The 144179-nt window shown below is 43.8% G+C and overlaps 3 protein-coding genes across 4 annotated transcripts; 1 reads left to right on the top strand and 2 right to left on the bottom strand.

Moving 5' to 3' along the window:
• Positions 1–22739: 22739 nt before the first annotated feature.
• On the top strand, positions 22740–69525 carry LOC121569932 (ADP-ribosyl cyclase/cyclic ADP-ribose hydrolase 1). The gene is made up of 8 exons (XM_041881284.2): positions 22740–23143; positions 23614–23743; positions 23873–24008; positions 29521–29603; positions 30204–30277; positions 33292–33378; positions 33627–33710; positions 68489–69525. The coding sequence occupies exons 1-8, from the start codon at positions 22926–22928 to the stop codon at positions 68544–68546; spliced, it is 870 nt and encodes a 289-aa protein (XP_041737218.1). The 5' UTR covers positions 22740–22925; the 3' UTR covers positions 68547–69525.
• Positions 69526–74509: 4984 nt separating this feature from the next.
• LOC121569934 (pyrethroid hydrolase Ces2e-like) lies at positions 74510–83481 on the bottom strand. 2 transcript variants are annotated; one of them, XR_006001401.1, is made up of 4 exons: positions 83242–83481; positions 75516–75943; positions 75323–75395; positions 74510–74905 (listed from the first exon to the last, which is right to left on the bottom strand). XR_006001401.1 is itself a non-coding variant. In XM_041881286.1 (4 exons), exons 1-4 carry the CDS (start codon positions 83290–83292, stop codon positions 74728–74730), a joined length of 444 nt encoding a protein of 147 aa, XP_041737220.1. In that variant the 5' UTR covers positions 83293–83481; the 3' UTR covers positions 74510–74727. The 2 variants fall into 2 exon arrangements, 1 of the variants encoding a protein (XP_041737220.1); XM_041881286.1 differs by having other exon boundaries at positions 75802–75943.
• A 2377-nt stretch (positions 83482–85858) lies between these two features.
• LOC121569933 (F-box/LRR-repeat protein 7-like) lies at positions 85859–141825 on the bottom strand. Its single transcript, XM_041881285.1, has 4 exons — positions 141385–141825; positions 135472–135561; positions 94281–94889; positions 85859–88167 (listed from the first exon to the last, which is right to left on the bottom strand). Exons 1-4 carry the CDS (start codon positions 141419–141421, stop codon positions 87431–87433), a joined length of 1473 nt encoding a protein of 490 aa, XP_041737219.1. The 5' UTR covers positions 141422–141825; the 3' UTR covers positions 85859–87430.
• Between the last annotated feature and the right edge of the window lie 2354 nt (positions 141826–144179).

Genomic DNA, 144179 nt, shown 5'->3' with positions numbered 1-144179 from the left:
CTGGAATCACTGAATCACTGGACCTTTAACTCCGGATCATTGCAACTAGCTAGCTGCAACCAAATGGATGTTGTTGTTGGCTAATCAGCCTTGAGCTAGCCTCGAGTCAGGCCCATCTCCCGGCTATCTACCTCTCTGTCAACCGGACGGGACCTCCTAGAGGCGACACGGAGCCCCGCCGATCCATCACGACTGGTCTGCCGACGTAATCGTCTGTGGTTTCAACAGGCTTCCCGTTGCGACAACCACGAAGATCCATCTGCTAGCCCCGGCCTGCTAGCACACGCAAACAACAGCCGTGCTTCCTGCTAGCCTGTGCTGTAGCACCAATTCGAACTGCTCTCAGACTCACATATTGATGTTCACTGGACCTTATGATCACTCAGCTGCACAGCTGATGCCTGCTGGACTGATCCTTTACACGGTACCCTGTCCTGTTTATCTGTTTAGCCTCAGCCCAAACATTCATCGCCATTACCAGTTGTTGTCTTAGCTCTCTCGAATAACACCTGTGATTGCTTTATGCCTCTCTCCCATGTCAATATGCCTTGCCTATTGCTGTTCCAGTTAGTTCTTATTATACCATTTCACTGTAAAGCCCCAAGTCCCTCTCAAACTGCCTCAAATAGCTCCTTTGTTCCACCCCCATACACGCGGAGACTGGCTCAATCGGTGCCTCCAGGGATGCTATCTCTTTCATTGTTACCCAACGCTTAGGTTTACCTCCACTGTACTCATATCCTTCCATATCCTTGTCTGTACATAATGCCCTGAATCTATTCTACAACGCCCGGAAATCTGCCCCATTTAATCTCTGTACCCAACGCACTAGAAGACCAGTTCTTAAAGCCTTTAGCCGTATCCTTATTCTAGTCCTCCACTGTTCCGCTGGTGATGTAGAGGTTAACCCAGGCCCTGTAGCCCCCAGTATCACTCCTACTCCCCAGGAGCTATCATTTGTTGACTTCTGTAACCGTAAAAGCATTGGTTTTTTGCATGTGAACATCAGAAGCCTCCTCCCTAAGTTTGAGTTATTCACTGCGTTAGCACACTCCGCCAACCCTGATGTTCTAGCAGTGTCTGAATCCTGGCTTAGGAAGGCCACCAAAAATTCAGAAATGTACATCCCCAACTACATTTTCCGTCTAGATAGAACTGCCAAAGGGGGTGGAGTTGCATTCTACTGTAGAGAGAGCCTGCAGAGCTCTTTCATACTATCCAGGTCTGTGCCCAAACAGTTTGAGCTCCTACTTCTAAAAATCCACCTTTCCAGAAATAAGTCTCTCACTGTTGCCACTTGCTACAGACCCCCCTCAGCCCCCAGCTGTGCCCTGGACACCATATGTGAATTGATTGCCCCCCATCTATCCTCAGAGTTCGTACTGCTTGGTGACCTAAACTGGGATATGCTGAACACCCCGGCCATCCTACAATCCAAACTAGATGCCCTCAATCTCACACAAATTATCAAGGAACCTACCAGGTACAATCCTAAATCCGTAAACATGGGCACCCTTATAGATATCATCCTGACTAACTTACCCTCTAAATACACCTCCGCTGTCTTCAACCAGGATCTCAGCAATCACTGCCTTATTGCCTGCGTCCGTAACGGGTCCGCGGTCAAACGACCACCCCTCATCACTTTCAAACGCTCCCTAAAACACTTTAGCGAGCAGGCCTTTGTAATTGACCTGGCCCAGGTATCCTGGATGGATATCGATCTCATTCCGTCAGTAGAGGATGCCTGGTTGTTCTTTAAAAGTGCTTTCCTCTCAATCTTAAATAAGCATGCCCCCTTCAAAAAATTCAGAACTAAGAACAGATATAGCCCCTGGTTCTCCTCAGACTTGACTGCCCTTGACCAGCACAAAAACATCCTGTGGCGTACTGCATTAGCATCGAATAGCCCCCGTGATATGCAACTTTTCAGGGAAGTTAGGAACCAATATACACAAGCCGTTAGGAAAGCAAAGGCTAGCTTTTTCAAACAGAATTTTGCACTAACTCCAAAAAGTTTTGGGACACTGTAAAGTCCATGGAGAACAAGAGCACCTCCTCCCAGCTGCCCACTGCACTGAGACTAGGAAACACTACCACCACCGATAAATCTACAATAATCGAGAATTTCAACAAGCATTTTGCTACGGCTGGCCATGCTTTCCACCTGGCTACCACTACCCCAGTCACCAGCTCTGCACCCTCCGCTGCAACTTGCCACAGGGTTCAATTCTTGGGCCGACTCTTTTCTCTGTGTATATCAATGATGTCGCTTTTGCTGCTGGTGATTCTTAGATCCACCTCTACGCAGACGACAACATTTTGTATACATCTGGCCCTTCATTGGACACTGTGTTAACAAACCTCCAAACGAGCTTCAATGCCATACAACACTCCTTCCGTAGCCTCCAACTGCTCTTAAACACAAGTAAAACTAAATGCATGCTCTTCAATCGAACGCTGCTGGCACCCGCCCACCCGACTAGAATCACTACTCTCGACGGGTCTGACCTAGAGTATGTGGACAACTACAAATACCTAGGTGTCTAGTTAGACTGTAAACTCTCCTTCCAAACTCACATTAAGCATCTCCAATCCAAAGTTAAATCTAGAATCGGCTTCCTATTTCGCAACAAAGCCTCCTTCACTCATGCTGCCAAACATGCCCTCGTAAAACTGACTATCCTACCGATCTTTGACTTCGGCGATGTCATTTACAAAATATCCTCCAACACTCTACTCAGCAAATTGGATGTAGTCTATCACAGTGCCATCCGTTTTGTCACCAAATTTCCATATACTACCCACCACTGTGACCTGTACGCTCTTGTTGGCTGGTACTCACTACATATTCGTCGCCAAACCCACTGGCTCCAGGCCATCTATAAATCACTGCTAGGCAAATCCCCACCTTATCTTAGCTCATTGGTCACCATAGCAACACCCACCCGTAGTATGCGCTCCAGCAGGTATATCTCACTGGTCATCCCCAAAGCCAACACCTCCTTTGGCCGCCATTCCTTCCAGTTCTCTGCTGCCAATGACTGGAACGAACTGCAAAAATCTCTGAAGCTGGAGACTCTTATCTCCCTTAGTAACTTTAAGCATCAGTCGTCAGAGCACCTTACCGATCACTGCACCTGTACACAGCCCATCTGAAATTAGCCCACCCAACTACCTCATCCCCATATTGCTATTTATTTTTCTCATTTGCACCCCAGTATCTCTATTTGCACATGATCTCTTGCACATCTATCATTCCAGTGTTAATACTAATTGTAATTATTTTGCACTATTGCCTTACCTCCATAACTTGCTACATTTGCACACACTGTATATATATTTTCTGTTTGTATTTTTGACTTTATGTTTTGTTTACCGCATATGTAACTCTGTGTTGTTGTTTTTATCGCACTGCTTTGCTTTATCTTGGCCAGGTCGCAGTTGTAAATGAGAACTTGTTCTCAACTGGCTTACCTGGTTAAATAAAGGTTAAATAAAAAATAAAAAATAAAAATCAATGCTACAGGTGGCAACAATGTCATAGTGTTTTTGACCAAACAGCATCAGATAGATGGGCTACACATACAGAGAGGGGCATTATTTCGTTCGCTCGGATGCTTTCTCCGGTGAGATACATTCAGCCTCTGGCGACTTGAAGCAAAATTATGAAAACACAGAGAGATGAAAGATAAATTATTTTATATGATTTTTTCATTTTTTCTTGGTAAATTATTTTGGGAAGCCTGGCTTCCCTTGGCATCCATGAATACGCACCACTGGCTTAATATTAAAGATTCAAATCAAATCAAATTTTATTGGTCACACACGTATTTAGCAGATGTTATTGCGGGTGTAGCGAAATGCTTGTGTTCCAAGCTCCAACAGTGCAGTAGTATCTAACAATTCACAACAATACACAAATCTAAACATAAAAGAATGGAATTAAGAAATATATAAATATTAGGACGAGCAATGTCGGAGTGGCATTGACTAAATTACAGTAGAATAGAATACAGAATATAAATAATGAGAATAGTCAAGCAGTGTGTAAACATTAATAATGGAACACTAGTCACTTTAATAAAGTGGCCAGTGATTCCATGTCTATGTATATAGGGCAGCAGCCTCTAAGGTGCAGGGTTGAGTAACCGGGTGGTAGCCGGCTAGTGATGGCTATTTAACAGTCTGATGGCCTTGAGATAGAAGATGTTGTTCAGTCTCTCTGTCCCAGCTTTGATGCACCAGTACTGACCTCGCCTTCTGGATGATAGCAGGGTGAACAGTCAGTGACATCGGGTGCTGTAGGTGTCCTGGACGGCAGAAAGTGTGCCCCCGGTGATACGTTTGGAAGACCGCACCACCCTCTGGAGAGCTTTCAACTGTGCATCTATAAACGTTTCTGAGGGTCTTAGGGGCCAAGCCAAATTTCTTCGGACTCCTGAGGTTGAAGAGGCGCTGTTGCGCCTTCTTCACAACACTGTCTGTGTGGGTAGACAATTTCATATTGTCAGTGATGTGTACGCCGAGGAACTTAAAGCTTTCCACCTTCTCCACTGCGGTCCCATCGATGTGGATAGGGGCGTGTTCCCTCTGCTGTTTCCTGAAGTCCACGATCAGCTCCTTCGTTTTGTTGACGTTGAGGGAGAGGTTATTTTCCTGGCACCACTCCGCCAGGGCCCTCACCTCCTCCCTGTAGGTTGCCTCGTCATTGTTGGTAATCAGGCCTACTACTGTTGTGTCATCTGCAAACTTGATGATTGAGTTGGAGGGTGCTTGGCCACACAGTCATGTATGGAAAGCCAAAAGGTTAAAATCGTCTTACCCGGAACATGTCTTAACACTTGCAATTATAATTTTTCACTTGCTTTTTTCAAGTGTCAAATGTCATTATCTTTACATGTGTTTTTTTTCACCTGTCCATTGTGCGTTTACAGGTGATTTGAACGCTTGTTATGATCATTTTTCACATGCTTTTTTCAAGTGTCAAAAGTAATTTTTACACTTGTTCTTTACACCTGTCCAATGCGCATTTACAGGTGATTAGAACGCTTGTTATGGTCATTTTTATACGTGTTCATTACACCTGTCAAGTGTGATTAGGTGATTAGAACGCTTGTTATGGTCATTTTTACATGTGTTCATTGGTGAACAGGGAGTACAGGAGGGGGCTGATTCAGACTTTGCTCGTCAATACCTCTTCAATGGAACATGCCAGGAGGATAGAAATGTCATATTCTAAATCAGCTGATGATAGCGAACAAGTTACACCCCTTGCTGTTCAGTTCCTTAAAAAAAGTATTATAATATTTTTATTTCATTGGCTGATTCTCCGTAGAGTCGCAGTTAAGGGACTGTCTTAAAAGTGCAATTGAAACCTAGTGTTAAATGAAAAACTTCAATAGCTTTGTAATCACATGACATAGAAATCTCAAACCAACTAATATGTTCAGGGACCTCTCCTCTCCAATCCATGGGAATTACATTTGTATAGTTTATTTATTTATCTATTTTTTATTAAATTTAATTGACTTAACATTAAAAACTCTTCCTTAAAACTTAAATAACTTCCAATATGACCTGCATGAATAAAACAAACTGCTATTGGTTCAGGGACCTCGCCTGGCCAAGCCACTGCAAATAGTTATGTTTTGTCCTGTTTTTTACTACATTTTAATTACATTTACGTGAAAAATACTTCCTTAACTTCAATAGCTTCAACCCCATATGACTTTCATGAATACAACCAACTGCTATTGGTTCAGGGAGCTTGTTTGTCCAATCTACAGAAATTACTTTTGTATTATTTTTTTTACTTTGGCTAGTTTCAATGAATTTAATATCATTATATGTAAAAAAAAATAATAAATATATATATATATATATATATATATATATATATATATATATATATATATATATATATATATATATACACATATACATATACACAGTGAGGGAAAAAAGTATTTGATCCCTTGCTGATTTTGTACGTTTGCCCACTGACAAAGAAATGATCAGTCTATAATTTTAATGGTAGGTTTATTTGAACAGTGAGAGACAGAATAACAACAAAAAAATCCAGAAAAACGCATGTCAAAAATGTTATGAATTGATTTGCATTTTAATGAGAGAAATAACTATTTGACCCCTCTCAATCAGAAAGATTTCTGGCTCCCAGGTGTCTTTTATACAGCTAACGAGCTGAGATTAGGAGCACACTCTTAAAGGGAGTGCTCCTAATCTCAGCTTGTTACCTGTATAAAAGACACCTGTCCACAGAAGCAATCAATCAATCAGATTCCAAACTCTCCACCATGGCCAAGACCAAAGAGCTCTCCAAGGATGTCAGGGACAAGATTGTAGACCTACACAAGGCTGGAATGGGCTACAAGACCATCGCCAAGCAGCTTGGTGAGAAGGTGACAACAGTTGGTGCAATTATTCGCAAATGGAAGAAACATAAAATAACTGTCAATCTCTCTCGGCCTGGGGCTCCATGCAAGATCTCACCTCGTGGAGTTGCAATGATCATGAGAACGGTGAGGAATCAGCCCAGAACTACACGGGAGGATCTTGTCAATGATCTCAAGGCAGCTGGGACCATAGTCACCAAGAAAACAATTGGTAACACACTATGCCGTGAAGGACTGAAATCCTGCAGCGCCCGCAAGGTCCCCCTGCTCAAGAAAGCACATATACATGCCCGTCTGAAGTTTGCCAATGAACATCTGAATGATTCAGAGGAGAACTGGGTGAAAGTGTTGTGGTCAGATGAGACCAGAATCGAGCTCTTTGGCATCAACTCAACTCGCCGTGTTTGGAGGAGGAGGAATGCTGCCTATGACCCCAAGAACACCATCCCCACCGTCAAACATGGAGGTGGAAACATTATGCTTTGGGGGTGTTTTTCTGCTAAGGGGACAGGACAACTTCACCGCATCAAAGGGACGATGGACGGGGCCATGTACCGTCAAATCTTGGGTGAGAACCTCCTTCCCTCAGCCAGGGCATTGAAAATGGGTCGTGGATGGGTATTCCAACATGACAATGACCCAAAACACACGGCCAAGGCAACAAAGGAGTGGCTCAAGAAGAAGCACATTAAGGTCCTGGAGTGGCCTAGCCAGTCTCCAGACCTTAATCCCATAGAAAATCTGTGGAGGGAGCTGAAGGTTTGAGTTGCCAAACGTCAGCCTCGAAACCTTAATGACTTGGAGAAGATCTGCAAAGAGGAGTGGAACAAAATCCCTCCTGAGATGTGTGCAAACCTGGTGGCCAACTACAAGAAACGTCTGACCTCTGTGATTGCCAACAAGGGTTTTGCCACCAAGTACTAAGTCATGTTTTGCAGAGGGGTCAAATACTTATTTCCTTCATTAAAATGCAAATAAATTTATACATTTTTTTTGTTGTTATACTGTCTCTCACTGTTCAAATAAACCTACCATTAAAATAATAGACTGATCATTTATTTGTCAGTGGGCAAATGTACAAAATCAGCAGGGGATCAAATACTTTTTTCCCTCACTGTATATATATATATTGTGATGTCACGAGAGGCTGTGTCCTGGAGGGACGTTACATCCCCCTGAGATGGCTGCAAACCCAGACAGCTATGGCTCCATCTGCTGGTATGGTCGGGAACTCCACCCCTCTATGGCCAATCTTCCCACGCAGCTGAAACAAATCAGGAGCTGATGAGCTGAAGGTTTGGGAAGGGAAGAAACACAGTCTCCAACCTGGGCTCTCTGGAGGACAAGAGTGCTGCACGTCCACTTCCATGAGGAATATAAGGATTTGGAGATACTTACCTTTGGGGAAATACTCACCTTTGGATATATGCACCTGTGGAAATACGTGTGGGACATTTGGAAGGACGTTTTGCTGGGTTGGCCACTAGCTGCAACGTGGAATACAGTAAGACTGGGGAAAAGTTATTTGAGCGAGTGAGAGTTATGATTTTGGATGTGGAAGAGACATCCCTGAACTGTTAACCCTTAAAGAGCCACAAGAGAACAGAATTGTGTTATACTTTCGTTAGTTTCCCAAGACCTTTAATAAAATCCTTGTTTTGATTGAACCTGGCCTCCTTGCACTACTTGAGCAATCCCGCTGAAAGCTGTGTAGCCTCTCGTGACATCACAGATGGTGGAGAATACAGGCACGCTCAAGCGTTAATAGTGCATGTCAGAGGAGGATACCGAAGGTTTGATCACCCAGTTTTCCAAGTTGGCCGTAGGCTCCCCGCCGACTGAAATGGAGGACATATTGAAAGCCCTTGTTGCTGGCCAGCAAGCCCAGATGCAAGCAAACGTGGCTCTCTTGGAGGAGCAAAAGAAAGCCAACCTTCTGAAGGCAGAGGAATTGCAGTTGCAGAGACAGAGGGTGGTCCAAAATACCCGCCCAATAAAGGCAAGTGACTTTATATCTAAGATGGGAGCTACCGATGACATTGAGGCATACCTGCATGCATTTGAGGCCACGGCCACTAGGGAAGCCTGGCCCAAGCAACAGTGGGTTGGTCTGTTAGCCCCCTTTCTAACCGGGGAATCGCTGAATGCTGTCCGGGACCTGGGCCCTGACCAGGTTACTGACTATGATGCCCTGAAGTCTGAGATCCTCAGCAGATATGGACTCACAAAGTTTGGTATGGCCCAGCGCTTTCACAGCTGGACCTTCCAACCAGACCAACCTCCTTGGGCGCAGATGCATGAACTGGTCCGAATCGCAAGGAAATGGCTGGATCCGCAGAGGAATACAGCAGCGGCGGTGGTGGAGGCCGTTGTGGTGGATCGTTACCTACGCGCCCTGCCTTATGAGGCAAAACGGTTCATCAGTCAACAGGCCTTGACCACGGCGGATCTGACCGTGGAAGCTGTGGAAAAGTACCAGGCCACAGCGGAGATGCTGAATGCTTCCCGAAAAGACCCCAGGAGCGCGGCCCCACCACAAATGGGAAGAACCCGTCCAAAGGACCCCAAGGTCTCGAACCCAGCCACGTCAGGACTTATCCCGGCTCCAGGGGGAGCCAGAAACCAGGCGGGTCCAAGAAGAGTACACCAGGAGGGGGAAACTCGACAGTGTTACCGGTGTGGGGAGAGGGGACATATCTCCTGGCAGTGTGGGAAACCAGCCGATGAACCTATGCCCACTGCGGAGTCCTCCAGCTCAGCACCCACACACCGTTTGCCTCGCTCTTGGGAGTCGTAGATGGCGGCCCAGATCGACCCCCCACCTGCCCGGTAACTGTGAATCACCATGATGTGGAGGCCTTACTGGATTCTGGTAGCCGGGCCACCCTGGTGCGTAAGGATTTGGTGGGCCCAACGTGTCTGACCCCCGGGGAAAGTCCTCCCAGTTTCCTGTGTCCATGGGGACACCAGAGAATACCCCATTACTGAACTTACAATGACCAGCACACGGGGAACCATACACACGACGGCGGGGGTGGTTGATTCCCTCCCCGTCCCTGTCCTAATTGGACGAGACTGCCCAGCCTTTTACCCACTCTGGAGAGAGTCTCAGGAGAGGATAACCCGAGTACCTCGGAAACGGAGAGGCAAGACTCATCCTGGGAAGGCTCCGGTGCAATCCTCCGAATTACTCACTCCCGCCCGGGCTCTGATAGGGATGGCAGGGGCCCAGACCGACACAGAGACGGAGCTACAGAATCTGGACAAAGAACTGTCTGGTCTGAAGGGGACCGCTGAGAGGTATCGTTTGTTAAAGCAACAGTTAGACATGAAGACAGAAGAGTTAGATATCCTCCAGGCTAAACTCCAACAGAGCTCCTTCCATAAGCAACAGGGGGAGCTGGAGAGTCTGCGCAGGACCATCGAGGAGTGTGAGGAGACCCTGCGCAGTAGTAAGGAGGTCCAGAAGAAGGCAGAGGAGAAGTACAAGGTGTTGGAGAACAAGATGAAGAATGCGGAGGCAGAGAGAGAGAAGGAACTGAAAGCTGCTCAACAGAAGCTAAACTCTGCTAAAACCAAGGCTGATGCGTTCAGTAAGAAACTCAAGGAGAGACAACAGGAGGCTGAGTCCCTGGTCCTAGAGGTGGAGGAGTTGAAGAGAGAGCAGGCTGGCAAGCACCACGGCAATGCGGACGCCCTCTCCCGGCGTGATGCCTGCTTCGCTGCCTTTACCCGACGAGGACGTCGGTCCCGAGGAGGGGGATGTGTGATGTCACGAGAGGCTGTGTCCTGGAGGGACGTTACATCCCCCTGAGATGGCTGCAAACCCAGACAGCTATGGCTCCATCTGCTGGTATGGTCGGGAACTCCACCCCTCTATGGCCAATCTTCCCACGCAGCTGAAACAAATCAGGAGCTGATGAGCTGAAGGTTTGGGAAGGGAAGAAACACAGTCTCCAACCTGGGCTCTCTGGAGGACAAGAGTGCTGCACGTCCACTTCCATGAGGAATATAAGGATTTGGAGATACTTACCTTTGGGGAAATACTCACCTTTGGATATATGCACCTGTGGAAATACGTGTGGGACATTTGGAAGGACGTTTTGCTGGGTTGGCCACTAGCTGCAACGTGGAATACAGTAAGACTGGGGAAAAGTTATTTGAGCGAGTGAGAGTTATGATTTTGGATGTGGAAGAGACATCCCTGAACTGTTAACCCTTAAAGAGCCACAAGAGAACAGAATTGTGTTATACTTTCGTTAGTTTCCCAAGACCTTTAATAAAATCCTTGTTTTGATTGAACCTGGCCTCCTTGCACTACTTGAGCAATCCCGCTGAAAGCTGTGTAGCCTCTCGTGACATCACAATATATATATATATATATATATATATACAGTGCCGTGAAAAAGTATTTGCCCCCTTCTGATTTTCTCTATATTTGCATATTTTTGATACTGAATGTTATCAGATCTTCAACTAAAACCTCATATTAGATTAAGGGAACCTGAGTTTACAAATAAGACAAAACATCTATACTTATTTTATTTATTTTAATTAAGAAAGTTATGCAACACCCAATTCCCCTGTGTGAAAAAGTAATTGCCCCCTTAAATTCAATAACTGGTTGTGCCACCTTTAGCTGCAATGACTGCAACCAAATGCTTCCTGTAGATCAGTCTCACATCACTGTGGAGGAATTTTGGCCCACTCTAGCATGGAAAACTGCTTTAACTCAGCAACATTTGTGGGATTTCAAGCATGAACTGCCTGCCACAACATCTCATTTGGGATTAGGTCTGGACTTTGACTAGGCCATTCCAAAACTTCACATTTGTTAATTTTTAACCATTTTCATGTAGACTTGATTGTGTGTTTTGGATCATTGTCTTGCTGCATGACCCAGCTGCGCTTCAGCTTCAGCTCACAGACGGATGGCCTGACATTCTCCTGTAGAATTATCTGATACAGAGCAGAATTCATGGTTCCTTCTATTAAGGCAAGTCGTCCAGGTCTTGAGGCAGCAAAGCATCCCCAAACCCTCACACTACCACCACCATAATTGACCGTTGGTATGAGGTTCTTACTGTGGAATGCAGTGTTTGGTTTTCGCCAGACATAATGGGACTTCTATAGCTTCCACCCCATGTCACTTGCATGAATGGCCTAGCCAGTCTCCAGACCTTAATCCCATAGAAAATCTGTGGAGGGAGCTGAAGGTTCGAGTTGCCAAACGTCAGCCTCGAAACCTTAATGACTTGGAGAAGATCTGCAAAGAGGAGTGGAACAAAATCCCTCCTGAGATGTGTACAAACCTGGTGGCCAACTACAAGAAACGTCTGACCTCTGTGATTGCCAACAAGGGTTTTGCCACCAAGTACTAAGTCATGTTTTGCAGAGGGGTCAAATACTTATTTCCCTCATTAAAATGCAAATCATTTTATAACATTTCTGACATGCGTTTTTCTGGATTTTTTTGTTGTTATTCTGTCTCTCACTGTTCAAATAAACCTACCATTAAAATTATAGACTGATCATTTCTTTGTCAGTGGGCAAACGTACAAAATCAGCAGGGGATCAAATACTTTTTTCCCTCACTGTATCTCTTCAAATCAAATCAAATCAAATGTTATTGGTCGCATACACATATTTATCAGATGTTATTGTGGGTGTAGCGAAATGCTTGTGTTCTTATCTCCAACAGTGCAGTAGTATCTAACAATTCACAACAATACACACAAATATAAAAGCAAAATAATGGAATTAAGAAATATATAAATATTAGGACGAGCAATGTCGGAGTGGCATTGACTAGAATACAGTAGAATACAGTATATACATATGAAATGAGTAAAACAATATGTAAACATTATTCAAGTTACCAGTGTCTATGAACATAGGGCAGCAGCCTCTAAGGTGCAGAGTTGAGTAACCGGGTGGTAGCCGGCTACCAGTACCGTGTCGATGTGCAGGGGTACGATGTAATTAACTGGCGGCTCCAATTATGTTGTCCGGAGTTGTAGCTGGTGACCCTGTCAACGCGCACCTCACGCAGCATGCTGCTCCACCTGCTTTTTTCCCTTCCCCTCTCCCCATTAACATACCTTGAAACCTGTGAGCTAACCTTTAGGCTAAGTAATCAAATAGTGGAGTCAATTTGAAAAAAGGTATATTCATAAATTAAGCACTAATAACATTTATCCAGAACAAAATATGTTTTTAGTAATGGAAAAAGTTTATAGTGCAAAGTGTGGAGATGCGCCGCTTGCATGAGTGCTATTTCTCAAAAATGTAACATTTCTATTCCGCTCAAGTCTGTGATTTGAAAGACAAATTTGGCAATATTACATACTTTGAAATCGAATTCTAGTATATGCTACAGTATTAGAAACACATATCTGGCGACATAAGTTCAACTCTGTTTCCGACAATCCTTCATATTGTGTGGGTCTATAGAAAACACATTTTGAAGGCCAACATTGTGGAAAAAGACTGGAAAAAAACACCAATCATGTAGCCTATATTCAACCTAATAACCTTAGAATCATAATATCCTTAGAATACTTCAAGAACCACATTTATCATTTCAGAAAATCTGCAACAGAAATTAGGCCACCCTTGTTATGTCATCATTGATATGGATTTGACATTATTCATTATTATAGGCCTATGAATGAGAATAAGCTATTTTTAGCGGCCAACACAAGTGTTAGTTGCATAGGGCGGAGAGTGGAATAAGGAGATGAACAATGACTAGAGAGTCAAGACATTATTTTATTTAAACAACTATTAAAAGCAGGGGTTGGAACCAAAATTATTTTCCAATCGTTTAGTTCTGAACAGAACCACTATTTTTTTCTTCCCTTCCACTGTTCCAACCAGCAAAATAAAGTTATGAACCGGTTCAAACCAAAAAAAAGTACCTGTTTATATCTTCCTCTCTTTTCGTTTTTTTAACCTGTGAAATCAACAGTTTTTTATATTTAGCTCATTAAATTACTTCACCACTCATTGTCACCAGCAGCTGAATAGTTTCCTTCCTAATTGTCTCCTCTTATCCCTGTGACCTACAGTATGTACTTGTCTATTCCATCTGTGTCATTGTTTTGATGAAGGCCATTGATGAAGGCCAAAACCAATGGTGTAAAGTACTTAAGTAAAAATACTTTCAAGTACTACTTAAGTTGTTTTTTGGGGGTATCTGTACTTTACTTTACTATTTACATTTTTGACAACTTTTACTTCACTACATTCCTAAAGAAAATAATGTACTATTTACTCCATACATTTTTCCTGACACCCAAGAGTATTTACTGGGTGACTTTCACTTTTACTTCAGTCATTTTCTATTAAGGTAGCTTTACTTTTACTCAAGTATGACAATTGTGTACTTCATCCACCACTGGCCAAAACTAATCAGGGGTTGGATCCGGTTCAGGGAACAGAACAGAAAACCGGAAAATAAAATTTTTCAAGGAACAGAAACGGAACCTGGAACGAAAGTGATCTACAGTGCATTCGGAAACTATTCAGACCACTTGACTTGTTCCACATTTTGTTACGTTACAGCCATATTCTAAAATGGATTAAATTGTTGTTTCCCCGTCATCAATCTACACACAATACCCCATAATGACAAAGCAAAAAAGGGTTTTTAGAAACCTTGATTATGCACCTGTGTGTTTTATCAGTTTCTTTATGAAAATATTTAGCGAACTCTATGACAGTAGCTGAAGCAAGGGGCTATAGCAGCACACAAGTAGACTACAAATGCTGGGCCAGGCATGCCTTGAGCTCGTGAAGTGTGCGCTACTGGAGCGAAATTGGAGCGGACGAGAAGGCTGACGCTCCTGCGTTTGGGAATCTAGCTCTTCCCTTTTGCCAAATTGAGTAGCTCTGCTCCTCGCTTCGCTCCAGCTACACTCCAGCTCCGCTCCACTCACATACTCTGGCACACACACACTGGTAAAGATTTTCAGCTTCAGGCGGACACTGGAATACGTTTCTGAGTGACAGACTGAGGGCTTTGCATAGGCCCTAGAAAAATTTTTATAGAATGCAAAATAACATTTTTAACCAGTTCCCAAGCTTTTAAAATAACGGTTCTGTTCCGGTACAGTGCCTTCGGAAAGTATTCAGACCACTTGACTTTTTCCACATTTTGTTACGTTACAGCCTTATTCTAAAATGGATTAAATAAATAAAAATCATCATCAATCTACACACAATACCCCATAATGACAAAGCAAGAACAGGTTTTTATAAATTTCTGCAAATGTATTAAAAATAAAAAACAGACATACCTTATTTACATAAGTATTCAGACCCTTTGCTATGAGACTCGAAATTGAGCTCAGGTGCATCCTGTTTCCATTGATCATCCTTGAGATGTTTCTACAACTTGATTGGAGTCCACCTGTGGTAAATTCAATTGATTGGACATCATTTGGAAAGACATACACCTGTCTATATAAGGTCCCACAGTTGACAATGAATGTCAGAGCAAAAACCAAGCCATGAGGTCGAAGGAATTGTCCATAGAGAGCAGAGACAGGATTGTGTTGAGGCACAGATATGGGGAATGGTACCAAAACATTTCTGGAGCATTGAAGGTCCCCAAGAACACAGTGGCCTCCATCATTCTTAAATGGAAGAAGTTTGGAACCACCAAGACTCTTCCTAGAGCTGGCCGCCTGGCCAAACTGAGCAAACAGGGGAGAAGGGCCTTGGTCAGGGAGGTGACCAAGAACCCGGCGGTCACTCTGACAGAGCTCCAGAGTTCCTCAGTGGAGATGGGAGAACCTTCCAGAAAGACAACCATAATAATAATAATATAACATGCCATTTAGCAGATGCTTTTATCCAAAGCGATTTACAGTCATGCGTGCATACATTTTTGTGTATGGGTGGTCCCGGGGATCGAACCCACTACCTTGGCATTACAAGCGCCGTGCTCTACCAGCTGAGCTACAGAGGACCACAATCAGGCCGTTATGGTAGAGTGGCCAGATGGAAGCCACTCCTCAGTAAAAGGCACATGACAGGCCCACTTGGAATTTGCCAAAAGGCACCTAAAGGACTCTCAGATCATGAGAAACAAGATTCTCTGGTCTGATGAAACCAAGATTGAACTCTTTGGCCTGAATGCCAAGCATCACATCTGGAGGAAACCTGGCACCATCCCTACGGTGAAGCATGGTGGTGGCAGCATCATGCTGTGGGGATGTTTTTCAGCGGCAGGGACTGGGAGACTAGTCAGGATTGAGGGAAAGATGAACGGAGCAAAGTACAGAGAGATCCTAGATGAAAACCTGCTCCAGAGCGCTCAGGACCTCAGACTGGGGCGAAGGTTCACATTCCAAAAGGACAACGACCCTAAGCACACAGCCAAGACAACGCAGGAGTGGCTTCTTGACAAGTCTCTGAATGTCCTTGAGTGGCCCAGCCAGAGCCCGGACTTGAACCCGATCTAACATCTCTGGAGAGACCTGAAAATAGCTGTGCAGCAACATTCTCCATCCAACCTGACAGAGTTTGAGAGGATCTGCAGAGAAGAATGGGAGAAACTCCCCAAATACAGGTGAACCAAGCTTGTAGCGTCATACCCAAGAAGACTCGAGGCTGTAATCGCTGCCAAAGGTGCTTCAACAAAGTACTGAGTAAAGGGTCTGAATACTTACAGTATGTAAATGTGATATTTCTGTTTTTATTTTTTATAAATTTGCAAAGAAAATCTAAAAACCTGTTTTTGCTTTGTTATTATGGGATATTGTGTGTAGATTGATGAGTGAAAAAAAACGATTGAATCAATTTTAGAATAAGGCTGTAACATAACAAAATGTAGAAAAAGTCAATGGGTCTGAATACTTTCCGAATGCACTGTAATTCTGTGGACCTAACTCAGATAATGCGTGTCATAACATGATGTCCAGTGCTTCAAGATTTTTTATTTTTTTTCTCCTCAACCCTCTCTTGCTCAAATCCACAACCGCAAAATTTCAGTTGCATCTGGTGCCATAGGCTACACTTGTCTGTCCATCACGCATGTAAACAACTATCTTGCCTGCTCTATCCATACTGATTGGTTAAGTAGCCTAATTTAATGAACTAAAACTGTTTTTTTTCAATGGTTGATTTCAAAGGTTAAAAAAGGCAAAGAAAGGAACAATATAAACCTGTACTTCTTTTTTGGTTCGAACCACTTCATAATTTAAGGTCACTTTATTACCACTCTGCATCCTTCAATCCCTTCACCCCAAATGTTGGCTTGCCTCTGCATGAAGTGAACAGGGTCCTGGAAGTGGTGTATGGCCCAATCCCAAATCGACTCCTAGACCCTATGCCCTATGCACTTGTGGAGATCCAAGTGGATTTGACAGGTGTAATCAATATGTCAATAGCTCCAACTTTCCCTCTGATAGGCTAGGTGGAAGTTTCACTGTACTGCTTATACCAATCAAATCCTTTCTGATCTCCACAAGTGCATAGGGAATAGGTTCTAGGGGTTGATTTGGTATTGGGCCTATGACATTGTGCTGTGGAGGATGTTGTCTTTCAGAAGGGGCTTTTAATGGGTGTCTTGACTCTCTAGTCATTGAAGATAGCTTCACATGGTAGGCCTACTTCTCGTAAGAGAAGAGGTGCTTGCCCCAGTGTCCTGGCTAAATTCCCTATTTGGACCCTCTACCAAAATGTTAATGTAATCATTCCCTGTAGCTCAGTTGGTAGAGCATGGCGCTTGCAATACCAGGGTTGTGGGTTTGTTTCCCACAGGGGGCCAGTATGACAAATGTATGCACTCACTAACTGTAAGTTGCTCTGGATAAGAGCGTCTGCTAAATGACTAAAATGTAAATGTAAAGTAATGATCTCCTTATTCCACTCTCCGCCCTATGCAACTAACACTTGTGTTGGCCGCTAAAAATAGCTTCTACTCATTCATAGGCCTATAATAATGTCAAATCCATATCAATGATGACATAACAAGGGTGGGATAATTTCTGTTGCAGATTTTCTGAAATTGAAATACAAAATAAATGTGGTTCTTGAAGTATTCTAAGGATATTATGATTCTAAGGTAATTAGGTTGAATATAGGCTACATTATTGGTGTTTTTTTCCACAATGTTGGCCTTCAAATGTGTTTTCTATAGACCTACACAATAAGAAGGATAGGTTGCTGCTGTTGTCGGAAACAGACTTGAACTTATAGCGCCAGAGATTTGTCTAATTCTGTAGCATATAGTAGAATTACATTTCAAAGTGTGTAATACTGTCAAAGTTGTCTTTCAAATCACAAACTTGAGCAGAATAGAACTGTTATGTTTTGAGGAATAGCACTCATGCAAGAGGCACATTTCCACACTTTGCACTATAAAAAAAGTGTTACTTAAAAAATATATTTTCTGTATACATTTATGAATATACCTTTTTCAAATTGAATCCACTATTCGATTACTTAGCCTACAAGTTAGCTCACAGGTTTCAATGTATGTTAATTGAGAGAGAGGAAGGGAAGACAGCAGGAAGAGCACCTGCTGCGTGAGGTGCTCATCGACAGGGTCACCAGCTACAACTCAGGACAACATAATTGGAGCCACCAATTATGTTGTCGAGAGCCGCAACTGACGGCTCAAGCGTTAAGATACAAATAAATAAATACCAGTTTTAATTGTGATCAAGAATCAAGTTGATTTGCTATTGTAGGTGTTACAATTTGGTTCATTTACCTCCCCCCATCCCCCTCAGGGGTCGCACCCCACAATTCGGTAAACGATGACTTAACGGATAATAAGACAATTCCAAGGTAGCCTATAAAGAAAAGGCATATTAATACCAACTCTTGTGTTATGGTCATTCTTCATTAGGGCAAATACTTATTAAAAATCGACTTGAACCACCCCCCCAAATAAAATTTTTTGGGGGGTATTTACAGTACCAGTCAAAAGTTTGGACACACCTACTCAATCAAGGGTTTTTCTTTATTTTTTACTATTTTCTACATTGTAGAATAATAGTGAAGACATCAAAACAATGAAATAACACATATGGAATCATGTAGTAAGCAAAAAAAGTGTTAAACAAATCAAAATATATTTTATATTTGAGATTCTTAAAATACCCAACCTTTGCCTTGATGACAGCTTTGCACACTCTTGGCATTCTCTCAACCAGCTTCACTTGGAATGCTTTTCCAACAGTCTTGAAGGAGTTCCCACATACGCTGAGCACTTGTTGGCTGCTTTTCCTTCACTCTGCGGTCCGACTCATCCCAAACCATCTCAATTCGTTGGAGGTAGGGGGATTGTGGAGGCCAGGTCATCTGATGCAGCACTCCATCACTCTCCTTCTTGGTAAAATAGTCCTTACACAGCCTGGAGGTGTGTTGGGTCATTGTCCTGTTGAAAACAAATTATAGTGCCACTAAGCCCAAACCAGATGGGATGGTGTATCGCTGCAGAATGCTGCGGTAGCCATGCTGGTTAAGTGTGCCTTGAATTCTAAACAAATCACAGACAGTGTAACCAGCAAAGCACCCCCACACCATAACACATCCTCCTCCATGCTTTACGGTGGGAAATACACATGCGGAGATCATCCGTTCACCCACACCGCATCTCACAAAGACACGGCGGTTGGAACCAAAAATCCCAAATTTGGACTCCAGACCAAAGGACACATTTCCACCGGTCTAATGTCCATTGCTTGTGTTTCTTGATCCAAGCAAGTCTTTTCTTCTTATTTCTTTCCTTTAGTAGTGGTTTCTTTGCAGCAATTCGACCATGAATTTCTGATTCACACAGTCTCCTCTGAACAGTGTATGTTGAGATGTGTCTGAGAAGATGGCTGCCGTTTTACAGCCCTCTAACCAATTGTACTATTATCTGTGTTTATTCGCGTTATTTGTAATGTATTATGTACATAATATTTCTGCCACCGTCTCTTATGACCAAAAAGAGCTTCTGGATATAAGGACAGCTATTACTCACCTCGTATTGGACGAAGATTTTTTCTTCGAGTCGGACGCAAAGGATATTCTACAGACACCCGACAAGGCCCAAATCCACGTCATTCGCATGAGAAAGAGACAGATATCGTGGACGTAGGTCGGGGTGCCTTGTAAGGATCCGACGGTGAGCGAGTAAACTGCCTCTTCCATCAAGCCTTTTAGCCAATTTTCAATCATTTGAAAATAAATTGGACGACATAAGATTAAGGTTATCCTACCAACGGGACATTAAAAACGGTAATATCTTATGTTTCACTGAGTCGTGGCTGAATGACGACATGGATAACATTTGGCAAATCTGACCATAACTCTATCCTCCTGATTCCTGCTTATAAGCAAAAACTAAAGCAGGAAGCACCAGTGACTCAGTTAATAAGGAAGTGGTCAGATGACGCAGATGCTAAGCTACAGGACTGTTTTGCTATCACAGACTGGAATATGTTCCGGGATTCTTCCGATAGCATTGAGGAGTACACCACATCAGTCACTAGCTTCATCAATAAGTACATCGATGACGTCGTCCTCACAGTGACCATACGTACATACCCCAACCAGAAGCCATGGATTACAGAAAACATCCGCACTGAGCTAAAGGGTAGAGCTGCCGCTTTCAAGAAGCGGGACTCTAACCTGGACACCTATAAGAAATCCCGCTATGCCCTCTGACGAACCATCAAACAGGCTCTGATGCACGTCGGATGTGGCAGGGCTTGAAAACTATTACAGACTACAAAGGGAAGCACAGCCGCGAGCTGCCCAGTGACACAAGCCTACCAGACAAGCTAAATCACTTCTATGCTCGCTTCGAGGCAAGCAACACTGAAGCATGCATGAGAGCATCAGCTGTTCCAGATGACTATGTGATCACGCTCTCCATAGCCGATGTGAGTAAGACTTTTAATCAGGTCAACATTCACAAGGCCGCAGGGCCAGACGGATTACCAGGACATTTTACATTTTACATTTTAGTCATTTAGCAGACGCTCTTATCCAGAGCAACTTACAGTTAGTGAGTGCATACATTATTTTTTGATTTTTCATACTGGCCCCCCGTGGGAATCGAACCCACAACCCTGGCGTTGCAAACACCATGTTCTACCAACTGAGCTACATCCCTGCCGGCCATTCCCTCCCCTACCCAGGACATGTGCGCTGACCAACTGGCAAGAGTCTTCACTGACATTTTCAACATGTCCCTGACTGAGTCTGTAATATCAACATGGCTGGTCATGGCTCACATCAACACCATTATCCAAGAAACCCTAAACCCACTCCAATTTGCATACCGCCCCAACAGATCCACAGATGATGCAATATCTATTGCACGCCACACTGCCCTTTCCCACCTGGACAAGAGGAACACCTACGTGAGAATGCTATTCATTGACTACAGCTCAGCGTTCAACACCATAGTACCCTCAAAGCTCATCACTAAGCTAAGGACCCTGGGACTAAACACCTCCCTCTGCAACTTGATCCTGGATTTCCTGACGGGCCTCCCCCAGGTGGTAAGGGTAGGTAACAACACATCTGCCACGCTGATCCTCAACACGGGGGCCCCTCAGGGGTGCGTGCTCAGTCCCCTCCTGTACTCCCTGTTCACCCATGACTGCATGGCCAGGCACGACTCCAACACCATCATTAAGTTTTCCGACGACACAACAGTGGTAGGCCTGATCACCGACAACAATGAGACCGCCTATAGGGAGGAGGTCAGAGACCTGGCCGTGTGGTGCCAGGATAACAACCTCTCCCTCAACGTGATCAAGACAAAGGAGATGATTGTGGACTACAGGAAAAAAAGAGGACTGAGCACGCCCCCATTCTCATCGACGGGGCTCTAGTGGAACAGGTTGAGAGCTTCAAGTTCCTTGGTGTCCACATCACCAACAAACTATCATGGTCCAAACACACCAAGACAGTCGTGAAGAGGGCACGACAAAGCCTATTCCCTCTCAAAAGACTGAAAAGATTTGGCATGGGTCCTCAGATCCTCAGAAAGTTCTACAGCTGCACCATCGAGAGCATCCTGACTGGTTGCATCACCGCCTGGTATGGCAACTGCTCGGCCTCCGACCACAAGGTACTACAGAGGGTAGTGCGTACGGCCCAGTACATCACTGGGCCCAAGCTTCCTGCCATCCAGGACCCCTATAGCAGACGGTGTCAGAGAAAGGTCCTAAAAATTGTCAAAGACTCCAGCCACCCGTGTCATAGACTGTTCTCTCTGCTACCGCACGGCAAGCGGTACCAGAGCACCAAGTCTAGCTCCAAAAGGCTTCTTAACAGCTTCTACCCCCAAGCCATAAGACTCCTGAACAGCTAATCATGACTACCCAGACTATTTGCATTGCCCCCCACCCAACCCCCACCCCCTCTTTTACGCTGCTGCTACTGTGTTTATTATCTATGCATAGTCACTTTAACTCTACCCACATGTACATATTACCTCAATTACCTTGACTAACCGGTACCCCCTGTATATAGCCTCCCTACTGTTATTTTATTTTACTGCTGCTATTTTTTTATTTTATTTTTTTACTTATCTATTTTTTACTTAACATTATTTTCTTAAAACTGCATTGTTGGTTAAGGGCTTGTAAGTACAGTGAGGGAAAAAAGTATTTGATCCCCTGCTGATTTTGTACGTTTGCCCACTGACAAAGACATGATCAGTCTATAATTTTAATGGTAGGTTTATTTGAACAGTGAGAGACATTTCCCTCATTAAAATGCAAATCAATTTATAACATTTTTGACATGCGTTTTTCTGGATTTTTGTTGTTGTTATTCTGTCTCTCACTGTTCAAATAAACCTACCATTAAAATTATAAACTGATAATTTCTTTGTCAGTGGGCAAACGTACAAAATCAGCAGGGGATCAAATACTTTTTTCCCTCATTGTAATAACCAGAACTGATTTATTTCATGTTCTCCTTAACACATTCCAATCAACTACTCTCTACAGTGTCTTCAGCCCAACTCTCCTATACATCATTGAACTTTTTCCCGCCCTTGCATCTCGTAATTCAATCACTTCAATGCAAGAACGGAAACCCCATTGTCGTTTGTTTATTCAAATAACTCAACTCCTGCATACAAATCCCATTGGCTATTTGCAACCATTTAAAATCTAAACTCATTAACACATAATACATGTCTCAATACACCACAATTACTATGCTGAATTAATTATACTAGCCTTCCTAATAATACTATGGCGAACATAGCCTACAGTACAGTTACTATAGATAAACTATGCATAGACAGGCAATAGATCACGTGACCAGCGCCAAACGTAAAGTAGGGTCATTTGGCCATTGAGGCAGTGCGTCGCAGTAGAGGTATTCGCGTGGTAGCATACTGTCCCAAATACCGACTCCTAAAATAGAACTCCGAGCACGACGGTGTTGAAGGCAGTAGGCTATGCCACTGGCACAACATAAACAAAAACAAACCCCTTTTGAACGCCGATTTCACAGTTGACTTAACGAGGAGTAACCATGGAGCATGAAGAATCGCACCGTTTTCCAAGGAAAAAGCGAAGGACTCGCCTCTGCCTAATCATGGGTCTATGTGCAGTATTTTCACTGGTCGTTATCCTCGCTATTTCTCTGGGAGTAGCGCTCAGTCACAGACTGTCCAGCCCATCGAGTGAAAGCCTAAAAAAAACTATTATTGACAAATGTGAAGCATTTATACAGAACAACAAATCTTCAAGGTGAGACACTTTTATTTGATTTATTTTGCATATTTATTTATATTTTTAGCATATTGTTAAAAGTAACTCAAACTTCAGGTTAACTAATTTTGCAGCAGTTTATTCAATTTCCATTGCCATAGTTGAATATAATTAAATGTAGACTCAAGTGTATTCATGATGTAGCCTCCCTGTCTGTATGTGAACCTGCATTGCTTAATGGCACAGGTGGTTGTGCATTTACCCTTGTAACAACAGGGTGGCTAGCTTGTTTAAGGTCTGCTCTGATACTCTCTCACGGTTACCCCTCTTCCTATAATACACATCAAGACAGCTTAACACAATGAGCGAACAGTTAAAACAGTTTAGTTTTCTCCTATTCAATAACCGTTTCACAGGGAGCTATTCCTTCCTCAATCAATGATTGGCCATATTTTTATTTCTAGATAATGCTGTAATACTATTCTTGATAATTCCTGTGATTGTTCCAGTGCAAATGACTGTCAAAAGATATGGAGTGCATTTGAGCAAGCATTCGTGGGGAAGGACCCATGTAATGTACCGATGGAGGCCTATGACCTCCTTATCCATACTGTGATCCAGGATCCTGTCTGTAACAGGGTGAGATACTCACACACGCTCGCTCACACATGCACACACACACCACTCAAATATATTCATATGTTTTGTTTCATTGACAGCTGCAAGTAAAACATTTTTAACTTTTTTTACATTTCATTGCACCACCAGATGTTGTTCTGGAGCAAAACCAAGAAAATAGTGCATGACTTCACAGAGAAGACAGATTGCTTCCTGACCCTTGAGGACACACTAGTCGGCTTCGTCATGAATGGACTGACCTGGTGTGGCAAGGAGGAGAGCAACGGTAAGGCTCAAATGGAGCTACATACCATCAGTCTGTACATAACACAGTGATAGCCATAAACATGTCAAGTATATTGTGCTATGTCAGATCTACCGGTCAAAAGTTTTAGAACACCTACTCATTCAAGGGTTTTTCTTTATTTTTACTATTTTCTACATTGTAGAATAATAGTGAAGACATCCAAACTATGAAATAACACAAGGAATCATGTAGTAACCAAAAAAGTGTTAAACAAATAAAACAATTTTTTATATTTGAGATTCTTCAAATAGCCACCCTTTGCCTTGATGACAGCTTTGCACACTCTTGGCATTCTCTCAACCAGCTTCATGAGGTAGTCACCTGGAATGCATTTCAATTAACAGGTGTGCTTTGTTAATTTGTGGAATTTCTTTCCTTCTTAATGCGTTTGAGCCAGTCAGTTGTGTTGTGACAAGGTAGGGGTGGTATACAGAAGATAGCCCTATTTGGTAAAAGACCAAGTCCATATTATGGCAAGAACAGCTCAAATAAGCAAAGAGAAATGACAGTCCATCATTACTTTAAGACATAAAGGTCAGTCATTACGGAAAATGTCAAGAACTTTTAACGTTTCTTCAAGTGCAGTCGCAAAAACCATCAAACGCTATGATGAAACTGGCTCTCATGAGGACCACCACAGGAATGGAAGACCCAGAGTTACTTCTCCTGCAGAGGATAAGTTCATTAGAGTTTACCAGCCTCTGAAATGGCAGCCAAAATAAATGCTTCACAGAGTTCAAGTAACAGACATCTCAACATCAACTGTTCTGTGTGAATCAGGCCTTCATGGTTGAATTGCTGCAAAGAAACCACTACTAAAGGACACCAATCAGAAGAGACTTGCTTGGGCCAAGAAACACGGTCTGGAGTCCAAATTGTAGATTTTTGGTTCCAACCACCGTGTCTTTGTGAGATGCAGAGTATGTGAACGGATGATCTCCGCATGTGTGGTTCCCACCGTGAAGTATGGAGGAAGTGTGATGGTGTGGTGGTGCTTTGCTGGTGACGCTGTCAGTGATTTATTTAAAATTCAAGGCACACTTAACCAGCATGGCTACCACAGTATTCTGCAGCGATACGCCATCCCATCTAGTTTTTCAACAGGACAATGACCCAACACACCTCCAGGCTGTGTAAGGGCTATTTGACCAAGAAGGAGAGTGATGGAGTGCTGCATTAGATGACCTGGCCTCCACAATCACCTTACCTCAACCAAATTGAGATGGTTTGGGATGAGTCGGACCGCAGAGTGAAGGAAAAGCAACCAACAAGTGCTCAGCATATGTGGGAACTCCTTCAAGACCGTTGGAAAAGCATTCCAGGTGAAGCTGGTTGAGAGAATGCCAAAAGTGTGCAAAGGTGTCATCAAGGCAAAGGGTGGCTATTTGAAGAATCTCAAATATAAAATATTTTTTGGTTACTACATGATTCTATATGTGTTATTTCATAGTTTATGTCTTCACTATTATTCTATAATGTAGAAAATAGTAAAAATAAAGAAAACCCCTTGAATGAGTAGGTGTTCTAAAACTTATGACCGGTAGTGTACAGTGGGGGAAAAAAGTATTTAGTCAGCCACCAATTGTGCAAGTTCTCCCACTTAAAAAGATGAGAGGCCTGTAATTTTCATCATAGGTACACGTCAACTATGACAGACAAATTGAGAATTTTCTTCTCCAGAAAATCACATAAGTATTTGGTCACCTACAAACAAGCAAGATTTCTGGCTCTCACAGACCTGTAACTTCTTCTTTAAGAGGCTCCTCTGTCCTCCACTCGTTACATGTATTAATGGCACCTGTTTGAACTTGTTATCAGTATAAAAGACACCTGTCCACAACCTCAAACAGTCACACTCCAAACTCCACTATGGCCAAGACCAAAGAGCTGTCAAAGGACACCAGAAACAAAATTGTAGACCTGCACCAGGCTGGGAAGACTGAATCTGCAATAGGTAAGCAGCTTGGTTTGAAGAAATCAACTGTGGGAGCAATTATTAGGAAATGGAAGACATACAAGACCACTGATAATCTCCCTCGATCTGGGGCTCCACGCAAGATCTCACCCCGTGGGGTCAAAATGATCACAAGAACGGTGAGCAAAAATCCCAGAACCACACGGGGGGACCTAGTGAATGACCTGCAGAGAGCTGGGAACAAAGTAACAAAGCCTACCATCAGTAACACACTACGCCGCCAGGGACTCAAATCCTGCAGTGCCAGACGTGTCCCCCTGCTTAAGCCAGTACATGTCCAGGCCCGTCTGCAGTTTTGCTAGAGTGCATTTGGATGATCCAGAAGAGGATTGGGAGAATGTCATATGGTCAGATAAAACCAAAATAGAACTTTTTGGTAAAAACTCAACTCGTCGTGTTTGGAGGACAAAGAATGCTGAGTTGCATCCAAAGAACACCATACCTACTGTGAAGCATGGGGGTGGAAACATCATGCTTTGGGGCTGTCTTTCTGCAAAGGGACCAGGACGACTGATCCGTATAAAGGAAAGAATGAATGGGGCCATGTATCGTGAGATTTTGAGTGAAAACCTCCTTCCATCAGCAAGGGCATTGAAGATGAAACGTGGCTGGGTCTTTCAGCATGGCAATGATCCCAAACACACCGCCCGGGCAACGAAGGAGTGGCTTTCTTAAGAAGCATTTCAAGGTCCTGGAGTGGCCTAGCCAGTCTCCAGATCTCAACCCCATAGAAAATCTTTGGAGGGAGTTGAAAGTCCGTGTTGCCCAGCGACAGCCCCAAAACATCACTGCTCTAGAGGAGATCTGCATGGAGGAATGGGCCAAAATACCAGCAACAGTGTGTGAAAACCTTGTGAAGACTTACAGAAAACGTTTGACCTGTGTCATTGCCAACAAAGGGTATATAACAAAGTATTGAGAAACTTTTGTTATTGACCAAATACTTCTTTTCCACCATAATTTGCAAATAAATTCATTGTGATCCTACAAAAATCCTACAAATAGTTGACGTGTACCTATGATGAAAATTACAGGCCTCTCTCATCTTTTTAAGTGGGAGAACTTGCACAATTGGTGGCTGACTAAATACTTTTTTTCCCCACTGTATGTGTAATCTAAGAAATGACAGCTAATAGACCATACATGTACAGTATAAACCACTAATTTACTGGTTGTTTTAGGATGCATCCCAAATGGCAATCTATTCCATGTATAGTGCACACCTCCACTCCCCTCTGTAAGTATTTGGACAGTGAAGCAAAATTATTAAATTTGGCTGTATACTCCAGCATTTTGGATTTGAGATCAAATGTTTCATATGAGGCGAAGGTACAGAATGTTACCTTTTATTAGAGGGTATTTTCATACATTTCTGTTTTACCTAGGCCCCTCATTTGAAGAAGTCATAAGTATTTGGACAAATTCCCTTAGGATATTAAAGTAGTCAAAAGTTTCGTATTTGGTCCCATATTCCTAGCACGCAATGACTACATCAAGCTTGTGACTCTACAAACTCGTTGGATGCATTTGCGGTTTGTTTTGGTTGTGTTTTGGGTTAAGTTTTACCCAATATGAACTGAATGGTGGATGATGAGTGGAGTAATTTTCCTTCTAAGTGAGTATATCAGATGTTTTTGACCACTTCTAAATGTATCCTGATAATACCACGATCAAGAAAAATCATGAATGAATAATGATTATTGAGAAAGTTACAGAGGCTACAACAAAACATGCTAACCTCTCAACATTACAAATAACAGAGGTTAGCCTTTTTGGGGGGGTATACATTTACATTTACATTTTAGTCATTTAGCAGACGCTCTTATCCAGAGCGACTTACAGGAGCAATTAGGGTTAAGTGCCTTGCTCAAGGGCACATCGACAGATTTTTCACCTAGTCGGCTCGGGGATTAGAACCAGCGACCTTTCGGTTACTGGCACAACGCTCTTAACCACTAAGCTACCTGCCGCCCCATGATCTTTGTCCCTCTAACATTCTCACTCATCATTATTCACAATCGGCTTCCTATTTCGCAACAAAGCCTCCTTCACTCATGCTGCCAAACATGCCCTCGTAAAACGGACTATCCTACCGATCCTTGACTTCGGTGATGTCATTTACAAAATAGCCTCCAACATTCTACTCAGCAAATTGGATGTAGTCTATCACAGTGCCATCCGTTTTGTCACCAAAGCCCTATATACTACCCACCATTGTGACCAGTATGCTCTCGTTGGCTGGCCCTCACTACATATTCGTCGCCAATCCCACTGGCTCCAGGTCATCTATAAATCTCTGCTAGGCAAATCCCTGCCTTATCTTAGCTCATTGGTCACCATAGCAACACCCACCTGTAGTATGCGCTCCAGCAGGTATATCTCACTGGTCATCCCCAAAGCCAACACCTCCTTTGGCCGCCATTCCTTCCAGTTCTCTGCTGCTAATGACTGGAACGAACTGCAAAAATCTCTGAAGCTGGAGACTCTTATCTCTCTCACTAACTTTAAGCATCAGTTGTCAGAGCAGCTTACCAATCACTGCAACTGTACACAGCCCATCTGTCATTAGCCCACCCAACTACCTCATCCCCATATTGTTATTTATTTTGCTAATTTGCACCCCAGTATCTCTATTTGCACATCATCTTCTGCACATCTATCACTCCAGTGTTAATACTAAATTGTAATTATTTTGCACTATGGCCTATTTATTGCCTTACCTCCATAACTTACTACATTTGCACACACTGTATTTAGATTTTCTATTGTGTTATTGACTGTATGTTTTATTTATCCCATGTGTAACTGTGTTGTTGTTTTTATCGCACTGCTTTGCTTTATCTTGGCCAGGTCGCAGTTGTAAATGAGAACATGTTCTCAACTGGCCTATCTGGTTAAATATAGCATCCACATTACTGTAGAAGTGTTCAGAAACATTATATTCTTACAATAAAAGTGACTGTAAAACAGATATTATGAAAATACTCTCAAATAAAAGGTGACATTCTGTATTGTTGCCTCATATGAAACATTTTATCTCAATTCCAAAATGCTGGAGTATAGAGCCAAAATGTTAGCTTCACTGTCCAAATACATGCGGAGGGGAGTGTTTATAGTGCAATACTTTTGGCCAGAGCCCTATATAGGGATTATGGTGCCATTTGGGATGGGCCCTTACTATACATCCGACCATGATAAAGTACAGTATAGCTCATGACGTGGGTCAGAGCCAGAGGGCCTCAGCAGGTCCTCTGACCAAAGGCTAATGTGATGAAACAGCCTAGGATGATCCAGTTTGCTTCCGTCACTACATTATGTAAATACAGTATGGGGAAACAAGCAAACAATTATGAAGTTCCTTGAAATTTGTGCTGTCAGAAAACGTTTCCTTGTAGTGCCTGCATCATTCAGGCACTAAATGAGAACTTGTTCTCAACTGGCTTACCTGGTTAAATAAAGGTGAAATAAAATAAATAAATAAAAATTCCTTCCTTGTGTGGCTGTCTGCTTTCTCAGAAACGTTCACCACAGGGTGCCCAGGCTGGACAGACTGTGTCAACAACACAGTTCGTTCATTCTGGAATCGGGCCTCAGCAGCGGTAAGTTCTTTTCAGACTGTTATTGAGCCTGCTATGGCCAAGGTGCTTTGAAATCTTACACCTACCAGCCATGAATACAAAACGCATGGAACAAAATGTACTGATATGAATTAGATAGCCAGAAACCAATCCAAATTCAATCTGTGATTGGGAGCAGAGGAAAGGGTTTCACAGTCTTAGCTGTTCATCAATAGGCCTTTGTGTCTGTCTCCATGGGAACACATTTCTTAGCTCTCTCCTGATTGGACAATGTCATACATGGCGATGGGATGCAGGCTACAAACTTTCAAGCAGTTACACTTTGGAATTCAGGACAGCACAACAAATGTTTGTGTTGAATTTGCTATTTATAGACAGTCAAGTTCACAATATAATTTCAGACTAGATTAGTGTAGGTGTGGGGGAGTATTTGTTGTTTTTCAAAATCTGTGAGTTATGTGGGGTGCACAATACGAGTCAGCGGTGGGAGTGAGTTACCTGTTAAAAATGAGTAGGATGCACTGGAAATGTTCTGGAAATCTAAGCTTGTTGTTTCCAACTGATTTTGCAATTCAGATGTTATTTTTCTTCACTGTGGGTGTTACTTTCTTTCCCTGGTAGTTTGCAGATGCCGCATGTGGTGATGTCACAGCCATGCTGAATGGATCTATTGCCACTCCTTTCAGCCCCACCAGGTAAGATGCAATGACTGGGTCCTGAGGAGGCTATTATGGATGTGTCCTAAATGGCAACCTATTCTCTATAAAGTACACAACTTTTGACCAAAGTATAGGGAATGGGCCCTATTCAAAAGTAGTGCACTATATAGGGAATAGGGTGTCATTTCAGACACATTTATGTGTTTGGCCTAGCCCGTCTCCAATAATAACTCAGCACAAAAATGTGATAGTCTTATCAAGTTTGTCTGTGCAATGGAATGTGTTATTTCAACTGAATGGTGACATTCTCTGCTCTGGAAAAATAATTATACTCACAGATAGGGCTGTGGAAGTCCTGCAATTTTGGCAGCCGGTGAATGTCAAGCAAATAACTGCCGGTGTCACGGTAATTTACCGTTAATGAACATAAACACATTTCGCATAGCCTACAAGCCACTGATGCAGACCTTTGGAACATCTACATTTAAAAAAAGTCTAATAAAACCATCACAATAAATCCATTATTTATTTTAGACAGGTCTAAAGAAACATGTAATGAAGAAAATGTAGTCTATTTCAGAAGAACAGAATAGCATACTGAGTTGTCTTGATGTAAGGCCCTGATCTGGCTATGCCAAATAGCTGTGGGCTACACTAGTTCAGTTAGCAGACAAGATTTGCTTAGAATTCCGTGGCATTATTTTATAGTATGAAGAATACAATTGAACAGAGCTGAATAAAATAGAAAGGATATATATGTTCTCCAAAGTATTTGAGGGAGTGCACACATGCGGCTATTCTGTGTTGAGCGGTTAACAAAGAAACAGGTACTCTTATATGCTTAATTTCGAGTTATTTATGTAACTTTAGTTGTGATACAAACTTTGGGCTATATGTTTTGATTTTTAATACATTCTAAGGCTGCATGATGAGACTAATGATGATTTGAAAAAAGTTGCATGAAAGGCATGTGCTCTGCTTTGTTTTTTTGCACAGGCTGTACACACTTCATCAGTTTCTCATTCACAATTTGACAAGCACTTAATAAGGACTCGAATTTCCAGGCGACATCCCCTTTGTGTGGCCATAATGCCCCCTAAAAAAATCCATGCCTTTTGCGGCCAGTGGCCGTTGTGCCCTTGGATAATAATTATAATTCCCTTCTCCCGGCTGGGCGCACTGAAGCACCTCTCACTCACATGGCTGTCCGTCATATGATCAGGTCTTTCTCACAGGCTACAAGTGCAGACACATCGGGGACGCAACTGCGTGAGTCCTTATCCAATTCCAAGGCACATATTGAAGATATTGGAAGAACTGTCCATTTTTCGTCAGCCAATAAGATTAGTAGGCCTAACAAACAGCAAAAGCACTAGCCTATGTCAATCTACTATCCCCCATAGTACAAAAGTTGACCTATTCTGTGCGAGAAATAAATATTCCAAACATAGTCTGGGACAGTTGTGGGATTCGATATAATAATATGCCATTTAGCAGACGCTTTTATCCAAAGCGACTTACAGTCGTGCGTGCATACATTTTTGTGTATGGGTGGTCCCGGGGATCGAACCCACTACCTTACATTTTACATTACATTACATTTTACATTACAAGCGCCGTGCTCTACCAGCTGAGCTACAGAGGACCACGATAGATCCCAAATTAATACAACCACTAGCATCAAAAAAACATTTTTTAAGTAATGAGGCTGACGCAACAGATCAGAACGTTTAGCTTAAAATGTTGATAAACTATTAGGCTATTTCTTCACATTATAAGCACAGCAATGCGCACACGGCAGTAGGCTATAAGCGTGAATGTTCCATTAGCAGGAAAACACCATTCTCAAAAGTGACTGCAAATGCGATTATGCATGTAATGCTTTTATTATAAAGGTGCATTTTATGGTGAAAATTATCTTCCCCAAACTTGAAACTCACACGCTGCATAAGTATGCCAGGTAGGCTCTACACCCGTTGTAAAGCGGATTCATGTGCTTAATTTTAAGAAGTTATTTGGCCACTTTAGTTGTGATACAAACATTGGGTTATATGTTTTGATTTTTAATACATTCTAAGGCTGCATGATGCGACTCTAATGATGATTTTAAAAAAGTTGCATGAAAGGCATGAGCTCTGCTTTGTCTTTTGCATGGGCTGTTCACACTTCATCAGTCTCTCATTCACAATTTGACAAGCACCTGATAATGCCTCGAATTTCCAGGGGAAAATATATCATTCACAAGTGATAGGCTAATATTGTCACCCATCAGACTATTCTTGATTTAATCTTGTCTTTACATATACTAAATAATATATGCGTGCATTTTTATTTATTTAGAATGGACCATTATTATGCACTTGTCTCAAACAGGTGCAGGGGGGGAAAATACATGTCATCTATGCACTTAAATAGCGAATGGAGGACGCTATTCCAATGGTTCATTTTCATGCCATCCTGTTGTAAGGAGAAGCAATGTGCTTAATATTAGGAAAGTTGAGAAATAAATATAGCAGGCCTAGCCTATAGAAAGCTGATGGGACCCTCCTCTTTTTAATAGAGGCCATCGCTCTGTTTTTCTCACGCAATTGCATACCTATAGAAATGTTGCACAACATGAGCTCATAGGCTCTCATGAAGTGTTTGATTAGATTTTCGATTCCATTTGCATTGACGTCAGTGATTAGAGGGACAATAGAGTGCTGAGTACCAGGCAGTTAGCACATTTGGTAGGCTACTAATGACCATCAGCAGCATCAGAGCTTGGAGACGCCTAATTACTGTGACTAAACGGTCATGTGGAATTTGACTGCCATCAGTAATACGGTCACCTTAACAGCCCTACTCACAGACAACCAAGCAAAAACATCCTTTTACCACAGCTGCCATTTCCACCAAAATGTAGAACCCCTCTATTGCCACAACACTACGTATATTGTTAGCAGACTGTTGTGTTTTTGTTTGCTTAAGCAATAGTGCACCTACATAGTTGATTGATTTAATGTAAATCATGATCTTTACACATTTCTATGTTTGTCTTTTATGTGAAGTATTTTTGCCACCATCGAGGTGAAAAGGTTCAAAGCTGCCAAAATGAAGAGCCTGAGTGTTGTCCTGGTGACCAAGGAGAATGAGGGGTGAGCTTTTTGTCCAGACAAACTGACATATGTCTACTGTGTGTGTGTGTGTGTGTGTGTGTGTGTGTTTCTTTCTGTCATAGTTGATTTGTATGTCTTTCATAATCACTGCACCTGCATTGTGCCTAGTATGTGATTATGTAAAATAGTAGAACAAATGTCTGTTTATATATAGGATACATGTAGGCTTTATGTTTCATGGAATATTATGACATATTATAATTGTTTCATGTCTTTCCCTGCTAAAGGACAACCTGTGATGATCCCTCCTTAAAGGACCTACAGAAAGAGATAGATCCAAAACTCAAGTACAATTGCAAGGCGGTTCCTGAGTAAGTGAAGAGGTTACAATATAACTATTGATTACAACAAATCCATCTGATATTGTGTGTGTGTGCACAGCAATTTCTCCAGTGTTAAAAAAAGATAAATGAACACAGTGTTAACCTCTTAAATGTAAAGTCCCCATATTTTCGGGCCCAATTTTTTAAAATTGTATTATTCAATTCAGTCTGGAATGAGTACAGTAGCCCCTATCTGCAAAAGCAGGGTGTCAAAATCTTTGGTGTGACTTACTACCATATATGGGCATACGAATATATAAGGACAGGTCGAGGCGATGACCTCATTTCAAGATGGCTGCTACCTACGTTCCAGTTAGCATTGTGAAGCATAAACAAAATAAGCATGGAATACATTGATACACACCAAAAGCCGGGACTCCACAGATCATGAGGATAACTTATTTGTCTGCATGTGACCTACCGTTATTGATCACCAGCCCCGAGAGTCAAAATGTTTATTTTACACAACGTTTTCACCAAACAGCAAACATCTTACAAGGTAAGCTTCGATTTGGTCTGTGTTTGAGCTATAGCTACATGGGGGGTATGAAATTAATCCTTAGGTTGGTAGGAACAAATCTAGCCTGTTGCCAATGTTATCCGATGATGTATGACTTAATGGCAACATCGAATATGATGTCGCCTGCTTACGCGCTGTAGGCATCCACTACACAGGGGATTGGCTACTATGGCACCTTGACTGTCTTGTAGCCAATGAGATAAGCTTTCCAGGGAACTGACTATCCTACCGATCCTTGACTTCGGCGATGTCATTTACAAAATAGCTTCCAACACTCTACTCAGCAAATCGGATGTAGTCTTTCACAGTGCCATCCGTTTTGTCACCAAAGCCCCATATACAGTGGGGGGGAAAAGTATTTAGTCAGCCACCAATTGTGCAAGTTCTCCCACTTAAAAAGATGAGAGAGGCCTGTAATTTTCATCATAGGTACACGTCAACTATGACAGACAAAATGAGAAAAAAGAATCCAGAAAATCACATTGTAGGATTTTTTATGAATTTATTTGTGAATTATGGTGGAAATAAGTATTTGGTCAATAACAAAAGTTTCTCAATACTTTGTTATATACCCTTTGTTGGCAATGACACAGGTCAAACGTTTTCTGTAAGTCTTCACAAGGTTTTCACACTGTTGCTGGTATTTTGGCCCATTCCTCCATGCAGATCTCCTCTAGAGCAGTGATGTTTGGGGGCTGTCGCTGGGCAACACAGACTTTCAACTCCCTCCAAAGATTTTCTATGGGGTTGAGATCTGGAGACTGGCTAGGCCACTCCAGGACCTTGAAATGCTTCTTACGAAGCCACTCCTTCGTTGCCCGGGCGGTGTGTTTAGGATCATTGTCATGCTGAAAGACCCAGCCACGTTTCATCTTCAATGCCCTTGCTGATGGAAGGAGGTTTTCACTCAAAATCTCACGATACATGGCCCCATTCATTCTTTCCTTTACACGGATCAGTCGTCCTGGTCCCTTTGCAGAAAAACAGCCCCAAAGCATGATGTTTCCACCCCCATGCTTCACAGTAGGTATGGTGTTCTTTGGATGCAACTCAGCATTCTTTGTCCTCCAAACACGACGAGTTGAGTTTTTACCAAAAAGTTCTATTTTGGTTTCATCTGACCATATGACATTCTCCCAATCCTCTTCTGGATCATCCAAATGCACTCTAGCAAACTTCAGACGGGCCTGGACATGTACTGGCTTAAGCAGGGGGACACGTCTGGCACTGCAGGATTATCAGTGGTCTTGTATGTCTTCCATTTCCTAATAATTGCTCCCACAGTTAATTTCTTCAAACCAAGCTGCTTACCTATTGCAGATTCAGTCTTCCCAGCCTGGTGCAGGTCTACAATTTTGTTTCTGGTGTCCTTTGACAGCTCTTTGGTCTTGGCCATAGTGGAGTTTGGAGTGTGACTGTTTGAGGTTGTGGACAGGTGTCTTTTATACTGATAACAAGTTCAAACAGGTGCCATTAATACAGGTAACGAGTGGAGGACAGAGGAGCCTCTTAAAGAAGAAGTTACATGTCTGTGAGAGCCAGAAATCTTGCTTGTTTGTAGGTGACCAAATACTTATTTTCCACCATAATTTGCAAATAAATTCATAAAAAATCCTACAATGTGATTTTCTGGATTTTTCTTTTCTCAATTTGTCTGTCATAGTTGACTTGTACCTATGATGGAAATTACAGGCCTCTCTCATCTTTTTAAGTGGGAGAACTTGCACAATTGGTGGCTGACTAAATACTTTTTCCCCCCACTGTACTACCCACCATTGTGACCTGTACGCTCTCGTTGGCTGGCCCTCACTACATATTCGTCGCCAAACCCACTGGCTCCAGGTCATCTATAAATCCCTTCTAGGCAAATCCCTGCGTTATCTTGTAAGATGGCATAGCAGTGCGGTCGTGTTCTTTGTTGTGTGTCTGTGTAAATAGCCAGTTTTTTGTATTTTTCGTACATATTTCCCTATCACACTTTTCATCCTTCTACAAAATATACTTTCCTGCAACCCGCCTCACTCAATGTGGAACGGATTCTATTATTGACTTACCTTTTATCTAGAATCTCCAGTTGATACCAGCTAGCCAGTTAACTAGCTACTTGCTATTAGCCACCGTTAGCGGTTTTCACCCAGAACATAGGATTTTCTGCCGGAATAACTGAATCACTGGACATTAACACCGGATCGCAACTAGCTAGCCGCAACCGAATTGGATGTTGCTGTTTGGCTAATCACCACTGCCCCTGAAGCAAGCACCAGTTAGCCGGGATATGGGCCTGGCTCAAGGCTATCTACCTCTCTGTCTACCGGATGGGAGTAGCCAGCTAACTAGCTACTTGCTATTAGCCACCGCTAGCGGTTTCTCACCATTGTCCGTGGCCTGCACTACCTACCAGCCAGCTCTAGCCTGTACTATTATCGCACTGTCTGCACAGTCTGCACTGTCTGCACAGCGCGTTATCGACCCAGAACATATCGGTTTTTCTGCCGGAATCACTGATTCACTGGACCTTTAACACCGGACCATCGTAGCTAGATAGCTGCAATCAAATGGACGTTGTTGTTGGCTAATCAGCCTCGAGCTAGCCGCAAGCCAGGCCCTTCTCCCGGCTATCTACCTCTCTATCAACTGGACGGGACCTCCTAGTGTTGACACGGAGCCCCGCCGATCCAACACGACTGGTCTGCCGACGAAATCGTCTGATGCGATTACAACAGGTTTCCCGTTACGACGTCGACCACGAAGATCCATCTGCTAGCCCCGGCCCGCTAGCACACGCTAGCCGTGGCCTCTTGCTCGCTAGTGCTATAGCAGCCCCCAAACTACCTCCGAACTCTCCTATTGCTGTTCACCAGACCTTATGATAACTCAGCTATATAGCTGATGCCTGCTGGACTGTTCCTTTATACGGTACCGCATCCTGTTTATGTTTAGCCTCAGCCCAAACTTTGTCGCCATTACCAGCTGTTGTCTTAGCTCTCTCGAATAACACCCGTGATTGCTTTATGCCTCTCTCCCATGTCAATATGCCTTGCTTATTGCTGTTTCGGTTATTTCTTATTGTACTATTTCACTGTAGATCCCCCAGCCCAGCTCAACCTGCCATAGATAGCTCCTTTGTCCCACCCCCCATACACGCGGAGACCGACTCAATCGGTGCCTCCAGTGATGCTCTCTCTTTCATCGTTATCCAACGCTTAGGTTAACCTCCACTGTACTCATATCCTTCCATATCCTTTTCTGTACATAATGCCCTGAATCTATTCTACAACGCCCGGAAATCTGCCCCTTTTTTTCTCTGTACCCAACGCACTAGAAGACCAGTAATTAAAGCCTTTAGCCGTATCCTTATTCTACTCCTCCTCTGGTGATGTAGAGGTTAACCCAGGCCCTGTATCCCCCAGTATCACTCCTACTCCCCAGGCGTTATCATTTGTTGACTTCTGTAACCGTAAAAGCATTGGTTTTACCCAACTACCTCATCCCCATATTGTTATTTATTTTGCTAATTTGCACCCCAGTATCTCTATTTGCACATCATCTTTTGCACATCTATCATTCCAGTGTTAATACGAAATTGTAACTATTTTGCACTATGGCCTATTTATTGCCTTACCTCCATAACTTACTACATTCGCACACACTGTATATATATTTTCTGTTTGTATTTTTGACTTTATGTTTTGTTTACCCCATATGTAACTATGTGTTGTTGTTTTTAATCGCACTGCTTTGCTTTATCTTGGCCAGGTCGCAGTTGTAAATGAGAACTTGTTCTCAACTGGCTTACCTGGTTAAATAAAGGTTAAATACAAAAAATATATAAAAATCTTAGCTCATTGGTCACCATAGCAACACCCACCCGGACTCCTGAGTGGCGCAGTGGTCTAAGGCACTGCATCGCAGTGCTAACTGTGCAACTAGATCCTGGTTCGAATCCAGGCTCTGTCGCAGCCGGCCGCGACCGGGAGACTCATGGGCGGCGCACAATTGGCCCAGCGTCGTCCAGGGTAGGGGAGGGAATGGCCGGCAGGGATGTAGCTCAGTTGATAGAGCATGGCGTTTGCAACGCCAGGGTTGTGGGTTCGATTCCGACGGGGGGGCAGTATAAAAAATAATAAAAATATGTATTCACTAAAACTGTAAGTCGCTCTGGATAAGAGCGTCTGCTAAATGACGTAAATGTAAATGTAAATGTATGCGTTCCAGCAGGTATATCTCACCCTCACTATCTTTAAGCATAAGTTGTCAGAGCAGCTTACCGATCACTGCACCTGTACACAGCCCATCTGTAATTAGCCCACCCAACTACCTCATCCCCATATTGTTATTTACATTATTTATTTTGCTCATTTGCACCCCAGTATCTCTATTTGCACATAATCTTCTGCACATCTATCACTCCAGTGTTAATACTAAATTATAATTGTAATTATTTTGCACTATGGCCTATTTATTGCCTTACCTCCATAACTTACTACATTTGCACACACTGTATATAGATTTTCTATTGTGTTATTGACTGTACGTTTTGTTTATTCCATATGTAACTCTGTGGTGTTGTTGTTTTTTCCGCACTGCTTTGCTTTATCTTGGCCAGGTCGCAGTTGTAAATGAGAACTTGTTCTCAACTGGCTTACCTTGTGAAAAAAAAAAATGTGCAGTTGACTTGGGTGGGACAAAGCAAGGCCTAGAACCTTTTATGCGTAATGCGAACTATTGCTACCTGGCTTAGAGACGAGACGCACCGAGCACGCTACAATACATTGTAAACAGATTTCATCGCTTTAATTTCATTGCTTTAGCATAAAAGATGGCTTCTCAAGGGGGGCTATAAAAAAAATAAAAATACAGTATACAGACATAAAAGCTTTGAATAAAATACTGGAGTCGGACTCGGATCAGGGGAGCGTTTTGGACAATGAGGATTTCGACTCGGCCGACGAAGATTGCTTTCTAGAAGGATTGGATCCACTTTTAGATCTGTAAGTAAATTATTTTCATGACTTTATATAGCTAATTTACTATATGTTGTCTGCTTTTTGTGCTTTGGATTTAGTTTACATAGGCCTATGTAACAAGTAATTTCAATGTAATGGAATTCCAAAGTAGTTATTGTCTGTTTCATATTAGTTCACTGTTTGCTGTTCTAAGTTTCATCCTTGTAACTTTGGAGAGGCCACTAAACTCTCATGGCCATTGTTTATTTGTGTTTCTCACCTCTGCCTTTGTCTCGTGTTACTGTTTGCATTGTGTGTGTGCTTCACACCTATGTGAGTCACTGTACAGATAAGGTTTAGGCTTGGTGTTTTTACTTTACAGTAATGTCGTTTTGTAAATTTAGTCAACTGTAATTCTGTGTGTCTTACAACAATATATCCCTTTATAGTATTCACCACAGAGTGGAGAATGCAGAGGATTTTGACGTTTGGGAGTCACCCCTCCCCAGCAAGCACCCTGCCAGTAAAGGTCTTCACCCCCCACTGCTATGTCTATCACCCCGTCTGATGGTTCTATGTCCACCACTCGACGAAGGCCCCACTCCTCTTCAACCACCCCCACTGCAGTTTCAATCACCCAGTCTGATGGCTCTACATCCACTTTTCATAGACCTCATGAAAAATAAAATAGGACGAATGGTGCCACAAGACCCTAACAGAATCGGTTTCCCCAAAACCAAGGTAAACGACATGACAAAAACAGCAGAGAGGGGGACCTTACAGTGAGGGAAAAAAGTATTTGATCCCCTGCTGATTTTGTACGTTTGCCCACTGACAAAGAAATGATTAGTCTATCATTTTAATGGTAGGTTTATTTGAACAGTGAGAGACAGAATAATAACAAAAAAATCCAGAAAAAAGCATGTCAAAAATGTTATAAATTGATTTGCATTTTAATGAGGGAAATAAGTATTTGACCCCTCTGCAAAACATTACTTAGTACTTGGTGGCAAAACCCTTGTTGGCAATCACAGAGATCAGACGTTTCTTGTAGTTGGCCACCAGGTTTGCACACATCTCAGGAGGGATTTTGTCCCACTCCTCTTTGCAGATCTTCTCCAAGTCATTAAGGTTTTGAGGCTGACGTTTGGCAACTCGAACCTTCAGCTCCCTGAACAGATTTTCTATAGGATTAAGGTCTGGAGACTGGCTAGGCCATTCCAGGACCTTAATGTGCTTCTTCTTGAGCCACTCCTTTGTTGCCTTGGCTGTGTGTTTTGGGTCATTGTCATGCTGGAATACCCATCCACGACCCATTTTCAATGCCCTGGCTGAGAGGAGGTTCTCACCCAAGATTTGACGGTACATGGCCCCGTCCATCGTCCCTTTGATGCGGTGAAGTTGTCCTGTCCCCTTAGCAGAAAAACACCCCCAAAGCATAATTTTTCCACCTCCATGTTTGACGGTGGGGATGGTCTTCTTGGGGTCATAGGCAGCATTCCTCCTCCTCCAAACACGGCGAGTTGAGTTGATACCAAAGAGCTCGATTTTGGTCTCATCTGACCACAACACTTTCACCCAGTTCTCCTCTGAATCATTCAGATGGTCATTGGCAAACTTCAGACGGGCATGTATAGGTGCTTTCTTGAGCAGGGGGACCTTGCGGGCGCTGCAGGATTTCAGTCCTTCACTGCGTAGTGTGTTAACAATAGTTTTCTTGGTGACTATGGTCCCAGCTGCCTTGAGATCATTGACAAGATCCTCCCGTGTAGTTCTGGGCTGATTCCTCACCGTTCTCATGATCATTGCAACTCCACGAGGTGAGATCTTGCATGGAGCCCCAGGCCGAGGGAGATTGACAGTTATTTTGTTTTACTTCCATTTGCGAATAATCGCACCCTGTTGTCACCTTCTCACCAAGCAGCTTGGCGATGGTCTTGTAGCCCATTCCAGCCTTGTGTAGGTCTACAATCTTGTCCCTGACATCCTTGGAGAGCTCTTTGGTCTTCGCCATGGTGGAGAGTTTGGAATCTGATTGATTGATTGCTTCTGTGGACAGGTGTCTTTTATACAGGTAACAAGCTGAGATTAGGAGCACACTCTTAAAGGGAGTGCTCCTAATCTCAGCTTGTTACCTGTATAAAAGACACCTGGGAGACAGAAATCTTTCTGATTGAGAGGGGGTCAAATACTTATTTCCCTCATTAAAATGCAAATCAATTTATAACATTTTTGACATGCGTTTTTCTGGATTTTGTTGTTGTTATTCTGTCTCTCACTGTTCAAATAAACCTACCAATCAAATTATAGACTGATCATTTCTTTGTCAGTGGGTAAACGTACAAAAGCAGGGGATCAAATACTTTTTTCCCTCACTGTATGTTGGATCAGGACTAATAAGCTGCTTTTTGTGAAATGGAATGACACTAGGAAAGTAACCATGCTCACCACACAGCATAAGGCATTCAATAACAACCATGTCTTAAGGAGGTTGAAAAATGCCAATGGGGCATGGATGAGGAAGAATGTCCCCATTCCTGTTTCTCTGAAGGACTACAATGCCGAAAAGCCCAGAGAGGGACTGCTTCAAAGACTATCACGACATGCACAAGCTATGGTGAAAGTGAAATCGAATCATCTACACCTGGGATGTAAAACTAACACGAATGCCATTTGTAAATAGTTCAGATTATTTATATTTTTGCACCTTTTTTAGTGAAGGACACGTGTGTAACCAAGTTTGTGTTTGATAAGACATTTGTATATATTTTTTTATGTACAGTACCAGTCAAAAGTTTGGACACACCTACTCATTCAAGGATTTTTCTTTATTTGTACTATTTTCTACATTGTAGAATAATAGTGAAGACATCAATACCATGAAATAACACATATGGAATCATGTAGTCTCCCAAGTGGCGCAGTGGTCTAAGGCAGTGCTAGCTGTGCCACTAGAGATCCTGGTTCGAATCCAGGCTCTGTCGTATCCGGCCGCGACCGGGAGACCCATGGGGCGGCGCACAATTGGCCCAGCGTCGTCCAGGGTAGGGGAAGGAATGGCCGGCAGGGATGTAGCTCAGTTGGTAGAGCATGGTGTTTGCAACGCCAGGGTTGTGGGTTCGTTTCCCACGGGGCGCCAGTATGAATAAAATAAAAGTAATGTACTCACTAACTGTAAGTCGCTCTGGATAAGAGCGTCTGCTAAATGACTAAAATGTAAAATGTAAATGTAGTAACCCCCAAAAGTGTTAAAGTAGCCACCCTTTGCCTTGATGACAGCTTTGCACACTCTTGGCATTCTCTCAACCAGCTTCACTTGGAATGCTTTTACAACAGTCTTGAAGGAGTTCCCACTTGTTGGCTGCTTTTCCTTCACTCTGCGGTCCAACTCATCCCAAGCCATCTCAAATGGGTTGAGGTTGGGTGATTTGTTGAGGCCAGGTCATCTGATGCAGCACTATATCACTCTCCTTGGTCAAATAGCCCTTACACAGCCTGGAGGTGTGTTGGGTCATTGTCCTGTTGAAAAACAAATGATAGTCCCACTAAGCGCAAACCAGATGGGATGGCGTATCGCTGCAGAATGCTGTGGTAGCCATGCTGGTTAAGTGTTCCTTGAATTCTAAATAAGTGTCACCAGCAAAGCACCATCACACCTCCTCCTCCATGCTTCACGGTGGGAAATAGGGCTATCTGCCTTGTCACAACACAACTGATTGGCTCAAACGCATTAAGAAGGAAATAAATTCCACAAATTAACTTTTAACATTTACATTTTTTACATTTTTTGTCATTTAGCAGACGCTCTTGTCCAGAGCGACTTACAGTTAGTGAGTGCATACATTTTCATACTGCCCCCCCGTGGGAATCAAACCCACAACCCTGGCGTTGCAAACGCCATGCTCTACCAACTGAGCTACACGGGACACCTGTTCATTGAAATCACTCCAGGTGACTACCTCATGAAGCTGGTTGAGAGAATGCCAAGAGTGTGCAAAGCTGTCATCAAGGCAAAGGGTGGATACTTTGAGGAATCTCAAATATAAAATATATTTTGATTTGTGTTGTGGAAAATAACCACCATACTTTATTACAAATAAGGTCTTACAGAGTTTTTTTGTTGCACCAAGAAATGACTTTAATAAAGTTTCCAACAAAGCCGATACTCGTCTGCAGAGGAGCACACATTCTTAAGGTCCCCCTCCATCTTATATAGTCCTCTTCAGTTTTCCCGCTCTTTTATTGCTCCGCCCACTTCCTTTGTCCCTGAGGACGGCTGAACTATTACTCCAACTAATCACCCGCTCCCCTGTACCTCACCCCCTCAAGCTGTAATCAATCAAGGAGATACCAAAGAGACAAAGGTCAAACTATTCAACCCTGGTGCCGCTCCCTTCACTGTGTTTGAAGAGAGAGACAAAAGGCAGCCATGGATTCAAGTAAGAGCAAGCACTTTGACCCTAGGGCAGTTTCTCTCTACTCCCCCACACAAACAGTGAAATGCCCCAATAAAATTCCTAGCCCAGTAACAAACAATTCTAACTCAATGTTCGTGATTAACTCAGTTCTATCTTCTAATTTATTAAAGAATATACATCATATCCCTCCTAATGGGGTTACTAATCCCATAAATTTACAAAAGTATATCATGTTTATGCTATCAATCACAATCTTTGCATTCAAGGTTATACTCATAATAAAAATATCACTAAAGGGATAATAAAGGGAACACTAAAATAACACATCCTAGATCTGAATGAATGAAATAATCTTATTAAATACTTTTTTCTTTACATAGTTGAATGTGCTGACAACAAAATCACACAAAAATTATCAATGGAAATCAAATTTGTCAACCCATGGAGGTCTGGATTTGGAGTCACACTCAAAATTAAAGTGGAAAACCACACTACAGGCTAATCCAACTTTGATGTAATGTCCTTAAAACAAGTCAAAATTAGGCTCAGTAGTGTGTGTGGCCTCCACGTGCCTGTATGACCTCCCTACAACGCCTGGGCATGCTCCTGATGAGGTGGCGGATGGTCTCCTGAGGGATCTCCTCCCAGACCTGGACTAAAGCATCCGCCAACTCCTGGACAGTCTGTGGTGCAACGTGGCGTTGGTGGATGGAGCGAGACATGATGTCCCAGATGTGCTCAACTGGATTCAGGTCTGGGGAACGGGCGGGCCAGTCCATAGCATCAATGCCTTCCTCTCGCAGGAACTGCTGACACACTCCAGCCACATGAGGTCTAGCATTGTCTTGCATTAGGAGGAACCCAGGGCTAACCGCACCAGCATATGGTCTCACAAGGGGTCTGTGGATCTCATCTCGGTACCTAATGGCAGTCAGGCTACCTCTGGCGAGCACATGGAGGGCTGTGCGGCCCCCCAAAGAAATGCCACCCCACACCATGACTGACCCACCGCCAAACCGGTCATGCTGGAGGATGTTGCAGGCAGCAGAACGTTCTCCACGGCGTCTCCAGACTCTGTCACGTGCTTAGTGTGAACCTGCTTTCATCTGTGAAGAGCACAGGGCACCAGTGGCGAATTTGCCAATCTTGGTGTTCTCTGGCAAATGCCAAACGTCCTGCACGGTGTTGGGCTGTAAGCACAACCCCCACCTGTGGACGTCGGGCCCTCATACCACCCTCATGGAGTCTGTTTCTGACCGTTTGAGCAGATACATGCACATTTGTGGCCTGCTGGAGGTCATTTTGCAGGACTCTGGCAGTGCTCCTCCTGCTCCTCCTTGCACAAAGGCGGAGGTAGCGGTCCTGCTGCTGGGTTGTTGCCCTCCTACGGCGGCCTCCACGTCTCCTGATGTACTGGCCTGTCTCCTGGTAGCGCCTCCATGCTCTGGACGCTACGCTGACAGACACAGCAAACCTTCTTGCCACAGCTCGCATTGATGTGCCATCCTGGATGAGCTGCACTACCTGAGCCACTTGTGTGGGTTGTAGACTCTGTCTCATGCTACCACTAGAGTGAAAGCACCGCCAGCATTCAGAAGTGACCAAAACATCAGCCAGGAAGCATAGGAACTGAGAAGTGGTCTGTGGTCACCACCTGCAGAACCACTCCTTTATTGGAGGTGTCTTGCTAATTGCCTATAATTTCCACCTGTTGTCTATTCCATTTGCACAACAGCATGTGAAATTTATTGACAATCAGTGTTGCTTCCTAAGTGGACAGTTTGATTTCACAGAAGTGTGATTGACTTGGAGTTACATTGTGTTGTTTAAGTGTTCCCTTTATTTTTTTGAGCAGTGTATTATCCATAATTTTAGCATTACCTTCCTCATAACGAGAATTACAACAGATCAGTATCTCAATGCATTCCTAGTCTAAATTACTATCAATTTAGCAGTGTATAATAACTCCTCAATTCAACATACTACCTCAACTAACACTTGCTTCCTCTACCGGCACTCAATCTTCTGGCGTCCTCCTTATGTCCTTCAGATAGCTTCATAGTTCATCTTGGATTGCCCATGGCAATGCCCCAATTCCAATGTCACACCTGAGCCGCCCCACCTCCATCATCATTCGGTTTTGTCAATTTTGCCAACCAGTAACTATGAAGAACATTGTATTGGCCTAGGTCTTCCTCCTGCTCACTCCACATGGACTCCTGTCACATTCTTGAGAGAAAAGGCACAAAAGAGAAGGCAATTGATTGCTTTGATTTGATGCTAGATTCAGGTCTCCTGGCAGAGGTGGTGTCGGACAGGAACGTCTTCAACGCCTTTGTTGCTCTTCTTCAGCCGGGTAGAGGGTTTTTGGTTTTTATTGAGGTTTACACCGTTCTGGACCGAATTATCTCTGCTATGCATTACGACACCATCCGTAGTAACCTCAGGAAAGGACAGATCACAACAGTTCAGTTGAGGTAATTTCCAATCCAAAACATCCCTATTAACATTGACTATATGACAAAGTATTATGTTTCACCACTCATTCTTAATACCCATTTGTAATACTTGATCCTGCTGCCTGATAGATTTTTATTTGCGGGGTCCCTGTATTCCAAAGGCTATCTGTTTAAACGCCCCCTAGTTTCACATTCTCCCTTGAATTCTCCCAAATTATATAATCCCAATTGTTTTATTGTAACATTCCTATATTTCCACATAATCTATTTGATATTACTCTGGTGTTTCCCTTTTCCTTGTTCCTATTCTAACAATTGCTTACACTTCTCTCCTCCTTGATCATAAAATTGTTTATAGTTAGAATTCCCTAAATATTACAAAAAGTTGTGATTGATTCCTAGCACACAGTCCTGGTAACTGTGAAGATTTTGAACTACTGTTAATTCTTTAAACGGAGATGTGGTGCATATTAGACTATTTTCTTTATTTACTTGTAATGTAATATATTGTACTCATCTATACCAATCATTGTTTAACGGCTCCTTCAATTCCCTTTCTTCTGCATTTGGTATGGCTCTAACATGTAAAGGGTTTAATGCACTTTCCCAAGGAATAATTACTTCAACAACCCTACCCCCTGGAAATGTAGCACTTATAAGTACTACATCCAATTGTTTAAGTCCTGGGCTGTTATTCTTATGTCTATGATCCATCTGTCTTTTTCTTTTATTATCTTAAGGTCCCAGTTACCCCATGTGATTTCCCCATAATCCTTGTGTTGGTTCCTCCCACACCAATAACCATTTAACCCTTGTATTTTAATAGTGATCCCGTTCTGTATTTTAGTTATGGTTCCTGCCTGTGCAGGAATATACATTCTAATCCTGTCTTTATCCCTTCTATGTCTTGTTCTTCTGCTGTTTACTATTATCAGTACCCCCTTCCCCTCATTCTCAGGGAACTAGTCAAGTGCAGAGAAATCAATGATGAGGATATCTGGTGCGTCTTGGAGGTCTGGAATCTCTCGGTGGTCTAGAATGTCTTGGAGGTCTGGAATCTCTCGGCGGTCTAGAATGTCTTGGAGGTCTGGAATCTCTCGGCGGTCTGGAATGTCTTGGAGGTCTGGAATCTCTCGGCGGTCTCTTAGTCATCAGTTCCCTCACTCTGGTACAATGGTTTAGATGATACCCGATCGCGCTCCCTTCTATCCGTACCACCGTTGGTGTAACCTGGACGATGATGTATGGTCTAAGGCACTGCATCGCAGTGCTAGCTGTGCCACTAGAGTTTGAATCCAGGCTCTGTCGTAGCCGGCCGCGACCGGGAGACCCATGGGGCGGCGCACAATTGGCCCAGCGTCGTCCAGGGTAGGGGAGGGAATGGCCGGCGGGGATGTACAGTGGGGAAAAAAAGTATTTAGTCAGCCACCAATTGTGCAAGTTCTCCCACTTAAAAAGATGAGAGAGGCCTGTAATTTTCATCATAGGTACACGTCAACTATGACAGACAAAATGAGAAAAAAAAATCCAGAAAATCACATTGTAGGATTTTTAATGAATTTATTGCCATATGATGGTGGAAAATAAGTATTTGGTCAATAACAAAAGTTTCTCAATACTTTGTTATATACCCTTTGTTGGCAATGACACAGGTCAAACGTTTTCTGTAAGTCTTCACAAGGTTTTCACACACTGTTGCTGGTATTTTGGCCCATTCCTCCATGCAGATCTCCTCTAGAGCAGTGATGTTTTGGGGCTGTCGCTGGGCAACACGGACTTTCAACTCCCTCCAAAGATTTTCTATGGGGTTGAGATCTGGAGACTGGCTAGGCCACTCCAGGACCTTGAAATGCTTCTTACGAAGCCACTCCTTCGTTGCCCGGGCGGTGTGTTTGGGATCATTGTCATGCTGAAAGACCCAGCCACGTTTCATCTTCAATGCCCTTGCTGATGGAAGGAGGGTTTCACTCAAAATCTCACGATACATGGCCCCATTCATTCTTTCCTTTACACGGATCAGTCGTCCTGGTCCCTTTGCAGAAAAACAGCCCCAAAGCATGATGTTTCCAACCCCATGCTTCACAGTAGGTATGGTGTTCTTTGGATGCAACTCAGCATTCTTTGTCCTCCAAACATGACGAGTTGAGTTTTTACCAAAAAGTTATATTTTGGTTTCATCTGACCATATGACATTCTCCCAATCCTCTTCTGGGTCATCCAAATGCACTTCAGACGGGCCTGGACATGTACTGGCTTAAGCAGGGGGACACGTCTCGCACTGCAGGATTTGAGTCCCTGGCGGCGTAGTGTGTTACTGATGGTTGGCTTTGTTACTTTGGTCCCAGCTCTCTGCAGGTCATTCACTAGGTCCCCCCGTGTGGTTCTGGGATTTTTGCTCACCGTTCTTGTGATCATTTTGACCCCACGGGGTGAGATCTTGCTTGGAGCCCCAGATCGAGGGAGATTATCAGTGGTCTTGTATGTCTTCCATTTCCTAATAATTGCTCCCACAGTTGATTTCTTCAAACCAAGCTGCTTACCTATTGCAGATTCAGTCTTCCCAGCCTGGTGCAGGTCTACAATTTTGTTTTTGGTGTCCTTTGACAGCTCTTTGGTCTTGGCCATTGTGAAGTTTGGAGTGTGACTGTTTGAGGTTGTGGACAGGTGTATTTTATACTGATAACAAGTTCAAACAGGTGCCATTAATACAGGTAACGAGTGGAGGACAGAGGAGCCTCTGAAAGAAGAAGTTACAGGTCTGTGAGAGCCAGAAATCTTGCTTGTTTGTAGGTGACCAAATACTTATTGTCCACCATAATTTGCAAATAAATTCATTAAAAATCCTACAATGGGTTTTTCTGGATTTTTTTTCCTCAATTTGTCTGTCATAGTTGACGTGTACCTATGATGAAAATTACAGGCCTCTCTCATCTTTTTAAGTGGGAGAACTTGCACAATTGGTGGCTGACTAAATACTTTTTTTCCCCACTGTAGCTCAGTTGGTAGAGCATGTCGTTTGCAACGCCAGGGTTGTGGGTTCGATTCCCACGGGGTTATGAAAAAAAATTAAATAATGTATGCACTAACTGTAAGTCGCTCTGGATAAGAGCCTCTGCTAAATGACTAAAATGTAAATGTAATGTCACTTTAGCTGTTAACCTTCTTCCGTCACTAGGGTCTCTGGATCAGCCAGAGTCCCTCTCAATCTATCGACATCGGTCTGCGAAGTGTCCTACCAGCCTACCCATAAGGAAGCTCTGAGTTACTGCTGCAAGGACACACAAGCACAGACACACACAAAAGACAACAATGCTACCCAATGGCTGGGGTTGGAACACTCCTATAGTGGGAAACATGGATCTAAGTATCTGTCTCCACCTCTTTAAGGAATACATGGGATAGGTTAAAGTAATCCTTCTACCCCCCCCTTACCCCACCAAAAAAAAAAAACATATTGTAAAGTGGTTATCCCACTGGCTATAAGGTGAATGCACCAATTTGTAAGTCGCTCTGGATAAGAGCGTCTGCTAAATGACGTAAATGTAATGTAAATGTAACGTAAATGTAAATGTCTCCGCCACTTTTACCATCATTGAGGTAGCCAACAACACCTGGTACAGGCCCCTCCACATAGGGTCTTTCCAACTCTTTCTTCTGTAGTCATTTACCATCACATAGTCTCCAGGGCGCAGAAAACACTCAGATTCTCCTACTCCATTGGGCAGAGTTCCCTTCACCCATGGGAAAAAAATCTTAAGAACATTGTTAGGTTAGGTGAGACACAGTATGCTACTTATGTCCTCTCATCCGTCAGGAGAAGCCTTGAGATTATGAAGCGCACCTCCTTCCAGCTCGTTGTAGTCCCCTCAATTCATAGACAGACCTCTACACCCTGCCTCCTATCACAAAAACAAAAAAAGATTTAACCTAACCCATAACACATTATTACTACTGCTCATATCCTTAATACAATTTGCATATCTTACCACAAAAACATTAAAAATATTAAAACCATTAAAAACCATTAAAACTCCTGTAAGCCCCAAAATAATTAAAACACCTTTAAAACCCCTGTAAGCCCAAAATCAAAATTGTTAACACCTTCCCCCCTTTGGAAACATGCATCACATCGTGATTCATGTGTTCAAAAAACAAAACAACAACATTGCTTGTTAAAACCAAAAATAATAACTGAACTTAAAATGACAATCCTTGATGATATCTTAACCCAATTGCATTCGTTATTCAAGGATATCTCTCCTTCAAGACTAACTCTCCCACTTCATCTTTTTCCTGTTTGGGATGATATATAGGATTAATGCCAAATTATATACTTCTTTACAATTGCTTATTATAATGAACCCCTAATTAAGCATGCCTCCAAGATCTATATTATTATTATTATTATTTTATTATTATTTATCTATAGTGTGGATGATCAGATCACACTATAAAGCCAGGATAGATTGCAGAGGTCATTGAAATCATTCAATTAATTGTTCCATCAAATAGTATACTACTCATTAACAACCGTCAAAACATTTCATAAATGTTGTATCCCAAGTGTACAGTATGTCTTTAGTACAGCTCTTTTCAAAATAAATCACACGTATTTACTTATCCCTCAGTAAATAAAAGCCCAAATTACATGTGTTTGCCCCTTTAAGATATTTCACATCCATCCCGTGAAAAAACCCAAAAAACAAATAAAAAATCCTATACAGCTAACATTTCATACTAAGTGGTTTGTTTGTGGTTATTTGAACACCATATAGTAAAACGATAAACAAACAAAAAATGGCCAGGCCTTATTTATAGTCTCAGAACATATTCCAAAGAAAAGAGAATCACTCCCCCCTTTTTCCTGGAAGAAAAAGTACACATTTAGTTTGTTTCCATTTTGAAACCTCTTAATCAGTCCACACAAATTCGAAATTCTCACTCTCTTGCCACATCTCCTGATCCCTCCTTTCAGACAACCCTCAAGAACATCACTTGTGACTGCTCCCTTCTCCAGTGAATTCCACAATCTAGTGCACATAAAACGAAATAAAATCCCATATGATTTAAACCCCTAGGCTTGTCCTTAGCCTCACTGCTACCACTCAAATCACCCCCAACATGCTTTGTGAGTCGGAAACTCAAATATGCTATCTCTTGCCTCGTTGGTTGTACTCTCCCACATGCCCTGTGGTCCCCCTCCTATAAAATCATTTACTAATGTGATGGTTTCTCCCATTAGCATCATCGTCATTCGACACCCATAACACTTTACTACAATCCATAACACACAAATTCAACCCCTCTAGCGATTGTTTAAATGCAGCATGATACACCATTTGACTATTTGTAACCCTCATTCACGCTGTCACCCATACATACTTTCAATTTACATTTCACCTTTCAGAATCCATTATCTTTGACCCTCGGAAGGATTCTTTAACCCCACTGAATGTAATACTTCTCCCTCTCACAAATACAGTCAATTCCTCAGTGTAAGGAATCAGTGATATTTGATCCCAAGTATCTATTAAAATGCTTCTCTAGCTACCCTGATGTGGTCCTCCCCATGAGTTCTATGACTGCTGCCATTCATCTTAGCTGGTGCCATTTCTTTGCCAATTTTCCTGTTGTGGTTGCCTAGGCAGCCATGGGTTGGTAGGACAATCCCTTCTCATATGTCCTAATTGATTGCACCTCCAGCAGACACCTGGTCTTCTTGGTCCACCACTCTGGTGTGTTTGATGCTGTGGTTGGTACCATTGATTCTTGGGTCCATTTTCATTATTCTTGTTTTGCCACTGCCCAGGGGATTGGTGTGTGTATACACATTCACTACTGGTAAGGCAGGACCTCTTTGGCCTTGCTGCTGAGGCAGTGGTTGTTGACCTTCTTGGAGAACAGGTGTAGTTTGTGTTTTCTTTTTGTCCTTTGTCAGCTCTTCCAGCTGCAACTGTCCCAGTTTTCTCAGAATTTCTCTCTACTGCTTCGCCAATTTCCGTTCATCCCTCCTCTATTTCTCCATTGCGTAGATAATATGGTCGCACAATTCCTTGCGTGATTCTGAGGTTAGTCCCTCTGTCTCACTCTGTCCTTGATCAGAGTCAGCATACTGTCTAAATTCTTCACCTTCCTCATCATTTGTATTCCCCCCATCTCTTTGCCCATCATACTCTTGTTCATCTATCCCATAATTTTCCAGCTCCGTTAACATCCCCCTCAGTCTTTCATAACAGTCTATATCTAAATGTGATTGTTTTCCTCTTCCTGGTGTGGAAACCTGCTGCTTCCTTTTTTCTACTTCTATCTCTACATTCCCTGTTATTGCGACTAAACCTGTGACCTGAGAATACTGCCCCCCTTCTGCGTATGGTGGTGGTGTAGTTGAACCAGCCTTTTTTGGTTCACTCCCTCTCTCCATTTTCTCCCTCTTCTAATATTCTTCTTATTTTTTGTTCCCTTATCCCAAACCTATAAAATAGCACTGGAGACTTTCCCTGTCCCCCGCTATTTTCCCAGTACCCTATTTGTTCTAGGTCGCTAGACCACACCCTACTTCCCCGATCAATATCCTCGTTACTCTATTTTTCAAAAACCCTCCCGTTGTACTAACGTACTCTATTTTCCCCGTATCCGAACTTTTGTATCTGTTTTCCCGTGGTTCTCTTTCTAATCTCCGTCTCTGCATTTATTCCCAAACCTTGGCTTTCAACTCTCCCCTTTCCTTAAATGAGATTTTATCCCTTGCCTTTCCTTTACTATCCTTCTATCTTACTTATTACTGGATCAATGACACTTGTAATAACTATTTCACATTAAATTGTGCCTTTTTCTGATAATGTTATAATTGAGATGATTATGATAAAAAATTAAAATATAAGTGGTAAAAAGTAAAGCTACTTGCACTGGAATTTTTAGAATTCAACACCTATTTGCATACACCACTGGTGTTAAGCAACCTATCGAATAAAGTAATAACAATTAGAATTTATCAAAGCACTGTCTTCCAGTCAAGTATTTAGACCTCTACTTGAAATCTTACAGCTCAATCCAACTCGCTGGACTGTCTCTATTTTACCCGCTAACCAGAGCCATAAATTATTCTCCTTTGTTATCAATCCAAACCATTACCACAGCCAGCCCGCTATTCAATTTCTGTAACTGTCCTTTCTGATTACGCTCTAATTAGTAAAACAACACTGGCTATAATTTACAAGCATACATTTAATTCACATCCATATTCAATTTTATTCTCAGTAGCTTTCAAATTATCAAATCATTCGGGCGGCGGGTAGCCTAGTGGTAAAAAATCTGTCGATGTGCCCCCGAGCAAGGCACCCAACCCTAACCGCTCCTGTAAATCGCTCTGGACAAGAGCGTCTGCCAACTGACGGTTAAATACGGGAGTTGTTCAATTTTAAATCAGCAAGCTGCTAAATCGTTCAGTCTTATAACACAAAATGAACACTGACTGTTCTATCAATCTAAGCAACCCATAAACGTAATTGGAAAATTGAATGCAGAATCTATGCTTTATCTGAATGACAAGTAAATCCTCCGTTATTCCAATTCTAAATGGTCCGTATTTTTTGTATCTGGCACATACCACATTTATCACAAAATAGCTTTGAAGGACACAGATCTCACACGCTCAACGTAAATACCTTAGCAGCCAACGAGTCAAACCCACATTCATTGATTTGAAAACAGATATAACGATTTAACCAGATTTAATTATATTTTCCCCCTAATATGATAAAATTCCTTGACTATATCACCTCTGCTTCTGAAATGATAGATAATTATTATATTGCTTAAAACCTTTTCTCCCACACGCTCTATGCACTGTCACTCAACCCCCACGTACGTCTACGTGTTTTGGCGCTGAAGCCAGCACTTATATTCTTCCACTTTTATCCACTCTCCATTAATCAATTACCCCCACATAACATACATCATATGTCAATATTATTCATCATCCACCGCATTCGTATTTCTAATGATTCTTTATCGCCACACTCTCTATAACATTATCATTCTTTATCTCTTCATCATACCACATCCACACAACGTTGTTCTCAAACACGCTTCATCACTATTTGCATAACCTACCGGAATATTCCTTTACTATGGTCAATTTTAGCATAATCCCATATCCCTTCTAACTTTTCCAACTTTTAATTACCCCCTAAAAGCTTGACCGAAAGTCAATGTGTCGACGTCATATGATCACCCCCGTACACGTGACCTGTTCCTTCAACAGGATTCTCTCTCTCCTTTACGTTAGTAAATGAATATCCACTTACTATTAATTATTCTCTCCCTAATGCAAGATTGGGCTTTCCCTTTCTCCACCAGCCTTAGAAGCTTCAAACGACCTAAAATATAGTCCCTTTCCTTACACTTTCTCCACAAAGACAAGGATATTATTTTCAGGATTTCTTTTTGTTGTCCGATCACCCACACATATAAGCCCCCACTCGTGCTTAAATGAGTCAGACAGAATGACAAGCAGGACGAACAATAGTGTCAGACGATTGAACGAAGCTGACCAAATGACAACTTAATCACAATTGAATGAACCACAGCCGCTCAAACAAATTATTCCCCCGCACAAGATGAGCAGACCTACTCTATCTTATTATTTCACTTTACTTTGAAGCCCTGGCGGCGTTCACAACCGTTCACCTACTAGGGATGAAAAGTGCGACATCCAATTTATGCTGTCACCTTCTCAGGATGACTTAATTTTTACCCGATTCGCTGTCTAATTTGTGCATCACCTCACCCAGGCTGATGCATCACCTACCTCTGAGCAGCCTCTAACAATGATAAACACGTTAGAGCGGTAGCCGTAGGCAGTTTCAGTAATGTATGTCCAACCTACCTCCGAGCAGCCTCTAACAATGATAAACACGTTAGAGCGGTATCCACAGTGGACGTTTCAGTACTGTATGTCCAATCTACCTCCGAGCAGCCTCTAACAATGATCAACACGCTAGAGCGGTATCCGCAGTGGACGTTTCAGTACTGTATGTCCAATCTACCTCCGAGCAGCTTCTAACAATGATCAACACGTTAGAGTGGTATCCGCAGTGGACGTCTGGCTAGCCACCTACCTCCGAGCTGTCCTCTGGGGTGCTAATTTTAGCTCCCCAAAGCGGTATCCGTAGGTTTGAACTCATCAACAATCAATTGCATGCATGCTTATTCCTCATTCCAACAAAAACTCTGCTTCTTCTGCTAAATCTGGTTCTTACATTTCTGGAGAGAACCCTTCCGTACCCCACCCTCAGATTCAGCCTGATCGAAACACACAGTTTAAGTAAGAACATAGCTTACCTTTTAAACAGCGGCCACTGAGTCTGTGTGAGTCGCTCAAACTTTCTCCGAAGGAAAAGCACTCAAAGGTCTCTAACCAGTCCTGCCGGGATCGCCAACTATGTTGTGGAAAATAACCACCATACTTTATTACAAATAAGGTCTTACAGAGTTTTTGTTGCACCAAGAAATGACTTTATTAAAGTTTCCAACAAAGCCGATACTCGTCTGCAGAGGAGCACACATTCTTAAGGTCCCCCTCCATCTTATATAGTCCTCTTCAGTTTTCCCACTCTTTTATTGCTCCGCCCACTTCCTTTGTCCCTGAGGATGGCTGAACTATTACTCCAACCAATCACCCGCTCCCCTGTACCTCACCCCCTCAAACTGTAATCAATCAAGGAGATACCAAAGAGACAAAGGTCAAACTCTATTCAACCCTGGTGCCGCTCCCTTCACTGTGTTTGAAGAGAGAGACAAAAGGCAGCCATGGATTCAAGTAAGAGCAAGCACTTTGACCCTAGGGCAGTTTCTCTCTACTCCCCCACACATACAGTGAAATGCCCCAATAAAATTCCTAGCCCAGTAACAAACAATTCTAACTCAATGTTCGTGATTAACCCAGTTCTATCTTCTAATTTATTAAAGAATATACATAATTTGTTTAACACTTTTTTGGCTTCTACATGATTCCAAATGTGTTATTTCACAGTTTTTATGTCTTCACTATTATTCTACAACGTAGAAGATAGTAAAACATAAAGAAAAACCCTGGAATGAGTAGGTGTGTCCAAACCTTTGACTGGTACTGTATATCTGTTGCTTTTATATTGTTTTTGTAAACAGTTCAGGCACTTTGGACACCACTACAATGTTTGAGAGAGGTTGGTGTTGTAGAGATTTAGTTTTTATAGTGAACAATAACTTTTAGGCACATCCAGTGTGCAAAAACAGTGCATTTACCACATTCTGACACTTTGGAGAGGTTGAAAGGAAACTTTTACCCTGGATACCCCATAACACCACCACAATGTTTGAGTGAGGTTGCTATGGTAGAAATTGTGTTTTTATACTGAACAAATAGCATTTAGGGATTGCAAATATTTAATCGCACTTTAATTATCTTCTTTACAGACATATGCCACTTCTGAGAGGTTTAGGAACACATGGAAACGTCCCGTGACCACACCTGACCACTTACTAAAACGTCTGCCCATTTCTAGTTGTTAGGTCTATCAATCCCATTTTTTTTTCTGATATTGTTCACATGTTGTGGAAGCCATCTGATGCATTTCAGCTCTGGTCATCAATAATTCACTTATAGCTTGTCAATGAGGATGACTTTCAAATTAAAAAACGGTTATTTTGTGTGCTTGATCATGTGTATTCTGAACTATGTAACTCTTATCTGTCTTCTGATCATTTCCTCATAATCTCCCAGATGTCTTTCCAAATAGACCACGTTTTTGCATGTCAGAATCATGTAATTATACATGAATAGAAGTTACTTTTGGGTATGTCTATTTAGGCGGAAATCAAAATTTTGCCATTAGTTTAATCTGTGGACCCATATAAATTTAAATCAAATCTAATTTATTGGTTACATACACATGGTTAGCAGATGTTATTGCGAGTGAAGCAAAATGCTTGTGCTTCTAGTTCCGACAGTGCAGTAATATCTAGCAAGTAATATCTAACTGTTCCACAACAAATATCTAATACACACAAATCTAAGTAAAGGAATGGAATAAGAATATATAAATATATGGATGAGTAATGTTATTGTCAGAGCGGCATAGGCTAAGATGCAATAGATAGTATAGAATACAGTATATACATATGAGATGGGTAATGCAAGATATGTAAACATTATTACGATAGTATAGAATACAGTATACAGTGGGGAGAACAAGTATTTGATACACTGCCGATTTTGCAGGTTTTCCTACTTACAAAGCATGTAGAGGTCTGTAATTTTTATCATAGGTACACTTCAACTGTGAGAGACGGAATCTAAAACAAAAATCCAGAAAATCACATTGTATGATTTTTAAGTAATTAATTTGCATTTTATTGCATGACATAAGTATTTGATCACCTACCAACCAGTAAGAATTCTGGCTCTCACAGATCTGTTAGTTTTTCTTTAAGAAGCCCTCCTGTTCTCCACTCATTACCTGTATTAACTGCACCTGTTTGAACTCGTTACCTGTATAAAAGACCCCTGTCCACACACTCAATCAAACGGACTCCAACCTCTCCACAATGGCCAAGACCAGAGAGCTGTGTAAGGACATCAGGGATAAAATTGTAGACCTGCACAAGGCTGGGATGGGCTACAGGACAATAGGCAAGCAGCTTGGTGAGAAGGCAACAACTGTTGGCGCAATTATTAGAAAATGGAAGAAGTTCAAGATGACGGTCAATCACCCTCGGTCTGGGGCTCCATGCAAGATCTCACCTCGTGGGGCATCAATGATCATGAGGAAGGTGAGGGATCAGCCCAGAACTACACGGCAGGACCTGGTCAATGACCTGAAGAGAGCTGGGACCACATTCTCAAAGAAAACCATTAGTAACACACTACGCCGTCATGGATTAAAATCCTGCAGCGCACGCAAGGTCCCCCTGCTCAAGCCAGCGCATGTCCAGGCCCGTCTGAAGTTTGCCAATGACCATCTGGATGATCCAGAGGAGGAATGGGAGAAGGTAATGTGGTCTGATGAGACAAAAATAGAGCTTTTTGGTCTAAACTCCACTCGCCGTCTTTGGAGGAAGAAGAAGGATGAGTACAACCCCAAGAACACCATCCCAACCGTGAAGCATGGAGGTGGAAACATCATTCTTTGGGGATGCTTTTCTGCAAAGGGGACAGGACGACTGCACCGTATTGAGGGGAGGATGGATGGGGCCATGTATCGCGAGATCTTGGCCAACAACCTCCTTCCCTCAGTAAGAGCATTGAAGATGGAGTCGTGGCTGGGTCTTCCAGCATGACAACGACCCGAAACACACAGCCAGGGCAACTAAGGAGTGGCTCCGTAAGAAGCATCTCAAGGTCCTGGAGTGGCCTAGCCAGTCTCCAGACCTGAACCCAATAGAAAATCTTTGGAGGGAGCTGAAAGTCCGTATTGCCCAGCGACAGCCCTGAAACCTGAAGGATCTGGAGAAGGTCTGTATGGAGGAGTGGGCCAAAATCCCTGCTGCAGTGTGTGCAAACCTGGTCAAGACCTACAGGAAACGTATGATCTCTGTAATTGCAAACAAAGGTTTCTGCACCAAATATTAAGTTCTGCTTTTCTGATGTATCAAATACTTATGTCATGCAATAAAATGCAAATTAATTACTTAAAAATCATACAATGTGATTTTCTGGATTTTTGTTTTAGATTCCGTCTCTCACAGTTGAAGTGTACCTATGATAACAATTACAGACCTCTACATGCTTTGTAAGTAGTAAAACCTGCAAAATAGGTAGTGTATCAAATACTCCCCACTGTATATACAGTTGACGTCGGAAGTTTACATACACTTAGGTTGGAGTCATTAAAACTTGTTTTTCAACCACTCCACAAATGTCTTGTTAACAAACTAAGCTTTTGGAAAGTCGGTTAGGACATCTACTTTGTGCATGACACAAGTAATTTTTCCAACAATTGTTTACAGACAGATTATTTCACTTATAAATCACATTTCCAGTGGATCAGAAGTTTACATACACTAAGTTGACTGTGCCTTTAAACAGCTTGGAAAATTCAAGAAAATGATGTCATGGCTTTAGAAGCTTCTGATAGGCTAATTAACATCATTCGAGTCAGTTGGAGGTGTACCTGTGGATGTATTTCAAGGCATACAGTGGGGGGAAAAAGTATTTAGTCAGCCACCAATTGTGCAAGTTCTCCCACTTAAAAAGATGAGAGAGGCCTGTAATTTTCATCATAGGTACACGTCAACTATGACAGACAAATTGAGAAAAAAAAATCAAAAAAATCACATTGTAGGATTTTTAATGAATTTATTTGCAAATTATGGTGGAAAATAAGTATTTGGTCACCTACAAACAAGCAAGATTTCTGGCTCTCACAGACCTGTAACTTCTTCTTTAAGAGGCTCCTCTGTCCTCCACTCGTTACCTGTATTAATGGCACGTGTTTGAACTTGTTATCAGTATAAAAGACACCTGTCCACAACCTCAAACAGTCACACTCCAAACTCCACTATGGCCAAGACCAAAGAGCTGTCAAAGGACACCAGAAACAAAATTGTAGACCTGCACCAGGCTGGGAAGACTGAATCTGCAATAGGTAAGCAGCTTGGTTTGAAGAAATCAACTGTGGGAGCAATTATTAGGAAATGGAAGACATACAAGACCACTGATAATCTCCCTCGATCTGGGGCTCCACGCAAGATCTCACCCCGTGGGGTCAAAATGATCACAAGAACGGTGAGCAAAAATCCCAGAACCACACGGGGGGACCTAGTGAATGACCTGCAGAGAGCTGGGACCAAAGTAACAAAGCCTACCATCAGTAACACACTACGCCGCCAGGGACTCAAATCCTGCAGTGCAGACGTGTCCCCCTGCTTAAGCCAGTACATGTCCAGGCCCGTCTGAAGTTTGCTAGAGTGCATTTGGATGATCCAGAAGAGGATTGGGAGAATGTCATATGGTCAGATGAAACCAAAATAGAACTTTTTGGTAAAAACTCAACTCGTCGTGTTTGGAGGACAAAGAATGCTGAGTTGCATCCAAAGAACACCATACCTACTGTGAAGCATGGGGGTGGAAACATCATGCTTTGGGGCTGTCTTTCTGCAAAGGGACCAGGACGACTGATCCGTGTAAAGGAAAGAATGAATGGGGCCATGTATCGTGAGATTTTGAGTGAAAACCTCCTTCCATCAGCAAGGGCATTGAAGATGAAACGTGGCTGGGTCTTTCAGCATGACAATGATCCCAAACACACCGCCCGGGCAACGAAGGAGTGGTTTCGTAAGAAGCATTTCAAGGTCCTGGAGTGGCCTAGCCAGTCTCCAGATCTCAACCCCATAGAAAATCTTTGGAGGGGAGTTGAAAGTCTGTGTTGCCCAGCGACAGCCCCAAAACATCACTGCTCTAGAGGAGATCTGCATGGAGGAATGGGCCAAAATACCAGCAACAGTGTGTGAAAACCTTGTGAAGACTTACAGAAAACGTTTGACCTGTGTCATTGCCAACAAAGGGTATATAACAAAGTATTGAGAAACTTTTGTTATTGACCAAATACTTATTTTCCACCATAATTTGCAAATAAATTCATAAAAAATCCTACAATGTGATTTTCTGGAAAAAAATCTCATTTTGTCTGTCATAGTTGACGTGTACCTATGATGCAAATTACAGGCCTCTCTCATCTTTTTAAGTGGGAGAACTTGCACAATTGGTGGCTGACTAAATACTTTTTTCCCCCACTGTACTTCTCCCCATCTTAACTACTGTTGTATCAATATGTTTTGACCATGACAGTTTACAATCCAGGGTTACTCCAAGCAGTTTAGTCACCTCAACTTGCTCAATTTCCACATTATTTATTACAATATTTAGTTTTATTTCATTTTCATTTCACCTTTATTTAACCAGGTAAACCAGTTGAGAACAAGTTCTCATTTACAACTGCGACCTGGCCAAGATAAAGCAAAGCAGTGCGATAAAAACAACAACACAGAGTTACATATGGGGTAAAACAAAACAAAGTCAAAAATACAACAGAAATAAATATATATACAGTGTGTGCAAATGTAGCAAGTTATGGAGGTAAGGCAATAAATAGGCTATAGTGCAAAATAATTACAATTAGTATTAACACTGGAATGATAGATGTGCAAGAGATGATGTGCAAATAGAGATACTGGGGTACAAATGAGCAAAATAAATAACAATATAGGGATGAGGTAGTTGGGCGGGCTAATTTCATATGGGCTGTGTACAGGTGCAGTGATCGGTAAGGTGCTCTGACAACTGATGCTTAAAGTTAGTGAGGGAGATAAGTGTCTCCAGCTTCAGAGATTTTTGCAATTTGTTCCAGTCATTGGCAGCAGGGAACTGGAAGGAATGGCGGCCAAAGGAGGTGTTGGCTTTGGGGATGACCAGTGAGATATACCTGCTGGAGCGCAGACTACGGGTGGGTGTTGCTATGGTGACCAATGAGCTAAGATAAGGCGGGGATTTGCCTAGCAGTGATTTATAGATGGCCTGGAGCCAGTGGGTTTGGCGACGAATATGTAGTGAGGACCAGCCAACAAGAGCGTACAGGTCACAGTGGTGGGTAGTATATGGGGCTTTGGAGACAAAACGGTTTAGGGTTTAATGAATGATTTGTCCCAAATACAATGCTTTTAGTTTTTGAAATATTTAGGACTAACTTATTCCTTGCCACCCATTCTGAAACTAACTGCACCTCTTTGTTAAGTGTTGCAATCATTTCAGTTGCTGTAGTAGCTGACGTGTATAGTGTTGAGTCATCCGCATACATAGGCTTTACTCAAAGCCAGTGGCATGTCGTTAGTAAAGATTGAAAAAAGTAAGGGACCTAGACAGCTGCCCTGGGGAATTCCTGATTCTACCTGGATTATGTTGGAGAGGCTTCTATTAAAGAACCCCCTCTGTGTTCTGTTAGACAGGTAACTCTTTATCCACAATATAGCAGGGGGTGTAAAGTCATAACACATACGTTTTTCCAGCAGCAGGCTATGATCGATAATGTCAAAAGCCGCACTGAAGTCTAACAAAACAGCCCCCACAATCTTTTTATCATCAATTTCTCTCAGCCAATCATCAGTAATTTGTGTAAGTGCTGTGCTTGTTGAATGTCCTTCCCTATAAGCGTGCTGAAAGTCTGTTGTCAATTTGTTTACAGTAAAATAGCATTGTATCTGGTCAAACACAATTTGTTCCAAAACTTTACTAAGGGTTGGTAACAGGCTGATTGGTCGGCTATTTGAGCCAGTAAAAGGGGCTTTACTATTCTTAGGTAGCGGAATGACTTTTCCTTCCCTCCAGGCCTGAGGGTACACACTTTCTAGTAGGCTTAAATTGAAGATATGGCAAATAGGAGTGGCAATATTGTCCGCTATTATCCTCAGTAATTTTCCATCCAATTTGTCAGACCACGGTGGCTTGTCATTGTTGATAGACAACAATAATTTCTTCACCTCTTCCACACTCACTTTACGGAATTCAAAATTACAATTCTTGTCTTTCATAATTTGGTCAGATATACTTAGATGTGTAGTGTCAGCGTTTGTGGCTGGCATGTCATGCCTAAGTTTGCTAATCTTGCCAATGAAAAAAATCATTAAAGTAGTTGGCAATATCAGTCGGTTTTTTAATGAATGAGCCATCTGATTCAATGAATGATGGAGCTGAGTTTGCCTTTTTTTCCCAAAATGTCACTCTTTGTCATTTATCTTTGTTTCATGGTGTAGTTTCTATTTTTATTCAGTTTAGTCACGATTTCTCAATTTTCAGTACGTTTGCCAATCGGTTGTGCAACCAGACTTATTTGCCATTCCTTTTGCCTCATCCCTCTCAACCATAACATTTTTCAATTCCTCATCAATCCACGGGGATTTAACAGTTTTTACAGTTATTCTCTTAATGGGTGCATGCTTATTAGTAACTGGGATAAGCAATTTCATAAATGTGTCAAGTGCAACATTTGTTTGCTCCTCATTACACACCACCGAACAACATAGGAATCACTACAAAACGTATTGTATGACCTCATACACTACATTAGGCCCAGCCTTTGGAACTTTGGGTTTCCTAGATATGGCTACTCTATTGTGATCACTACATCCAATGGATCTGGATACTGCTTTCAAGCACATTTCTGCAGCATTAGTAAAGATGTGATCAATACATGTTGAGGATTTCATTCCTGTGCTGTTTGTAACTACCCTGGTAGGTTGACTGATAAGCTGAACCAGGTTGCAGGCACTGTTTACAGTTTGAAGGTTTTTCTTGAGTGGGCAGCTTTATGAAAGTTGATGCAGCTGGAGGTGTCCATGGACTCTATGACTTCGATGTGCACTGCCGAGTGCAGGTGAAAAGCACTGCCCAGCATTTGCTTTGAGCTTGACCTCCTCTGGTACGGTAAGTAGTGACTGTCCAAGGGCCAAAGACATCCCACATACGTGAAGGGAGGGGATGTGCTGAGGCGTTCGGGTGGCAAGTCTGCCATGTTCTGTTCTTCCTGTTTCCCACAGAGCTTCCGGCATGTGACACACTTGTGTAGGTCACAGCTGATGAGCTTCTTACCCCCGACAATCCACAGGCCTGCTGCTCTGATGGCTGCTTCTGTAAAGTGGCGGCCTTGGTGTTTCACCTGCTCGTGGTAGTGCAGTACTAGCAGTGTGGAGATGTAGCTGTGTCTTGGTAGGATAAGTGGATTGTTCTCGCCACTGTCCAGCCATGCATGTTTTAGATGGCCTCCTATTTTGATGAGACCTTCATCCGATGATGAAAGTGTACTGCTCTTAGAAATGGCTGGTCGTCAAAATGGGTGAGTCCTGTGTTTACCAACTCACGACGTGCTAGATACAGTGGGGGAAAAAAGTATTTAGTCAGCCACCAATTGTGCAAGTTCTCCCACTTAAAAAGATGAGAGAGGCCTGTAATTTTCATCATAGGTACACGTCAACTATGACAGACAAAATGAGAAAAAAAATTCCAGAAAATCACATTGTAGGATATTTTATGAATTTATTTGCAAATTATGGTGGAAAATAAGTATTTGGTCAATAACAAAAGTTTCTCAATACTTTGTTATATACCCTTTGTTGGCAATGACACAGGTCAAACGTTTTCTGTAAGTCTTCACAAGGTTTTCACACACTGTTGCTGGTATTTTGGCCCATTCCTGCATGCAGATCTCCTCTAGAGCAGTGATGTTTTGGGGCTGTCGCTGGGCAACACAGACTTTCAACTCCCTCCAAAGATTTTCTATGGGGTTGAGATCTGGAGACTGGCTAGGCCACTCCAGGACCTTGAAATGCTTCTTACGAAGCCACTCCTTCGTTGCCCGGGCGGTGTGTTTGGGATCATTGTCATGCTGAAAGACCCAGCCACGTTTCATCTCCAATGCCCTTGCTGATGGAAGGAGGTTTTCACTCAAAATCTCACGATACATGGCCCCATTCATTCTTTCCTTTACACGGATCAGCCGTCCTGGTCCCTTTGCAGAAAAACAGCCCCAAAGCATGATGTTTCCACCCTCATGCTTCACAGTAGGTATGGTGTTCTTTGGATGCAACTCAGCATTCTTTGTCCTCCAAACACGACGAGTTGAGTTTTTACCAAAAAGTTCTATTTTGGTTTCATCTGACCATATGACATTCTCCCAATCCTCTTCTGGATCATCCAAATGCACTCTTGCAAACTTCAGACGGGCCTGGACATGTACTGGCTTAAGCAGGGGGACACGTCTTGCACTGCAGGATTTGAGTCCCTGGCGGCGTAGTGTGTTACTGATGGTAGGCTTTGTTACTTTGGTCCCAGCTCTCTGCAGGTCATTCACTAGGTCCCCCCGTGTGGTTCTGGGATTTTTGCTCACCGTTCTTGTGATCATTTTGACCCCACGGGGTGAGATCTTGCGTGGAGCCCCAGATCGAGGGAGATTATCAGTGGTCTTTTATGTCTTCCATTTTCTAATAATTGCTCCCACAGTTGATTTCTTCAAACCAAGCTGCTTACCTATTGCAGATTCAGTCTTCCCAGGCTCGTGCAGGTCTACAATTTTGTTTCTGGTGTCCTTTGACAGCTCTTTGGTCTTGGCCATAGTGGAGTTTGGAGTGTGACTGTTTGAGGTTGTGGACAGGTGTCTTTTATACTGATAACAAGTTCAAACAGGTGCCATTAATACAGGTAACGAGTGGAGGACAGAGGAGCCTCTTAAAGAAGAAGTTACAGGTCTGTGAGAGCCAGAAATCTTGCTTGTTTGTAGGTGACCAAATACTTATTTTCCACCATCATTTGCAAATAAATTCATAAAAAATCCTACAATGTGATTTTCTGGATTTTTTTCCCTCAATTTGTCTGTCATAGTTGACGTGTACCTATGATGAAAATTACAGGCCTCTCTCATCTTTTTAAGTGGGAGAACTTGCACAATTGGTGGCTGACTAAATACTTTTTTTCCCCACTGTATTTGGCAAAGTCTATCATGTTAGGAGCTTGAGTCTGGTCTCCTAGAGCTGTGTTTTGCTGAGGGTTCCATGGCGGGTGCATGCTTCCTCTGCCCTGGCACGGGCTCTAGTAGCTGCAGCAACTGAGGATCTTGACGATCCCTTTCTGGAACTGACCTGGGAACGTTGGTCATCTTGTTTTCTTTTAGAGTCCATGATGCAGGTTCTGTTGTACTGTGTATGGATCCATTGCTGTAGTAGTTGTGTCAACTGGTTGCTTGCCTTTTTACTGTACTGTCCTCCTTAAGGTGCATGCAACCATAATTTGACAGCCAGCCCAACTCCAATCAAGAACTGAACCAGAGTCATGGATAGGCTTTCCATAAACCTCCAGTTTTATAGTTGAAACAGTGTAAAATTGTAACAATACAGACAATGACATTATTGGAGCAGCTCAGACTAAAAGGCAATATAAATCACAACAGAGTCTAACCGACGTTCCATAGTCGCATAGTGAACAATACAATACTTGACCAACACTGTACATAGAAAACATACGTATCCTGCTTGAATATTGTTCTAAACAGGATTAGTATCTAAATAACATGTAAGCTAACTTAAGTGTGAAGAGAAATCACATGTAGAGAGAAGCTAGCTGCAAAACAGCACTTAGCAGGCAGGCTAGGCTAGCGAGGGAATACATGTAATCTATTTACTTAAAAACTCAGAATTAAAACATGACCTGCAGAAAATACTTACAATACTAAAAGATGAACATCTTAGAAATGATTTGTACTTACAGGCAATGCTTTACAAAGGCTTAACAAGAAGGATGGCAGAAGATAAACAGCAGTATTACATCGCTCTTTTCCAACAATGAGGCTGAACTGCATTATTTCCTGTTTTATCACCAACAAAAAAGTAGCACAGCATAGTACATGTTAGCTGTGGCTACACAAAACAACCACTGGATGGCACCAAATCAAAAGGCACTTGGCCAAAAGAATAGAAGGCAGAATAGCCCTAATCTATGGATTTCACATGACTGGGTATACCGATATGCATCTGTTGGTCACAGATACCTTTAAAAAAAGGTAGGGGCATGGATCAGAAAACCAGTCAGTATCTGGTGTGACCACTATTTACTTCATGCAGCGCAATACATCTCCTTTGCATAGAGTTGATCAGGCTGTTGATTGTGGCTTATTCCTCTTCAATGGCTGTGCGAAGTTGTTGTATATTGGCGGGAACTGGAATAGGCTGTCGTACATGTCAATCCAGACCATCCCAAACATGCTCAATGGGTGACATGTCTGGTGAGTAGGCCATTTTCAGCTTCCAGGAATTGTGTACGGATCCTTGCGACATGGGGCTGTGCATTATCATTCTGAAACATGAGGTGATGGCGGTGGATGAATGGCACGACAATGGGCCTGAGGATCTCGTCACGGTATCTGTGCATTCAAATTGCCATCGATAAAATGCAATTGTGCTCATTGTCTGAAGCTTATGCCAGCCCATACCATATCCCCGCTGCCACCATGGGGCACTCTGTTCACAACGTTGACATCAGCAAACTGCTCGCCCACACAACGCCATACATGTGGTCTGTGGTTGTGAGGCCGGTTGGATGTACTGCCACATTCTCTACAACGACGTTGGTAGAGAAATTAACATTGAATTATCTGGCAACAGCTCTGGTGGACATTCCTGCAGTCAGCATGCCAATTGCACGCTCCCTCAAAACTTGAGACATATGTAGCATTGTGTTGTGTGACAAAACTGCACATTCTAGAGTGGCCTTTTATTGTCCCCAACACAAGGTGCACCTGTGTAATGATCATGGTGTTTGATCATCTTATTGATATGCCACACCTGTCAGGTCGATGGATTATCTTGGCAAAGGAGAAATGCTCACAGGGATGCAAACAAATTTGTGCACAAAATTTGAGAGAAATAAGCTTTTTGTGCATCTGGAAAATGTGTTTTCAGCTCATGAAACATGGGACCAACTCTTTACATGTTGCATTTATATTTTTGTTCAGTGTAGTTTAGGCGCTTTAGGTACTCATAGCTTAGTTTTCCAATCCTGGCAGTTATTCTGAATACAGGTTACGGGTGATAAAAAAATCAAGAAGTTGGATAGGAGTTACACATCACCTTGCAAGCCAGTATAACATAACTTGCAGGCCTGAAAACCATTGTATTACTCAGGAAAAAAAGGTTTAGATTTGTTCCTAAAGGGGTACAAACACTTGTCACTGTAGTTGTACCCTTTAAGGTCATCCTTTGTACCTTTTAGTCGTAAGTGCAAAAAATCAAACTAACTGATTTGATTAGTTAAAACATTTGTTGTTATTTATCTTTGTGTAGCATAAGATTAATCAATGAATGTACATTCACAAACATAGATATTGAAACAAACAATTCAAAAAATCTACCTGCTGGGAAATATGATAATAATGGGTGTGGTTTTGGTTCAAGGTATTGTGTATGAGTTTCAGGCCCCTGTATTAGGGGAAAACTAGGCCCACAAAATCAAGCCATATGGTAGGTATTGTGTTCATTTTATTTAAAAAAAAATGATGATAACATATTATTTTAGTTCTCACTTGGTGAAGTCCATAGGACAGAAAATGGATGAATGCAACAACCATGTCTCTGTCACTAACAAATACAGTCATGGGTGTTAACTCTACAATTCACTTGAAATTGCAAGGCACTCTTAGAATTATTTGAATAAGGCTTTATACTAAGCAGTTTGTTCATTTAACACTGTTCCAGTGTCTATATAGGTCCACAGACTCAACACTTTTCGTGTTGATTTAATACTCAGTGTTAATTTAGTTTTTTTTAACACTGGAGAATTTGCTGTGTGTTTGTGTGTGTATGTATGTTTATTTGAAGCAACATTAAAGACACCTCTCCCTCTCCTCAGGTCTAAGATCCAGGACTGCATTTCCCAACCAGACACAGCTTGTGGCGCCTGCTGGTAATACTGTCCAATCAGCTGTGAGCAAGGCATGGTCGACAAGAGTATAAGTGGATATTCATCCATCATGGAACCATGGACTAATCTTTGAAGTGGCATCAAGCAGCCCCAGGCCTACCCTGATCTGCATAGCTTCCATTCTTTACAGAAGTTCTTACAATTTAAGCATTTCCATAGTATCTACTTTTATCTTAATGGGCAATTCCACCACTTTCCAACCTAATTTTCATTATCTCCAGCACAATAGAAAATCAAAAATTTATTTTCAAACACTGTGATTCGCGGTGACATGGAGAGGAAGAAAATACCCTCATTGCAGATTTTGAAAATCACTGTTATTCTTACACTCTTAAAAAATAAAGGCGCAAATTGGAACCAAATAAGGTTCTTGTGAGCGATGCCATAGGGGAACCATAAAAAAAAAATCTAATCCAAAAATGTTTTGGCCCTCCAGGACCGGAATTTAATAGCCCTGCTGTAGGTTTTTAAGCCTTACTTGCATATTTCCCAGGGTGCCTTTCAAGTTAATTTTAGAGTTACCCATGACTGTGTTTGCTGGTGACAGAGACATGGCTGTTGCAATCATTTATTTTCAGTCCTGTGGCCTTCAACAAGTGAGATCCTAAGTCATTGGTCACCAACCAGTCGGCCACGATCGAATGGTTGATCTTCAAGCCATTTCTAGTCGATCCCAAACATTTCTGTAAAAAATTGTCTGAATATTGACATTGATCTCAGGCCCTTCTTATGACCAATTATATTTTCTGTGAACAGGTCTTGAAAATGAATGTATTCTTTCTACAGCTTATCAGCGTACACCCAATATGTTCCCCCTGTTGATGATGCTTATTATGCATTATGGTTGAACCAAAAGATTACATGTAACAAAAACTTTTAATGAAATTGGAAATATTTAAATATATACAGTGAGGGAAAAAAAAGTATTTGATCCCCTGCTGATTTTGTACGTTTGCCCACTGACAAATACATGATCAGTCTATAATTTGAATGGTAGGTTTATTTGAACAGTGAGAGACAGAATAACAACAAAAAAATCCAGAAGAACGCATGTCAAAAATGTTATAAATTGATTTGCATTTTAATGAGGGAAATAAGTATTTGACCCCTCTGCAAAACATTACTTAGTACTTGGTGGCAAAACCCTTGTTGGCAATCACAGAGGTCAGACGTTTCTTCTAGTTGGCCACCAGGTTTGCACACATCTCAGGAGGGATTTTGTCCCACTCCTCTTTGCAGATCTTCTCCAAGTCATTAAGGTTTCGAGGCTGACGTTTGGCAACTCGAACCTTCAGCTCCCTCCACAGATTTTCTATGGGATTAAGGTTTGGAGACTGGCTAGGCCACTCCAGGACCTTAATGTGCTTCTTCTTGAGCCACTCATTTGTTGCCTTGGCCATGTGCTTTGGGTCATTGTCATGCTGGAATACCCATCCACGACCCATTTTCAATGCCCTGGCTGAGGGAAGGAGGGTCTCACCCAAGATTTGACGGTACATGGCCCCGTCCATCGTCCCTTTGATGCGGTGAAGTTGTCCTGTCCCCTTAGAAGAAAAACACCCCCAAAGCATAATGTTTCCACCTCCATGTTTGATGGTGGGGATGGTGTTCTTGGGGTCATAGGCAGCATTCCTCCTCCTCCAAACAGGGCGAGTTGAGTTGATGCCAAAGAGCTCGATTTTGGTCTCATCTGACCACAACAAATTCACCCAGTTCTCCTCTGAATCATTCAGATGTTCATTGGCAAACTTCAAACGGGCCTGTATATGTGCTTTCTTGAGCAGGGGGACCTTGCGGGCGCTGCAGGATTTCAGTCCTTCACGGCGTAGTGTGTTACCAATTGTTTTCTTGGTGACTATGGTCCCAGCTGCCTTGAGATTATTGACAAGATCCTCCCGTGTAGTTCTGGGCTGATTCCTCACCGTTCTCATGATCATTGCAACTCCACGAGGTGAGATCTTGCATGGAGCCACAGGCCGAGGGAGATTGACAGTTCTTTTGTGTTTCTTCCATTTGTGAATAATCGCACCAACTGTTGTCACCTTCTCACCAAGCTGCTTGGCGATGGTCTTGTAGCCCATTCCAGCCTTGTGAAGGTCTACAATCTTGTTCCTGACATCCTTGGAGAGCTCTTTGGTCTTGGCCATGGTGGAGAGTTTGGAATCTGATTGATTGATTGCTTCTGTGGACAAGTGTCTTTTATACAAGTAACAATCTGAGATTAGGAGCACTCCCTTTTAAGAGTGTGCACCTAATCTCAGCTCGTTACCTGTATAAAAGACACCTGGGAGCCAGAAATCTTTCTGATTGAGAGGGGGTCAAATACTTATTTCCCTCATTAAAATGCAAATCAATTTATAACATTTTTGACATGTGTTTTTCTGGATTTTTTTGTTGTTATTCTGTCTCTCACTGTTCATATAAACCTACCATTAAAATTATAGACTGATCATTTCTTTGTCAGTGGGCAAACGTACAAAATCAGCAGGGGATCAAATACTTTTTTCCCACACTGTAGGTGAAATTAAATGAAACAATGTATGTTGATGCTAATGTTATGCTATTGCTAATGATAACAATGTTATAATACACTGCTCAAAAAAATAAAGGGAACACTTAAACAACACAATGTAACTCCAAGTCAATCACACTTCTGTGAAATCAAACTGTCCACTTAGGAAGCAACACTGATTGACAATACATTTCACATGCTGTTGTGCAAATGGAATAGACAACAGGTGGAAATGATAGGCAATTAGCAAGACACCCCCAATAAAGGACTGGTTTTGCAGGTGGTGACCACAGACCACTTCTCAGTTCCTATACTTCCTGGCTGATGTTTTGGTCACTTTTGAATGCTAGCGGTGCTTTCACTCTAGTGGTAGCATGAGACGGAGTCTACAACCCACACAAGTGGCTCAGGTAGTGCAGCTCATCCAGGATGGCACATCAATGCGAGCTGTGGCAAGAAGGTTTGCTGTGTCTGTCAGCGTAGTGTCCAGAGCATGGAGGCGCTACCAGGAGACGGGCCAGTACATCAGGAGACGTGGAGGAGGCCGTAGGAGGGCAACAACCCAGCAGCAGGACTGCTACCTCCGCCTTTGTGCAAGGAGGAGCAGGAGGAGCACTGCCAGAGCCCTGCAAAATGACCTCCAGCAGGCCACAAATGTGCATGTATCTGCTCAAACGTGTGTCTGCTCACTCCTTGAGGGTGGTATGAGGGCCCGACATCCACAGGTGGGGGTTGTGCTTACAGCCCAACACCATGCAGGACGTTTAGCATTTGCCAGAGAACACCAAGATTGGCAAATTCGCCACTGGCGCCCTGTGGGAGGAGATCCCTCAGGAGACCATCCGCCACCTCATCAGGAGCATGCCCAGGCGTTGTAGGGAGATCATACAGGCATGTGGAGGCCACACACACTACCGAGCCTCATTTTGACTTGTTTTAAGGACATTACATCAAAGTTGGATCAGCCTGTAGTGTGGTTTTCCACTTTAATTTTGAGGGTGACTCCAAATCCAGACTTCCATGGGTTGATAAATTTGATTTCCATTGATAATGTTTGTGTGATTTTGTTGTCAGCACATTCAACTATGTAAAGAAAAAAGTATTTAATAAGATTATTTAATTCATTCAGATCTAGGATGTGTTATTTTAGTGTTCCCTTTATTTGTTTGAGCAGTGTATATTCAATATGCTGTGGGCTATTGTCTTTTAACAGTTTCGCTCAATTAATTCTGATTAACCTAGCAATTACGACACACCCCTCACTATTGTCATTGGTTGCACTAATTGCACTGGATGGTTTCTTACCCAATAAATTACTGGAAGTTTATACATAGGCATTGAGCATGTTGCAACTCTCTTTATTTGTTTTTATACCTCCGCTGAGACTCACCATCAGATGCAGGCACCATCAGCCCAGTAAAATAAAAATAAAAACCAAAATATTTAAACGTCTGCTCACTCAGCTGTGCCTCACAAGTAATAGAACAACTGATCTATGGCCTCCTGAGTGGCGCAGCGATCTGAGGCACTGCATCGCAGTGCTTGAGGCGTCACTACAGACCCGGGTTCGATCCCAGGCTGTGTCACAATCGGCCGTGACCGGTCGTCCCATAGGGCGGTACACAATTGGCCCAGCGTCGTCCGGGTTTGGGGAGGGTTTGGCTAGGGGGGCTTTACTTGGCTCATCGTGCTCTAGCAACTCCTTGTGGCAGGCCGGGTGCTTGCAGGCTGACTTCGGTCATCAGTTGAACGGTGTTTCCTCCGACACATTGGTGCGGCTGGCTTTTGGGTTAAGCGGGCAGGTGTTAAGGAGCACGGTTTGGCGGGTCATGTTTCGGAAGACGCATGACTCGACCTTCGCCTCTCCTGAGCCCGTTGGGGAGTTGCAGCAATGAGACAAGATTGAATATGAGTAAAAAAAACAACAACTGATCTATTACCAGTGTGATCATATATCCTATCTTTTTTTAATGATCTGAACAACAATGCATTGGCAGGGCAATTCAAGCAAAGCCAATATGCAGTGACAATGTGTTGGGCCTTTAGCCTACTGCACAAAGCTCATTGCTACAGTACTGTTTTTAATAGGTTAATGTGTAACATAGGCATAGGCTTACGTCTTTTTAAGTAATGTGAAGAAAAAAAAGTAAAGTGGAACAACTAAGACGAAGTAACAGACTGGAATAGTTTAGAAAAAATGTATGTTATTTATATTTCATTAGTATAAGATTAAGTAATCAATTAATGTAAATTGCAAAAACAGAGATATTGAAAAAAAAAAACTTCTAAAAATCAACCAGCAATGAAATATGATAATGATGGGTGTGATTTTGGTTCAACTCTGGTTATTAACACCAACACTGGGGTTCTTTTTTTAATGTTATTTTAACACTTTACAGTGTTAATGTACCTCTTGAATCAACACTAGAAATGTTTCACTGAAAAATCAACACTAGTTAACACTGGCCAATTTGCTGTGTGCTTTGTAAGGGACACATCTGCAGGCTTAAATACATTTCAAGAACCTTTTTGAATTCTGAAGAACCGTAGATGCCACGTCAAGTATCCCATACTAAACTCAAAGGTTCTTTATCGGGCACGAGTTCTCCAAGGAACCTTAAGAGCTGAGGAAGAACCATTATTTATTTTAGTGTACTTTTAATCCTACCCTTTGATGTGACAGTCAAGCATTTTTTAGGACCTTTCTTCTTATGTTTTTAACCATGTCATAGAAACGCACCATTTTCACAATTTTCACATTTTCAGTATGTAGACTCTGGTATGGTACTGGAGATAAGGAATATGAGGTTGAAAAGTTAACTAGGGTTTGTATTACCCTACAAATGGACAGCCTATTTAAATGACATAAATAATAATGTGAATTAGATTTGTCAGTCATATCAAACTTTTTCAATGCTATACCTTTTGTAAATGGAATTGGGGGGGTTATATTTCACCATGTTATAGCTAATATAGCTAATATATACTAAAGTGGACCTGCAATGTTGAGGATTTCTTTATATTGGGTTTTATTGGTTAGTTATGTAGCTGGCAATCTGAAAAGTATTTATCAACTCATAAGAAGTTATTAGAATAATCTGAATTAACTTGAATTTGTACACTAGAAATGTGAACTATCAAAAGGTGCAAGGAGAAGCACATTTGTTTTCATGATATTTATAGCCTGTTTGCTTTATGTATTAACCTGCTTTCCTAAAATGCACCAGAAGTGGGTGTTTGGAAAGTCTTTCTCGCTCCACTGGTTTTAATGGTGCTTTCTGCCTGTGTGGAGTTATCCTGTCTTACCTACATCTTTGTGTGTTTGTAAATGAACAAATGCTGGACAAGACTTCTATTAAAGGAAGTTAACTCTTCAGTGTCAACACCAGGGGGCCTTAAAATGCAACACAAATGAGTGTTGAAGGATCATTCATAACAACCATCATAACACATTTATTCAACATCATTTACAAGGAGTAATCTTTTAGATATTTTTTCATCCATTGTACAACATACATGTGTATTTTTACAGCCACAGTATTTAAAAAGCACGTATATACAACAGAATGTATTCAATTTGTGATACCAAAGTGTTACCAAATGATTGTTGATAATGTTTTCATTGAAGCGTCCATATATGGTAAAGCACAGAGATTTAGAGCTCCTCATTGGCTGTCTGGTGGGTTGAGAGTTTCTGGGGCAGGACTATGTTCAAGAAGTGGGACCTGTTCTGCTTCAGTCTCTGGCCCACTGTCTGCTCCAAGCCCAGGTTCAGGTAACTCTCAGTGTGGTCAAAGGGAGTCCACTCCACCAACCCCGGCCCATTGGGAGACCTAAGAGAAAGAGACAACATTTAAAACATATCTCATGATACTCTTAGGGACAGGTGTGACATGATGAAGTTGGACCCAGGAGCAGAGAAGAGACCAGACGAGGAATCAGTGGTTTAGGATAAACGTAAATACTTTACTGAGAATTGGTAACAGAAGGATCACAGTAACACTGGGAAAACAACAAACACTAGGGCTAGAAAACTCACTCAGGAGACAAACGCACATGACAAACAAATCAAGCTTCTGCAAAGGGAAACAGAAAACACACCTCTCTTAAAAGAGAAATCATAATTAATGATAGAACACACCTGAGTGTCATTATTGTCTCTAGGACGGTCTCTGCCGCCCTCTGGTGACAGGTGGAACCATGACAAATGGACAATAAAGCCATGAAAGGAAATGAAAGATTACACTCACCCAATGCGTGCGAAGTTGGCCATGTACGCCATCGCTATCCTGCTAAACTCTTCGTCCTCTTCACTGATCGGTCCTGCAGGAGACACACACAGTATGTATGTAATCTCAGAATGGATGGAGAGTTGACACAGTGATGACACAGGGATGTTGTAAGTTGTATGGTGAGACTGAGGCTGCACTGCTTGCTTTCTACCTGTGACCTGTGTCCATTCCAAAAGCAGGCTCCGAGGGCAAGCATTGCGTCATCATAGTGGTCAGCCTTGACAAAGCTGGGTCTCGTCTCACGGCGCATTTGTGATAAATGCTGAAACTCATACAGATACACAGGAACACCTGCATCTGTGTGTGTGTGTGTGTGCGTGTGCGTGCGTGTGTGTCTATGTGTGTGAGGATGTACTTGTTATTATGATAAATCAATTAGATGTCTCAGTAGATCTAATTTAGTAAGATTCAGATCATGTCTAGATGTTGACGCTAACCTCTGTGGTACCGCATTACTTTCAGGGTAGGTAGGACGAGGACCATGTCACCCAGAATTTCAGTGAATGCATCCCGTATGTCCTCTGGGTTTTTCACATGCTGGAGGTATTCTTCTACAATCAGCTCATTCCCACCAGAGTCCTGAAATGCGTAAATGATTCCGGTGTGACAGTTAAATAGAGTTTTGGAGATGTCATGATTTCATTCTTTAAAGCTATAATCCTTAATTGAAATAATAACAAAGCATAACCCCACCTCTGTTTTGGTAAAAAGCTGAGGCATGGGCCTGGATATTGGTAAACACTCTCAAATTCATAGACAGAGCTATGGATGCAAGGACTGGCCCTCTATGATATAAACATTTATAGTTTTTACCATGTTTTGAGGCTATACAGTGTTTGTTTACATTTACATTGTTTACAAACATTGTAGTAAAACAAGCTTATATTTTGGGTTCTGATGGGGTACAACAGTTAAACTAAATTCAATAGGAATTTATAAGCTACTGTTATGTGGGCAGCTTGTCTCTCCCTTTTCTGTTTCCCTTCCTCCTTGTTTTGTCCCCTCTTTGTCTGTTATATCTGTATGTGTGTTTGTCCCCATTATGTGGGTGTGTCTGGAGTGGATCGGGGGGCGTGCTCAGGATCTGCCTCTCCTGTGCAGCTGCGGGTTGTTTCCAGTGATTCCTGCCTACGCAGCTGCATCCTATTCTCTCATCAACCTGCACTACTAATTCCTGGGCATGGCTCTCCACCGGCGCCAGATCGTTGTTCTTCCCAGAGCGGTAACTTGGCTCACCAGTAGAGTTAAATTGTCTTTGTCTTCAGCCTGGCTCTTTACTCTCCTTAACCTGTCGTTTGTTTTGTCTTCAGTTCAGACATACCTCCCAGCCTGCCTGCCTGCCTGCCTGCCTCAGCCTCTCCTTCCTCCGGAGCCGACTAGCCCACTCTGTTCCTTTTCTTCAGTTGTTTTTGGACTAAGACAAATTGAACTTTTATTAAAATAATTTTTGTTTCTTCCACTCCCTTAGTCGTGTTTGTTTCTCTGAGTGCTGGGTTGAACCATAGCCTAACAGAACGATCTGGCCATGGACCCAACAGAGAAACAGCACGGGGCAAACGAAGACAGCTTCCAACAAGCTATCCAGGCTCAAGGAACGTTGCTCGGATAGCATGACCAATTGATTCGGACTCTTTTGGAAGTTAATCATCAACTGCTGAACCAGGTGACTCAGTTAACTACACACGTCTCTAAATTGTCTGTTATCAGTTCTCCATCTCTCTCTGACCCCCAGTTTGATGCACCCCAAGTTGTTTCCTCGGACCTTATGCAGGCTTCGTTCCATCGGGAACCCCCTGTCACGTCGCCTGAACCGTTCAATGGAGAATTGGACAAGTGCCGGGGATTTTTGCTTCAGTGTGACTTGATTTTTCGGCAGAGACCACTGTCGTTTTCTACTGATTCCTCTAAGGTACATTATGTTCTGGGGCTGTTAAGAGGGAGAGCTCTGGTTTGGGCTGAGGCTGTGTGCTCAAATCAAACTTTGACTGGATTGACTTTTGCAGATTTTTTCTGCTAAATTGAAGACTGTTTTTGACCATCCTGACCATGTGGGTAATTCCTCCAAGATACTTTTTAATTTGAGGCAGGGTTCTAACAGTGTGGCTGAGTACTCTATTGAGTTCTGGACTTTGGCAGCGGACTCCAAGTGGAACAATGTGGCACTTCAAGGAGCATTTCTAAACGGTTTGAATGAAGCCATTAAGGATGAACTGGCTGCTCGTGACGAGCCACATGATTTACATTCTCTCGTTTCCCTGTCCATTAAGCTAGACAACCGGGTTGCGGGAGAGAGGCGGTCGGCCACATCTAGGAGGACGAGTTCCCCAGCCTTCAACCACTCGAGTCTCGCCTCCCGGAGCCGGCAGCTTCTTGTTCCTGATCCCATCCCGAGCACAGAGGAGGAACCAATGCAAGTGGGTCGAGCTCGACTACCTCCAGCAGAGCGGCAACGGCGCCTCCAGGCGGGTGAGTGCCTGTACTGTGGAGACGCCACACACATTCTGGCTACATGCCCTAAGCGACCAAAAGACAAGGCTCGCTCGTAACGGTGGGTCTACTTGCGAGCCCAGAGTTAGATCCTGAACCCATCATTCCCCGATTACAAGTACCTGTAACCTTATGTTTCCAGAGTCATTCCCTGCCACTCTCAGCTCTCATAGACTCAGGTGCAGAAGACAACTTTATTAGCCACCAGTTCGTTACACAAGCTCGTATCCCCATGGAGCCACTACCTACCCCCATTCGGGTCACAGCCCTTGATGGGCGCCTCCTCGCGGAGATAACTCATCAAACCACCCCCATTTCCCTAGTGATTTCTGGCAATCATTGTGAAAGCATTCAGTTAAGAGTTATGTCTGGCTCAGCTACCTCCCTAATCCTTGGCTTCCCCTGGTTGGCTCTTCACAACCCACAAATTGATTGGACACGTCACACCATTCTCAGTTGGAGCACTAACTGCCATTCAGAGTGCCTTAGGTCAGCGGTTCCCCCCACTAAGTGTAACCCAACTCATCCCTCAGCTCCTCTCGATCTGTCATCTGTCCCCAAAGAATACCATGACTTAGCGGAGGTTTTCAGTAAGGACAAGGCTCTGTCTCTACCACCACATAGGCCTTATGATTGCCCTATTGAACTGCTCCCTTGCCCTCTAGTCGCTTATACAATCTGTCCCGACCGGAAAGAGAGGCAATGGAGCAGTATATTGGTGATTCTCTGGCCTCGGGCATAATCCGTCCCTCGTCGTCTCCTTTGGGTGCAGGTTTCTTTTTCGTTGAAAAGAAAGACAAGTCGTTACGCCCCTGTATCGATTTCAGGGGTTTAAACAACATAACTGTTAAAAACAAGTATCCCCTTCCACTCATCAACTCAGCTTTTGAACCTCTGCGTGGCGCCACAGTTTTCTCCAAGCTCGACCTCAGGAACGCTTATCACCTTGTCAGAATCCGAAAGGGAGATGAGTGGAAAACCGCTTTCAACACTCCACTGGGGCATTTTGAGTATTTGGTCATGCCCTTTGGGCTCTCAAACGCCCCTGCTGTATTCCAAGCCATGGTGAACGATGTTCTTAGGGATTTTTGAACCGTTTTGTCTTTGTATACCTGGATGATATTCTTGTTTTTTCCAAGTCACCCGAGGAGCATGAGTCACACGTCCGTCAAGTCCTTCAACGGCTCTTGGAGAATAAGCTGTACGTCAAAGCAGAAAAGTGTGAGTTCCACAAACGGTCTACATCGTTCCTTGGTTTCATCATTGAGAGCGGGCAGGTGAAGGCGGACCCCGAGAAGATCCGGGCAGTGACGGAATGGCCCACACCCACCACCCGTAAGCAACTTCAACGATTTTTGGGCTTTGCTAACTTCTACCGTAGATTCATTAAGGGTTTTAGTAAAGTGGTGGCACCCCTTACTAGACTCACATCCCCAAAAGTCCCTTTTCTGTGGTCCCCTGAGGCGGAGCAGGCGGTAGGGGTTTTGAAGGAACTGTTTTCCACCTCCCCCGTGTTGATACACCCCAATACATCTCTGCAGTTTATTGTGGAGGTGGACGCGTCTGACTCAGGTGTGGGAGCAGTCCTCTCCCAGCGCTCCCCCACTGACCAAAAGCTTCACCCCTGTGCTTTTTTCTCCAAGAAATTGTCACCCACAGAACGGAATTACGACGTTGGAAACCGGGAACTGCTGGCGGTCAAGCTAGCACTGGAAGAATGGCGGCACTGGCTGGATGGAGCTGAACTGCCGTTTGTGGTCTGGACAGACCACAAAAACTTGGCTTACATCCAAGCCACTAAGAGACTCCACTCACGCCAAGCCAGATGGGCCCTGTTTTTAGTAGGTTTAACTTTATTCTAACATACAGACCGGGGTCAAGAAATGTTAAACCAGATGCTTTGTCCCGCCAGTTTGCTGACCCTTCGGAGACCAGCGAGCCTGAGGCAGTCCTACCTTCCTCATGCGTCGTGGCGGCAGTACAGTGGGAGATCGAGTCTCTTGTGAAGACTGCACTTGCCACGGACCCGGGACCGGGTGATGGACCTCCCAACCTACTCTTTGTTCCCGAGACGGTCCGGTCTCAGGTGTTGCAGTGGATTCACACCTCCCGTTTTGCTGGTCACCCTGGGATGAGACACACGTTGACGCTGCTTAAGAGACATTTTTGGTGGCCTTCAATGGAAACTGACGTTCGGGCTTTTGTGGCAGCCTGTTCAACCTGTGCTCGGGGCAAAGCCTCCCATCAGTCCCCTTCGGGGCTGCTGCTACCCCTCCCAGTTCCCAGCCGTCCCTGGTCCCACATAGCCATGGATTTTGTCACCGGCCAACCCAAGTCTGAAGGTAATGATCCTATACTTACCATTGTGGACAGATTCTCTAAATCTGTTCACTATATAGCATTACCAAAATTACCGTCTGCCAGTGAGACAGCGGACCTCCTAGTCCAACATGTATTCCGTCCCCATGGAATACCTGTGGACATCGTATCTGATAGAGGCCCACAGTTTACTTCCCGTGTTTGGAAGGTGTTCTGTTCTGCTTTGGGTGCTTCCGTTAGTCTGTCCTCAGGGTTTCATCCCCAGACCAACGGTCAAACAGAAAGAGCCAATCAAAACCTCGAAGCAACCCTTCGTTGTGTGGCTGCTCAACATCCATCATCCTGGGCCAAACATCTGCCTTGGATAGAGTACGCCCACAACTCCCTCACCACCTCTGCCACCGGCCTTTCACCCTTCGAAGTAACCATGGGTTATCAACCCCCTCTGTTTCCTGCTCAGGAGAAGGAATTGGCTGTTCCTTCGGTTCAGGAGAACCTCCGCCGCTGCCAGAGAGTGTGGAGCGACGCTCGGGAAGCGTTGCTTCGGACCACCGACAGGAACAAGACGACAGCGGATAGGAGCAGGACTCCCGCACCTGTGTTTCATCCTGGTCAAGAAGTTTGGCTGTCATCTAAGAACGTACCTCTTCGTACCAAATCACGCAAGCTGTCTCCTCGGTACCTGGGTCCGTTTGTGGTGGAGTCCATCGTTAACCCCGCTGCGGTTCGTTTGAAGTTGCCTTCAGCCATGAAGATACACCCTACTTTCCACGTCTCCCAACTGAAACCTGTGTCCTCCAGCCTTTTGTGTCCGCCGGCAGATCCACCTCCACCTGTTCGCCTCATTGACGACCATCCGGCCTACACCGTCAGTAGGCTCCTAGACTCTCGGAGGCGGGGTAGGGGTCTCCAATACCTAGTCGATTGGGAAGGTTATGGACCAGAGGAGAGGTCTTGGGTCCCTAAGCGTTTTGTGTTGGATCCTCAGCTGATCACGGACTTCCATGACGACAACCCTGACAGGCCTGGTGGGTCGCCAGGTGGCGACCATTGAGGGGGGGGGGTACTGTTATGTGGGCAGCTTGTCTCTCCCTTTTCTGTTTCCCTTCCTCCTTGTTTTGTCCCCTCTTTGTCTGTTGTATCTGTATGTGTGTTTGTCCCCATTATGTGGGTGTGTCTGGAGTGGATCGGGGGGCGTGCTCAGGATCTGCCTCTCCTGTGCAGCTGCGGGTTGTTTCCAGTGATTCCTGCCTACGCAGCTGCATCCTATTCTCTCATCAACCTGCACTACTAATTCCTGGGCATGGCTCTCCACCAGCGCCAGATCGTTGTTCTTACCAGAGCGGTAACTTGGCTCACCAGTAGAGTTAAATTGTCTTTGTCTTCAGCCTGGCTCTTTACTCTCCTTAACCTGTCGTTTGTTTTGTCTTCAGTTCAGACATACCTCCCAACCTGCCTGCCTGCCTCAGCCTCTCCTTCCTCCGGAGCCGACTAGCCCACTCTGTTCCTTTTCTTCAGTTGTTTTTGGACTAAGACAAATTTAACTTTTATTAAAATAATTTTTGTTTCTTCCACTCCCTTAGTCGTGTTTGTTTCTCTGAGTGCTGGGTTGAACCATAGCCTAACAGCTACATTCTTCAATAATCAATGGGTATACAGTATATAATTCATTTATAATTCCAAAAATGTATGTAGCAATGAAAGATTCTAGCTTTAATATTTTGACTTTTTGTCCACCTATTGCAATCTAACAACCAGTGGATTGAACTATTTGTGTAGCCATTTATACTTGTACCCGTAGACGGGTTGAAAATGGCAGATTTGGGCACTGATAAGCACCTAAATTGGAACGCAGTGGCTGTACAGTAGCATGCTATAAACATCAGACTCAGGCTCTGCGCTACACAGCACTGTATGGGTTTTGACTGACAGCTGTTCTGAACTTGAGCACTGCACATGACAAGAAGTTGCCCCCATCCCTCCCTCTAATTGGGGTACTTTTGCGTTTTTTGTTTTGACTGAGTGAGGGAAATGCTGTAAATTAAGAGGACTCCATGTATTTTGAAAGATGACATTGAGGATTATAATAAATACCGCTTTGATGTCATACAAGCAAGCCAAACACCAAATGTCCAAATGTGCTCTTCACATTTCCATATCATAAAACTAATGTCATATACAGTGTCAACATTTATGATCACTATGTTTGATGCACAGTTACAAGATGACATGGCGTCATACCTTGGGTTGTTCTGAACAGAATGGGACATTTGTCTATTGTGAAGAAAGAATTTGCCACGGAACTACTTTCTATGCGCACCAAAATTATGATCTGTTTCTCTGCATTGCCTTGTAAAAGCCTAACACTGTAAGATCTTCTTTTAAAACTTAGCTAGTCATGTTGGCAATAGAACAAGCCTTCAAATTATGCCCACCTGACCCAGATTGTGATTTATAATGGTCTGTTTTTGGAATCCATAAACAACAGTATTGTCTGATGGTGGGAATGCAGGGTTGTGTTCCAAACAAAACAACTACAAGTGTACTTGCTCTAGTTCCTCAACGGCACAGCTAGGAGAGCTCAGAAAAGCACCTCATAGTTGAAGACTCTTCTTTGAGTCATAAAAGTGCATTGAAATTACTTAGGAACTGTGCACACTTTGGAGAGGTGTGTGGCCACTTGGAGACACCAGTTAGTCCTCTCACTCAAACCCTTGTCTTATGTTGCACCTACCCCACTTTTCCAGGAATACTCTTATCATGTTACTGAATGTATCCAGAGTATTTTCATTTCGTTATCAAACAATGTAAAATGTAAAATGCACGTAAAATCAACAGTGTAATGTTTGGATTCAGTCTTGTGTCAGGTGAACTGTTGTATCCTCATCTTTGGTCTAATAATTTTCCCATAATCTCCAAACTGTTCCCTTTCAATTGCTAGCATGCTAATGCATTTAATATTTATTCTGTACGAAATATTTCAATTTAGCCCTATCCATATAGGCCAATTATCGTGAGTGTAAAGAGTTAAGCAAGAGAAGTGTAGAAGTGGATGAATAAGGAGAACTTACATAAGCTGGGAAGAACATGTCCATCACGGATACCACAGACTGCCTCTCCATGCCCTCAACCCAACCAGGAGGTGCAAAAAACTATGGCATCAGAAACAACAGTTAGACTGCAACCGAGGTGAAGATATTGTAGATGTGACTCGGGTACTGTAAATACTTGATCTGATGATCACAAGAAGGTTGTCTTAAAGAAAACCTCACAACAAGATATAAAAGCCAATGAGCTTGCCTGAGCCATAATCCATACAAATTCATGGTTGACCACCCCTACAAGCATAGGAACCCTCAGGAACTCCTTGTTCTTCAAAACCTCCTCAGGAGGCCCTTTCAGGAACACACCATCAATGGCAGGGCCCAAGAATGCCTGAACATAAAATACAGATATTTTTGTTAGCTTCAGTGTATATGATAATAGACCAACATGCCAAACATAAGCCTCATCAAACAGAACTGAATGACCTTATGCCTTTTTGATGGCGTTGAGTATGTCCTCTTCAGGTTTCCCTCTGATGCACTGCACAATCCTCTCAGTAGTGCTGTCATCACACTCTGACAGATTGGCTGTCATCTGGAATGGGAGAGGAATTCACCTGCCATTAATAAACCCTCTCAGAGAAAGACTGGTTACTATTTTAGATCATAATCAGGGCCATCATGTTTTTCATATTGTAACCAATGGTTTGTTTTTACCAGCATTAATGGGGGCAGGGTGGTTCTGGACCTGGATGCTGTGTTGTATAGGTATTCATGGGAACCTTGGCATTGGCCAGTGGGTTGTTGGTGTAATGGGCCTCCAGTGGTGCCACCACTCATAGGGATGGCTCTGTGAAACAGGCCTTCAGCTAATGAAGACAACACCTGTCATGTGATAGAAAGAGCCATTGGGTCAAACAGTGCTACTATCTTTGGTTTTTATGGTTTACACTGTAAGGTATAAATTCAACCACACCTCTTCTTCTGCACCTGACCATCTCACTGCTGTGTTACATTGTCTTTCTCATACCTACCAGCATGGAGGCACTAATGCCCCCGGCAGATTGTCCAAAGATGGTGACTGAGCCTGGGTCTCCCCCAAAATCCTTGATATTATCACGAACCCACTGAAGGCCAGGAAGCCTCAGTTACCACATGCATGTTTGTCTCCTGTACTTGAAACAAACAAACAATACATCTGGTGTTGTTATTTCTAAGGTTGCAATTGTTTTGGCACACCTGGCACATCAAATGAACATTCAAGGCACCATTGTAAAACATACTCTAGTTCAGTTAGAGTATAAAGCACGTAATGCTAGCTGGAGGAAATGTAGAGTAACACTAGTGAAATGTTGTCACGTCATACCTTAAGAAACCCAGGATGCTAAGTCAATACTGAATGACAACCACAACCACATTCTGATAGGACGCCAGGGCCGATCCGTCATATTGGAAGGTTCCACCCACAGCTAAGCCTCCCCATGGATCCAAACCATAACCTGAGTACCAGAGCTTGATGAACCCGACCACCATCTTTCCTTGTTTATCATGTTACTTTTATACAATTTGTTCATGAGAAAATCTGAAATCTGACATACTTTACCCCTTCCTACATGTACAAATTACCTCGACTAACCTGTACCCCCGCACATTGACTCGGTACCGGCACCCCCTGTATATAGCCTCGTTATTGTTATTTTATTGTGTTACTTTTTTATCTTTTACTTTAGTTTATTTAGTCAATATTTTCTTAACTCTATTTTTAACTGCATTGTTGGTTAAGGGCTTGTAAGTAAGCATTTCACGGTAAGGTCTACACCTGTTGTATTCGGCGTATGTGACAAATAAAATGTGATTTGATTTGATTACATGTGAGTGAGTGTAGCAGATGTGAAGTAGTGTGTATGTGTGTGAGCAATGAGCATTTGCAGTCCACGAACTGGTAGTTTCTGGCCAGCAGAGGGCTCAAAGGGAGTGTACACATTCAGGTAAAGCAGGGTTCTTCAATCCTGGTCCTGGAGGGCCGAAACACCTCTGTTTTTCATCCTCTCCTTCTAATCAGGGGCTAATTCAGACCTGGGAAAACCAGGTGAGTGCAATTAACTACCAGGTAGAAATAAAAAACAGAAGTGTTTCGGCCCTCCAGGACCAGGATTGAAGAACCCTGAGGTAAAGGCAGTCTTCTGACACGTCTGGTATGGCATGCTCCATGGGAAAGGATTTCCAGAGAGCCTCCATGGGACCTCGATCCTGGAGACATCTGTAATACAAACAGAGAAATGCCAACGTCCCTCCCAGGGCTCAGCAGGCAAAGGGGCAGTCAGACGCAGCGAGCCCAAGGGGGGGGGGGGGCGTGCAAAGGGAATCCCCAGGTACTCCTCCACTACCTTTTCTGTGCCCTTCAATGTCCTGTACTGCCCATGAACACTGCCACTCTTTAGGGTCACCAAAGGGCTAGAAGCCTCTAGAAGTACAGACGTGTCTGTCAGTAAGACTTGAAGTCATATTGACAAATAGGTAAATAAGGAGGGGAATAGGTTCAGATTGTAGGTTAAATAAGGACTAAATCTGTAACGCAATATGTATCTGTTTGAGCTAACAAAGTGCTGAAAAGGCCTACGGCCAGGCATAAACTCAGCAGAACTTGGTTCATCGTGGCTGTTATTTTCACATACATTACATAGGCATTCAAATCAATCATAAACACGCACAAACTCACATACACAAACCATTGATTGCTCTTAATTAGCTCAGCTTACTTGTACACAGGTGGTAAAATACTATCAGTGTTAATTGTCATTGGTTGTCAGTCAGTGATTGAAATCCCAATTTCTACTTAAACATAACAGAAGAACAGAGAAGAAGACATGTAGCTACAATACAAGACAGTGAAAATTACAACTGTTTAACACTTTAACTCAGGTACTCAAATGTAACTCTACTCTTCTTTGTCAGTGTGTTATAACAGGAACACAACCCCACAGGGGCGTGGCCAAAGTTGCGGTGACAGGGTCCTTACCATATGAGGTAACATGGTACAGCAATGGAATGAATAAACAGGAAGCGTGTTGTGAAGTGTTGTCACACATGCGCAGACACACACAGAACAATGACCTTTGGTTAACATCTCAACTGATAATCTCTCGCACTCTCTCTGCTTCTCCCTCTGTCAGTTAAGTTACCGTATATAGTGTATGATATCGTATATGGTAGCATGCCACCTATGGTAGCACCCGTATTTATTTTTCAAGCACCTGAATGGCCCTAAATAGCGAGTGCTACTACAAATGAACTTCGTGCATACTCATTTCCACATGAGCGTCACGTCTCGTGGCTATTTTCACTTCATTTCAAGTGAAAAATATGTCCTGATGGTTGAAGAATTGTTTATTACAAAGCCATTTATTAGAATAATTGTAGCAGCAACATGTTCCTGGTCAAAAGAATACCAATCCTTTTGTTTTCCATTTGGTAGTAAAACATAGTTGTGCACTGAGTCTATACACTGAGTCTATACACTGAGTCTATACACTGAGTCTATACACTGTACTTTGCAAGATAAAATAGTCAAAACGCATGAAACCATTGAGCTCAATTGAAGTGATTGTCTATTAGATTTGATAAAGTACATATGCACACAAAATACAAAAAAATACATTATAAGCACTTAAGACTGACAAAGATACACCTATCTTCCTACTGGATTTGAACACGGTTGAAAGAAGTCACCAGATATGCTGGTTATTGGGTTAGCTAACTAGTGATACATTCATAGTGGTTTGGAATAACTTCCTGCGTAAAAAGAAATGTGTACAATGTAATGGTGAAGACCTGTCTCCTTAAAGTTGATGAAATGAAGCACAAAAGATGGACACAGGTAAAGAGAAGGCATTCAAAATGAATCTGTACCCAGTGCTCAACGTTATTGCATAACAAATGTTACATCCGAAACGTGACGTGAGAGGAATACCAAACAAGTTCTAATACATTTAAACATTTGCCTCCCTTTTTACAGATAAATATGTTAAATACATTCCATGTGTGTATGCAAAGAACAGCATTATTAACCATGCAAATAACATTTAAAAAAAAACACAAGTGGATATTGCACACCATTTCCAACTAGTCCTGACAACTCAGCCCTCTTCTTGGTCAACCCCAGAGCAGGAATTTAAACATATCCATTTGTCAGAAGGTGAATCCAGTTATCCCTCTCTCAGAAGAACCCGGGGTTCGTGTGCTCTATGACGCAGCGTCTGCAGTGGCGCCTAACGAATCGCAGTGCCTCTGGCGACACCTCACAGTCCTGTACGTTGAGCAGCTGCAGCTCGCAGCAGTTTGCGGCTATGGCCCGTAGCCCTCGACCCGTCACGCTCTCGCACGCCCTCAGGCTCAGCCTCCTCAGGCCCTGGCAATACAGTGCCAGCTGCTCCAGCCCGCTGTCTGACACCAACGGGCACTTTCCTACGTCCAGGGACTTGAGCTTGGGGCAGCTCCTGGCCAAGTGGCCCAGGCCGTGGTCCGTGAGGCCCTCGCATCCCCGCGCGTTCAGGTAGCGGAGCCGCGGGCAGTAGCGAGCCACATAGCGCACCCCCACGTCAGTGATGCGGCCGCAGTGGGCCACACTCAGGTAGCGCAGGCAGCCCTCCAGGCGGGCCACCTCGCGCAGGCCGAAGTCCCCCACCAGGCGGCAGTCGCTGAGGCTGAGCTCCCTGACGGAGGGGCAGTGCAGAGCCAGGTGGCGCAGGGCTTCGTCAGTGAGACGTGTACAGCGCCGCAGGTAGAGGTGTGTGAGGCGGGGGCAGTGGGAGGCAATGGTGCGGAGGCCCTGGTCCTCCAGGGAAAAACAGTCAGTCATGTCCAGGTAGTGGATGGAGATCTGCTGGCCATGCAGTGGAGAGAGCTGGACTGAAGCCTCCTGGGTGAGGCTGATGCAGGTCACCTTGGAACAGCCTGGAGGAACAGGAGGGGTATGGCTTATGACAAAGATAGCAATGATTACCTCATGAATGACAACAAAAGCCATGTAATCATAACCGGTCTTGGTCTATAACTTCAAGCAATTTACATATTTTGTTGTCTGACCATTCTCTCTTAGTATAGGATACGTGATTTCCTTATTCATTGTAGTAAAGTTGCAGCTATGTGAGAAAAAGCCACTTGAGGGTGCCAAAGTAGAACCTGCTATATTGCCTAACTGTAATTCTTGAAAGATATGACCAAATTCAGAATGCAAATAACAATACATTTGTCAGGGGACCAATATTTTCCAGCAAAATAAATACATCTTCATTTCATTATTCCTACAACCACAACCATTCAAGCCTACTTTTACAACAAAGACTTTACTTCCTCTTTGTCACCAAAGCCTAGTCAAAGTCAATGTTTTTTGTTGTTGTGCCACTTCCTTAATGAAAGCACCAGACTAACCTTCTTACTCCTGTTGAGGTAAAGGAGTCCAGCTTTCAAAGCTAAGTAGGTCTTTTCTCTCCCACTAGGGACCTGATGGCTGGAAGAGCTTCCATACTCCTTTAATGTTTTTCCCAGCTTTGGAAGAAAAGCAGGACTGAAATGAATTTATCTTTAAGGAAAGTTCACAGATGTGTGTGATGCAGGGCTAGCCTGCACATTAGGCAAGATTAGGCAGCTGCCTAGGGCTGCAGATTGACAAGGGCGGCATTTTCCGAGCTAAACTTACCAAGACGCACCTCCATCAACACATAATACCTCACATAATTCTGCTCAAAAACAATGATAATGTTTCTCACCCAGTGGCATATGGGCTATTTAGGTGAGCGCTGATGCCGCCCCATGATATGCAGTGCCCACTTTGTCAATGGTAGGGGCACAAAATATTTAGCTTGTCCATGCCCAGTGCGCCTCTCCAGGGTGCTGTTGGTGAGACACACCGCTGTGGCGCTACACCAACTTTCCATCAAGAAATGATCCAACATAAAGCATGTAGCCTATAGCCTACAATATAAAGAGTTGTGGCATTTTCTGTAGCCTACAGGCTGGAGATTACATTTATGGCAATGTCATGAGACAGACACGTTTTACATCCTGCACATTTCTTCGATCAAATAGCCCAGTGGTCACCAACCTTTTCTGAGACAAGATCCCTTTCGCAGTCAAAGCAAGCCGAGATCTACCACTCAGATATTATTTTAAACATGACTAAAAAAATGTAACATTAACTTAATAAAAACAGTTTGAGGTTTGTGCAGTAGGCCTGGCCTGCCAATATTGTTCTTCTCAGACCATGTTATATTTCAAAACTCAAGCTTTTATAACAAAATAGATCAGTTGGTGTAGCACTTGCGAGGCACAGCTCAGCATAAATTGAAATAATTTGCTTTTTTATTTTACTGGACTGATGCTACCTGCATCTGATGGTCATGGTTCTTTCAAGACAATTGGGAAAATAAAAATTTGAGGTCAAATCATGACGTCAGTGATCTTCAGGTCGGAAAGTCGGAGCTCTAGAAAGATACCTGAGTTTCTGACTTGGAATTCCAAGTTGGATGACCGTTAAAAAAAAAATTCACAGTCAGATCTCGTTTTTTCCGAGTTCCCAGTTGTCTTGAATGCACTGAATTCGGAAGTCAGAGAGTTCCGAGTTGTTTCGAACACGGCATTAGTCTCAGCGGAGGGAAGGAGAGAGAAGCAGAGGGTCCGCCTCTCACGGTCTCTGCTCTCTCCTTCCTTTCCTCTGGTGAGACTGACCAGAGAGAGGGGACACCGTCTTCCACCTAATGGCGAAACTCGAGTTGCACCGCATCAGCCTCATGCACAAATTCATGTTGTTCCTATGACCAGAGAAAGTGAAATATTCCTTGATATTAAAATAGAGACGACGAAATGCTAATAATAATAAAAACACAGGGCTATCGATAGCCTACACTTAGCTACTCATTCATTGCAGTTGCAGCGCTAGTGGAAGTAGGGAGAAGCGCGTTTTATGTTTTGTAATAGTGTTGAATAAAAACAGTGTTGACAGTGCTGAATTAAAACTTAGACATGAACTCACTCAAAACAGCAGTTATTTGCTGTATTCTTTGACAGTCTCTCTCTGGTCATGGTTTAAAAAGTTATTAAATCTTACATAGGCTAGTATCAAACTTTGCTGTGGCCGGGGTCGTAGAAGCTCAAGGCATGGTGATGTGAGCTATCCGAATTGACAAAGCAGTAGGCGCATTCAATTTAGCCACAGATCTCCTGGTCTGCCCGGTAGGTGGAGTTTGTATTTTCAGACCAATTAAATGGTTCAAAATGGGAACACTTTTCCTACCCGGTGGGCAGGGCTTCTGAGTCAAGAGCACCTACCGCCAACAGCGCTGCACTAATAAATAAAAAAAAGGCGCACAAGCATTTATTGTTGGCTTTTCTACAGAAATGTTTGGTGATCAAAATCACGATCGCAATCGACCGGTTGGTGACCACTGAAATAGCCTAACCTAGTGCCCAATCTAATAAAAACATTTATTCGATGTGAATATGACATGTTAACAAATAATATATCCTAAAACAGGACAGGTAAAAGTAAAATGTACAATATGGAATGGAAAATCAAGCTACTCAGAACTGCTGTCCGGAAGTTTCACCCCGTGGGCTAAATTGTCATGATAATAAGTGATATTTGTACATTTTTGACGAGCTGCATCATAGCGAAAAACAAAATACTTCTGCATTTCCGCTGTGTAAACACATGGAATCTCATTGCAAATAGGCTCAGGATAACTCCTGATAAAGTTTGGTAGCTGATGCAGAGCTTAATCAGTCAAATTGAATAGTCACAGGAATCAGGACTAATAAAGCAAATGCAACTGCCTGTTTTACAAACGATATGCCTACCACATGGATGGGCATTCATTAAATTCCATTGCAGGCCGACAATTACTTTAAATAACAAAAATTGCATTATGACAGTCCTTCTCAAATAGTGGGACGCGCCCCCTTGACGTGACCCCGGGAAACATGCTTTTTTTTGCCGCAGGGAGTAGTTTTTTTTTTGCACCGAACAAGAGCACAAAGCACAGAGCAGGAGATATGAAGTGCAGATAACAAACCCTTAAGAGACACCATGGAAACATATTTAACAGGGATGAAAAGAAAGGCGGAGAGAGACGGAGATAATGAGACAAACGTAAGTCTCCCGAAAGCTAAGACGAGGAAATATGACGAAGCGTATGTACCGCTTGGCTTCACTGTGACTACGGTGGGAGAAGAGGAAAGACCGGTATGTTTACTGTGTCTAAAAATGTTGGCAGCGGACAGCATGAAGCCAAATGAATTAAGGCGTCACTTAAAGACATTACACCCCAATCACGCTGATAAGCCACTTGAGTTTTTTTCAGCGAAAACGTGCGAATATTGCCAACAATCGTCCCGCTTTGTGAATGCTACTTCAGTAAACCAGCGAGCACTGTTAGCATCATATAAGGTGGCGTACCAAATTGCTCAGTGCAACAAACAAAAAAACTCCATAGCAGAGGAGCTGATACTGCCTGCAGCATTAGACATGGTCTCTGTCATGCTGGATGACGCAAGTGCTGCAAAAATAAAAACTATCCCTCTGTCCAATGACACTGTCGCCAGACGTGTATAAATGACATTGCTAACGATCTTAAAGAACAGCTGGTAGATAAACTCAAAGACAAACGTTTTGCCTTACAGTTCGATGAAGCAACTGACAGCAACAAAGACTGTTTGTTTATCGCTTATGTACGTTTTGACATGACAAACTCCCTGTGTGAGGATCTACTTTTTTGTAAATATGTCAGAGACAGAGCCACAGCTGAAGAGCTATTCAAAATGCTGGACTGCTTCCTGACTGAGAATGGGCTAAAGTGGGAGAACTGCATTGGTGTTTGCAGTGATGGTGCACAGACCATGGCAGGGATGAGAAAAGGACTTTGGGCACTCATCAAGAAGGCCTCACCTAATGCTGAGTGGACACACTGTGTTATACACAGAGAAGCACTGGCATCAAGGCACCTTTCCTCTGAATTAAGTGAGGTTATGACTGACATTGTAGGTGTAGTCAATTTTATAAAGACCAGACCACTAAAAACAAGAGTCTTCTCTGCTATCTGTGAGGAGATGGGAGCTGAACATCAAGCTGTGCTGTTTCACAGTGAAGCAAGGTGGCTGTCACGAGGAAAAGTCTTGTCCCGAGTTTTTGAGCTCAGAGAGCAGATAAGAATGTTTTCGGAGCAGGAGCACAAGTATGACCTCGCAGAAAAATTTAGTGATGAGAACTTCCTGGCAAAACTGGCCTACCTGAGTGACATATTTGGAAAGCTAAATGAACTAAATCTACAGCTTCAAGGGAAAGATAAACACCTCCCTCAGGTCACAGACAAGATCAGCTCTTTCACTCGAAAGCTTGCAATGTGGGGCAGGCGACTTGATGAAGGAAATACTGATTGATTCGAGAACCTGCATGAATTTGTTGACACTACTGACTATGATGCTACCTCAGTGATTCCATATATTAAAGAGCATATTTCATCACTGATGGGATTCTTTAAAAAGTACTTCCCTGAAAACAGTTCCCAATATGACTGGGTGAGAGATCCTTTCAATGCACCAGCTCCAATTGGTTTCAGCTCTGCAGAGGAGGACCAGTTTATTGATATGACGTCTGACTCCACATTGAGACTGAGGTTCACATCACAGACTGAGTGAATTCTGGCTGAGTGTAGAGAGGCAGTATCCACTCTTAGGGCAGAGGGCCATGGGCATTCTTCTTCCTTTTGAAACATCTTATCTTTGTGAGACTGGCTTCTCTGCTGTTGCTGCACTGAAGACCAAGTACAGGTCCCAGCTAAACATTGAGCAGGAGCTGAGAGTTGCAGTATCATGCTTCAAACCCCGTTTCGAAAAGCTGTGCACTGCAAAACGTGCTCATTGTAGCCATTAATCCTGACTTCCTCATTAAGTATTTTCTGTTACAGACTAAAAAACAATGTTAATAAAGTTATTCTTTGTTGTAAGTTGATCTATATTTCTTTCTTTATTCTTTTTTTGTTTTCTTTAATGTTAATAAGGATACAATGTTATGCAGAGGTGTACTTATAACAATTTTATAGACAAATGATACTATTTACAGTCGCGGCGGAAAGTTGGGGGGCGCGAAATGTTTACTTCTTCCTAGGGGGGGCGTAACAGAAAATAATTGAGAAGCACTGCATTATGATAACGTTGTGCCACCAGTAGGAGTAGTAACACCAATCATGGTAACACTAATGAGACATTTTAGATAAAATAGGATTTTCTGAAATGGCTCAAATCTAAGGTCATCAATCCTTTAAAAAGTATTTACTAAAGTGATATGGTTAACAATTTTGCTCACAATGTTATTTCCCTTCATTTAAATTGAGTAACACCAAGTGACATTTTGGATTTAGACAACAAATTATCAACGGAATCCTCAAATTTATGAGATACTAAATTAGTGATTAGCTAGCAATTGTCTTTAGACCCCTCCCCCGATAACAGTTTGCCACTGGAAAGAATGCTCAAGGTCCTTGTATAACTTTGTAATGAGTGATTTTCATGGCGATAACAACAATGACATAAAACTGAGGGACACAAATTATACTAGTATATTTTAAAAAATCTTAATAGCCTTCTTTGTTTTTATTGATCTATACAATATATGAAATACTTTTGTTCACATTCTACCATTCAAAATAATAAATAGATATCTCAAAATCCCCAAAACATGTCACTACAACTCAAAACATCACTTCTGGGACAAGCAAAGTTTTGCAGTATAAAGGACTTGGATTATGTATTATCATTCATAAACAGTTCAATAAAAACAAAAACATGTTAAACATGTTAAAGTATTTTTCATGGTTGCAAAGGCAAGGGACACAAATGCCACTGTAAATCAATAACGACCCCTATAATAACCGCAGGAAACTGGGCATTCCTCTGGTATACGATGTGAAAAACAATAGGAACATGTGTGAAGCATTTGCATAAAAGATGATTCATCACTCATTCAGTCTCCAACCACTTCTGAACTGAACGGGTCCCCAACCTCCCATTGTTACCTGAGACGTTGAGGTGCTCCAGGTTGGGGCAACGGGAAACCACCTCGAACACGGCCTCGTTGGAGATGTTGTAGCAGCCGGCCACCTCTAGTCGGCGCAGCTCCGGGCAGCACTGAGCCACCACATGCAGCCCCCGGTCAGTGAGCCTCCGGCAGCCGCTGGCCACCACTGTCTCCAGGGTCAGACACACGTTGGGGGTGTCCTGACACAGCCGGTGGGTCAGCACCCTCAGGGCACGGTCGGCATGGAGCAGCTCGCCTGTCAGACGCACGGTGCTCCACAGGCGCGGGTCCCACGCCATGTTGTACCAGCGCCGGCACACCCGTGCACAGCAGCACAGCTGATTGGTGGGCAGGTGAGAGAGGATCTGCAGAAGGACATGATCAGGGAGGAGGTCGATGGGGGCGTAGTGGTGACCTTTAGATTGGCGGGAACGGGTCTGGGTGCCTGGCTGGGGGTGCACCATGGCTACGGTCTCTGCAGAGCCAGAGGGGGAGGTGGACTCATGGCCATTGATGGATAGGGCTGGGGAGGAGAGGGAGGGGGACTTTGGGGGCAGGATGAGGCCAGGGCTGGGGGTGCTCAATGTCCGTGTGCTGCGGTCTGAGTCTGAGAGAGAGAGAGAGAGAGAGAGAGAGAGAGAGAGAGAGAGAGAGAGAGAGAGAGAGAGAGAACAATCACGAACATAGTTCATGCTACCATAGAGATATGTCATGTCAGAGACATTTTGCAGCCTGAGAAATATTCAAATAAATCCCATACGCAAGTCATTTGCCATTTTTCTTATGTTCCCCATAATCTCATTGTCAAGAAACATGTGTTACTGTAGAACACTTTGTCTTACCATATTTACACTTTGAAAATGGTGCAGTCCATTTGATATTGTTCAAAGCCCAAAGCTCCAGCCATGAGAGAAAGGCATAAAATGTGGTACCTATCAACTGGCTTTTATTAAAGCTTTCGGCACAGATGGTGCCATGCAGTCTTCTATCATCAACGGATAACACAAACTATAGGGTTACCATGGATCTCATTATCTTGTTTTGGGATGTTTGTGTGAAAATGAAGTGTCAAGTTTATCTTGCATGCACTTGTACAATGGTCACAGGGCCTCTTCATCAGATAAACTTGCTCTGTTCAAAGGCGGCGGTTAGGGAGTTTGGTGCTGTGGTCGGCGTTGTATGGTTGGCCCTATGTAAACACTGAGGCCCCTCCAGACTGCAGATGTGCGCTGATTGCCGCCGTGCCGAGGGAAGGAGGGAGTACGATGTCTCCGGTTGAAGCCGTGAGAAGCTGCAAGCTGGATCCCATCACCGTGGCGTGAGAGAGGAGGATTCCCCCACCTCCTTTTTGGCCCTGGAGCTGGATCTGATTCCTGAGAGCGACCCATCACACTGGGACACAGAGTGCTCTCCTCCGATGCTATCATCGGGTTTGCACAGAGTGATTGTAATCATTGAAAGCCCCTTCAAGGAAGTCGCTAAGAATGATTTCACCGTCACCGTCCCGGTGTGGGAGCCTGGAATCATTATCAGCTAGAAACAGGGAGAATCTCAATTGCATACTTCTTGCATACTCTCTCCTCACCTCTTTCTCAAAATCCAATGGAGGAGAAGGTCAGAGGGGAGGGACCTCTGGCTTTCTCATCCAGTGGGTTTTGAGAAGGAGACAAGGAGAGATGACGCGAGGAGTATGCAATTGAGATCTTCCCTTAATATGATACCTCTGACTGGGACACTGACACAATTGCGTGATAAGAGTGAGGAGGGGGAAATATGACAGTGTATAAATCTAATCTCCTCATTTTTCCCTGCGTCGAGTCTCCTACACAAATATAAACACTGGAGTGTGGGAAATATTTTCACCATTTGATACCCCATGATTATAAATGGTTTCCCGAAAGTCAAACAAATGATGAGTTTTGGATGATCCACCTATATGAGGCATATAGGGGTTATGGCTCGACTTTGGTTCTTTATGAGGGGGAACAACCCTGATATAAAGCTGCAGCTCGTTACACGATGTAACGGGATGTCTAAAATCAAGCTTACAGCCTACTGCATTCAAGAAAAGTCTCTACAGTGTAATATATCATGCGGTATACAACTAGACTGTAGCATTGGGTATGTCCAAATTTAGAGGGGATTTAGAGACAAAATGGGGACAGGCAGACAATGTCTGTCAGTTATGTAGATTTATTTATGTAAATGTGTAGATTCTCAGAGACAGAGTACACTGTTTCTACATACTGTATGTCTGTTGCTGCATGACAAACGAACATTGACCCCGCTAATGCCTGTTAGTTAGATTTGTGTGCGAGCAGAGCACAGACAGGCGGACAGACAGACAGCGACCCTCCTAAAGTTTGTCACGTAGATTTGGATTCCAGACCTGACCTGAGATCAGACTCCTCCTGACCAGGTTGTGATGACATACCCAGACTCAGGCCCTCTGGGAAACATGATACAAGACTACACAAAGTGAAAAAATATGTTGACTCAACTCTCACAGAGGCTTCAGAAAACAACTCAAAACTTAATCTCTGCCATATAGAATGCTTTAGAGAAAATGTAAACATGTATAGAAAATAACACTGCTTGGAGGACTAGGGAGGACCCTAGTCGTGGAAATGCTTACGAAAGTCCTTAGTCTTATTCCTTTATTTCTTTTGGATTTGTATGAACACATCATTAATGCAGTCAAATTGGGCAAAACACATCTCATTCAGTGTTGGAGCTTTCAGGTTGCGGGTTGGGTTGGGGGTTCTCAAGAACTAGTGCTGGCCTTGGTCTGGTCTGCATTTAAATGCTTTGCCTATTCTCATACTGGGTGGTCCATTCATAGTGGGTTCCACTTGATACACTACATTACCAAAAGTATGTGGGCATTAATATCATGGGCATTAATATGGAGTTGGTCCCCCAATTGCTGCTATAACAGCCTCCCCTCTTCTGGGAAGGCTTTCCACTAGATGTTGGAACATTGCTGCAGGGACTTGCTTCCATTCAGCCACAAGAACATTAGTGAGGTTGGGCACTGATGTTGGGCGAGTAGGCCTGGCTCGCAGTCGGCGTTCCAATTCATTCCAAAGGTGTTCAATTGGGTTGAGGTCAGGGCTCTGTGCAGGCCAGTCAAGTTCTTCCACACCGATCTTGACAAACCATTTTTGTATAAACCTCGCTTTGTGCACGGGGGCATTGTCATGCAGAAACAGGAAAGGGCCTTCCCCAAACTGTTGCCACAAAGTTGGAAGCACAGAATCATCTAGAATGTCATTGTATGCTGTAGCGTTAAGATTTCCCTTCACTGGAACTAAGAGCCTAGCCCAAAACCATGAAAAACAGCCCCAGACCATTATTCCTCCTCCACCACACTTTACAGTTGGCACTATGCATTGGGGCAGGTAGTGTTCTCCTGGCATCCGCCAAACCCAGATTCGTCCGTCGGACTGCCAGATGGTGAAGTGTGACTCATCACTCCAGAGAACGTGTTTCCACTGCTCCAGAGTCCAATGGCGACAAGCTTTACACCACTCCAGCCGACGCTTGACATTGCGCATGGTGATCTTAGGCTTGTGTGCGGCTGTTCGGCCATGGAAACCCATTTCATTAAGCTCCCGACGAACAGTTCTTGTGCTGACGTTGTTTCCAGAGGCAGTTTGGAACTCGGTAGTGAGTGTTGCAACCAAGGACAGATTATCTTTACGTGCTACGCGCTTCAGCATTTGGCGGTCCCGTTCTGTGAGCTTGTGTGGCCTGCCACTTCGCCGCTGAGCCGTTGTTGCTCCTAGACGTTTCCACTTCACAATAACAGCACTTACAGTTGACCAGGCCGCTCTAGCAGGGCAGAAACTGACTTGTTGGAAAGGTGGCATCCTATGACGGTGCCACGTTGAAAGTCACTGAGCTCTTCAGTAAGGCCATTCTGCTGCCAATATTTGTCTATGAAGATTGCATGGCTGTGTGCTCAATGTTATATACCTGTCAGCAATGGGTGTTGTTGAAATAGCCAAATCTACTAATATGAATGGGTGTCCACATACTTTTGTATATATAGTGTATATGTGACATGTGGAACTTTAAACAACACCATGTACAGTGGACAGAGCTGGAGGCATTCCCAAAAGTAGGTCCAACTTGTGGTTACATGGGTTTCTTTCAAGTGGATTTCATTGACAATGCCATATTTCATGAACACCCAAGGGATTTCACTGTTCAAGGAAAAATGCCATCAATTTCAGATTTTGCATGCCTGTATAAATAGTTGCAGATAGTTGCTTTGAGCGTTGGTGTTTATTCTAGCACTTCATAAATATTGGTGGATTCCTGGTGGATAGATTGTGTTTAGGCAATGTTGATCTAACATAACCAGGAGATACATACAACATATCCTGACATCTTCTGGTGCAAATAAATCAAACCAATAAGTCAACAGAATACTTTTCAGAATATTAAAGATGTCATAACCAGAACATCTATAAGAAGTTTATAATGTATATGCATATACCATTCATTTTGATGGATAAACAAGCCTTGGTTTAATCATCCAAATCCTAACTGATACTATGGATTTTGCATGCAGCAGACATGGCCAGCTGCCACTGGCCAAGGAGCATCATACAAATTGCGTAATTACACGTCACTCACTGATCATAAGAACATTCCGAGCCCAGAGAATCACAGTGATCCTAATTAGGCTACATTTCCCCCATAGCTCCTATACACGCTTTCACGCAGCTGGTTGGAAAAGTTAAACGAAGGCAGCTTTTCATTTGTTTTGTTTCACTCTATTTTGAGTCTGAACACCTGAGTTTCTTTTGGAGGATACACACCTGAGTCTCTTTTCTCTCTGTAAGAGACTAAAGTTATCAACTAAGGCTCATGTCAACTGGTTGATTGAGCCAACTGCAAGTTTTAGCCTACAAGCATGATGTTGAGTACAGTGGTAGTTCAAATCTTTGCGATCTGTTCTTTGCAAAACCGAACTGTTTTGAAACCCTCTCTACTTTTACTGTTTGCTGAGGAAACAAAAACTTCAGCCGACTTGATCATTTCGTAACTTTGATTGAAAACAAGAGTTTTACGAGAAACTGTTGAGTCCAACCTCGGCGTCAGTCAAGCCTCGGTAGCCAGAGCATGACTTATAAAAGTTGAACTTTCATCTGCGGTTCTATGCATCGGAAGGAATAGATCCTGGAAGTGTCTTCAAAGCCCTTCGCTTCCATCCCAGTGGTGAGAGATATACGTACTGCCATTAAAAAACATACAGACACTTATTTTGCCAGTCCAAGTTCAGTATTATTCTTATGGAAACCAGCATGCTGGGCAAATAAAACAAGTTAGACTCTAGACATACACAAATATGCAGACAAACAACAGACAGACATAACACAAAGATCCAGCCAAAACAAATGACCTGAAACATAATACACCCAAGTTCACCGGGTAAAAGATCATAACACAAACTGGAAAAGTATTGATCTCTCTTTTGTGTGATGTGTGTGAAATGCTATTGGCTAAAGAACTATCCTTTGTACACTTTTGAATGAACTCCTTCCTACCATATGTTTTATCAATCATGGTAGTTCAACACGACAGTGTAATCACATTTGATGTCTCTGTATTACTTGCAAACCTGTAATTAAAATGACATATCTCACCCAGCTGATTAAACTAGACATGAACTTACAAGGGGTACATATGGTACAAGATTCCTTTAGTTTGAGACATCAGAGAGAAAGTAGTCAAACATCTGGTCTTTAACTTGCACAAACTATTTCAGACGGGGGAAAATGAAAGAGAATCTCATGTATTTTAAGTGTGCAACCACAGCAAGGCATTTTGGGCTGAAATCATTGCCCAAACCAATGATGATCCATAGAAGATGATCCATAGAGTCCTCAGCCATAATGATAACGATGATCAGATGGTAGTTTTGTGCATCATAAACTCAACAGAAGTTGAAAAAAGGTAGAGTGAAGAATGAGAGGGAGAGGAGAGAAGATAACTATAAGGACCACAACGAGGAGAAGCAGGTTGGCATTTATTGGGATGACTCATGCACTGGAGGCAGCTCTGCAGGGTAGTCACTAGCTGGCACAGCCACAAAATAATACAATCTGATTTTAAACCTAACCTTAACCTTAACCCCACTGCTGACTTTATGCCTAACCCTAATCTTAAATTAAGACCAAAAAGCATGTTATGATACAGTGGGGAGAACAAGTATTTGATACACTGCCGATTTTGCAGGTTTTCCTACTTACAAAGCATGTAGAGGTCTGTAATTTTTATCATAGGTACACTTCAACTGTGAGAGACGGAATCTAAAACAAAAATCCAGAAAATCACATTGTATGATTTTTAAGTAATTGATTTGCATTTTATTGCATGACATAAGTATTTGATCACCTACCAACCAGTAAGAATTCCGGCTCTCACAGACCTGTTAGTTTTTCTTTAAGAAGCCCTCCTGTTCTCCACTCATTACCTGTATTAACTGCACCTGTTTGAACTCGTTACCTATATAAAAGACACCTGTCCACACACTCAATCAAACAGACTCCAACCTCTCCACAATGGCCAAGACCAGAGAGCTGTGTAAGGACATTAGGGATAAAATTGTAGACCTGCACAAGGCTGGGATGGGCTACAGGACAATAGGCAAGCAGCTTGGTGAGAAGGCAACAACTGTTGGTGCAATTATTAGAAAATGGAAGAAGTTCAAGATCGGTCAATCACCCTCGGTCTGGGGCTCCATGCAAGATATCACCTCGTGGGGCATCAATGATCATGAGGAAGGTGAGGGATCAGCCCAGAACTACACGGCAGGACCTGGTCAATGACCTGAAGGACCACAGTCTCAAAGAAAACCATTAGTAACACATAACGGCATCATGGATTAAAATCCTGCAGTGCACGCAAGGTCCCCCTGCTCAAGCCAGCGCATGTCCAGGCCCATCTGAAGTTTGCCAATGACCATCTGGATGATCCAGAGGAGGAATGGGAGAAGGTCATGTGGTCTGATGAGACAAAAATAGAGCTTTTTGGTCTAAACTCCACTCGCCGTGTTTGGAGGAAGTAGAAGGATGAGTACAACCCCAAGAACACCATCCCAACCGTGAAGCATGGAGGTGGAAACATCATTCTTTGGGGATGCTTTTCTGCAAAGGGGACAGGACGACTGCACCGTATTGAGGGGAGGATGGATGGGGCCATGTATCGCGAGATCTTGGCCAACAACCTCCTTCCCTCAGTAAGAGCATTGAAGATGGGTCGTGGCTGGGTCTTCCAGCATGACAACGACCCGAAACACACAGCCAGGGCAACTAAGGAGTGGCTCCGTAAGAAGCATCTCAAGGTCCTGGAGTGGCCTAGCCAGTCTCCAGACCTGAAGGATCTGGAGAAGGTCTGTATGGAGGAGTGGGCCAAAATCCCTGCTGCAGTGTGTGCAAACCTGGTCAAGACCTACAGGAAACGTATGATCTCTGTAATTGCAAACAAAGATTTCTGCACCAAATATTATTATGTTCTGCTTTTCTGATGTATCAAATACTTATGTCATGCAATAAAATGCAAATTAATTACTTAAAAATCATACAATGTGATTTTTCTGGATTTTTGTTTTAGATTCCGTCTCTCTCAGTTGAAGTGTACCTATGATAAAAATTACAGAACTCTACATGCTTTGTAAGTAGTAAAACCTGCAAAATCGTCAGTGTATCAAATACTTGTTCTCCCCACCGTATATAGCCAATTTTGACTTTGCAGCTGGCTCATCTAGTGGAAATCCCTCAGCTCTGTCTCCAGGTCAAGATTCATCCTAATAAACATCAACCTACGAAGAAGAAGCAGAGATACAGGAAGAAAAAAGAGAGAGGGGAAAGATAAGTTGGCAAAAGATGCCACAGACTTAACCGAAGCCTGAGAGAAGTGTTCAGGCAGGGTTAATCCAGACCTCAACGCAGTTCAGTAGTAAACCAAAGAGCTCTTTTCAAGAACACTGCAAAGGGCTTCCATGAGTCTAGCTCTCGTCAGTGGGCTAATGCTACAGTGTCTGGCAAGACAGTCCAATTCATTACCTCAGTGCCATTACTCCTGTGACAAGTTCTTTCCCATCGGTCTTTTCCACTGTGGTCGTCTTGCCAAGAAAAGGGGGTGAGGTATGTGAGAAAGTCAGCGACACTCATTTCTAAATCCTAACTGCCAGTGAATATGACATTGTCAAGTCTCTTTTCCAAATCAACCTAGGAAAAAAGGTATCACAAAGAAAGTATTCACACCCTTTGACCTTTTCCACATTTTGTTGTGTTACAGTCTAAAATGTATTGAATTGAGATTTTGTGTCACTGGCCTACATACAATACACCATAACGTCAAAGTGGAATTATGTTTTTAGAATTTTTTAGAAATGAATAAAAAAAATGAAAAGCTGAAATGTCTTGAGTCAATAAGTATTAAACCCCTTTGTTATTGCAAGCCTAAATAAGTTCAGGAGTAAAAATGTGCTTAACAAGTCACATAATAAGTTGCATGGACTAACTCGGTGTCCAATAATAGTGTTTAACATGATTTTTGAATGACTACCTATTAAAAAGCAGACATGGAATATCCCTTTGAGCATGGTAAGGTTATTAATTACACTGTGGATGGTGTATCAATACACCTAGTCACTACAAAGATACAGGCGTCCTTTCTAACTCAGTTGCCGGAGAGGAAGGAAACCGCTCAGGGATTTCACCATGAGGCCAATGGTGACTTTAAAACAGTTACAGAGTTTAATGGCTTTGATAGGAGAAAACTGAGGATGGATCAACAACATTGTAGTTACTCCATAATACTAAACTAAATGACAGTGTGAAAAGAAGGAAACCTGTACAGAATAAAAAATATTACAAAACATGCATCCTGTTTGCAATAAGGCACTAAAGTAAAACTGCAAAAAATGTGGCAAAGAAATTCACTTTATATCCTAAATAGAAAGTGTTATGTTTGGGGCAAATCCAACACAATACATCACTGAGTACCACTCTTCATATTTCCAAGCATGGCTGCATCATGTTATGGGTATGCTTGTCATCTGCAAGTACTAGGGAGTTTTTTTTGTTGATAAAAAAGAAACAGAATAGAGCTAACCACAGGCAATATCCTAGAGGAAAACCTGGTTCAGTCTGCTTTCCAACAGACACTGGGAGATAAATTCACCTTTCAGAAGGACAATAAACTAAAACACAAGGCCAAATATACACTGGATTTGCTTACCAAGTAGTGCTGAGCAGTGGCGTGTATTCATGGATGCCAAGGGAAGCCAGGTTTCCCAAAATATTTGAACAATAAAAAAATTACATTTCAAAATTTCCCATCAATTTGCAAGTGGCTGAATCTCACCGGAGAAATCATCAGAACAAGGGAAACAGTGCCCCTCTATCTCAGTAAGTGTAGCCCATGTACAGTGGGGAAAAAAGTATTTAGTCAGCCACCAATTGTGCAAGTTCTCCCACTTAAAAAGATGAGAGAGGCCTGTAATTTTCATCATAGGTACACGTCAACTATGACAGACAAATTGAGGAAAAAAAATCCAGAAAATCACATTGTAGGATTTTTAATGAATTTATTTGCAAATTATGGTGGAAAATAAGTATTTGGTCACCTACAAACAAGCAAGATTTCTGGCTCTCACAGACCTGTAACTTCTTCTTTAAGAGGCACCTCTGTCCTCCACTCGTTACCTGTATTAATGGCACCTGTTTGAACTTGTTATCAGTATAAAAGACACCTGTCCACAACCTCAAACAGTCACACTCCAAACTCCACTATGGCCAAGACCAAAGAGCTGTCAAAGGACACCAGAAACAAAATTGTAGACCTGCACCAGGCTGGGAAGACTGAATCTGCAATAGGTAAGCAGCTTGGTTTGAAGAAATCAACTGTGGGAGCAATTATTAGGAAATGGAAGACATACAAGACCACTGATAATCACCCTCGATCTGGGGCTCCACGCAAGATCTCACCCAGTGGGGTCAAAATGATCACAAGAACGGAGAGCAAAAATCCCAGAACCACACGGGGGGACCTAGTGAATGACCTGCAGAGAGCTGGGACCAAAGTAACAAAGCCTACCATCAGTAACACACTACGCCGCCAGGGACTCAAATCCTGCAGTGCCAGACGTGTCCCCCTGCTTAAGCCAGTACATGTCCAGGCCCGTCTGAAGTTTGCTAGAGTGCATTTGGATGATCCAGAAGTGTCACGGTTTACTAAGCCAGAACCCAGAAGCAGACCAGGACAAGGTAAGTGGTGTCAAAAGGTGAGTGTTTATTTACTGAACCAAGGGTGAAGGGAAATAATCCAGGGAACAGAGCGGCGGCGTGGAGGAGTTGTAGAGGGTCCAGTGGTTGATCCGATGATGGCTCGGCAGCCGCCGACCATCAGGCAGAGGTTGGGTAGAGGTTCCGGGCGAGTGACTGTGGGGAGAACAAAAACGGAGGTAAGTACCAGGCAGGTCAACAGGGTGCAACAAAACAACAAACACTAACTCTAGTACTGAGGCTAATACGCCGGCAAAACATACTGTTCATGGCTAACGATCCGGCAGGAACTGGATGTTGGGCCAGACCCTAAGAAGGGTGATGATTAGGCCCAGGTGTGCCGATTGCTGATGGGAAGCAGGTGCGGAAACAAGAGCGCTCCCCGGAGCGTTCCCGAACCCTCGGGAAACAGGAGCTACGACCAGAAACACTCGTCACCAGACAGGACCCGACTCAGACCGCCGGGATCGTTACAGTACCCCCCCTCCGGCAGAACGCCACCGGGCGGGACTCCCGGAGCGCCAGGATGGAGGCGGTAGAAGTCCCTGATGAGATCCGGATCTAGGACCTGTCGCCGCGGAACCCAACTCCTCTCCTCAGGACCATACCCCCTCCCAGTCCACGAGATACTGGAAACCCCGGCCCCGCCGTCGGGAATCCATGATGCGCCGCACCGTGTAGGCAGGACCACCTCCGATCATCCGAGGAGGAGGAGGAGGAGGCGGAGGAGGCAACAGAGGACTGAGGAGGACAGGCTTGAGGCAGGGAGACATGAAAGGTGGGATGGACTCTGAGCGTCCTCGGTAGTTTGAGTCGAACTGCCACTGGATTGATCACCTTCTCCACCACAAACGGACCAATGAACTTCGGTAACAACTTCCTAGACTCAGTCCGTAACGGAAGATCCCGTGTGGCCAACCAAACCCTATCTCCGATGGTATAGGTGGGAGCGGGGATCCGGCGACGATTCGCCTGGAGCTGATACCGGTCCGAACCTCTAAGGAGTGCCTTTCTGGCCCGATGCCAGGTCCGGTGGCAGCAGCGAATGTGGGCCTGAACAGAAGGCACTGAGAGCTCCTTCTCCTGAGAAGGGAACAGGGGAGGTTGGTAGCCATACAGGCACTGGAAGGGAGACATCCCAGTGGCAGATGTAGGGGAGAGTATTGTGGGCATACTCAACCCAAGGCAACTGAGAGGCCCAGGAGGTGGGGTTGGAAGAGACCAGACAGCGTGGCGTGGATTCCATCTTCTGGTTGGCTCTCTCCGCCTGACCATTGGATTGGGGGTGAAAACCAGATGTGAGACTGACTGTAGCTCCAATGGCCGAACAGAAGGACTTCCAGACAGCAGAGGTAAACTGAGGGCCACGGTCGGAAACGATATCACTGGGCAAACCGTGGACCCTGAAAACCTCCCTAACCAGGATCTCGGACGTCTCCGAGGCAGAGGGAAGCTTGGCAATCGGCACAAAGTGGGCGAACTTGCTGAATCTGTCCACGATAGTCAGAACGACCGTGTTCCCCTCAGAAGCGGGCAACCCCGTGACGAAGTCCAGGGCCAGATGCGACCATGGACGCCGGGAATAGGAAGGGGGTGAAGTAGTCCAGAGCTGGGCCGATTGGTACTCTTATTCTGCGCACACACTGGACAGGCAGCAACAAAACCCCGAGTATCCTCGGCCATGGCAGGCCACCAAAAAGCGTCTGCGAAGAAACGCCATAGTCCGAGCCACGCCAGGGTGACAAGCCATCTTACTGGCGTGGGACCACTTGAGAACAGCAGGGCGAACCGACTCAGGCACAAACAACCGACCGGGTGGACCGTTACCGGGACCGGGCTGAGTCCGAAGGGCCGCCAGCACCTCCTCCTCAATCTTCCACATGACTGCTCCCACGACGCAGTTCCGGGGGAGAATAGTCTCGGTCTTGGACCCACTCTCCTCCGTCTTGGAGAACATCCGGGACAAGGCGTCCGCCTTGCCGTTCTTAGACCCAGGTCGGAACGTCAGGACAAACTTGAATCGTCCGAAAAACAACGCCCACCTGGCCTGGCCGGGAGTTGAGGCGTTTCGCCCGATTGCACGTAAGCAAGATTCTTGTGGTCCGTCCAGACAATAAACGGTTGCTCCGCCCCCTCCAACCAGTGGCGCCACTCCTCCAAGGCAAGTTTCACCGCGAGAAGCTCCCGGTTACCCACATCGTAATTCCTCTCCGCAGGTGAAAGGCGACGAGTAGTAGGCGCAGGGATGGAGTTTACTGTCCGTGGAGCATCGCTGCGACAGGATGGCGCCAACTCCCACATCAGACGCGTCCACTTCAACAACGAACTGACGGGCCGTGTCCGGTTGAGAGAGAATCGGTGCGTTGGTGAATCGCCTCTTCAAATCCAGAAACGCTCGATCCGCCTCCGGATTCCACTTGAGTCCTGATGCTGGAAGTCAAGGCAGTTAATGGAGCGGCCACACGGCTGTAATCCCCGGATGAATCTGCGGTAGAAATTCGCAAACCCCAAAAATCTCTGGAGCTGCAATCTCGTACCGGGCTGGGCCCATTCCAGAACCGCTCTAACCTTCTCCTGGTCCATCCTAATCTCTCCCCTGGAGATGATGTACCCGAGAAAGGATGTTGTGTGGGCGTGAAACTCGCACTTCTCGGCCTTCACGAACAGGCGATTCTCCAACAATCGCTGCAGAACCTGCCGGACCTGCTGGACGTGGTCGGAAGGTTCCTTCGAGAAGATCAGAATGTCATCCAGGTAAACAAACACGAAGAGACCGATCATATCTCTCAGGACGTCGTTCACCATACTCTGGAATACCGCTGGAGCATTGGTCAGTCCAAACGGCATCACCTGATACTCGAAGTGCCCCATCGGTGTATTGAAACCCGTCAACCACTCGTCCCCCTCTCTGATCCGGACCAGGTGATACGCATTGCGTAGGTCTAACTTAGTGAACACCGTAGCACCCTGTAAGGAGTCGAAGGCAGAACTCATCAAGGGCAGGGGATACTTGTTCTTGACCGTGATGTCATTCAACCCCCGATAGTCAATACATGGTCGAAGAGAGCCATCCTTCTTACCCACAAAGAAGAATCCTGCCCCAGGGGTGATGACGAGGGACGAACGAGACCAGCAGCTAGGGACTCCTTGATGTAGGTCTCCAACGCCTCACGTTCAGGTCGGGAGATACTGTATAACCTTCCCTTGGGGTAGACAGCTCCAGGGACCAGGTTGATGGCACAATCATATGGTCGGTGGGGAGGGAGTGACAGAGCCTTCTGCTTACTGAAAACCTCCCCCAAATCGTGATATGTCTCGGGAACCAGGGACAAATCTGGAGGTTTAGCCTCAATCACCTGACTGGGAACCGAATGGGGCAGGCAGTCTTGAGACAGTTAGCATGACAATCCAGGCTCCAACTCGTTACCTTGCCCGTCACCCAATCGAACGTGGGATTGTGTTCCTTCAGCCAGGGGTATCCAAGGACCAGAGGAACATGGGAAGAACGGCAGAATGAAAAATGAAATCATCTCAGAATGATTCCCTGACAACCGCATCTTAACCGGTTCAGTCCTCATCGTGATACGTGCCAGACTACTGCCGTTCAGAGTGGTCGCTTCAATGGCTTCCGGCAATTGCTCCTTGGAAAGCCCCAGCTGTTCCACCAACTTCGGCATCAAGAAAGCTTCCATCGGCACCTGAATCGATAAAAGCGTTAGCGCTAAGCTCTGATTCCTGTTCACAAGGGTAGCCGGGAAGCGGGGTCTGACAGAGGTACTGAGAGGTTGAAACTGGCTCGCTAAAAAGTCCTCCCAACTTTAGCGAGCCGGGCAGTTGACGACCGCCGGGAACAAGTGGAGATGTAATGTCCCGAGCTACCACAGTAGAGGCAGCAGTTGGTCTTACGTCTATGTTGACGCTCCTCCTTGGTTAACCCGTGCCGCCCCACTTGCATGGGTTCCGAATCGGGAGAGAGGACCTCTCCACTAATCCACTGTGGTGGAGAATGATCGATGTGTTCTGGTCCACCACCCGACCCGACTGGGAACTGAGAAACTGATCGATTGGACGGACCCCATTGCTTCTCCCTCCTTCGGCTCTCGGACTCGATTATCCACCCGAATGGACAAGGCTACCAAGCTGTCCAGGTCACTAGGCTCGGATAGGAGATCAACTCATCCTTGAGCTGCTCCGACAGACCCTGGTAAAAGGCCGCTTGCAGAGACTCCTCGTTCCACCCACTCTCCACAGCCAACGTCTTGAACTCAATCACGAAGTCGGCCACGCTGCGAGTTCCTTGGCGAAGCGAAAACAGGCGCCTAGCTGCGTCCCTCCCTCGGACGGAATGGTCGAAGAGCTTCCTCATCTCGGCCGTGAACCCCTGGTATGAAGCCATGCAGGGATCCTGTCGTTCCCAAACGGCTGAAGCCCACTCCAGCGCACGACCACGCAGCAACTCAATCACAAAGGCTATCCTAGCCTTGTCTGTGGCATAAGAGTAGGGCTGTAGATCGAACACTAGTCCACACTGCATAAGGAAGGAACGGCATCTTCCCAGCTCCCCTCATATTTATCCGGCGTCGGAACCTTGGGCTCACGGATGGCCACAGCTTCAGAAGCGGCAGGCGAGATGGATGAAACCGGTAGTGGATCCTCCACCGGCCACTTGCGTTGGTTCTGGACCTCCGTCAGACCGGTAGAAAGGTTCCGAACTGACAACGCGATCTCCTGTAGTACCGTGCTATGATGGCCCAACATCTTCTCCTGCTGGGTAATAGCATGGCGAACAGAGTCCAGGTCCGCTGGGTTCATTACTGGCCGGATCGTTCTGTCACGGTTTACTAAGCCAGAACCCAGAAGCAGACCAGGACAAGGTAAGTGGTGTCAAAAGGTGAGTGTTTATTTACTGAACCAAGGGTGAAGGGAAATAATCCAGGGAACAGAGCGGCGGCGTGGAGGAGTTGTAGAGGGTCCAGTGGTTGATCCGATGATGGCTCGGCAGCCGCCGACCATCAGGCAGAGGTTGGGTAGAGGTTCGGGCGAGTGACTGTGGGGAGAACAAAAACGGAGGTAAGTACCAGGCAGGTCAACAGGGTGCAACAAAACAACAAACACTAACTCTAGTACTGAGGCTAATACGCCGGCAAAACATACTGTTCATGGCTAACGATCCGGCAGGAACTGGATGTTGGGCCAGACCCTAAGAAGGGTGATGATTAGGCCCAGGTGTGCCGATTGCTGATGGGAAGCAGGTGCGGAAACAAGAGCGCTCCCCGGAGCGTTCCCGAACCCTCGGGAAACAGGAGCTACGACCAGAAACACTCGTCACCAGACAGGACCCGACTCAGACCGCCGGGATCGTTACACAGAAGAGGATTGGGAGAATGTCATATGGTCAGATGAAACCAAAATAGAACTTTTTGGTAAAAACTCAACTTGTCGTGTTTGGAGGACAAAGAATGCTGAGTTGCATCCAAAGAACACCATACCTACTGTGAAGCATGGGGGTGGAAACATCATGCTTTGGGGCTGTTTTTCTGCTAAGGGACCAGGACGACTGATCCGTGTAAAGGAAAGAATGAATGGGGCCATGTATCATGAGATTTTGAGTGAAAACCTCCTTCCATCAGCAAGGGCATTGAAGATGAAACGTGGCTGGGTCTTTCAGCATGACAATGATCCCAAACACACCGCCCGGGCAACGAAGGAGTGGCTTCGTAAGAAGCATTTCAAGGTCCTGGAGTGGCCTAGCCAGTCTCCAGATCTCAACCCCATAGAAAATCTTTGGAGGGAGTTGAAAGTCCGTGTTGCCCAGCGACAGCCCCAAAACATCACTGCTCTAGAGGAGATCTGCATGGAGGAATGGGCCAAAATACCAGCAACAGTGTGTGAAAACCTTGTGAAGACTTACAGAAAACATTTGACCTGTGTCATTGCCAACAAAGGGTATATAACAAAGTATTGAGAAACTTTTGTTATTGACCAAATACTTATTTTCCACCATAATTTGCAAATAAATTCATAAAAATAGCAAACAACGCAATTATCACAACATAGGTTGTAATACGGCTTTTTTACTGGCTTGGCTTCCTCAGTGATTTTACCCATGCAGCGCTACTGGTGCTGAGCGAGTAGTGCTTTTTGAGATTCGGTTCGGTTCCGGTTCGATTGTTTAAAAAATATATAAAGGTTTTCGATTTCGGTTTCGATTATTTTCTTAGACATTAAATGCACTATGCATTATGTGGGTTGAATGCTGTAACAACACAGAATAAAACAATTAATAAAAGTAAAGCAAAACAATGTTATCACTTATTAACCATAATTTATTCACATTACTTTACTTTAATAAAATATTGGTTTTATTTGATGACTTCATTATTTAATTCCAAGTCATCATCTCATCTCTATAGAGCTGCTGCCTGTAGTGTCTGACAAAATCATTATTTTAGTAGTTCTTCAAAGTAAATAAGGCATACTTTTATGACTGCTGAATAACAACTATCAATCACTTAGATCATGAATTTTCAGGTAGAGATACACTACCGGTCAAAAGTTTTAGAACACCTACTCATTCAAGGGTTTTTCTTTATTTTTACTATTTTTTACATTGTAGGATAATAGTGAAGACATCAAAACTATGAAATAACACATATGGAATCATGTAGTAACCAAAAAAGCGTTAAACAAATCCAAATATATTTTATATTTGAGATTCTTCAAATAGCCACCCTTTGCCTTGATGACAGCTTTGCACACTCTTGGCATTCTCTCAACCAGCTTCATGAGGTAGTCACCTGGAATGCATTTCTATTAACAGGTGTTCCTTCTTAATGCGTTTGGGCCAATCAGTTGTGTTGTGTCAAGGTAGGACAGCTCAAATAAGCAAAGAGAAACGACTGTCCATCATTACTTTAAGACATTAAGGTAAGTCAATTCGGAAAATGTCAAGAACTTTGAAGGTTTCTTCAAGTGCAGTCGCAAAAAACATCAAGCGCTATGATGAAACTGGCTCTCATGTTCAAGTAACAGACACATCTCAACATCAACTATTCAGAGGGGACTGTGTGAATCAGGCCTTCATGGTCGAATTGTTGCAAAGAAACCACTACTAAAGGACACCAATAATAAGAAGAGACTTGCTTGGGCCAAGAAACACGAGCAATAGACATTAGACCGGTGGAAATGTGTCCTTTGGTCTGGAGTCAAAATTTGAGATTTTTGGTTTCAACCGCCGTGTCTTTGTGAGACGCGGTGTGGGTGAACGGATGATCTTCGCATGTGTATTTCCCACCGTAAAGCTTGGAGGAGGAGGTGTTATGGTGTGGGGGTGCTTTGCTGGTGACACTGTCTGTGATTTATTTAGAATTCAAGGCACACTTAACCAGCATGGCTACCACAGCATTCTGCAGCGTTACGCCATCCCATCTGGTTTTGGCTTAGTGGGACTATCATTTGTTTTTCAACAGGACAATGACCCAACACACCTCCAGACTGTTTAAGGGCTATTTTACCAAGAAGGAGAGTGATGGAGTGCTGCATCAGATGACCTGGCCTCCACAATCCCCCGACCTCAACCCAATTGAGATGGTTTGGGATGAGTCGGACCGCAGAGTGAAGGGAAAGCAGCCAACAAGTGCTCAGCATATGTGGGAACTCGTTCAAGACTGTTGGAAAAGCATTCCAGGTAAAGCTGGTTGAGAGAATGCCAAGAATGTGCAAAGCTGTCATCAAGGCAAAGGGTGGCTATTTGAAGAATCTCAAATATAAAATATATTTTGATTTGTTTAACACTTTTTTGGTTACTACATGATTCCATGTGTTATTTCATAGTTTTGATGTCTTCACTATTATTCTACAATGTAGAAAATAGTAAAAATAAAGAAAAACCCTTGAATGAGTAGGTGTTCTAAAACTTTTGACCGGTAGTGTACCTCGCGAAGCAACTGCTTTTGATCCCTCTCGATCGCTCGTTCTCTCTTCTCGCAGTCTCCATTCCACACCATTCTTATTATAGCTCAGTGCTCCACACAGACCGGACAAGTAAGCCGGCGCAATGGTTTATGGAATTGAAGTTAATTACTGTACTACGTTTTCTGCGCTAAACTATGTAGAATATTGGCCTGTTGGAAACTACAACTCCCTACTACATCGCACAGTTCAGGCTTGATCTGATTAATCTCTACAGAAACTGCGCATTGAGCTCACAGGAAGAAAAAAAAACATAACAAAATGGAATGGAATTCAAATAATTGAACTGAGATCTGTCAATTAGTTTTTTTTAAACTGAAAAATAACCGACATTTCGGTTAACCGCTCAGTACTATTACCAAGACGACATTGAATGTTCCTGAGTGGACTAGTTACAGTTTTGAATTAAATCGTCTTGAAAATCTATGGCAAGACTTGAAAATGGCTGTCTAGCAATGATCAACAATCAACTTGACAGAGCTTGAAGAATTCTAAAAATAATAATGTGCAAATATTGTACAATCCAAGTGTGCAAAGCGTTTAGAGACTCACAACTGTAATCGCTGCCAAAGGTGACTCAGGGGTGTGAATACGTATGTAAATTAGATATTTCTGTATTTCATCTTTAATAAATGTGCAAACATTTCTAAAAACATGTTTTCACTTTGTCATTACTGGGTATTGTGTATAAATGGGTGAATTCAGGCTGTAACACAACACAATGTGGAATAAGACAAGGGGTATGAATACTTTCTGAAGGCACTGTAATAAGAAATACTGTATTGGTTTCAGATGTCAAAACCAGCGGCCAGGCTTTTGTGTACTGTCTGTAGCGGCTCTAACGTAATTGATAAGGACAGCAAAACGATCCACAATAGAGAGACAGAACCTGCTGTCAGCATCTAGGCCAGTATTGGTTTACAATGGCTCTATAAAACCATATGGCCAAATGGACTTTATATCTCATTTTTGGAAGACTGACTCCTAATGAGGGCAGAGAAAGTTCAATGGGATTTGTGGGAGAATACTAAGTCTCTCCCATCTTGAGTTGAATAAGTGGACGCTGAGATTGCAGTGCAGTAGCTTGCCTGTCACCAAGGCCTTCACTACAGGAAGCAGCTACGTCACCAGCAAACCCGAGTACAATGGAGCCTGGCGCTTCGCTTACAATGTGCATACTAGGGCAGGAAACTGTGGGAGTTTTAGAACGACCAGCATGACTTTTCTCTCCCAAACAGCCTGCTCCTCACTGAGCATGAGCAGCACCACGTGTCCTCTGGCCCCTCTGACACATACCCCCAAAACAACACTAATATCATCAGGGCCTCGAAAAAGGCCTCAGTGTCTGCTCCAAGGACACACAATCCCTCCCCCTCGCCTCTCCTCACTTCGTAAATCTTCGCCGAGGAGGACTGCAGACCCTCAGACATCCGACAGCCAAACCTGGGCCTGATCTGCTCCAACTCTCTCAGCTCAGAGAGGGGCCATTGTGTGTCTATGTATCACAGCACTAATTTCCCTGAACGAAGATGACATTCTGAGGCTCCAAAAGCAATTTGGCGTCAGGGCAGAACTGATCCACCCTCTTGCAAAGCGCTGACTGTAGAAACATTAGAAGCTGATGCAACATTTACAGTTAGCTAAAGCAGGATATAAAGAGGAAGTGCTTAATGTCTTCTAACCAACTGCTGCTCCTGGACATAGAGCGTGCTTGAGGTAATGTATTATAGATTTAGCAACGTTTAGTTTAGTGACAGCGTGGACAGCAGGTGTGGAATGATGGCCATGATACATGGCTACACAGGACACGTTAGGGACAGATCGAAATGTACTGGGGGGGAGGGACTGGTCCAATTCAAAGTGTCATAAAAAAAATGCACCCCCCTCCCCAATGTAAAAAAATATTTTCACATGACCCTCCCCTTGTACTGTAAAATAAATGGAACACCCTCCCCCCTCATAGAGTTAACTCAAAATAATGTTTACGACCACAAATAACAATAACTGTAGTGACCCTGTGTTTATTAACATGGATATCGACTTTGCCACTTCAGCATGCTTTTGTTGCACAGTCGATGCCACGGAGGGCTACGGGCCAGATGATTGAGAGTTCGCTGACCACCACAGACGAGCTCACTCTCCCTGCCTGTACATTGCAATCAAAGCCGGCTGCAGACAATGATCAGCTAGGGAGAAATTAGATTTTCAACATTTGATGCCATATTTATGATTATATAAAATATATGCAACGAATATGCACCACACAACCAATAAACAAAGCATACCGACTTCGGGCAATTCAATATCATGGTTTGCGTATTCAACACCAATAAATAGACAATGTCAATCTGGACATTCAGAAAATACATCCCTCCCTACCATGTAGGCTTCACCAGTATCAAAGGCTTGGCTTGACATTAAACTTGTTGGTGTTTTGTAACAGATGTCTCTTTCCATTCATCAGTTTGGATTGATTGATTGATTTTATTTGTCACAAAAAAAATATGACACAAAGATTTTTTTAAAGTGACCGGGATTGCACAATAGAGTCGGGGACTTATTTCTATTGTGGTCCCAATATTTTACGTAAATACATACAGTGGGGAAAAAAAGTATTTAGTCAGCCACCAATTGTGCATGTTCTCCCACTTAAAAAGATGAGAGAGGCCTGTAATTTTCATCATAGGTACACGTCAACTATGACAGACAAAATTAGGGGAAAAAATCCAGAAAATCACATTGTAGGATTTTTTATGAATTGATTTGCAAATTATGGTGGAAAATAAGTATTTGGTCAATAACAAAAGTTTCTCAATACTTTGTTATATACCCTTGTTAGCAATGACACAGGTCAAATGTTTTCTGTAAGTCTTCACAAGGTTTTCACACACTGTTGCTGGTATTTTGGCCCATTCCTCCATGCAGATCTCCTCTAGAGCAGTGATGTTTTGGGGCTGTTGCTGGGCAACATGGACTTTCAACTCCCCCAAAGATTTTCTATGGGGTTGAGATCTGGAGACTAGCTAGGCCACTCCAGGACCTTGAAATACTTCTTACGAAGCCACTCCTTCATTGCCCGGGCGGTGTGTTTGGGATCATTGTCATGCTGAAAGACCCAGCCACATTTCATCTTCAATGCCCTTGCTGATGGAAGGAGGTTTTCACTCAAAATCTCATGATACATGGCCCCATTCATTCTTTCCTTTACACGGATCAGTCGTCCTGGTCCCTTTGCAGAAAAACAGCCCCAAAGCATGATGTTTCCACCCCCATGCTTCACAGTAGGTATGGTGTTCTTTGGATGCAACTCAGCATTCTTTGTCCTCCAAACACGACGAGTTGAGTTTTTACCAAAAAGTTATATTTTGGTTTCATCTGACCATATGACATTCTCCCAATCCTCTTCTGGATCATCCAAATGCACTTTAGCAAACTTCAGACGGGCCTGGACATGTACTGGCTTAAGCAGGGGGACACGTCTGGCACTGCAGGATTTGAGTCCCTGGCGGCATAGTGTGTTACTGATGGTAGGCTTTGTTACTTTGGTCCCAGCTCTCTGCAGGTCATTCACTAGGTCCCCCCGTGTGGTTCTGGGATTTTTGCTCACCGTTCTTGTGATGATTTTGACCCCACGGGGTGCGATCTTGCGTGGAGCCCCAGATCGAGGGAGATTATCAGTGGTCTTGTATGTCTTCCATTTCCTAATAATTGCTCCCACAGTTGATTTCTTCAAACCAAGCTGCTTACCTATTGCAGATTCAGTCTTCCCAGCCTGGTGCAGGTCTACAATTTTGTTTCTGGTGTCCTTTGACAGCTCTTTGGTCTTGGCCATAGTGGAGTTTGGAGTGTGACTGTTTGAGGTTGTGGACAGGTGTCTTTTATACTGATAACACGTTCAAACAGGTGCCATTAATACAGGTAACGAGTGGAGGACAGAGGAGCCTCTTAAAGAAGAAGTTACAGGTCTGTGAGAGCCAGAAATCTTGCTTGTTTGTAGGTGACCAAATACTTATTTTCCACCATAATTTGCAAATAAATTCATTAAAAATCCTACAATGTTATTTTCTGGATTTTTTTTTCTCATTTTGTCTGTCATAGTTGACGTGTACCTATGATGAAAATTACAGGCCTCTCTCATCTTTTTAAGTGGGAGAACTTGCACAATTGGTGGCTGACTAAATACTTTTTTCCCCCACTGTATACAATTACATAGATACAGACACATTACAGAGATAGAGACTAAAAAATGCTCAACCTCCAGATGAGTATTAGGGGGAAGTTTAAGTACACTTATTACAAGCTTGTTTGGCTGGTAGCTTATTCTTTAGATGTTTGGGGCTGCTGGTGACCCATGATGTGCAGTCATAATCAAAGTGACACTGGACTAGTGCACTTGCCAGAGTCTTTAGGATGTCTATAGCAAGGTTTCCATCCAATTGGCGACAGATTTACATGTGGATATTCTAAAATCTTCATTAAAACAATATGCCATTTTAGAGTTTCCTTTAGGAAAATTTGGCGCCAGACAACATGACAGGAAAGATTTTAATTTTACGGACATTTGAGAAATTATACGGACACCCATATGCATTCAGATCCAACCTGGCACGATAAACGAAGGATGTTGGCCAAATGAGCTACATTTACATGTCCTTAAAAATAGCCTGCTTTGATGTGTAGCATATGCAAAACTTTATAGCCTGTTTTAATTTTATTTTTTGTGGCTACTTTCCTAAAACAATAATTGTCCACCTCACGGTCAGAGATTTGAGCACTAAATGTATCGGGGCATTGCATACATAGACACTGTCTGTGATTTATTTAGAATTCAAGGCACACTTAACCAGCATGGCTACCACAGCATTCTGCAGCGAAACGCCATCCCATCTGGTTTGGGCTTAGTGGGACTATCATTTGTTTTTCAATAGGACAATGACCCAACACACCTCCAGGCTGTGTAAGGGCTATTTTACCAAGAAGGAGAGTTATGGAGTGCTGCATCAGATGACCTGGCCTCCACACTCCCCCAACCTCAACCCAATTGAGATGGTTTGGGATGAGTAGGACGGCAGAGTAAAGGAAAAGCAGCCAACAAGTGCTCAGCATATGTGGGAACTCGTTCAAGACTGTTGGAAAAGCATTCCAGGTGAAACTGTTTGAGAGAATGCCAAGAGTGTGCAAAGCTGTCATCAAGGCAAAGGGTGGCTATTTGAAGAATCTCAAATATAAAATATATTTTGATTTATTTAACACTTTTTTGGTTCCTACATGATTCTATATGTGTTATTTCATAGTTTCGATGTCTTCACTATTATTCTACAATGTAAAAAATAGTAAAAAGAAAGGAAAACCCTTGAATGAGTAGGTGTGTCCAAACCTTTGACTGGTCCTGTATATATAGCCTACATAAAGGAAGAGAAGCTTAGGCCAAACCCCATGGAGATAGAGATATGCATTTCTTTATGTCAGATGGCTACTGCATCTGCTGTACAGATATAGACGTACAGAAGGAGGGTCATTCATAAACTTTAGATCCAAATATTTTGTATAAAGATAAGCATTATACTGTTAGATTATAGGAGTAACTCTGGTAATAATAATAATAATATGCCATTTAGCAGACGCTTTTATCCAAAGCAACTTACAGTCATGCGTGCATACATTTTTGTGTATGGGTGGTCCCGGGGATTGAACCCACTACCTTGGCGTTACAAGCGCCGTGCTCTACCAGCTGAGCTACAGAGGACCACAGTAGGCCTGGTAGGCCTGAAACAGTCTTCCTCACCTCAAGTTAAACTGTCGGAGTCAGTTGGAACACCGGGGCGGACTGCCTTCATATCATAGGCCTGCAGTAGCTAAAGCTTAATAATAGCCACACCAAACCAAACCTTCACAAGCTTTTCTAAACTGCATTAGGTTAATATAAAAAGTAAGTCAAGACATTGTTTATAGGGAAAATACGAGCAGAATAGCGAATGTAAACCAGGGAAAAAACACACTACCCTCCCCTGTGCCCAATAAAAAAACACACTACCCTCCCCAAAGCAAAAAATTAAAGTTTGACAACCCTCCCCTATTTTGGACCACCCCTCCCCCCCAGTACATTTAGATGTGTCCCTTAGCCATTTGCAACAGATGCACAGTAGATCACAGCCAATGGGGAAAGACTACCCAAACCTATGGGTTTCATTGGGTTATGATGTGGAAGACATTTAGAGAGCATTCCAGAGTAGACAGTAAGATGTGGGGATCTTGGAGGGGGATGCCTTGCTACATACATGTCTTCTGCTCTGGCTTTAAAACCCCTGGATATAGGGCTTTGATTTTCATCCATATGGCATGGTTGCTTCCACCACAGCTGTCACTTTCTCTACTGAGTAGTGACACAACCCACAGAGCGAAAGGAAGAGATAAACCAGAGCAAGATAAAGCCCTATAACCACATCTGATGTCATATTGGCACACAGACTCACGCAGATCCAGGTGTTGTAGAGCCAAAACCTGACTAGCGGGACCAAATCTTCCATGCAGGCGAATTTTTCTGCCAAATGGCGTCTTTCCCAACTGTCAAACATGCTCCAGTTATAATACTGAAAAGCGCGATTCAGAGTGAAAGAAACCAACACTGAGACTGCATTCGAATAAGTAGGACTATGTGCTGCCTTCCTGAGACAGATAATGAAAAGACTATCAGTAATCAGAGAAGAATTATGAGATGAAAGACTGAGGCAAACTGTGCTCCCTTCCCCTCCTCCTTGAGGAAATGACTTACTTGTTGTTTTCTTTTTCACTCGCAATCTCAGCAGTCCTTTTCTGTGCCTTACGTTCAAATTTCCTGACTCTGGAAGCGAGGGAGAGAATGGGGGAGGGGCTGAGATAGTAAGAGAAAGGAGGTGCAATTACAACAAATATATCTCAGACTTGCATACAAACCACCTCAAGACCACAATTTTTTTCAGTTTTGAGTGAAACATGAGCTCGATTTGCGGTAAATAGCATGTTGGAGGGAGTAAAGTATCTAAATCAAACTAAAATAGGGCAACTACAGTGTAATAATCCATCTACCCTCCATATTACCCTGATTTAACATTGGAACACTGTGTGGCCTACATTGACAGATCCTTGCTATTTCTATACTTCAAGGTGGGGTATTACGCACATTATTCCTTGTAGAGGAGTTGTAATAGCATAGACCTACATGTAACTGCTTTTTAGCAGACCTCAAACACAGCTCTGCTTGGTCTGCCACTAGAAGTCAAACACAGGGTCAGGGTCTACAATGCTGGCAGTTTGGCACCTGCAAGACATTTCCATATAGAAACAGCTTCCTCCTCTAAACAAACCACCATGCCTGTTTGAGCACCTTTCAACACAGCTGTCAGGCTGGAAGACAAATGATGGGTAGACCGCCTCCCTCGGTGTGGCAGAAACGTTCTGCTAACGCTCGGAAAACACAGTGCTGCCGTAACAGTGTGAAGTTTGTCAGGGGTCTGTGTTATTGTTTGGTTAGGGAACGACCCGCTCAATCACTAATAAATTAACTGTGTTATTTATGATCAGTGCACTGAAAACACAGAAGGTTTTGATGGTAGCTGTTTATAAAAATAAATAGAAACTGTCTTGAGGAATCTTACTAGTATCCGCTGGGAAGGTGTTGTAGCTTATAGTAACACTATCAAATATCCTTTGTAGTGCTGTTCCTCATAACAGACCAACATCTCCTCAGACCATTTCATATCTGACAAAGGAAAAATCTATATGAACATACTTCATCTATACACTATATATACAAAAGTATGTGGGCACCCGTTCAAATTAGTGGATTCAGCTATTTCAGCCACACCCTTTGCTGACAGGTGTATAAAATCGAGCACACAGCCATGCAATCTCTATAGACAAACATTGGCAGTAGAATGGGCTTACTGAAGAGCTCAGTGACTTTCAACGTGGCACCGTCATAGGATGCCACCTTTCCAACAAGTCAGTTCATTAAATGTCTGCCCCGCTATAGCTGCCCGGTAAACTGTAAGTGCTGTTATTGTGAAGTGTAAACATCTAGGAGCAACAACGGCTCAGCCGCGAAGTGGTAGGCCACACAAGCTCATAGAATGGGACCGCCTACTGCTGAAGCGCATAGCGCATAAAAATCGTCTGTCCTCGATTGCAACACTCACTACCGAGTTCCAAACTGCCTCTGGAATCAAAGTCAGCACAATAACTGTTCGTCAGGAGCTTCGTGAAATGGAGTGGTGTAAAGTTCCCTGCCATTGGACTCTGGAGCAGTGGAAACGCATTCTCTGGAGTGATGAATCACGCTTCACCATCTGGCAGTCTGATGGAGGAATCTGGGTTTGGTGGACGCCAGGAGAACGCTACCTACCCGAATGCATAGTGCCAACTGTAAAGTTTGGTGGACAAGGAATAATGGTCTGGGGCTGTTTTTCATGGTTCGGGCTAGGCCCGTTAGTTCTAGTGAAGGGAAATCTTAATGCTACTGCATACAATGACATTCTAGACGATTCTATGCTTCCAACTTTGTGGCAACAGTTTGGGGAAGGCCCTTTCATGTTTCAGCATGGTAATGCCCCGTGCACAAAGCGAGGTCCATAGAGAAATGGTTTGTCGAGATCAATGTGGAAGAACTTGACTGGCCTGCACAGAGCCCTGACCTCAACCCCATCGAAACACCTTTGGCATGAATTGGAACGCCGACTGCGAGCCAGGCCTAATCGCCCAACATCAGTGCCCGACCTCACTAATGCTTTTGTGGCTGAATGGAAGCAAGTCCCCACAGCAATGTTCCAACATCTAGTGGAAAGCCTTCCCAGAAGAGTGCCAACTTCATATTAATGCCCATGATTTTGGAATGAGATGTTCAACAAGCAGGTGTCCACATACTTTTGATAACGTAGTGTATTTACTTGAGCATACAAAATAAATGGATCATGAGTCTATGGGGCGAGTAGTTTACAAACAGCTGGAATTCAAGGGATTTATCGTCCTTTGGAGGATCAACATGTTAACATTTTGGAGACAGCAGAGTTTTCTACTTTGCACTGTTTAGACTGCACTGCTGACCCTCACTGACCTGAGAGTAGCCAATTGGAAACATACTTCAGACTGGCCAGAGGCTGATTATTGTACGGAGGACAATAAATGTGGATTATTGGATTTGAATATATGGCTCCATATCCTGTGTGGGTTGTTGAATGACTATGCCATTGCTAATTGAGATGCTACTATGGATCTTGCAATAACCCAATAATAAATGTATTAGGCTGGGAAATTGGATTTGATATTGGGTATGAAATTAACTTAAAGAATAATTAGTTTGATTCCTATGGCCAACAGAGCCTGATTCCTTATCACACTTTTACATTAAAATGTCTCAATTCCACCTCATATTATTTTATCATGTTCACGTAGAATAGTAATGGCTACTTTTCCCAACACACTGTTTCACTTTTCTTTTGTTCCTGGTCAGACAGGAAGGAAGCAGGCATGTGTATTTTCCCCAACATTCACTGTTTCTAAGTTGCCTTCCTGGTGCCAGAATAAATTGCTGGTAGGTTTGGGGGGATAACAACACAGAAGGCGCATGGCTTTGACATGGTCAACTTTCCAATGAATCACTCTCTTATCTGTGACTGAAGAAGCCTGATACTACTATACCAAGTGGGATGTTTCATATCATCATTTCTCACTCTCAACTACATATGCGGTATCTAAAACAGCCACAGTTGCTAAATACAATAGTCTGTCAAGACAGCCTTATAGGTTCTGGGCGCTGAGATGACTAAATACTATAGGAGTTCTACACTTCCTATTTCTATGACTGAACCACATTCCTTCTGTACCCCAGAGTAGAACCGTGCCAAAGAAAACCCTCCAGGCAGGCCCAGACTAAAGGGCCATGGTTTAACCCATGCTGGGAGTCTTCAACCTCATCCATCCTAGAGGAGGAATGTACAGTCTGAAGTTAATAAGCAGGTCAGCTGTTTGAGCCCACAAGCCCCCCAAAATAGCCATAAAAAACACACATCACAGAATGATATTGGATGACTTCATCAAAGGTATTTTCCCCTTGCTTAGATCCGCTGTGATGGAGAAGAGGGGTATAACTCTTCATCTTCTTCATGTGGAAAAATGGCATGAAGATGTATTGCTGAACCACAAGCAGGTTCTGGGAAAACACGAGAGAGCTAAATCCCAAGAGTGGCTTGATGCAGGTGCACGGCAAGCCAATGGAATGAACAAATTCCAAAACCCTCAAATAAACTCTGCAACAGTCTACTGCATGTTGGCAATATATGTCCTACAATGAAGTAAAAACAAGGTCCTATCTTTATCTTCTGTGCCCCCATGTGGCCCAGTTGCATTGTGTAAAGTAGTCTGGTTTCATCAAACACTTTAATCATGATATCACATCCAAATGTGCAGTGAGGGTTGACAATTTTCCAAGCCAAGACTGATGCAATATTATTGTTTTTCTTATGAAGGTACACAATTAAATGAGGCCACCCAGATGACTTCACATAATCCAAGTGATGCGTCATCATGAAATTAGCCGTGCTGCTACTGAATGCAAACCTTAGCTAGTTCCAATAGCCTAGAGAGAGGATCAACTCCCAATCAGCAAGTTTGGCAAAGCCAGTTTGCTTTCGTGACTCCCAAGCTCCCAAGGCCAGAAAATGTGATGGACCATGCCTCCAGATCTGAGCACTGAGCCAATGTGTGATTTTGTGCAGGAGAAGTCTGCATCCTGATTAGTTTAGAGGGCCGTGGGGCTGGGTGGAGTGGGGAGAGGTGGGGGGGATTGGGGGTGCTGTGGTTGTGGTGGTTCCAGACCATGTAATTACTCCCACTTAGCAGGAAGAAAAAAATAACAATTTCTGTCATAACACAGGAGCGGAATTATGGTCTGGCAGCCACCGACCGCGGCCCACTCTCCCGTACAGGTTGTTCTCCTAGCTAGCAGACACACAAGGCACAATTAGTAATTTCCCATAATACCCCAATGCGGGTTCCAGCAGCTCCTCGATGGAGAGATACTAGTGAGTCAACGTTTCCCTCTGAGCCTAGTGTAGTCTGGAGAGAAACAATACTCTGCCTTGTTTGAACCCAGGCTGAGAGTAGTAGACCAAACCTCCTTCTGAATTGACTTGTTACAGTTCACAAATGGTTAATTGGATTATTCATTAACATTAATGAACATTAACTCCTTATAGACTTGATTTAGCCACTGAGTGGTCCATAATGGAAACAGTAATTGAAAGACCTTTAGACCAATACATATTCACTAGTGATGCATGGGTTGACTCATAACACACAGTCCCTGCGGTTATATCTGCGGGGCTGGCAGGTTTAGGGTCATGAAATATTGTGTGGATGAAGAGTGGGTGGGTGGCGGGCGTTTTGAAAAAATATAAAACTATCCATTAAAAATCCATAAATGTATAGTTTTTGTGCAGTTCATATCTATAGGCTACATTGAGGTTTTCCTTTCATTATTTGTATCTGGCGTTAGTGCGTAGCCTAAGCCTAAGCTTTAGGGCCTAACTGTAGTGTGCCAAATACACGCCAAATGGTTTTGGGAACTTTGGCCAGAAAATGTTTATGTCAATCCACTGAGGCAAAAACGACAGTGTCGCAGTATAACTAAATAACAGAAAATGTGAAATGGAGAGTTGAAAATAAATAGAAGGGAGGGCCAGAACAGTAGTCTAATGTTTGGGAAAGATTTGGTGAAGTGGTAAAAGAGGATGATAGCAGTGCCAGCTATGCGGCTATGTTATGTGTGATGATTGTGAGGCGGAATACAAATATGACAGTCACAAGACAGGGACTCCAAGGGAACTGTACTTTTCAGATGGGTTAAATGGAATAGTATCCTAAATGAAATCTTGACACTGACTGTAGGTCTATAACCTCTCACATAGCCTAATATAATATGAACTCCTGCAGAATTAAGCATTACTTGCAATAAATCCATAATGTATTTTGGGAATTATTGTATTTTCTCCCCGGTCCTTAAACGTCTTTGCTTCATGAGAGAAGTAGAGATGAAAGAGGAAAGAGAAAACAAACTTTACCAATGTCAACTACATTGAAGCATTCATTCTATCGGTTTATTACATTATTCTGGTGAGAAATTGTTTATTTAGTCTTTTAGGGCAACAAGTAATGACAGAAGAGAAGCTGAATTGACTAACAAATAGCCTACCAAAATGTCAGATATTATAAGCAGAAACATAAGCCTATCAAAAAACACTCAAACTGGACAGTTTTATCTCCATCTCTTCATTCTTCACTGCTTCGCGTAATGTATTGTTGTCTCTACCTTCTTGCCCTTTGTGCTGTTGTCTGTGCCCAATAATGTTTGTAGCATGTTTTGTGCTGCTACCATGTTGTGCTGCTGCCATGTTGTGTTGCTACCATGTTGTTGTCATGTTGTGTTGCTACCATGCTGTGTTGTCATGTGTTGCTGCCATGCTATGTTGTTGTTTTAGGTCTCTCTTTATGTAGTGTTGTGGTGTCTCTCTTGTCGTGATTTGTGTTTTGTCCTATATATATATATTGTGACGTCACGAGAGGCTACACAGCTTTCAGCGGGATTGCTCAAGTAGTGCAAGGAGACAAGGTTCAAACAAAACAAGGATTTTATTATAGGTCTTGGGAAATTAACGAAAATATAACAAAATTCTGTTCTCTTGTGGCTCTTTAAGGGTTAACAGTTCAGGGATGTCTCTTCCACATCCAAAATCATAATTCTCACTCGCTCAGATAACTTTTCCCCAGCCTTACTGTAGTCCACGTTGCAGCTAGTGGCCAACCCAGCAAAAAGTCCTTCCAAATGTCTCTCACGTATTTCCACAGGTGCATATATCCCAAGGTGAGTATTTCCCAAAGGTAAGTATCTCCAAATCCTTATATTCCTCATGGAAGTGGACGTGCAGCACTCTTGTCCTCCAGAGAGCCCAGGTTGGAGACTGTGTCTCTTCACTTCCCCCAAACCTTCAGCTCATCAGCTCCTCATTTGTTTCAGCTGCGTGGGAAGATTGGCCATAGAGGGGTGGAGTTCCCGACCATACCAGCAGATGGAGCCATAGCTGTCTGGGTTTGCAGCCATCTCAGGGGGATGTAACGTCCCTCCAGGACACAGCCTCTCGTGACATCACACATCCCCCTCCTCGGGACCGACGTCCTCGTCGGGTAAAGGCAGCGAAGAAGGCATCACGCCGGGAGAGGGCGTCCGCATTGCCGTGGTGCTTGCCAGCCTGCTCTCTCTTCAACTCCTCCACCTCTAGGACCAGGGACTCAGCCTCCTGTTGTCTCTCCTTGAGTTTCTTACTGAACGCATCAGCCTTGGTTTTAGCAGAGTTTAGCTTCTGTTGAGCAGCTTTCAGTTCCTTCTCTCTCTCTGCCTCCGCATTCTTCATCTTGTTCTCCAACACCTTGTACTTCTCCTCTGCCTTCTTCTGGACCTCCTTACTACTGCGCAGGGTCTCCTCACACTCCTCGATGGTCCTGCGCAGCCTCTCCAGCTCCTCCTGTTGCTTAGGGAAGGAGCTCTGTTGGAGTTTAGCCTGGAGGATATCTAACTCTTCTGTCTTCATGTCTAACTGTTGCTTTAACAAACGATACCTCCCAGCGGTCCCCTTCAGACCAGACAGTTCTTTGTCCAGATTCTGTAGCTCCGTCTCTGTGTCGGTCTGGGCACCTGCCATCCCTATCAGAGCCCGGGCGGGAGTGAGTAACTCGGAGGATTGCACCGGAGCCTTCCCAGGATGAGTCTTGCCTCTCCGTTTCCGAGGTACTCGGGTTATCCTCTCCTGAGACTCTCTCCAGAGTGGAAAAAAGGCTGGGCAGTCTCGTCCAATTAGGACAGGGACGGGGAGGGAATCAACCACCCCCGCCGTCGTGTGTATGGTTCCCCGTGTGCTGGTCATTGTAAGTTCAGTAATGGGGTATTCTCTGGTGTCCCCATGGACACAGGAAACTGGGAGGACTTTCCCCGGGGTCAGACACGTTGGGCCCACCAAATCCTTACGCACCAGGGTGGCCCGGCTACCAGAATCCAGTAAGGCCTCCACATCATGGTGATTCACAGTTACCGGGCAGGTGGGGGGGTCGATCTGGGCCGCCATCTACGACTCCCAAGAGCGAGGCAAAACGGTGTGTGGGTGCTGAGCTGGAGGACTCCGCAGTGGGCATAGGTTCATCGGCTGGTTTCCCACACTGCCAGGAGATATGTCCCATCTCCCCACACCGGTAACACTGTCGAGTTTCCCCCTCCTGGTGTACTCTTCTTGGACCCGCCTGGTTTCTGGCTCCCCCTGGAGCCGGGATAAGTCCTGACGTGGCTGGGTTCGAGACCTTGGGGTCCTTTGGACGGGTTCTTCCCATTTGTGGTGGGGCCGCACTCCTGGGGTCTTTTCGGGAAGCATTCAGCATCTCCGCTGTGGCCTGGTACTTTTCCACAGCTTCCACGGTCAGATCAGCCGTGGTCAAGGCCTGTTGACTGATGAACCGTTTTGCCTCATAAGGCAGGGCGCGTAGGTAACGATCCACCACAACGGCCTCCACCACCGCCGCTGCTGTATTCCTCTGCGGATCCAGCCATTTCCTTGCGATTCGGACAAGTTCATGCATCTGCGCCCGAGGAGGTTGGTCTGGTTGGAAGGTCCAGCTGTGAAAGCGCTGGGCCATACCAAACTTTGTGAGTCCATATCTGCTGAGGATCTCAGACTTCAGGGCATCATAGTCAGTAACCTGGTCAGGGCCCAGGTCCCGGACAGCATTCAGCGATTCCCCGGTTAGAAAGGGGGGCTAACAGACCAACCCACTGTTGCTTGGGCCAGGCTTCCCTAGTGGCCGTGGCCTCAAATGCATGCAGGTATGCCTCAATGTCATCGGTAGCTCCCATCTTAGATATAAAGTCACTTGCCTTTATTGGGCGGGTATTTTTGGACCACCCTCTGTCTCTGCAACTGCAATTCCTCTGCCTTCAGAAGGTTGGCTTTCTTTTGCTCCTCCAAGAGAGCCACGTTTGCTTGCATCTGGGCTTGCTGGCCAGCAACAAGGGCTTTCAATATGTCCTCCATTTCAGTCGGCGGGGAGCCTACGGCCAACTTGGAAAACTGGGTGATCAAACCTTCGGTATCCTCCTCTGACATGCACTATTAACGCTTGAGCGTGCCTGTATTCTCCACCATCTGTGACGTCACGAGAGGCTACACAGCTTTCAGCGGGATTGCTCAAGTAGTGCAAGGAGACAAGGTTCAAACAAAACAAGGATTTTATTATAGGTCTTGGGAAATTAACGAAAATATAACAAAATTCTGTTCTCTTGTGGCTCTTTAAGGGTTAACAGTTCAGGGATGTCTCTTCCACATCCAAAATCATAATTCTCACTCGCTCAGATAACTTTTCCCCAGCCTTACTGTAGTCCACGTTGCAGCTAGTGGCCAACCCAGCAAAAAGTCCTTCCAAATGTCTCTCACGTATTTCCACAGGTGCATATATCCCAAGGTGAGTATTTCCCAAAGGTAAGTATCTCCAAATCCTTATATTCCTCATGGAAGTGGACGTGCAGCACTCTTGTCCTCCAGAGAGCCCAGGTTGGAGACTGTGTCTCTTCACTTCCCCCAAACCTTCAGCTCATCAGCTCCTCATTTGTTTCAGCTGCGTGGGAAGATTGGCCATAGAGGGGTGGAGTTCCCGACCATACCAGCAGATGGAGCCATAGCTGTCTGGGTTTGCAGCCATCTCAGGGGGATGTAACGTCCCTCCAGGACACAGCCTCTCGTGACATCACAATATATATATATATATATATATATATATATAAACAAATATTTGTCCCTGCAGGAGGCCTTTTGCCTTTTGGTAGGCCGTCATTGTAAATAAAAATGTGTTCTTAACTGACTTGCCTAGTTAAATAAAGGTTAAATAAAATAAATATAAATTATCTGACTGTACAGCGCATTTTTTCTAAATTGCGGGTGAGGGTTGGTGCAGGCATCAAATTTCCACTTTATCACATATAGTCAGGCAGTTGCGGATGTGTTATTAGCAATTGCAGGCGGGTGACAGACAGCTGACCCGCGCATCATTCAAATTTTTGTATGAACCAAAAATATTATTATTTCTATTCTCTCAGCAACACCTTGAAATGTATGACTGAGTGACAGCCAGAAGTACTGGGTAGCCCATGTGTTTGTTTTCTTGTGGGAAGCACCACAAGAATACCTCATTCCTCTCTTTCAAAGCAAATATAAAAAGTGTCTGTGTGTGTGTGTGTGTCTGTGTGTGTGTGTGTGTGTCTAAAGATGGTTTAGAAGCATATGGCATTTTTTTCTTAAATGGAAAACTGCCTGACCTTTGTCTATGATGGGTTTGAGAAGATTGAAGCTCAGCAGACGCTAAGTACAGTTATATGAAACACATTCTAAACTGCTGATAGACATTTAGTGTTATGTGGGCAGCTTGTCTCTCCCTTTTCTGTTTCCCTTCCTCCTTGTTTTGTCCCCTCTTTTTCTGTTGTATCTGTATGTGTGTTTGTCCCCTTTATGTGGGTGTGTCTGGAGTGGATCAGGGGGCGTGCTCAGGATCTGCCTCTCCTGTGCAGCTGCGGGTTGTTTCCAGTGATTCCTGCCTACGCAGCTGCATCCTATTCTCTCATCAACCTGCACTACTTATTCCTGGGCATGGCTCTCCACCGGCGCCAGATCGTTGTTCTTACCAGAGCGGTAACTTGGCTCACCAGTAAAGTTATTTTGTCTTTGTCTTCAGCCTGGCTCTCCACTCTCCTTAACCTGTCGTTTGTTTTGTCTTTAGTTTCGGACATATCTCCCAACCTGCCTGCCTTCCTGCCTGTCGGTCTGCCTGCCTGCCTGCCTGCCTGCCTGCCTGCCTCAGCCTCTCCTTCCTCCGGAGCCGACTAGCCCACTCTGTTCCTTTACTTCAGTTGTTTTTGGACTAAGACAATTTTAACTTTGATTAAATATTTTTGTTTCTTCCACTCCCTTTGTCGTGTTGTTTCTCTGAGTGCTGGGTTGAACCATAGCCTAACAGAACGATCTGGCCATGGACCCAACAGAGAAACAGCACGGGGCAAACAAAGACAGCTTCCAACAAGCTATCCAGGCTCAAGGAACGTTGCTAGGACAGCATGACCAGTTGATTCGGACTCTTGTGGAAGATAATCATCAACTGCTGAACCAGGTGACTCAGTTAACTACACACGTCTCTAAATTGTCTGTTATCAGTTCTCCATCTCTCTCTGACCCCCAGTTTGATGCACCCCAAGTTGTTTCCTCGGACACTAGGCAGGCTTCGTTCCGTCGGGAACCCCCTGTCACGTCGCCTGAACCGTTCAATGGAGAATTGGACAAGTGCCGGGGATTTTTGCTTCAGTGTGACTTGATTTTTCGGCAGAGACCACTGTCGTTTTCTACTGATTCATCTAAGGTACATTATGTTCTGGGGCTGTTAAGAGGGAAAGCTCTGGTTTGGGCTGAGGCTGTGTGCTCAGATCAAACTTTGACTGGATTGACTTTTGCTGATTTCTCTGCTAAATTGAAGACTGTTTTTGACCATCCTGACCATGTGGGTAATTCCTCCAAGATACTTTTTAATTTGAGGCAGGGTTCTAACAGTGTGGCAGAGTACTCTATTGAGTTCTGGACGTTGGCAGCGGACTCCAAGTGGAACAATGTGGCACTTCAAGGAGCATTTCTAAACGGTTTGGATGAAGCCATTAAGGATGAACTGGCTGCTCGTGATGAGCCACATGATTTACATTCTCTCGTTTCCCTGTCCATCAAGCTAGACAATCGGTTGCGGGAGAGGCGTCGGGAGAGAGGCGATCGGCCACATCTAGGAGGACGAGTTCCCCAGCCTTCAACCACTCGAGTCTCGCCTCTCCGGAGTCGGCAGCTTCTTGTTCCTGATTCCATCCCGAGCACAGAGGAGGAACCTATGCAAGTGGGTCGAGCTCGACTACCTCCAGCAGAGCGGCAACGGCGCCTCCAGGCGGGTGAGTGCCTGTACTGTGGAGACGCCACACACATTCTGGCTACATGCCCTAAGCGGCCAAAAGACAAGGCTCGCTCGTAACGGTGGGTCTACTTGCGAGCCCAGAGTTAGATCCTGAACCCATCATTCCCCGATTACAAGTACCTGTAACCTTACGTTTCCAGAGTCATTCCCTGCCACTCTCAGCTCTCATAGACTCAGGTGCAGAAGATAACTTTATTAGCCACCAGTTCGTTACACAAGCTCGTATCCCCATGGAGCCACTACCTACCCCCATTCGGGTCACAGCCCTTGATGGGCGCCTCCTCGGGGAGATAACTCATCAAACCACCCCGTTTCCCTAGTGATTTCTGGCAATCATTGTGAAAGCATTCAGCTAAGAGTTATGTCTGGCTCAGCTACCTCCCTAATCCTTGGCTTCCCCTGGTTGGCTCTTCACAACCCACAAATTGATTGGACACGTCACACCATTCTCAGTTGGAGCACTAACTGCCATTCCGAGTGCCTGAGGTCAGCGGTTCCCCGCACTAAGTGTAACCCAACTCCTCCCTCAGCTCCTCTTGATCTGTCATCTGTCCCCAAAGAATACCATGACTTAGCGGAGGTTTTCAGTAAGGACAAGGCTCTGTCTCTACCACCACATAGGCCTTATGATTGCCCTATTGAACTGCTTCCTGGTGCTCCCTTGCCCTCTAGTCGGTTATACAATCTGTCCCGACCGGAAAGAGAGGCAATGGAGCAGTACATTGGTGATTCTCTGGTCTCGGGCATAATCCGTCCCTCGTCGTCTCCTTTGGGTGCAGGTTTCTTTTCGTGGAAAAGAAGGACAAGTCGTTACGCCCCTGTATCGATTTCAGGGGTTTAAACAACATAACTGTTAAAAACAAGTATCCCCTTCCACTCATCAACTCAGCTTTTGAACCTCTGCATGGCGCCACAGTGTTTTCCAAGCTCGACCTCAGGAATGCTTATCACCTTGTCCGAATCCGAAAGGGAGATGAGTGGAAAACCGCTTTCAACACTCCACTGGGACATTTTGAGTATTTGGTCATGCCCTTTGGGCTTTCAAATGCCCCTGCGGTTTTCCAAGCCATGGTGAACGATGTTCTTAGGGATTTTTTGAACCGTTTTGTCTTTGTATACCTGGATGATATTCTTGTTTTTTCCAAGTCACCCGAGGAGCATGAGTCACACGTCCGTCAAGTCCTTCAACGGCTCTTGGAGAACAAGCTGTACGTCAAAGCAGAGAAGTGTGAGTTCCACAAACAGTCTACATCGTTCCTTGGATTCATAATTGAGAGCGGGCAGGTGAAGGCGGACCCCGAGAAGATCCGGGCAGTGACGGAATGGCCCACACCCACCACCCGTAAGCAACTTCAACGATTTTTGGGCTTTGCTAACTTCTACCGTAGATTCATTAAGGGTTTTAGTAGAGTGGTGGCACCCCTTACAAGACTCACATCTCCTAAAGTCCCTTTTCGGTGGTCCCCTGAGGCGGAGCAGGCGGTAGGGGTTTTGAAGGAACTGTTTTCCACCTCCCCGTGTTGATACACCCCAATACCTCTCTGCAGTTTGTTGTGGAGGTGGACGCGTCGGACTCAGGTGTGGGAGCAGTCCTCTCCCAGCGCTCCCCCCACTGACCAAAAGCTTCACCCCTGTGCTTTTTTCTCCAAGAAATTGTCACCCACAGAACGGAATTACGACGTTGGAAACCGGGAACTGCTGGCGGTCAAGCTTGCACTGGAAGAATGGCGGCACTGGCTGGATGGAGCTGAACTGCCGTTTGTGGTCTGGACTGACCACAAAAACTTGGCTTACATCCAAGCCACTAAGAGACTCAACTCACGCCAAGCCAGATGGGCCCTGTTTTTTAGTAGGTTTAACTTTATTCTTACATACAGACCGGGGTCAAGAAATGTTAAACCAGATGCTTTGTCCCGCCAGTTTGCTGACCCTTCGGAGACCAGCGAGCCTGAGGCAGTCCTGCCTTCCTCATGCGTCGTGGCGGCTGTTCAGTGGGAGATCGAGTCTCTTGTGAAGACTGCACTTGCCACGGACCCGGGACCGGGTGATGGACCTCCCAACCTACTCTTTGTTCCCGAGACGGTCCGGTCTCAGGTGTTGCAGTGGATTCACACCTCCCGTTTTGCTGGTCACCCTGGGATGAGACGCACGTTGACGCTGCTTAGGAGACATTTTTGGTGGCCTTCAATGGAAACTGACGTTCGGGCTTTTGTGGCAGCCTGTTCAACCTGTGCTCGGGGCAAAGCCTCCCATCAGTCCCCTTCGGGGCTGCTGCTACCCCTCCCAGTTCCCAGCCGTCCCTGGTCCCACATTGCCATGGATTTTGTCACCGGCCTACCCAAGTCTGAAGGTAATGATACTATACTTACCATTGTGGACAGATTCTCTAAATCTGTCCACTATATAGCATTACCAAAATTACCGTCTGCCAGTGAGACAGCGGACCTCCTAGTCCAACATGTATTCCGTCCCCATGGAATACCTGTGGACATCGTATCTGATAGAGGCCCACAGTTTACTTCCCGTGTTTGGAAGGTTTTCTGTTCTGCTTTGGGTGCTTCCGTTAGTCTGTCCTCAGGGTTTCATCCCCAGACCAACGGTCAAACAGAAAGAGCCAATCAAAACCTCGAAGCAACCCTTCGTTGTGTGGCTGCTCAACATCCATCATCCTGGGCCAAACATCTGCCCTGGATAGAGTACGCCACAACTCCCTCACCGCCTCTGTCACCGGTCTTTCACCCTTCGAGGTTACCATGGGTTATCAACCCCTCTGTTTCCTGCTCAGGAGAAGGAATTGGCTGTTCCTTCGGTTCAGGAGAACCTCCGCCGCTGCCAGAGAGTGTGGAGCGCTCGGGAAGCATTGCTTCGGACCACCGACAGGAACAAGACAACAGCGGATAGGAGCAGGACTCCCGCACCTGTGTTTCATCCTGGTCAAGAGGTTTGGCTGTCATCTAAGAACGTACCTCTTCGTACCAAATCACGCAAGCTGTCTCCTCGGTACCTGGGTCCGTTTGTGGTGGAGTCCATCATTAACCCCGCTACGGTTCGTTTGAAGTTGCCTTCAGCCATGAAGATACACCCTACTTTCCACGTCTCCCAACTGAAACCTGTGTCCTCCAGCCTTTTGTGTCCGCCGGCTGATCCACCTCCACCTGTTCGCCTCATTGACGACCATCCGGCCTACACCGTCAGTAGGCTCCTGGACTCTCGGAGGCGGGGTAGGGGTCTCCAATACCTAGTCGATTGGGAAGGTTATGGACCAGAGGAGAGGTCTTGGGTCCCTAAGCGTTTTTGTGTTGGATCCTCAGCTGATCACGGACTTCCATCACGACAACCCTGACAGGCCTGGTGGGTCGCCAGGTGGCGACCATTGAGGGGGTACTGTTATGTGGGCAGCTTGTCTCTCCCTTTTCTGTTTCCCTTCCTCCTTGTTTTGTCCCCTCTTTTCTGTTGTATCTGTATGTGTGTTTGTCCCCTTTATGTGGGTGTGTCTGGAGTGGATCAGGGGCGTGCTCAGGATCTGCCTCTCCTGTGCAGCTGCGGGTTGTTTCCAGTGATTCCTGCCTACGCAGCTGCATCCTATTCTCTCATCAACCTGCACTACTTATTCCTGGGCATGGCTCTCCACCGGCGCCAGATCGTTGTTCTTACCAGAGCGGTAACTTGGCTCACCAGTAAAGTTATTTTGTCTTTGTCTTCAGCCTGGCTCTCCACTCTCCTTAACCTGTCGTTTGTTTTGTCTTTAGTTTCGGACATATCTCCCAACCTGCCTGCCTTCCTGCCTGTCGGTCTGCCTGCCTGCCTGCCTGCCTGCCTCAGCCTCTCCTTCCTCCGGAGCCGACTAGCCCACTCTGTTCCTTTACTTCAGTTGTTTTTGGACTAAGACAATTTTAACTTTGATTAAATATTTTTGTTTCTTCCACTCCCTTTGTCGTGTTGTTTCTCTGAGTGCTGGGTTGAACCATAGCCTAACATTTAGGGTTTCATTCCATAAACGCAAGCAGTCAGTCAGCTCCTTTGATTGACGAACTGTCAAACAGATTGACAGACCCTCAAGAAAGACATCTGTTACACATATTGGAGAGGACATGTATTTCTCTACCAAAGTCAGAGCATTGCTTGGATATATGCAACTGTCTTAATATCATGGATATTTTTTTTAATGATTTGACAACCACAAAATCGACAGGAGTTACAAACACACTAGCACGATGAAGAGCAGGCCCCTGATGTTGCCAGTTTGGCACATTGCCTGGGCATACTCACTGGTAACTGAGGTTGGAGGAAGGAGAAGGAGTGCCACTGTGGAACAATGTCTGCCTGGAAGGAGAGGGTCTATTTGTGAGAGGCACAGTGCTAACCACTACACCGATGATACAAGCTAATGCATCAGCTTAATGGCCATGCATTCCAGACCAAACAAATAGCAGAAAATTGGCATATTTTAGCTATTCCTGTTATTGCTAGATAATGTAATACATCACAGTATATGTTCTCTTCAGCATTTCCCATCGGTCTTCTTTCTCTCGCCCCCTCTCTCTCTCCATCTCTCTCTCTTTCTTGCACCGGCAGACACACACACACAGACACACAGATAAAGAGCATGCTCACTGACAACACTCAGCCCTGATATTACCAGTTTGGACAAGCATTCTTCCTCTTCGAGGGGGCAGGAGTTTTGAAACAAAGCACAAGAAAAGCCTTCGGCTCCTTAGCTCTGATGAGAGCTGTGAGTTTGTTTTCAATTTACGGTTATCCCAGGAACACACAAGTTTCTCCAAAAATAGGCAGTATTACAGAAAGAGAATGGGGGAGGGGGGGTTGAATAATGAGCACCAGATGCCTTACCTTCGGCGGTAGCCACATTCTTTGGAGCTTTGGTCGGTGTGTGATCCGTACTCGAACTAATGTCAGAGGAGATGCTGGAGCTACCTTTACCTGTGGACAAGGAAAACAGTCAGGAAATACATACATAGATGTTACACTCATGAAAGATTGTCTATTGATTTTGATAGGGTGAGATATCTGAAAGGGTTTAACCAACAGAAGAATAGCATACTATGGAAACAGGGAGAGCCATCTCTGCTGTCTTTTATTACTTCTACCTCCCTCAGTTTCAGTTGGACATTTCACCTTGGCATGTGTTCAACATTTTTGTTGGTTGCTTCCTATGATAGTGTGTCCCCTATTCCATTTAGAAAAGGAATCTCGTTTCCAACAATTCCCCTTTAACCTCTGCTTCCAAGAAAACTGAAAAGACAGAAGGGAAAGGCTGTCCTGTCAGAGAGGGAAAAGAGTAATCACATATGATCTGCGATTGCAGCTTCATGGGTCCTCTTGGGCCATTCAGTGTAGTGGTCCCAGCTGTAAGCAGTATTCTGTATGTAGAATAACTAGATGTATGGTCAGTACTCAGTCGTACACAGCTTAACTATATGCTGTGAGTTTAGTCTAGAAGGTTGGTTTCTAGCTGTTTTCTTCTCCATGAAAAGCTGCTGATGACATGCTTTCCTCACACTCCTCTCTGAGAGCCAAGAGGCTGTTAGTGGATATTTCTTTTTTGCTGCACCTCATTCCTCCATCAGATCATAAATGCAGCTTTGTGGCTTCGCTGAGCTGAAGCGAGGTCAGTGCCTTCACCCAGCGTGAGAGCCTCCTAGGTCTTCCCAAGCAGTTACACCCACACAACACACGCCTATGTACAAATACTTACATCAAGGCCACTCATGGACATGGACTAGACAACGCCAGAGAAATGTGGTAAACATGCATGAACGCTGTGAGAGGAAAGTAAGAGCGCTGGAAGATGGCTAGTGCTAAAACAAGCTGCCCCCAGGACACAGCTTAGCTTAGCCGTTGAAAGAGGTAAAGACGTCTTAACACCTCATTTGTAATGACTATACTAAAACCAACCTCACCAGACTAGTAATTTTCAAGTGCAACTTCCCCTCCCACATAAAGCCTACATACAGTGGGGAAAAAATGTATTTAGTCAGCCACCAATTGTGCAAGTTCTCCCACTTAAAAAGATGAGAGAGGCCTGTCATTTTCATCATATGTACACGTCAACTATGACAGACAAATTGAGGAAAAAAAATCCAGAAAATCACATTGTAGGATTTTTAATGAATTCATTTGCAAATTATGGTGGAAAATAAGTATTTGGTCACCTACAAACAAGCAAGATTTCTGGCTCTCACAGACCTGTAACTTCTTCTTTAAGAGTTTTCTCTGTCCTCCACTCGTTACCTGTATTAATGGCACCTGTTTGAACTTGTTATCAGTATAAAAGACACCTGTCCACAACCTCAAACAGTCACACTCCAAACTCCACTATGGCCAAGACCAAAGAGCTGTCAAAGGACACCAGAAACAAAATTGTAGACCTGCACCAGGCTGGGAAGACTGAATCTGCAATAGGTAAGCAGCTTGGTTGGAAGAAATCAACTGTGGGAGCAATTATTAGGAAATGGAAGACATACAAGACCACTTATAATCTCCCTCGATCTGGGGCTCCACGCAAGATCTCACCCCGTGGGGTCAAAATGATCCCAAGAACGGTGAGCAAAAATCCCAGAACCACACGGGGGGACCTAGTGAATGACCTGCAGAGAGCTGAGACCAAAGTAACAAAGCCTACCATCAGTAACACACTACGCCGCCAGGGACTCAAATCCTGCAGTGCAGACGTGACCCCCTGCTTAAGCCAGTACATGTCCAGGCCCGTCTGAAGTTTGCTAGAGTGCATTTGGATGATCCAGAAGAGGATTGGGAGAATGTCATATGTCATATGGTCAGATGAAACCAAAATAGAACTTGTCGTGTTTGGAGGACAAAGAATGCTGAGTTGCATCCAAAGAACACCATACCTACTGTGAAGCATGGGGGTGGAAACATCATGCTTTGGGGCTGTTTTTCTGCAAAGGGACCAGGACGACTGATCCGTGTAAAGGAAAGAATGAATGGGGCCATGTATCATGTGATTTTGAGTGAAAACCTCCTTCCATCAGCAAGGGCATTGAAGATGAAACGTGGCTGGGTCTTTCAGCATGACAATGATCCCAAACACACCACCCGGGCAACGAAGGAGTGGCTTCGTAAGAAGCATTTCAAGGTCCTGGAATGGCCTAGCCAGTCTCCAGATCTCAACCCCATAGAAAATCTTTGGAGGGAGTTGAAAGTCCGTGTTGCCCATCGACAGCCCCAAAACATCACTGCTCTAGAGGAGATCTGCATGGAGGAATGGGCCAAAATACCAGCAACAGTGTGTGAAAACCTTGTGAAGACTTACAGAAAACGTTTGACCTGTGTCATTGCCAACAAAGGGTATATAACAAAGTATTGAGAAACTTTTGTTATTGACCAAATACTTATGTTCCACCATAATTTGCAAATAAATTCATAAAAAATCCTACAATGTGATTTTCTGGATTTTTTTTCCTCATTTTGTCTGTCATAGTTGACGTGTACCTATGATGAAAATTACAGGCCTCTCTCATCTTTTTAAGTGGGAGAACTTGCACAATTGGTGGCTGACTAAATACTTTTTTTCCCCACTGTACACACACACACGCACACACACACTCTTTTAGAGGAAATATAATGCAACTCATATGCCTTTCGTGTTCAAACTGCTGTATGATATCGGTGACATGTTGTGGTGACATCATAAAGACAGCACATCTGCTATGGTTTCCACCAAACTGAGTCACATTTTTTAAAAACATTTTAGTCATTTAGCAGATGCTCTTATCCAGAGTGAGTGCATACATATTTTATTTTTTTCATATTTCACATCATCATGATAGAGAACCATATAGATGTTAAAGTAACTCTCCAGTGTTTCCAGATTTCTAGGAAATATGACCTATAATTAATTACAATATGAGTGAAATAGTTTTCCTTCCAATTTTTTAAAAACTAAAGTATGTTAAAAAGCAGCTTTTCTGTGTTGGAATGGTGTGGGCGTACCCAACAACAGAATGGTGTGGGCGTACCCAACAACAGAATGGTGTGGGTGTACGCCAATCATTAAAAACATGAATGTAAGTAGACAGCTGATTGGCTAGCTCAGCCAATGAGCCAACATGACATCATGTTCTGTGAGGAAAAAAATAGCAAGCATTTTTTAAATGGTCTGTTTGAGATATAAGTTTGAGATGGATTTTTGAAGTGTTTTTTTCTCCCAATTTATGCTTTGGCCACAAATAGAGATTTTTACTTTAAACTCTGTTCATTTTAGCCTGGATTGTACACCTCCTTTCCCTGGGGTTTTCTCATTTGGCCAGAATTCCATCCTCCGTCCTCTCTCCTCCGTGACTTGGAAACTGATAAGTGTTTGAGGAGGGTGTCAATTCATTAGTAGGCATACTGAAGAGTGTCCTCCCCTCCTCGATAGCCACCTTTCATCGAGGACACTCATGTGTATCATAACGCGGAAGCGTTTTGAAATCTGCCACACCCCCTTTGAATCAGCTTTTGTTTTGTCAAAGGAGAAAAACATGCAGATGTTTAAAAACAATATGCTATTTATTGTTTTATCTATAAAATGTCTGGCACAACTAACTTAATTAGTTTTGAGCACGTTACACATTTATTTTGGGATCCACCCCTGTAAACGTAATTTGCCTAATGACACGCGAGTGGAGAAGGGCAGTCTCCTTTCAAGCAAGCGCATTTCCATCCATGTTCATTCTCCTCGTCGACTCTCCTCGAGAGAAGACAGGGGAGAGAGGATGCAGGAGGTGAGAAAATCTAATTGATAAAGGCCCCCCGTCTTTGCTGAGATATTACTGGAGAGAACATTAGTCTAACAGGACGAGAAGCAGATATGAGTTTTACAAATTGCGCCGACCTCATGATTCCTGTCCTTGGAGGGAAATATCAGCACACAGTTGACACATTCAGAGGAAGTGGACCTGTGAAAGGCACCTGAGAAATGCTTGTTGACATTTCTGGAAAAAAAACGCCCTTTCCTGTCTTGTGCTTATATAATGTGTTGGGAGAGTTTTGCTCCATTTTAGTTATTGAAGTGTGATTTATTGTGGTGGACACTTGGAAACAGATGTGTAAATGGACCGAAATACACTCTATGAAACATATTAACACGCTGCTGTTTGATAACCTCAATATCAATATTAATGTTAATATTAATGCTTTACTGCATAACTTGTTTGAAGGTTTTCATTGGAGCTGCATGCAACGTATTGTGCTACAGGCTACATCATTGGGTAAACATAGGCTAGTTCAGAGTCCTCCTGTGGAGAAAAATGAACAGCTATGAATCCTAAGCCACCCAAGTAGTGTTTAAGCTGATTCTCTCTCCAAAATGAACCATGATTTCTGTTGTAACACAAAAATATGTATTTACATAAGGAGTGACCCACAAATGGTCCAATAAAATGGTCTGTTAAAATCTGAGGAAGAAGCCTTGAGGTCTGAGGTGTTGAACTCGGCAAGAGCTGATGAGATATGCCATCTAGAACACAAATAGCCCAAATAGTCATTCTTTGTAGATTTCCATATTTTGACCTTGGTAGAGGAATTATGGTATGTGTATGGTCAGTGGTGGAAAAAGGACCCAATTGTCATACTTGAGTAAAAGTAATGATACCTTAGTAAAAAATGACTCACGTAAAAGTGAAGGTCACCCAATAAAATACTACTTGAGTAAAAGTCAAAAATTATTTGGTTTTAAATATACTTAAGTATCAAAAGTAAATTTAATTGCTAAAATATTCTTAAGTATCAAAAGTATAAATACTTTCAAATTCCTTATATTAAGCAAATCAGATGGTACAATGTTCTTGTATTTTTTTAATTTAGGGATTGCCAGGGGCACACTCCAACACTCAGACATAATTTACAAACAAAGCATTTGTTTAGTGAGTCTGCCAGATCAGAGGCAGTAGGAATGACCAAGGATGTTCTCTTAATGAGTGCGTGAATTGGACCATTTTCCTTGTCCTGCTAAGCATTCAAAATGTAACAAGTACTTTTGGGTATCAGGGAAAATTTATGGAGTAAAAAGTACACTATTTTCTTTAGGAATGTAGTGAAGTAAAAATTACTAAAAATATAAATAGTAAAGTACAGATACCCCAAAAAACGACTAGTACTTTAAAGTATTTTTACTTAAGTACTTTACACCACTGTGTATGGTATGTGTCTCAGTCAGAAATTAGGCTATTATGCTCTTTTGATGTAAGAGTCACCCTAAACAATGGGGGCTATCTAAGGTCCTTCCATTAAATGTGTATCTTGAATTTTTGCAAGACAACATAGGCTATTATCACAATTAACAATCCTTCTATCTCATCTTTTTTATGTTCCATTATATAGGTTGTCACTATTATGCAATGAGGTCTGATGTTTACTTCCCATACAGTAAAGTCCCCTCACCTGGTACAGAAGGCCTATCGGCTATAGGCTAGATGGAATGATCATGTGCATAAAATAATGTCTGCCATATAACTGGTTATAACCTACTTCACTTTAAGAGTAAACACCCTGGCATGCCTTTTTGGTACAGGAAAGCTCTATTTTTGTATGCAAAAAAATATTTGCTATTAAATGCGTACTTGAGCAAGGATGGATAAAGGCCTTCTGAAAATAGACTAATTAATTCAGTTGTGGAACAGAACAGAAGATTCCAGTATATTCTAATACAAAACCATCAAGGTTGAATTCATAAGACATAAGTTAGTTCTCCGTAGTTGGTTGCCCTGGCGAATGTTTCCTTCAAAGTTTCCAAATACTCACCCTCACTTCCATACTGTTTCCCATTGTTCGCACCCATCCTAAAGAATGCATAATCTACATGCAGAACTCAGGGGTATCCAAAAAAGCAAAAATCCAGGATAAGTGTCCACACAATATCATATAGGGAAAACGAAATGATCACATAGAATTAAGGAAATTCAAAAATAATATTTGTCATGTCATCGAATGGCTAATCCAGATGTTGACAGAATAACGGGGATAGAAGACGTTTCAATTTTTACGCAAACCAATCCAGACTAGAGTTTCCAAGACCGTACGGGCAACGTAACTTCTCTATCCAAATAGTTTGTTCAACTCCAAAACTTCGGGGCTGCATTGTTCGAATAAATCCAGCATCAGAATAATATCAAAAAGACGTTTTAAATTAAACCCCCTAAATGCAAGCAGCTGTTGCGGGTTGCGTGCAGTCATGGAGGCGTCCAGAACCATACCCAATCACTTCTGGCAATGAAGGGAAAACTCACTCCACTAGTCCAGATTTAAAGAGACAGTCCACCTTATTTAAAGGGAGATGATGAAATACATCAGAGGGAACCCCTTCAGTGGCAAAATTTTACATGAAGCAAATAATACAACATTGGCATTGCACAGCATGATAGGCTACGATGAGCACACATTAGCTTTTGGATATACAGTATGTGACTTGGAGGAAGTGCTATATTTGTAAATATATTTAACTGGTCGTGTCTGAATGCCCATACTAGCTTACTAAATAGTTTGCAAAAAATAAGTTTTTATAGTATGTGACATTTCGAAAATAGTACTCTGAATGCGTTATCTAATGGGCAATTGCGTTGACTCCCGCCATTCGTTCATTAAGGTACAGCCTGTCAATTTATCTGATTATCCATGACATTATGTACCATTCATTTCTATTGGGCACAACATAATCTGAAACGCAACCAAAACAAACTGCAAATGCGTCCAACAAGTTTGTAGTCACATGATGTAGTCATTGCATCCTAGGAATCAAACACGTGAGTCGGAAAAGATTAGTGAATTTTACTAGATCAAACCCTGAAATTGTTATGATTTAACTGGATAGAACCCAAATGCAGACAAGTACACCAAGCCAGAGAAGTTTTAACAGGTTTATTATAATGTTCAATAGTCCAGGTTTCCAATAAATGGGGAAGAGCAAGTCCAGGTTACAGTGAGGGTACAGATCCAGGTCAGGGCAGGTGTGGTACCGTAATGTCCTAGTGTCCGTGGGGAGTCCAAAGGAGAGGTCCGATAGTGGAGAGCAGGATGGTGGTGGCAGGAGTGAAGCGGAGGCAGGAGTCAGGTTCCAAATATCTGTGGCACAGGAGAAAAAGTAAATAAACAGTCCAAAAAACACAAGAGCGAAAACAGACAGGTTGAGTCGGCAGCGAGACTAACATGGTTGTCTTGACTATGATCTGACGATGAGTGGCAAGTTTGACCGGGTCTTAAAGGGCTGAGGTGATTATGGTGAATGAGCTGCAGCTGGAACCCTGACTCCCGCACACCAGACTTCACTCCTGCAATCAAGGACAAACAGAGGGGAGGGGAAGAGCAGAGAGAGAGCTACCTAGCAGCAGTAGGCCTAACAGTACCCCCTCTACGGACGCCACCTGGCGGCCGACAGGGTTTATCGGGATGTAACCGATGAAATTCACGGACCAGAGCAGGATCCACAATGAAGCTCCTGGGCACCCAGGAACGTTCCTCAGGACCATAACCCTCCCAATCCACCAGGTAATGGAAACCACGACCCCGGCGGCGAACATCCAGAAGTCGCCGGACAGTGTAGACAGGACCCCCACCCACGATCCGGGGCGGAGGAGGGGGACGAGAGGGCGGGCACAGAGGGCTGACAGACACAGGCTTGATCTGGGATACATGAAAAGTGGAATGAACCCGTAGGGAGGCAGGAAGCTGTAGCTTAACCGCGCAGGGGTTAACAATAGACAGTATCTTGAACGGTCCTATAAAACGCGGCGCCATCTTCTTAGATTCTACTTTCAATGGAAGATCACGTGACTTAAGCCATACCTCTTGACCAGGAGAGTAACCGGGAGCCTGGGACCGGTGACGGTTGGCTTGCCTCTGCATGTATGACGAAGCTCGGGACAGAGCTACCCTGGCCTTCCTCCAGACCTTGAAGCAGCGGCGCATGTGGGACTGCACCGAGGGTACCGCCAGTTCCCTCTCTTGAGAAGGGAACAGGGGAGGTTGATAACCCAGAGCACACAGAAAGGGAGACAAACCAGAGGAAGCGTTAGTCAAGGTGTTATGAGCATATTCCACCCAGGGGAGCATGGAGCTCCAAGACCCAGGGTTAGACCCTGTGACACAGCGGAGAGCGGTCTCCATCTCCTGGTTCGCTCTCTCGGCTTGCCCGTTGGTCTGGGGGTGATATCCAGAGGACAGGCTGGATGTGATGCCCAAAGCTTTACAGAAAGCTTTCCATACCTGGGAGACAAACTGGGGACCCCTGTCGGAGACAATATCAGTGGGCAGACCATGAGAGCGGAACACATGTTCAACCAAAATATCAGCCGTCTCTCTGGCAGTGGGCAGTTTAGGTAGGGCCAAAAAATGAGCAAACTTAGAAAAACGATCAATCACAGTAAGAATGACAGTCTTTCCAGACGAGGGGGAAGTCCAGTGACAAAATCCAAAGCAATGTGGGACCAGGGCCGACTGGGTATTGGCAGAGGTCGTAGATGACCAGCGCTGGCCTGGGTGGAGTTCTTACTTCGTGCACAGACCGTACAAGCAGCAATGAAGGCTCGAGTGTCCGCCTCCAT

This window comes from Coregonus clupeaformis, chromosome 7, assembly GCF_020615455.1.
Source record: "Coregonus clupeaformis isolate EN_2021a chromosome 7, ASM2061545v1, whole genome shotgun sequence".
Classification (NCBI taxonomy): domain Eukaryota; kingdom Metazoa; phylum Chordata; class Actinopteri; order Salmoniformes; family Salmonidae; genus Coregonus; species Coregonus clupeaformis.
Note: the sequence above shows the minus strand (reverse complement) of the source record. Positions and strands in the feature narration are given on the sequence as shown.

Bases quoted from the DNA above. Each gene is read 5' to 3' on its own strand.
- LOC121569932 (XM_041881284.2), top strand. From the start codon at position 22,926: ATGGAGCATGAAGAATCGCACCGTTTTCCAAGGAAAAAGCGAAGGACT. The intron at 24,009-29,520 runs GTAAGGCTCAAA...CTGCTTTCTCAG, and splicing joins TGGCAAGGAGGAGAGCAACG to AAACGTTCACCACAGGGTGC. The intron at 30,278-33,291 runs GTAAGATGCAAT...TTTTATGTGAAG, and splicing joins ACTCCTTTCAGCCCCACCAG to TATTTTTGCCACCATCGAGG.
- LOC121569934 (XM_041881286.1), bottom strand. From the start codon at position 83,292: ATGGAGAGGCAGTCTGTGGTATCCGTGATGGACATGTTCTTCCCAGCT. The intron at 75,944-83,241 runs GTAAGTTCTCCT...TACGCATTTCAG, and splicing joins ACATGTTCTTCCCAGCTTAT to GACTCTGGTGGGAATGAGCT. The intron at 75,396-75,801 runs GTTAGCGTCAAC...TGTCTCCTGCAG, and splicing joins AGTAATGCGGTACCACAGAG to GACCGATCAGTGAAGAGGAC.
- LOC121569933 (XM_041881285.1), bottom strand. From the start codon at position 141,421: ATGGGTGCGAACAATGGGAAACAGTATGGAAGTGAGG. The intron at 135,562-141,384 runs GTGAGTATTTGG...CCTTGTCCACAG, and splicing joins GAAACAGTATGGAAGTGAGG to GTAAAGGTAGCTCCAGCATC. The intron at 88,168-94,280 runs GTAACAATGGGA...CTGTTCCTCCAG, and splicing joins GGAGCACCTCAACGTCTCAG to GCTGTTCCAAGGTGACCTGC.